The sequence below is a fragment of the Mytilus galloprovincialis genome, chromosome 7 (genome assembly GCF_965363235.1).
Source record: "Mytilus galloprovincialis chromosome 7, xbMytGall1.hap1.1, whole genome shotgun sequence".
Taxonomy (NCBI): domain Eukaryota; kingdom Metazoa; phylum Mollusca; class Bivalvia; order Mytilida; family Mytilidae; genus Mytilus; species Mytilus galloprovincialis.
Window position 1 is genome coordinate 28,784,752 of NC_134844.1, and position 144,179 is coordinate 28,928,930.

At 32.5% G+C, this 144,179-nt stretch overlaps 5 protein-coding genes and 1 long non-coding RNA gene across 9 annotated transcripts; 1 reads left to right on the forward strand and 5 right to left on the reverse strand.

Moving 5' to 3' along the window:
• Positions 1 to 1,834: 1,834 nt before the first annotated feature.
• LOC143082705 (SH3 domain-containing YSC84-like protein 1) lies at positions 1,835 to 18,354 on the reverse strand. 3 transcript variants are annotated; one of them, XM_076258523.1, is made up of 9 exons: positions 18,259 to 18,354; positions 16,650 to 16,790; positions 14,864 to 14,989; positions 10,562 to 10,626; positions 9,762 to 10,003; positions 9,097 to 9,289; positions 3,849 to 4,011; positions 3,370 to 3,480; positions 1,835 to 2,985 (listed from the first exon to the last, which is right to left on the reverse strand). In XM_076258523.1, the coding sequence occupies exons 2-9, from the start codon at positions 16,762 to 16,764 to the stop codon at positions 2,876 to 2,878; spliced, it is 1,125 nt and encodes a 374-aa protein (XP_076114638.1). In that variant the 5' UTR covers positions 16,765 to 16,790; positions 18,259 to 18,354; the 3' UTR covers positions 1,835 to 2,875. The 3 variants fall into 3 exon arrangements, with proteins under 3 accessions (XP_076114638.1, XP_076114639.1, XP_076114637.1); XM_076258524.1 differs by having other exon boundaries at positions 18,263 to 18,353; XM_076258522.1 differs by having other exon boundaries at positions 18,187 to 18,342.
• A 6,122-nt stretch (positions 18,355 to 24,476) lies between these two features.
• LOC143082706 (uncharacterized) lies at positions 24,477 to 35,864 on the reverse strand. The gene is made up of 10 exons (XM_076258525.1): positions 35,748 to 35,864; positions 35,030 to 35,177; positions 34,265 to 34,468; positions 33,337 to 33,540; positions 32,127 to 32,909; positions 31,216 to 31,428; positions 30,493 to 30,588; positions 28,855 to 29,180; positions 28,190 to 28,388; positions 24,477 to 26,471 (listed from the first exon to the last, which is right to left on the reverse strand). The coding sequence occupies exons 2-10, from the start codon at positions 35,112 to 35,114 to the stop codon at positions 26,191 to 26,193; spliced, it is 2,391 nt and encodes a 796-aa protein (XP_076114640.1). The 5' UTR covers positions 35,115 to 35,177; positions 35,748 to 35,864; the 3' UTR covers positions 24,477 to 26,190.
• Positions 35,865 to 36,580: 716 nt separating this feature from the next.
• On the reverse strand, positions 36,581 to 43,662 carry LOC143082707 (uncharacterized). Its single transcript, XM_076258526.1, has 7 exons — positions 43,505 to 43,662; positions 42,773 to 42,957; positions 41,324 to 41,461; positions 40,037 to 40,211; positions 38,170 to 38,302; positions 37,306 to 37,427; positions 36,581 to 36,762 (listed from the first exon to the last, which is right to left on the reverse strand). Exons 1-7 carry the CDS (start codon positions 43,533 to 43,535, stop codon positions 36,596 to 36,598), a joined length of 951 nt encoding a protein of 316 aa, XP_076114641.1. The 5' UTR covers positions 43,536 to 43,662; the 3' UTR covers positions 36,581 to 36,595.
• A 759-nt stretch (positions 43,663 to 44,421) lies between these two features.
• Positions 44,422 to 119,194, reverse strand: LOC143084173 (uncharacterized). Its single transcript, XM_076260582.1, has 38 exons — positions 119,041 to 119,194; positions 118,567 to 118,656; positions 110,924 to 111,000; positions 108,324 to 108,500; positions 98,875 to 99,018; positions 96,018 to 96,131; positions 95,528 to 95,785; positions 94,579 to 94,705; positions 92,714 to 92,924; positions 92,211 to 92,369; positions 82,251 to 82,605; positions 81,494 to 81,788; positions 78,703 to 78,829; positions 77,982 to 78,206; positions 71,445 to 71,654; positions 70,627 to 70,898; positions 69,521 to 69,671; positions 68,563 to 68,781; positions 67,988 to 68,141; positions 67,432 to 67,688; positions 67,044 to 67,070; positions 62,054 to 62,251; positions 59,783 to 59,918; positions 59,441 to 59,466; positions 59,084 to 59,225; positions 57,176 to 57,411; positions 54,691 to 54,855; positions 53,645 to 53,834; positions 52,638 to 52,877; positions 50,998 to 51,215; positions 50,431 to 50,536; positions 49,157 to 49,273; positions 48,345 to 48,480; positions 47,401 to 47,584; positions 46,658 to 46,934; positions 45,995 to 46,181; positions 45,219 to 45,430; positions 44,422 to 44,672 (listed from the first exon to the last, which is right to left on the reverse strand). Exons 1-38 carry the CDS (start codon positions 119,130 to 119,132, stop codon positions 44,422 to 44,424), a joined length of 6,762 nt encoding a protein of 2,253 aa, XP_076116697.1. The 5' UTR covers positions 119,133 to 119,194.
• On the forward strand, positions 71,787 to 74,939 carry LOC143082708 (uncharacterized). Of its 2 annotated transcripts, XR_012980454.1 has the most exons (3): positions 71,787 to 72,194; positions 73,198 to 73,266; positions 73,724 to 74,939. It is a non-coding gene; the product is annotated as an uncharacterized LOC143082708 (long non-coding RNA). The 2 variants fall into 2 exon arrangements; XR_012980453.1 differs by lacking the exon at positions 71,787 to 72,194 and having other exon boundaries at positions 72,759 to 73,266.
• A 15,043-nt stretch (positions 119,195 to 134,237) lies between the features above and the next one.
• LOC143084174 (alpha-1,6-mannosyl-glycoprotein 4-beta-N-acetylglucosaminyltransferase-like) lies at positions 134,238 to 140,128 on the reverse strand (the record flags this gene model as incomplete). The annotated part of the gene is made up of 4 exons (XM_076260583.1): positions 134,238 to 135,684; positions 136,223 to 136,496; positions 137,098 to 137,147; positions 140,041 to 140,128. Coding segments are annotated over 4 exons (1,593 nt in total), but the record flags the coding sequence as incomplete, so codon positions are not given.
• Positions 140,129 to 144,179: the final 4,051 nt, after the last annotated feature.

Consider the following 144,179-nt stretch of genomic DNA (forward strand, 5'->3'; position numbering starts at 1 on the left):
ACTTGTTCTACCAAAGGCACAAGAATCAGTCATTTTGAACTCATCTTATTGACAGAATAAATATATAAACATAATGAAAAGTGGTTCAAAATGATGTCATTCACTGCTCTTAACCAACACACTTAAGTAAAAATTGCAGACAAAATAATCTGCTTTTTCCCCTGATACATTCACTCTCAGATTGTCAACTCAACAATTCGTTTCATCAATATATATACATATGTATATGCAAATCACAATTGAATGTTTGGCCAACAACAATAAAATAAATGCTGTTTAACAGTCAAAACCAAAAAAGACTGGATAAAAATTATTAAATGCAACAGCTTTCCCAATATCAATGGCCTTCATAAATTAATATGTGGTATGATAGCCAATAAGACAAATGACTAGAAGTTAGAATTAGGGTTGAGCTCTCTCAAAACAAGGAATCCCGCTGTAATTCAGTGAGTAGTGGTTGGTGGTGGCTGCCTGCATTATTTGTTTATTCTATAGTGGCCATTCCAGAAATTTTCATAAAAAGAGGCCTAGGACTGCCTTAAAAGAGGCCTGCTCAAGTCATGTTACAGTGATTCCCTATATAATCAACCAAATTGTTCCCAAAAAAGAGGGTCTGGGGACTTCTGCCCCCCTAAATCCACCTCTGTTCTTCTCTGTTTTTTGGCAAACATCAGGCTATTGGTTTTTTTTATGAATTGTTTAATTTTTCTCATGCAGGGGTCTGTTATAGCTAAAAATACGGTTTTCCTCATTGTTGAAGGTTGCACGGTGCCATATAGTTTTTACATCCTCAACCATTGGTCTCACTTTAGAAATAATTGATGCAAGCTATACTCTATTGTAGTTTTAACATGAGTAGGCATTATATTCATGATTATTTTTGCCCAGGCGATAGTGAGGGCTAAAATAACTCGAATATAATGCCAACCCATGTTAAAACTACAATAAAGTATAACTTGCATCAATTATTTCGATTCTGAATAGGACAATAAAGGTAATTTCTATGTCAAATAAGTATAGATGTAAAAGTGTTTGTGTAGGCTCTTCCATGATCCTCCCTTTTTTGTTTGTAAAGAAGCAAATGGCTGACACTGTGATTTTTCAGAGGGAGGAGTTTGAACATTCAGCATGAACAATTGTCATATCTAGGTCAAATATGTCAATTTTAGAATTCAACACATTACAGTCAAAATAAATGAATTAGTAACATCATGTGCCACATTTATAAAGAGTATGGAAGTGTTTAAAAGTATAAGGAAATATATTAAGTGCATGATAATTTGATAAAATTCATTATTCTGAAGAAGTCAATATAAGCATGTGCAAACAAATTTTATTGGATTTAGAGGATGGGTTTGTTCACAAAGCGAAAGAAGCACATCATATTAGAATTGTATATTTGTCTCCTAGAAATCATATCCCTTTCTTTTGTTTACAGAACTTGAACTTGAACTGTATAATGATACGTGGTTATCCAACAGTGTTACATCAGAAAAGAATCATAAATATAGTAGTATTAAGCAGTTTGAATGAAACTTGTTCATTCCACTTAAAATGGGTTTTTTTTCGCATAAGATCTTAAGATTACCAAGTTGTCAATTTTAACTAGATCCATTTTTTGATATTTCAAAAAAAGTGGTGACAAATTCAGATTTATCTATTGCCTATTATAACTACTACATGTACTGACTTTGATTGTTTTACATAAATAGATCACTACAAAATGTGTTCAGCAGATTCATTCAGAAGATGTCTCTTTTATTATGTTTTTCAATTTGGTCTACCAAACAGATTCATCAAAATAAAAAAAACACAAAAAAACAACAACAAAACATATATTCAATATTTTTTATTTAGTTTATTGCACTGAGTTTATCAATATTACTACTAGATAATAAATATTGTGTAGACATAGATATTTAATATTGTGTAGATTTACTTTATGTACAGAGGTAAACAAATAATAGCATTATGAATAATGAATTACACTAAGAATATCAACATGGAATTATTGGTACCAGCATACTTAATATAAACAAAACATGTATAATGTCATGGATACTACCCAATGTGTTCTTAGGTTGAGTCTTTGGTTAATATAAAAAAAAGAACATTATCAAAAGTAAAGTATAACATGAAAATTGTATAAAGATTAATTAAGAAAACTTTATGTACTCCCCCAGTATGAATAAATTTGTAACCAGAAAGATTTCTACATTTTTATCTGTATTTGAATGTAAGATAACATTCAAACGAAAAAGTACATTAATTTTCAAACTAAAAGTTTTGCCTTTAGCTCTTGGTCTTAAAACTTTACTCAGTACTCTTGAGTACAAAATAAGTGCTCAAACACAAAATCCAGTATTTTGATTGGTTGATTCTTGAGTCTGAGTACAAAAATCGTGCTCAAAAGTTTTATGACCGCAAGGCCAGGTCTAATTCTACAGTATTATATTTTGTCTGAACTGACTTAACCATGATGTTTTGGAAAGCATTATAGATCTATTGCTATTTAGAAATCTTTGCCATTTGAACCGAGATTTTTTCTGACAACAATTAAAGCCATAGAATAAACAAATATGAATTTACATGTCTGCTTTAATTGACCATAAGAATTCTTTAACAACTAATATAATTATATAGGCTTTGATCTAATAAACAAATAAAGTGTAAAGCAAATTCTAATATATAAAAGTACAAAATATTAAATCTATGGAGACAGATTTATCAAATATATTTTAATTGGTTAAGGCAATGTCTTATGAACAGCTCATAACATCTTAAAAAATGTGTAAAAATAAACCTGTTACACAAGTTTCATTTTAGTTTGTTCCTTGATTTTATAATTTCACTTATCATATCACCAACAAATCTTTTACTTGACCTTGACATAATTAGAAGGAAATAATCCAATGTTGCCATGACATTCACCTTCCCACCAATCACAATCAGATGTTGTCTGTGTAAGAACTTGGATTACATCTCCTGAAAAGAAATTATCTTAATGATTATTCACATCTTCATCAAATAGTTGTGGGGGGTTAAATAACAAACCATGATATTTTACTCATGTATAATGATGCCATTTTAAGTTCTATAATTTGTAAACATAAAAAAGATATTAGTGGCTTCCTCTACTGGCTCTTTAATTGTGTTAACACCTTTTGGAATTGTTAACAACTCTTCTAAGATTTCAGGTGCTTAAAATCCTGCCATATGGTTGAATTTTTCTTTACATTATCAAATCATCAACTCTAGATTTTCTCCTTTTAGGGAACCTATGTACTTTTGCTGTTCTCATTAAAATAGCCTATTATTTAACCTATAATAATGATCGCCTTTATCATAGTTAATTGATACCTATCTTACCTGCTTTGAAGGACAAGTCACAAGGCAGTTGACCTTGAAAACTATGAAGTGCAGTTGCTTTTGATGCCATTCCCTCCATTTTGATTCTTATATTAGAAGAACTATGTTCAGCTGTAAAAAGAAGAAAAAAAATGCATTTTAAAATGACTATTTCACTTTTAACAGATTATGAATAATATTTTAACAATTGGATTTTGAGAAATAATCTTTCATGACCATGAAAATGATTAACAAATGAGCTGTACCATAATGCAGAAAGTATTTTACTGGAATATCACTAAAAAGATTTTCAATCTGACTTTACATGTATAATGGGAAAAAATATGTTTGTTTCAGTTATACTGTCTTGTAATGAACATGAAATTCTATCAAGAGATTAATAGTTTTGAGAAAATCAAAATTTCACTTCATTGGTTGAAGAAGAAAAGGAATGGTGTTTTAAAGTTTTTGAATGTATGTATTCCTCTTCGAATACTCACATTTACTGCTTGCACTAAAACGTTTTGTGACTATTTTGGTAGTCACCTTTTTTCCATCTTTTTTGGAACTTTTCTCCACAACAGTTTGACTTCTACGAACAGTATGCTGTGGAGGGCTTTTGTTATGTTGTGACTTTTCTTCCTTTGATTTAAAACTAAAACTCTAAGAAAAAGAATAAAAGAATGAAATTAAATAATGTTTTTTCCAAAATGTTTTAAAAATGTGTATGCAGGTTTGACAAGGGCCATTATCAAGCCCCAATAATTGAAACAAATTTGAAATTCCTGCATGAAACATACAGATCTCATTATACAAAGGACAAATAGAATTGGAAACATTGGTTTGCAATCTCAACACTTGTGAGATATATCACATTTTTCAATTTTATCTACAATTTGAAAATTATGTCATCCTGTGAAATGTATTCCCTTGCAAAACTAGAGGCTCTAAAGAGCCTGTGTCGCTCACCTTGGTCTATGTGAATATTAAACAAAGGAAGCAGATGGATTCATGACAAAATTGTGTTTTTGTGATGGTGATGTGTTTGTACATCTTAATTTATTGAACATTCTTGCTGCTTACAATTCTCTCTATCTATAATGAACTTGGCTCAGTAGTTTCAGTGGAAAATGTTAGTAAAAATTTACAAATTTTATGAAAATTGTTAAAAATTGACTATAAAGGACAATAACTCCTTAGGGGGTCAATTGACCATTTTGGTCATGTTGACTTAATCGTAGATCTTACTTTGCTGTACATTATTACTGTTTACAGTTTATATGTATCTATAAAAATATTCAAGATAATAACAAAAACAGCAAAATTTCCTTAAAATTACCAATTCAGGGGCAGCAACCCAACAACGGATTGTCCGATTCATCTGAAAATTTCAGGGCAGATAGATCTTGACCTGACAAACAATTTTATCCCTTGTCAAATTTGCTCTAAATGCTTTGGTTTTTCAGTTATAAGCCAAAAACTGCATTTTACCCCTATGTTCTATTTTTAGTCATGTGGCCATCTTGGTTGGTTGGCCGGGTCACCAAACACATTTTTTAAAGGGAAATTCCGCGATTTTTTACTTATCAACTTATTATGTTCATCTTAACATAAAAAACACATTTGCAAAGTTTTAAATTTATATTCCTTCTAATAACGGAGAAAATCAAGTATTTGTAACTTTTTTGGTTGAATTCTTGAGTGGGTCGTGATGTATTAGCCCGATTTATTGAATTCTGGGAAAAAATAAAATCTGTTTAACTCTTATAGCTTATCGACAATATACGTAATTAAAAGCGCACAGCTGACGAATGGTCGAACCACAATATAAGAATGAACGAAAATGAATATGCATATACCGTTTTGTATTGATTGAATTAAACTCCTATAAAATTATCTCTAGTAAATGTTTTTGAATAAATTTAATTAATTATTGTTGAGATTTTTTTCATAAAATATTTATTGAACATTTTTACTGATATTGAACTGAAAATATTTCAGTTCTATTTACCGTTATTGTTTTGATAATCATTTCAATGCAACTAATGTGTGAGCAGAGTGTGTATATTATTTTGTAAAGGTCACTGTATATTTCTCGGCTTGAGGTCAATTCGTTTACCTTGTAGCTATTTAGCCGCAGGTGTGAGTTCAAGCGTACACAGGTATAAATGTTGTTATTTGGAAAGGATAAACAGAAAGGGTTAGAAAGAGTATGCTGTCACGATGTTAATACACTAAGATTTAATACACGATGAGAATAAAGATACAATAATTAAATTGTGTAAATTAATTGAAAATAAAATTCAGGTTCGTAATTCCGAAAGTGTATAAAAATAAAAGGAAACAATTTTTGATTACTTTCTTAGCGGCAATTGGCGTAAAGATTCAAATATGAAGCAAAAAATAGTATAAAAACTAAATGCAATATTACCCAATTTGATATACCATTGTACATCTGTTTGATATCATTGACTTTACCGGAATTTCTTAACTTGTATTCAAATCTGGCTGTGTTTAAATGCTAATAAAACTATTGCAATTTTAAAGTTTTTAATTGACAAAAAAATACAACATACAACATGCATGATTTTTTTTTAGTTTCTTTTTAACATTTTATTCTTACATAATTAAATTCATTTGACAATCATTTACACGAACTTTTTGTGAAAAGAATATCAATTATCTAAGCTAAGGCATTATTTTTTTTGAGGATTTTTGAGGATTTTTTTTAAAAATTCTATGATAATATTTGTGCAATGTTGAACATGATAGCCGTCATTAATCCAAATAAGTAATACAGTAGTTGTAATACAAGTTATATTTTAGTCATGCATAACTGATATTGACGAATTTATAATAGTTCGTCCATACATCGTTGTTCTTGAAACAATCATTATTAGTATACATGTAAGTTTCCTGACGTATAAGAGCCATTGAGGATGAGCTCCAGAGAAATTAGACTAGTGGCGTTTCGTTCGTTTGTTTGTTGGGAAAGGAGAGGAAATGCAACCGCTTGTACAGATAAACGACAGAATTACCATACAAGCATTTATAGTCAACACAATCAGAAAGAGTTCCCATCGTTAGACGGGGAATATGAAGGCTTCCAAGAATGAACAAGTGACATGTCTAACTCTGAACAGTTAGAAAACATCGACATCGACCGCTTGTTCTTAATATTTGAAACTGTATGCATATATATACGTATACGTTTATGATATATATAGTGATGAGTTCTTGCGTCTGACAAAAACTAAATTCCTTCATGGTTATATCTTGCCATACGTTTATATTGGTTTGTAAGGTGATTACTCACAATCGTTATTTGAAAATCCTGTTTGTGAGATGTAGATTCATTTCAATACAGAAATTTCGTCTATATATTTCACAAGTGTATAACACGGAGAAGCTCTGAAGGTCCATTACTCCCATTTTGTTTGGGTGTGAACCATCGATGTTTACAGCAATATCACAGAATAAGATGATGATGGTAGAAAGAACTATGGGCGTCATGTGGCAAATATTACATGCATATCGGACAATGAGTTGTCAATCTGTATGAAAAGATTTCCAATACAACCATATTATTGAGAAGGAATGTTTACATGCTATACTCTCGTACTAGTATTACAGGGTTCTTGTGGCGTTCACCTTAGACACACATCTTTTTAACGATGTTTAAAAAAAAGACAGAACCAATTTAATGTCATATTTCCCTATTTTTTAAATATAACTAAAAGTCTTTTATCTGACAAGAATACACCTATTTAGCGAACAAGTAATTTATTCTTTTTTCTGTTATTGAATACCAAGAAAGAAAATAAATCCCGAAATTAATTTGAAACTTTGATACTCAAAAGTTTCCCAGCAAATATTCACATTCCCTGGGGATAATTAGTGTTCGTCCAGTGGCATATATAACAATTGTGATGACGAATTACTTCCTTTGTTCGAGAACAATCTTATTGAAATATAAATCTGTGATTTTACTAGGTCCACAGCTTCAATGAACCAAAGCAAAAGTTATACATCGACCTGTATTTAAATCAAATTGGTTCTCTTCTTCTTCTGGTATACAATAGTCTATCGACATTCGATGATTACATACTGTTGGCATACGTGGACTAGTCTATTTACAACACTTTAACCCCTATTTATTCAAAATATATGTTTTTTTCTTATGTTCAATGTATACATGTATATATTTTAAATTGCGCTATAGTTCCGTAACTTTCTATCCAGTCGTATAAACGAATCGTCGGCAAGTGCATACATTTTTTTAAATCAATATTTCTGGTCTGTTCCAATCTGTCCTTCACTATTGACAATGACTATATATTACATTTTCCCAAATTCACCCTTGGAAAAAATATTTAAATAGATTTTAATTTCATCAAATCTTATTTTTTGGGTATTATTTATATGTTTATGAATTATATTCTTTACACCAGAAATGTTATTTATAAACAAGCGTATGAGTTTAGTAATGACAAGTAAGACAGAGTTGTATATTATTCATCTGATAGTTCAAAATGGAAAGTTATAAGTTATAAGTTATCAGCCGTGACGGTGTACACTGATCAATACCTGCAGAAGTGAAACGATGCATGAACTTGCAAGCCCGACAGGAAATCGCTTGAATACCTGGACGTGTCACCTCACACCCCTCACAATACCTTTGGAAGTAATACCTTTAGCCATGCTGGTGATCAGATGAGGGAAGATCAAAATATATTTGTTTATTACTTTAAAAAATTATGAACAAATTAGATTTTCGAAAACAATTTTCACGGAACACTTATTTATGATTTCAACTTTGACTTTTCACCTAATTCCAATATCAACAGTTTAAAAACAACAGACCATGGTAATTTAAAAAAAGTAAGAATATTTTTCGTATCAAGTTAGTTAGTCGGATAAAACAACCGTACGATTGACAAGATATCGACACGCAATTACGACTACATCGGTTACTGTAGTTTTGTTTCTTTGTGGTTTATAGACATATCGTTTTTATTAATCGGGAAAGAAGACAAAATGGCGGATCGCAGAGAATTGATACTCTAAATTTAAAATCGATGGTGATCGCTTATCTAGCGGAATAAAACTTTAATATCTATAAATTTGAGCATTTTTATACAGAATGAACATAATATCAATTTTTGATTTTTTTGCGAAGTTTCCCTTTAAACTAAATACCCTAAAAATGATTGTGGCCAAGTTTGGATTGATATGGCAGAGGAGAAGATTTTTGTAAAAGATTACTATGATTTACGAAAAATGGTTAAAAATTGACTATAAAGGGCAATAACTCCTAAAAGGGTCAATTTACCATTTCGGTCATGTTGACTTGTTTGTAAATCTTACTTTGCTGAACATTATTGATGTTTACAGTTTATCTCTATCTATAATAATATTCAAGATAATACACATTTTTTAAACTAGATACCCCAATAATGATTGTGGCCAAGTTTGGTTTAATTTGGCCCAGTAGTTTCAGAGGAGAAGATTTTTGTAAAAGTTAACAGACAACGCAGGACGACGACGTTGGACGCAAAGTGATGAGAAAAGCTCACATGGCCTAAAAAGTGTTAAAGATAGTATTTTCCTACTGCACGACAGGGAATGTAGTCATTGTGCACATTCAGCTACACTTGATATATCAATTAATCACTACAAAAAGGTAACATTGTTTTGCATTTTAATCTGCCCTGATGTGACTGATCCAACTAAATCAAAATCACTTACACTAATTCTATCTTGAAATTTCTCTCCTACAGACTGGGTCACTTTGTTGGCCTTTCTCTTAGCAGCTAGAATCATTTCATGTTTAGCTTTCTCTCTGTGTCTCTCCAGAACTTGATATAAGGGTAAACATTCTGTCGGCGGGTCAACGTCTCCTGATAATATTTGATATGCCCTTATTTCCTGTCCATAAAATCTAAAAATAAAATGTATCAACATCTATTATCCATGGAGGATAAATCATTCATGCAAGATAAAGGTATAAAGCAGAGTTAACTATTTAGACAGAAGTACTTGTAATAAACAAATATATATATACTAAAAAATAATTAGTCATGACTCATGTGAGTAAATTATCTAAATATATAACAAAATACTGTAAATTTAGAAATTATTGCCAGGTTTTTATTATTGCGAAAAATGCGATAGAGTTGTAAACGCAATAATAAACAGGATTTTTCTCAAAATTGTAAAAATTAAAATCACATTTAAGTCTAAATTGTCAAAATTGCAATAATAAATGCACACAATAATATCTGAATTTATAGTATGCAGATGATTTTCACGACCCTAGATATTCAATTGGATTCAAAGGCTTTCAATAATTTGCATGTTTTTATTTTTTTACAGTACTCTTCATATATATATTAACTAATTGAATCACATACTTTTTATTTGCATCCTTCCTTTCTATGAGAGCACTGCCTTCTATAGAAATACCAGCAAATAATCCTTTTGTTTTAGAGTATGTATAGATTGCTGCTGGACTTCTGACTGCTACATCAGCTTCTATGTTTCTACCAAGTGGACCAGCAGCTATGGATAAATTACCACCAAGAGTCAAATTACCTCCCTTTGAAAAAGCATCCACAGAACTCCTACTCATCAACAATATAACAAAATCGGTGACCTGAATTTAAAAAGCAATATTTTTTTTTAATTAGTACAAATAAATTGTATCTGATTTAGCTTTGAAGGTGATTTTTATTGTTTGCCAAGGTATCAAAATGGATTTTTAAAATGAAAACATTCTGTCACTAAAAATATTGATTACTTCCCTTTACATAATTTTCAGAAGTTATTTCATAACTCTTTATACAGTTCCAAAGCGAAAAGATACACAATATAGTGAAAAGAAAAACAAAAAGATAAAACAGTTACTGAATGTCAATAGTTTGAGGATTTAATAATATTTTGAAAAACTAATAAACGGGGAAAAACTCCACTCCAAAAACTTGTTTGGAAACTGAAGAAGTTAATAAATAATTAATATTTACTTATTTTACTTAGCTGATGCATATTTATAGTATACTCCTTGTAAAACAGGAAAAAAAAGATATGAAAATTAAGTCAAAACATATACAATGTATCTGAGTTCTTTATGCAGTCACTGTTTAACATGAAAGAATATGTAGAAAAACATGATTACAAAATATCCACCAAGGGTTTCAGTAATATTTATCCTTACCTCTGCACCAATCTCAAATCCACCTCCCAGTCCAGCAATGCCTAATGCTGATGGTGCTGACCATTCTGTGAAACAAATTAATATTTAATTAACTGTGCATTTGTATTCAGATATCGCAGATCAAATTTATTCCTTCATTGTTTAATCATACGTTTTTTGATTGAGTTAAGTCTGCCAATTGATATTTTATCGTATGTTTTTCTTTGTTGTGATGTTATGCTATTGTTTCAGAAAAAGGGAGAAGGTTTGGATCCATTAAAACGTTTAATCCCGCTGCAAATGTTTGCACCTGTCCTAAGTCAGGAATCTGATGTACAGTAGTTGTCGTTTGTTTATGTAATATATGCATGTTTCTCGTTTCTCGTTTTGTTTATATAGATTAGACCGTTGGTTTTCCCGTTTGAATGGTTTTACACTAGTAATTTTGGGGCCCTTTATAGCTTGTTGTTCGGTGTGAGCCAAGGCTCCGTGTTGAAGGCCGTACTTTAACCTATAATGGTTTACTTTTTAAATTGTTATTTGTATGGAGAGTTGTCTCATTGGCACTCACACCACATCTTCCTATATCTAGAATGTTACTAAGGTTTCAGACTCCCTGAGATAAATTGATCTTATTTGATGGATTTGGTTACTGTATTCTTATTAGTTTTGATTGGGTCATAAAACTCCTAAAGAATTCAAGTATTTATATGTCAGCCTTGGCAGTCAAAATTTTGGATTATTCGATTTGAGTCATTCTGATTTAAGTTTAGAAAAATACTTTGAACACAAGAAATCTATAAAGCTTTATTTTTGTTTTTGAAAGAATGAAATATATACCAGTATTTAATACAAATGTATGAATAATAGGATTCTTGAAACAAAACTAATAAAACTTTGAGTTTGGAAACATTTTATTAAGGATGTACTAAGTGAAATTAGAAAAATCAAGTATTAATCAAAGTGCTGTAAGCACTGTAGGCAGTTAACCAAAAACCAAGGCAAACATAATTATGAAAATTATGGCAATGTTGCTTCAATTTTTTTTTTAAAGATTTAAAAGAACAAACATTAAACATTCATATATAATTGTACATTTATGTTCATTTAATGAATTAATCATTAAGGCAAATAATTCATATTTTATCAAGGTTTTCAATAGCAACGTATATATCAAGTATATATTTTTTCATTTTTGAGTCAGCAGTGGTACAAATTTGAAATGATTGCAGTTCTTCTAGTTGATCGTAATTGTTCGTATTAGTTGACTGTTAGTAGTTCAAGTTGACTTAAGAACGAGCTTGTAAAAGTATGAATGGACTTGCTTCCCTGGAAAGAGAACTGAGTTTGTGTTCTACAGTACAAAAGTTATAAGACACAAATCAGACAAATGTTTACTACTACAGGGATCAATGGTGAGGTCTGACTGACCTGTCAATAGTAAATGTAAATGACTCCCACCTTCACCCAAAGTCCATGATGTCTAAGTTTGGAATAAAATGACAGGTGTTAGGTCTAGCAAAGTGATATGCATATGTGACGCCTATGAGATTGACCTTGTATGTCATTCAATCTTTTTGAAATGACAAACAGGAATGAATATGGTTTAGGAGTTGGTATCTCAATCTTTTACAAGTTCTCAAAACACACACAAGAGGGTGTGGGGTGATCCTAGGGACTACCCCTTTTTTTTCATTTAATTTTTTATATTGTCCCATACATGAATATAGATGGTTTAGTGTTGGGGATCCTGACTGTTGTCAAGTTTTCAAACAGGAGGGGGTGGGGGACCCCAGTGACTTCCCCTATATTTCATTGTTATAAATGTATTGTCCAATACATGAATTTATATGGTTGAGGGATGGGGATCTCATCTGTTTCCAAGTTATCAAACAGGATTGGGTAGGGTGACCCTTAGGACTCTCACTATATTTCATTTGATTAGTCCTTTTGTCCCATACATGAAAATACATGGTTTAATTTAAAGGTGGGGTGACTGCAGGGACTCTCCCTATATTTTATTTGATTTGTTATTTAGTCCCATACATGAGTATATATGGTTAAGGGGTGAGGATCTCGACTGTTTCCAAGTTCTCAAAGAGGAGGGTGCAGTGACTCTAGGGACTCCCCCTATAATTCATTTGATTTGTTATATTGTCCAATACATGAATATATATATGGTTTATGGGTGGGGATCTCAACCGTTTTCAAATTCTCAAACAGGAAGGGGTAGAGTGGCCCCACAAACTCCACCTATATTTCGTATGATTTGTTACATTGTCCCATACATGAATATATATATTGTTTAGGGGTGGGGATCTCCACCGTTTCCAAGTTCTCAAACAGGAGGGGTGGGATCACCCACAGGGACTCCCCCTATATTTCATTTGATTGGTTATATTGTCCCATACATCAATAAATATGGTTGAGGGGTGGGGATCTCGACTGTTTCCAAGTTCTAAAGCAGGAGGTGGTGAGTGACCCTAGGGACTTCACCTATATTTCATTGATTAGTTATATAGTCCCATACATGAATGTATATGGTTGAGAGGTGGGGATCTCATCCGTTTCAAAGTTATCAAACAGGAGGGGGTAGAGTGCCTCAAAGGACTCCACATTCATATCTTATGATTTGCTTACATTCAGGTATCATATAATCTAGTTGCACTATATGTGTAAAATAAGAAACTTCCAGCTATTTTAACTGGCCCATCAAAATTGAGAAAAAAAACCCATTGAAATTGCAGTAATATGTTTACACTTTAAAAGCATCTAACTTGCTTTACCAACATTTATTACTGATAAAGAAAATTTATACTGTCACCAGGACCATATATATTGTTAGATATACTGTTCCCAGCTGTAACAAAGACTCACATTGTATTGGATTTTGACATTAAAATTTGTCAAAAAGTAATTTTGAGTTTCAGTACAAAATATTTTCTGTATTTTCATTCTTTTACATATATCTTTTGGTTTTCAATTCTAATGTTTATATTTTTTTACCATGCAAAGATGTATTTTGTCATCTGTCTGATTTTTTTAAAAGTTGATCGCCAAAACCCGGAATTACCCATATCCGCTTTCGGAATCGGATCCGATATTGTAATTTTCTTCTCATGTCAGCCATTTTGTTTTCAATATTGTTTTTGTCAGATACGATTTTACTCAAATTTAAACATTATTTGTTGGTGATTTTCTGTATAAAGCTAGCGGTTGAACAAAATGAACATAGCTGTCATGAATAATAATGCTAAAACCAAGTTTTGAGATCGTTTATTAGGAGACTTTGGTAAAAAGGTTTGCAAAGTTATTTTTTTATTTCCTCTCAAGTCGCGCATGTCGAGCATAGCTAGTAACCAAGTAGAAAGTCTGACTGTAAAAATGGTAGGTCGCAGACCTCGGACAACCGCTAATTTGAACCCCTGCCTCCAAATTGAAAAGATACAAAAATTTCGTCTTATAATTTAAAATTGCCGCCAACAGCATGAACAGTGGAACTTATCTTAAGACTACTGACGTAGTTGACTACGTATTGACGACAAACAATATTCTACCACTTTTGCCATTTGGGAAATCTAAACTACATGTCTTTAGAGATTTTCGGCGATTAAACATTTCATACATTTGTTCTTTGACAGCTTAACCAAAATCTCAGGGGATAATAAACTACATAAAGATTTCTAATGTGCCCTACTTCCTATGTGCAACTTCAAAACTTTTGGATAAATCGACGATCATTTAAGGTTTTTCTGGTCATATTATTTGTAATCAAATATTAAAAGTATGAAAAAACTGTCCAATTAGTTATAAATAACATAACATCCAGCTACATAATAACAATGGCACATATTTCAGCATTTATTGGGTATAACACAAATCTAGGGTGCTCGCATAAGGCAGCTTAACTGCCTAAAAATTGATACTTAACGTCGGAATAGCATTAGTTAAAGCAACACAATAAGCTAAAAATATTGATAGGTCATGGAGCTCCTTTTCGAGATATATTAGGTTTTTTTTAATATGCCAGGAAAAAGCTGATGTGGACTTATGCCTTATATTTGCATAGATATTATTTGGGTCTCAAATCAAAAGACAAGAAATCAAGAGTCTGTTTAAATTTTAGTAGATGGCCAGCCTTTTACGAGCTATTAAGTCTTATATGAAAAGATAAATGAGTGTTATGAGGCAAAATAAATTATGACCTCTGCTTTTTTTCTGCTTTTTTAGTTCCTTTATTTCTAACCTATCAAATTATAACAGTCTTTACAAAAGTTTGTTATTTTTAAACAGAGTAGTATACATTTATGTAATTATTTCTACCTGCATCTACCAAGTCATCATTGAGTTTGGCTATAACTATACCACTTCCTGCTCTAGCTGTTACCAGGAAACCAGCTCTTACCACAGTCAATATAGCAAGACCTTTGGCTTTTAATAACACACCACCTGAAAGTATAGCAACATGGTTTCTTCATGCCTGAATGACAGCAATCTTCTTATTCTTATATTATCTCATTTTAATTTATGAACTTTATCTTTATTAAATAGTAGAAAGAAAAAAAAGGTATACAACACAAAGTTCCAACATACACTAAACTAACCGCAAATTAAAAGAAACAGAACTAAAGTCACATTAAGGCCTTTGATCACAGAGTATCTATAAATGGTAACTAAACAAGTCATTTCTCAGATCACATTTTTATACTAAGTAGTGTTCTCAGCTCTTTCTTGTAGAACTACCATGACCCATCTAGATGAACACAGTAATTAATAAACAGCTGCACCATGAGGGCATGATACACCCACCGTCTTGTGTGGAAGTTTTATGCAATAATCATAAATAGTTTCTGAGAAAGTTTTAAGCAATAACCATTTATTGTTTTTGAGACACAGCAGGACATGTGAAACCCTCCCCACCCTGTTTTTTTTTAACAAATATCACTAAAATAAAATTTTGAATCAAACCTAAAAGTATACAGATCTTTAGATTAATATAACAAAGAAGTGTGTTAAGTTTCAAGCAATAATCATAAATTGTTTTTCAGATATGGTGCGACATGTTAAAAAAAAATCCCTTTTTTTACAAAATACTCAATAACTCAAAAATGAAATTTAGAATCATCACCAAAAAGTATACAGATATTAAGATTAATATAACTTAGAAGTGTGTAAAGTTTTAAGCAATAATCAAGAATTGTTTTTCAGATATGGTGCAACATGGGGAAAAAAACACACCCCTGTTTTAGTTACAAAGTGCCGTAACTCAAAAAGTTTAAATCTTATTTTCACCAAAAAGTATACAGATTATTTGACCATCATAAAAAACAACTATATTAAGTTTCATGAAATTTAGATAAGTCGTTCTCAAGTGATGGTGCGACATGTTTACGCCGGACAGACAGACGGACATCGGACATTTGTATACCATAATACGTCCCATCAAAATTTTGACGGGCGTATAAAAATTGATAGAGCTTGTGATCATAGCCATAAACTTTGTGAAAAAGTTGTGACTGCATATGGAGTTTGAGACATCTGTTATGAATTATCACTGACTACTTTATAAGATAAATTACCTTTGAAATTACTGGTACTAATATTTCAAATGGAATACGTGTACATTGTATAAGAAAACATTCATCCGACACTAATAGTTTATTTTTTTTTTGGTTGGTCAATGATTTTTTTTATAAGGGACGACATCAAAAGTTCAATGTAGGATAAAAAACTTAATTCATATAGTTTTTTCGCTGACCCCCCTACCCCCTTCTTAACTTAATTTGTGAAAAATTGATTGACCAATAAGGACATATATAAAATCGATGTCAATTAAATAAAACTTGCAGCATTTTTTACCCCCACACCCCCAAACTATTTGAATTAAGTTTTTTTATCCTTCATTGATTTTTTGATGTCGTCCCTAAATGATGTAGATGGTGTAAATCAGAAAGACAATATTTGATTATTTCAAAGTCACAATATAATCCATGCACCAGTCAGGGGCCTCTGCAACAATTTACGGCAAGTTTTTAGTATAACCTATAAGGGCATGGAATAATAAATCTACAAAATGACATAACTTATACAATTACTCTACTATACATACTTGGTATAAGTTTATCAGGACCTGCTTTAGCTGATGGTACAGAAAAATCATTTAGTATTTTAGCAGCTTTCTTTGCCTCAGATTTCAAGCTGTGAGGAATGGGAGTATTCACCATGATCTTCTACATTCAGGTCATATTTTCTGAAAAAGTTTCCAAATGATGTACATCATAAAATATATTTGTGTAGTAACAATTGGTTGTGAAGCTACCAGAGCATACTTGACAGTCATAAATTTAATATTTATACTTGCCCATAGCCATCAACTTTTTAGTCTTGGTACATGTACATGCTTAGTAAGTTATATTTAAAAATCTATAGACATATCACATGAAGTTAGAACCCTTAAAATTTTAACATGTTTCATTTACAAACGTGAATGTAATTAAATCCGTAAAATATATTCAGACAGGCACTGATAGAAAACAATTTTTGATTTGCAAACAATTTGTAAAATTAGCTTAAACAATATCGGTTGAGAAACTTACTACAAAATTGCTCAAGAGAACATTAATTATCTCAACACATTCGGATCCTGATGCTACACACAAAAAGAGGTAATTTGCAAATTTATGTAAATATTTTGCAGGTTCCAAAAAAATTATATTGGTCTCTGCTGTTTTTGTATGAAATTATATTGTAGCCTGAGTGCCATTTTTAAATAGCAACAAAATTTTAAACTATTTTAAAGAAACAAGAAACAACTGTAATTTATTGACTTTTATATTATGTACCCTATTTGTTTTAAAAGAATATAAATTTTGTATCGCTTAATTTGTCTTCTTGTGGCAAAATTTTACTGCTACCATTTGATTTTTATGGGGGCTAGGATGAAATTTGAAAAAAATAGGCAGGACAGGAGTTTTGAGTTAAAAAAAAAGGCAGGACATGCAGGATGAGCAACTTGGCAAAAAAAAAGGCAAGATGACAATTTATGTAAAAAAAGTCAGGATAAACAAATAAAAAAAAAGGTAGGACCGAAAAGAGTGAAAAATAAAAAGACAGCTAGGACAGAGATTTAAACTAAACAAAAAAAAAATGCAGGACAACATTTTTCATCCTAGCCCCCCATCAAAATCAAATGGTAGCTCCCTTAGAGTGGGTCTGATTGGGGTCTAAGCGTGACGCGGGACTGTCGATTTTTGTAAGCGTGACACGTGAAAATCAAATTATTGTCTCAGGAAAACGGGAAATGAGGTCTAGCGGGACCCGTGAAATGACAAAAAAAATGAGAATTGCTTACGTACATAGAGTAAGCGGGATATGGGAATCTGACAAAACAGTAAGCGGGATCCGAACCCCCAATGAGACCCCCCTTAGACTGCTTGATGTCTGATGTTTATTTGTATTTTTAAGTGGGTTGCATTTGGTTGCATTTCATAAAGTTTTATGGTGATGAAATTTTTAATATCAATTTTGCTTTGAAAGTCTCCTCATTGATCAAGGATTTGAATTGTTGTTATTAAACAAAACCTTGCTCATATATTACATCCGGGTTTGAACCAGTGAAAATATTTCTACTACCTGTCTGTACTTACTCTATTGAGCAATGAGTTTTCAGGTAAACTGTGCTTGAACCTTATCTAGGCACTCTACAAATCAAACTTTGCCTACAAGTAAAACTAAAGGTGATGAACGACTGCTTTAAATATAATTTACCACAGGATTATTTGGGAGAGCATAACAAACGGGGAATGCAACGAGAACTATGGGTGTATGTTTGTAAGGTACTTATATCACTCCTATCTAGGAGCACCACAAAATACAGAACAAAATGCAGCAATATATATCAATGTCAGCTGGGAACAGTCACTATAATATATTCCTGATGTAAGCAGTAAATTCTTATTTCATATTTCCTCTTGTAAATAAAGGAATGACTGTAATATATTTTCTGTCTATGAAAAATAACATAAAAAATGTGAAGCACATTAAATAACCTGTGTAGCGAGTTATTTAATAGTGTGCACCACATTTTTGATGTTATTTCAAATAGGTAGTCCAAATAATTATGACGTCTTGAACGGCGTCAAAGAAAAAAATTATAATAGCCTTTCAAGACGTCATAATTATTTGGACTATCAAATAGGCAGAAAAAATGTTACAGTCATTTCCCTTTATTTTAAGACATTCTCTGTAAAAGAAATCCATGGGACTGTTTACACCAATGTCACAGATTTCCAATATATTTTAAATATTAAGTCCATATGATGCCCTGATAACAAAAAAAAACAACTGCTTTTTTTATTTTTTGGGTTTCTGTTGCCATGGTTACAGGTCCCATATATATAATAAAATTGAGAAAGGAACTGGGGAATGTGTCAAAGCGACAACAACCCGACCATAGAGCAGACAACAGCCGAAGGCCACCAATGGGTCTTCAATGTAGCCCAGTAACAGAGAAGCAAAATCTAAAAATCTATCATTTTCAATTTTTCGATTATTTTTAGCAAATATAAATTTTTAGCCTAAATCATAGGGATACTGAACAAATAGAAGTCTTGAATGACACAATAAAGTAAACAGACTTTATCTTGAATCCATTCAAAACATTAAAACTTGTATCTGAAAAGTGCCAATTTTGCATTTTTTTTTTAAACTGCTGAAAAATGCACTTTTGAGCAAATTTCAAAGTTATTTTGTTTTTTTCTTCCAAGATCACATTTTATTGCAATGCCTCCAAAATAATCTTCATATATCACTATTTTACCAAGAAAAAAAAAATGATTAATATGTGTTTTTTGTTGTTAAAGAAAAATAATGTCCAAAATTTTCTGAAATTTGGAAAAACTTGAAATTGCAAATTGCAGATTTAAAAAAAGTCTGCTGTTATATTCATCAATCAAAGTTTTTCTTATTTAACTTTTAACTTCTTTAACAGTTGTTATGGAAACACATTACAAAGAACTTCCCAGTTGGCTTCAGACCAAAACTAATTCCCTTTGTTCGTGGTCTCGGAAGTCCTAGGAATATAGTCCCCAATTATTATATGGGGTATTTCTTCCGAATTATTATGTCTACTGTTTTCTTTGGAATGTTTACTATTTAATTAAGTGGTCCTATCAGTGAAATAAGTAAAACATATTGAAAACCAGATGTTCCGCAGGGCGCAGCTTTATACGATCGCAGAGGTCCCAACCCTCAGAACAGTTGGGGCAAGTATGGACACTACATTCAAGCTTGATATAGCTCTGAATTTGGATTGTGATTAAATAGTTGACACAGCATAGGTTTCTAACACAGAATGAATGTGGTCAAATAAACTTAAACAATTCTTTTTTTGCTTTTGAGCAATATCGCCTCAAAACAAATATTTGAAGAAATTTTCTTTTTAATTTCTGAAATCTGAAATGAGAAAAATTGAAATCCCCCCATTATTTTTTTTTCACCTACCCCTTTCTCTTATTTAAAAAATAATCTCAATTCAAATTTCTAATGGAGTTTGCAACAATAACTACTCATTCAAAGTCATCATAAAATATTAAAATATAAAATGACATACAGTCATGGTTAAAATTAATATTAATTAATTGTGACTTCTAAAAATAAATTTACAGCTAATGATCTAAAGACAATAATAATTTCTTAATTATTATATGTATTTAAATCACAGTATTTGACGTTTCTAGAAACAGTTTAAAAAATTTCATACTAGAACTAGCAAAAAAAATAGCAAAGAGTACCAACATAAAGAAACAAAGCTAAAGTAATTGTCCATTAACCAGGAAACCCTTGTTTTCCCCATTTTTTGCCCCTAATTCATAAACAGATTGAGTCTAACTCCACACCTCCAATCCTAACCATCCTTTTATGGTGTGGAAACTTGTGATACAATTTCAGGCAATTCTATACACTGTTCCACAAGTGATTGTCTGTACACTAGAAAAATGCTTATTTGGGCCCCTTTTAATCCCCTTATTCCTAAACCATAGGGACCATGATACACAAAATCAATCCAAACCTTCCTTTTTGTGGTTTCAAACTTTGTGATTAAATTTCAAAGATTTATATTTATACTTGAGTTAATGGCAAATTTCCAATTATGCTATACTTAAGTTATTGGCAAATTTCCAATAGAGTTTATTAATACTGAAGTTATATATATTGGCAAATTTCAAATACACATATTTAAAAGCAGAATAAAGTAGTTAAAATATTACTTTTGGATTACCTCCCTTACACTGCTTTCAAATTGTCTTAACTGTCCTTTAACCAGAAAAAAACCTTGTTTTTCCCCTTTTTTACCCCTTATTCAGAAATGGTTTCAGGCATAACCCCCCAAAGTCAATCCTTACCATCCCTTTGTAGTATGGAATATTGTGGTATAACTTCAGAAAGATTCATACACTTTTACACAAGTTACTCAGTCTTGAAACTACAAAAATGCTTGTTTTTGGCCCTGTTTTGGCCCTTTATTCCTTGACTGTTTGCCCCATAACCCTTAAAAAAAATCCCAACCTTCTACTTATAATATTAAACATTGTGGTACAATTTCAGAGCAATTGAAATACTTTTATACAACTTATTGTCCTGAAACTAGATAAATGCTTGTTTTGGGCTCCTTTGGGCCCCTAATTCCTAAATCTTAGGGACCATAACCCCCAAAATAAATCCCAAGCTTCCTTTTATGGTTATAAACATTGTGGTAAAAAAAAATTAATTTCTATTAACTTATACTAAAGTTATTATAAGGAAACCATCCGTCTGCAGACGACGCTAAAGACGGAGATGACGACGTGATTCCAGTATGTAAAAAATATTGTTGAAAGTGAAGGTAGTGATTTGGTCAAAATGAAAGTCAGGTTAAATTCACCACAGAAAATCCTTTATCAAGTGGCAAATTCTTAATTCCATTTTAAACTGGAGTAAATCATGAAAAAACGTCGATGACGTCATAGTCACATGACAAAATTATGTCTATGAGCAGATAAACAAAACAACCTAAGCCAATCAGAAGACGCGTTACATCCCAATCTTAATTATTTAGGGACAACCTCCAAAATGATATTCCACTTGATACAATACAATTTTTTAAATCTAATTTTTATCCCAGAACTTTAATAAGAAGTTGACTGATAAATTTGCCTATTATGACTCATTTGTAGATCTTAATTTGCTAATCATTTTTGCTATTCAAAATGTCTATCTATCTTTTGTAGTATTCAAGATATAATATGCAAAATCGCTAAAAAATGGTAAAAAGGTCACTAAAAAGAAATAGGAATAAGGAGTCAACTGATAATTTAGGCTATACAAATTAGGTCTTAATTTCCTGATATTTTTTGTTATTTAAAGTGTCTTTCAAGATACATTTGGTCATTATGCAAAAACCTGAACTACTAAGGAATGAGCTGTCAAATTGACAGTATACTGGTTTTTCTGTACACATTCGTAGCCTATTTAGTTCCTTAGGGTATAATGTTTTTTCCTGTACAGAATTTCATGAACCTTTGTAAATACCAAGGACACACATTATAGATGTGCATATCCACAGAAAGTTATGAATCAACTTTTTTTTCTAGGAGTCATATATCCCTTTGAATTTCGATTTTTGACCTAAATATTCTACTTCAACAGTTTGTAATTGCAACTTCTCTGGAACCACAAAACAGAATTCTGCTGAAATTTTGCACATAATGAGGACATTCTATGTCGATGTCCATATTGATTGGAATTTATAATTTTTTCTCTATGGGTAAGTACCTTTGAACATAGAATTTTGGCCTAAATATACGCAACAGTTTGACATTGAAGTTTGTATCAGTTGACATTTATAGGACTCAGCCTCAGTTTTGAGTCTTTGAACTTCGGAATCTGGTGAGATTTTGTTTGCCCATTCACAATGTGGGGCAGCCGCATGAAGTATGTATGTGAACATGCTCACACAGGTTCTAAAATTTAAAACAACAAAAAGACACAATGCCTGAAAGGCAAAAATGAAAATCTTCAACTTCAAACTTGACCCATGTTTCGTCATCAGTAAGAGCATTGATTGGATGGTAAATAAGTAATTGCACCAAAACAGCACAAAAATGACATTTTCCAATAGGACAAGGACAATATCTCCTGAATACTGAATCAGAAAGCAGTCAATATTGAACTTGACCTATCAAGAACCATAATATAACTCACTGACTGCAAAGGTCAAAATCATCAATATCTCACTTGAGTTCCACTTTTTTTTTATAAGTAACAACATTTTAAAATTTAAAAACCATTGGTAGAGTGGTTAGTTTGAACATTTATTTATTGATAGTGGATTAGGAAACAAGTTATTGCAACTTACATCAATCCCTTTTACACTTTATGGAAAAAATAACATGTAGTACCATTTTCCAATAGTTCATAGACCATAACTCCTGATTGATATAAGTGAAATTCGTAAAATTTATAACTATTTTTTCCTTCTAAAACCAAGTTAAAAATTGGTAAAAATTAGTCATTAAATTGCAAAAACTCCAATATGAAATCATTTGAAGAGTTGGTCTTGGTGATCATTTTTGCCTTATGAAGTTTTTATTAACCTATTATACTTTTCTAAATATTCAGAAAAAAACGCCCCAAAAAATGGTAGAAATAATTATTAAAGGGTAATAACTCCAATAAGGAATTGTTGGACGATTTGAGTCATGTTGAATTATTTTTCCTCTCAAATTTTCTATCTTATCCATTACAGTTAACACTAAAATGTGGACACAATTTATAAATAAACTGGATACCTAATAATTGTGGTCAAATAAGTTAAAATTTTATTTTAGATTTAGAGGAGAAAATTTTGAAATTAAAGGACAACTACAGATGCCAAGTGATGAGAAAAGCTCCATTGGGGCTTTGGACAAGACAGGCAAAAAAGATTTTTACTAAGTTTATTGTATGGTACACTACACCTACCACCAGCATCTGATACCTCAAAAAGTTTAGCATACAAATGATAACTATCAAACACATGTTCAAAATAGCACTACTTGAAACTGTCAGAAAAAGTTGTTGGAATAATCCACTTTTTTGCGTGTAAAACTACAACTTTGTATATTTATACTATTAAATGATCAACATAGGAGCAATTGTGATGACCCTGAGACATTTGACTTGGAATGTAAGTGATTGGTTGAAGAAGGACATACAGCATTCCAATCCATCCAATTATTGACAGTCATCACAGTTCCAATCATTTCCAACTTGATGCTTAGCAGAACAAAAATCAATAAAATAAGAATTTGTCCATAGTACACAGATGTCCCATGTGCACTATGTTCAGTAGACCCTGAAATTGGGATAAAAACTCTAGTTTGGCATTAAAATTAGAAAGATCATAGCATAAGGAACATTTGTACCAAGTTTCAAGTTGATTGGACTTCAACGTCATCAAAAACTACCTTATCATAAATCAAAAACTTTAACCTGGAGCGGAACAGAAGGGCTAACGAACAGACAGAGCAAAGAAGGGACAAACAGATGCACAGACAGAAAAAAATAATGCCTGGAAGCCAGGCATAAAAAACATCATTTAATTTAAACAATGTTAATGGGGCATGGATGTTTATTTCCTAAGCCAAACAGACGTTGTTGTGTAGGTATACTTTCTGCACAATCAGTTGATTGCCCCTCAACAAGAGTACAAATGGTTTTGTGGCTTCAGAAAGACTAGCATATTCCCACACATGTTTTTTATTCAACATCGACAAATACTTCAGATATGATCTGAACTAGCAGAGGCTTTTGGGAGCTGTATTTTGCTACCAAAAAATTCATAATTTTACTGCTGAAGTGAAAAATATTTAATGTTAACTTCCAAGGAATGGACAATAAAAAAATATGAAACCATAAAAACAATGAAATAACAAGTTTTATTGACATAAAAAAACATATCAAAAATTATCACAGATCTAACATTGTTCAGGTAAATAAATATTTGTATAAAGAGAGTTCACATGTCCATTATTTGTATAGAACATTAACATTTTAAAAGGTAGAAAGCTAATCATAATATTATATCTATTCCAAAAAAATCCTTTAAGAGTATTTGTTGATAAAGATCATCAAGATCATAGTCATTTGCCTGTATTATTAGTTACAAAGTGTGTTAGTAACCTAATACGATATATACCGGGTCAGTCAATTCCATATAGGCTTTGAGCATCACTCTCACCCTATATGGAATTTACTGACCTCTTATATATAGTATTAGGTCACTAGCACACTATGTAATGAATTTATCTTACGGACTATCTATATTTGTTGAATTCAGACTAGAGTTGTCTTATTTGCAATCATACCACATTTATTTATTTTTATATTAAAATTTTCAAGTGTTCAATTTTAAGAATCTACTTTCATTGGTCTGCACAAAAAACTATTGTGAACAATAACAATTTAATATCAACAACATTGATATAATAATATTAAACAGAACTTTCAATACATTTTAAATAAAAATAATCAAAAAGTGCCAAAGTTGTAACTCAACTACTAACCGTGTATTGAAATAAGCCCCACCTCCCTAGTAGCCTAATATGGAATATATACAGTCTCCTGCATACAGGATGCTTTTAACCAATCATATTCCTGGAAATGTATAGGAGGTAAGATAAAGAAAGATACTTGACAAAATCTACCATGGTACTTTTCTTTAGGTTTGAATTAAATGTTCTTAAATCAATTTCTATATATTTCCAAGAATCCATAGGTAGTTATAAGTCCTTTGGGTAACATTTCCCACTGAAATAGCAAATCAAAGCTAAGTATCCTAAAAGTTAGAACTTTCCTTTCTACTTTAATTGACATTTTGAGTGTTCATAAATAATAATTTTATTTACTTTTGTATACAAAAACATATTTGAACAAAAATAATGTTTTACATTAAAACACAATTTACAGTCATTACAAATTCGACAAAACTTTTTTTGGCTTACAAAGGAGTAAGTCCGGTAAGGACCGATTTTGGCATCAAATTTCAGTTTCATCTGACGAAAGATTTTGACCACTTTTTAAACACTTAAGTGTCTATTTCATATGATGCAATTAATTTATGTGAAAGATTATAACTTATTTAGTCATTAAAAACGATCCGATTCTGGCTCAAATATGAAAAATCTACCAAATATGCGAAAAAATGTCACTTTTCAGATGGTTTTTGTCAAAAACGAAAGTGGCCGCATCCATGTTCATCCTCAATCTTTATATATGTTATGTATTATCATTAAATACAACTTCCATTTCAATATTTTGGATGAACACGAATGCGGCCACTTTCGTTTTACACGGAAACCGTCTAAAATTTAACTAAAATGCTGGAATTGTGAAGATTTCAGTAATTTAGCATAAATAATGGTGGTAGTTCTCAATATATGTGCATTGTATTGGCAAAAAGAGCCCATATGTATGTAGCAGAACCTTTCTACTATCCAATAAATGACTAAAAGTTTACATTTTAACAATTTTGTAAAACTGCTATATTTTGGGGCCAAAAAGGGGTCTTACTGGACCTACTCCTTTATGTAATTGAGGACATTATATATATTGCAAGGAGTATAGTCAAACATTTAGGGTAGTATAACTGTCCCTTTAACAAAGTTATAAAATCCTCCTGTAGAGACTGCTCCTATGGTGATATGGACCTTTAATCCACTTGATGCCTGAACAGATCCTGGGAGTCCAAAGGTCACACTGGTCTGATTTGTATACTGCCACTGAAGAATGTTAACACCACTGTCATAAGTGCCAGCTGACACCTCATAGTATAATTGGTGGTCAGACAAAAAAATGCCTTCCCATGATGCCATGAATTTATTTTCTGTCCATAATACGCTCACAGTTTTTGTTGCTGAAAATAAAAATATGTTCTATTATTGCAGGTTAATTCATGTTTATTAAATTGTAATCAAAAGTATCGAAAGTGTTGAAAAGATACAACCCTTTTTTTACTTACTCATTTGTTAATATCAAAATGGTATATAATAATGACAAGAGTGGACATTTCTGAAATGTCACTCCATTTTTATAGAATATGATTGAATTTTCTGTGGAAAATATTTAGGATAAGAATTAAACAAACCCTGTCAGATGGAAATATACAGACATGGATTATTCAGCTCTTTTTATAAAATATGCAGCTTTATACAAACTTACAGGGTTGCTGACAAAAAAAAATGAAAATAAAAAAAAAATTTAAAATTCTTCTGGCTGATTGTTTCTCTTTATTGTTGAAGAAAACTGAATAATAATATAAGGAAGTATTTAACACCCAGACAACGCGAGTACATTGAAAAAACAAAAAGGCAAATGAAAACTTTCTGGTAAATTATCTCCCTTTTATGCTGAACTTGGAATTGGATACAGAAAAATATCCTGATAAAGTTAGACTTTTTAAAAGTAAAAGGCAAATATTTTGTTTTGTTTCGTAATCTCCCTTTATTGTTAAAATAGTTGAATATAAAAAATAAAGTTTTTAACACCCTGATAATGAAATTAGTAATGAAATGAACAAAAAAGAAAAAAAAATCTTTCTGTTTAATTATTTCCCTAAATGGTTGAACACAATTGAATATAAATAAGAAAGAATTTTACAAACTGATAGTGTGAGAACAATAAAAAATTATAGGGAAGAAATTGTTATAAACAAATATCAAAATTTAGATAACATAGAAAGATTGATTGTTTTTTATTATTGGAGGATCAGCTGAACTACTAGGAGAGAAAAGAGACCTTTGTCAGGAAAACTTGCCATCGAAGTCACTTAAAAGTGGAGTCTTATACCGTGTTCACACTATAACATCTGCACTGGGGGCGAACCCGGGTTAACTAACTCGAATTAATTCCCCCAGTTCAAACTTGATAAAAATTAACCCGGTTTAGGATTTTCCCTCTCAACAAAAATTAAAATGTAGGGTGCCAAAATTGTAACCCGCATCTGCATGTCAACTGTACATAATTTTTTACCCATCACAGATGCATTATTTTAAAGTCTGAAATAGTTTACCCACATGGTCGTTTTTGAGGAGTTCAATTGCAATCACCCCCCCCCTTTTTTTTCTTCAAATAACGTCACTTTATCCAAATGGCACCCATTTTTCGCCCAAAAAAGCGATATAGGTTTCATCGTTTGTCATTGTCTGTCAAAATATGAAGTCATTTAATGACTGACATCAAGTAATCGTTACGTTACATTGATGACTTATTTAAGCAAATGTCATATATGTCACTATAGCAACAACCTCACATTAACTTCACTTTGCGTTCACACTTAAAAGTGAGGTAGTTAATCCGGGTTCACCCCACATTAACTCCACCTCAAATGAGGGGTAATTTTAATCTGGGTTCGCCCCTGGATAAGGCATTCACACTACCTTAATTTAACCCAAATTAACTAATTCGGGTCGAACCCGGTTTAAAAAGGCATAGTGTGAATGGGGTATAACTCACTTGCTAAGTAGAGGTTCAAACTCACAACCTCAGTTTTGACAGGCTAGTAATTATTGTAGATGAATTACTTAGACCACTCTGCTACTGATGCCTCTATGTATTTGTAAATATTAAACTTACCATCAACCTGTGGTGTGTCCAGATAGACCAATAAATCTTTTCTAACTTTATCACTTCTGAGGAAGACTTTATTAACTGCCTGAATGGAAAGTTTCTGTTGAATATCACTGGCTATAGACATCTGTGAGAAGTGTGTATACATCAAATCTTGTTCTGTAGGGAAAAACATTAGTTCTAAACTGTCACCACCAATATCTACCTGCAAGTATAGAAAAAAATATCATGAATAGAGATACATTAAAGTTGTTTTTGGTTATAATATATTTCTCCTGTAGAAATTCACCCTTATTTTGGATCCACTGCCTTTCACATAAGACTGAAAAACAGGAGGTTGACTAACTGGTAAAAGGTGTCTGTAAAGATGTGCATTTTTTTTTCAATTATTGGTACTTCTTGAGGCTGTATAAAAGAAAGAAGAATAGATGCAACATACACTGTGATCAATGCACTCTACAAGCATGTGATTCATTTTACCATGATGAAAGTAAGCTTGCTTTACCCTATTCATACTAATTTACTCATGAATATTATGACAGTATGATTAACATGACATTAAAACCTAACACCTAGAACATCTTGTCAATTAAACTCCTCTAATACAAACAATAAATGAATTAGAACACTAACATACAGGCCAAAGATGGCCAATTAAACTTTGTACTTACTACATATGCATCTATACCAACATTATCAGTAAAACCAGACCATTTCAGTCTGATGTTATCTGTAACTCCCTGGAATCCTGTCTGAGGATTATACTGTGTAGATGATATACCAACAACCTCTACCTCAGCGTGGTCAGTGGAAGGACGTTTCTCTGTGATCCTCACTCCATCAGTAGATTTAACAGAAGACAAACCAGCATTGTTTTCACAGCTCAGTGTAGAATAGACAGTATAACCCTCCAATACACTGTAGTCAAATTCCCTAAATCCTGTGTTACCTGATACTGTGGTGTAGATTTGTAAGTCTGTCCTTTCTGGGAGATAGCCTGTATAAAAATGATTTAATATATTAGAATAAAACAAAAATTACAGTTCAACTAATATTTCATCTTCCCATTACACAATGTTATAGTTAATTCAGATTTGACAAGAATATTGACAAGTATGAACAGCAAGATAGATAGATGGACAGACAGACATAGTGTCCAGGTGCGGATCCAGAGGGGGGGGTTCCGGGGGTTGGAACCCCCCCTTTTTTTTGGACGATCAATGTATTTGAATGGGAACATGTGATTGGAACCCCCCCTTTTTAAAATGGCTGGATCCGCCCCTGGTGTCCATTATAACTTGAACAAATTAATATTCAACATTTCAGTCAGACTTACACGAAGCAAGTGTTCAATAATTCATCAACTCATTGGCCTGGGCAAGATGTTATCATAAAATATATGCTGATCCTTGCAGGCAGAAGTCCATTACTGGAAATTGACCTCTGATGAGGATCATAATGATTAAAGACAAGATTTCTGTAAAATTCTATTTAATTTGCTGAATTATGTAGATAATTTCTGACACTGCAACAAAGTTTAGTCATGAAATTCAGTGCTGAACTGATTAAAACAACTGTATGACTGTCATATAAACAGTAAATATCTACAGTCTTTTAATGGAAAATCATCTTAATCATCCAAACAATAACAGAAATAACAAAGAAACACAATCTTAAGTTATGACAAGAGGCTCATAAGAACTTGACCTGCATATCTGTTAAAAATTACATTTAAACATTTTATACTTTTATCACAATCAGAGTTATGTTTGCTTATTTGTAGATCTTATTTTATCGCTATTTTACAAAATTTTCCTTTGATCCTGCTGGCTGATCATTTTTTTTCTCAGCGGAGTCGAATGATATGAAAATTAATGCTAGAAACTATTATAAAGGATGCACGTGCCCGTTGTCATGAAATTAACAATGTCATCATTGTTAAAATAGCAATAAACAGATTATTATTAGTCATCTCAACTTGATTGCTTTTCTCGCTTCAGTCGTACTGACTCAAGCAAGAAAATCAATCTCGTTGAGATGACCAACGATAATCTATAATTTGTATAAAGTAACATTTGTGTATGGTATCCTCATGGATTCATTATATGGTTTCAGTCATCATCATTGTTGCTGTTTACAGTTTTTCTATATCTATTATAGATTTCAAGATATTAGTCAAAAACAAGAAAATAAGCAATGGTTTTCTTTTTTAAAATTGTTATTTGTATGGAGAGTTGTCTCATTGGCACTCACACCACATCTTCCTATATCTATATACACATTGTTCAAGTGATAAAACAGATATTTACCTATTGCCCATTTACATTCTTTGATACCAGATTGTAAATCTTCCACTTCCCATTTAGCAGACACTTCATTTAATATCCACGAATCTTCATCTATACCTACAAACCAACAAATGCTTATATCAAACTATCATAACTAAAAACAAATGTTTATCTTTATTCAGTAATTTTATCATTTATCTATGCAAAAAGTTAGACAAACAGTCAAATAATTGAATGTTACATCCTATATTTGTAATATGATTATCTACTTTTGCTATGTAAGTAAACATTCAGAAATAACATAGGGTGCATGCTCATTACTTTGCATTTGAACTTCCAATTTTCAGTTTTATTTTGAAAGATGCTGGAGAGAAAGATGAGGTAAGAAATTCAATAAAATCTTTTTAAATGTAGGTCTACATGTATTTTTACAATTACTTTTATTGTTTTCTGAAAGTTTACACGTACTGTATCAAATTCATTATATGGCCCTTTCTAAATTGCAATAGTGCTATTAAGTGTCCTATCAGAATCAAAATAATTCATAAGACATGGTCTACAAAAGTCAAACAAGACATACAGCCCATTCATGGCTACCCTTATAGACTAACATCTGGTCTAGTTTTATTAAGTCATCTTCTACTGACATCCATAGCAAATTTTAAATATATTTTTTTTGAAAACTAAACCAAACACATTTGCCAAGGAGATATACACTATAATACACTAACTCATAATACTTACTTAATCCATCATTGATAAAATTGATATCAGGAGGTGTCAAATCTACTAGTATTGGATCTGAATATGCCACACCCCTCAGTCCTGCAGTATTTGTGGCAATAACAGTGATATATATGTAGACATTGTGTACCAGTGTTATGTTATTGTTGTAACCAAAGTTCATCACTCCTACACTCCTGAACGGTTGGATTTGGGTACCTCCTTCTGCATAACCTATTGAACAAAATTTGTATTATATCATTAAAGTGTGTCAAATGATGACCATGAAAATATATGCATTGTAGCTGAAAGATTTATACATATAGATGAGAAAAAAATTCATTAATTTGTCATTTTGTTGAACTCAATAAATGTATTTACACTTTTGGTTTTTAGCTGAGTTTCATCTGCGAATGACCTTAGATGATTAGTTAGACCTGCTCCATATAACCTTCTGACGTCAAACAACAATCACTTTTTAATTGTGACATCATTTTTTTTGTATTGTGATGTCAAAGTTTACAGGAATCTGTGTGATTTTATGTAACGGTGGACAAATACATCTATTACACAATTTAGTAGGATGAAGATTTTTCAAACTAGGTGCAAAAAGATGCTTACTTAGAATATCACACTTCAAATAATATGAAGACATCTACATGATTTGTTTAATGTGATTACCAAGTTATTAAATGATGAAATGAAGCTTCATCAACTGGATTCTTAAGACAGACTGGTGCTTACAAATGGATAAAAATAAATGTTATTTGTTGGGAAAATAAACCATTCTTATACTGTAACAAATTATGAAGTAATCTCTGTGTTCTAAAGATACTTAAAAAGTCACCATAGTGCCCTTGATTGCAGATCAAATATCCTATTGGATTCATCATGAAGTTTAACCTGAAAATTTTTGAGTATCATATACATACCAATAGCCCAGCTATAATCTATAATTGGAGATTCTGGGTCTGCAAAGCTCCAAGATCCATGAATTGACCCCCATTCATGTATATAAACAACATGGCCTAAAATATGTCCACCAGAGATGTCATTACTGTCTAATGTCACTTCCTGTACAAAGAGGTCATCTATTAATAATCCTGTTGTCTGATCAGCACTTCCAATAGTTAAATTTACATTATCCTCATTAGCTTTGATATAGTAAGTGTGTTTGTGCCAAGACACTTCTTCTCTAGAGCTATCGCCATGGTTATCTCTTCTATACGCCTTTGTATATATTAAGAATATTTCACTGTGGTCTCCAAGCTGTATGAAACCTTGTTTATTGGCTGCTACAGAGTCCCAAATGGGTAAATGACTTGAAAAGAAAGAGACCTTATAAAGAGTTCCAGCAGTTATATTTTGTAATCTCTGATGAGCACTTCCTCTAATAAACAAGAATGAGCGTCCATCTTTGGCCAAATTAACATCTGAAGACACGACTGCCAAGCATGCCAATGGTTCTGGTGACCACGAGGATGGATAGTAAATATAACTTAACATGCAAATATCAGTGGAATTTACATCTTCCCACATCAGTTCACTTCCACTTGTGTTTTCAAACGATGGATTACTGACAAGATTTGCATCTGCATGTAGAAATTTTTCAGAAACAGGTTTAGTTGTGTCTATGACAACTCCATCAGATATAGCTGTTTCCGATCTTAAACCAACATTGTCAATGGCATAAACCTTGCTGTAGATTTTAGTCCCTGAAAATATTAAATAGTCATATGAAAATGTAAGGTTTAATATAGAAAGTTTGAAATCACTTCAATATTAGTTTTATTAGTTGTGGCCAGGATATGAGTTACAAAGTTCATGTAACAATTCTCTGTGATTTAGACATTAGTATGTTTACATTGAATGTGTAACTTAGTTTTAGTTTTTTTTGGCAAATTCATGCTTCAAGCTTCATGAAAAGAGAAATTTACTTAAAGATTTCTTTTTAGTGGCCAAAATGAGTTTTTAATTACATATCTTAGCAATTTTTTAATAGTTGAATGTTAGCTTGTAATCATTATTCACTTACAAACCCTAACCAAAATAATATTTATACAATCAATCTACTATTTCTATGTTTCATCTACCAGACAAGTCAGTCAGTAATGTGCAAATATAATTCTAAAGTCAAACTACCTTGTGTAATACTAGATGATAAATTCCTTGCTACTGATACATGAAGTCCAACATTTGTCCAGCCTATGACAGAGCATTCTACAGGATTGACCATTGCTCCTACACACCATCTATATTCTTTAACACCAGAATCAGTGTCAATAAACCCATGCCATCTAGCTGATATAAAATCTGATGAGTTCTGGTATTCCAAGTCAGATCTGCCTGAAAATCATTCTAAATATAAGAAATTTTCTGACAAATGAGAGGTTAATTAGCTAGCTTTATAACCAGGTTTAATCCACCTTTTTCTACATACAGAAATGCCAGTCAGGGATATAACAATTGTTTGTTGTTTTTGAGCTTTTGATTTTTTCATTTGATAAGAACTTTCTGGTTTGAATTTTCCTTGGGAGTTCAGTATTTTTTTTTTTTTTACTTTTTTCATGGTTTGAAAGAAGTCATGTGTAAACTCAAACAATAGACCATTTTCGAGTTCATCCGTCACCCGCAAAAACTCTTCAATTATGCGCGCCTTTATGACGTCCTTTACCAGGATCGCCTGTATATCCCTGCACTATTAACGTTCTCATCAAGCGTCTTAGTGATCGCCATTGTGCAGGATAAACTAGAAATAATATTGTTCTGTAGGTACTTAATCACAAGTCCCTAATGACAGTAGTGTTGAAAGACAATGAGAATTCTATTTGCCGAGTAATTCGTGCAATGTTGCATTATAGTTTTCCAACCACTCGCTCAACATTGGAATGGAAGTGAAGATGCCCCTAAACGCATGAATGATGTTCACTAAAACCAGAGTTTTTGACGGAAATGCATCAAACTCAAAAGTTGTTTATTGTTATTGACATTTTAGACACAAAAGTACTTTCATCATTTAAATATGCATGTGCTAATACATTAATTTCCTAAAATTGTCTTTAGTAATTACCTATCCCATCATACACTATACCAGACACTGGAGGACTAACATCCACGATAAATCCATCAGAGGTCACAGTTGTATGAACTCCAGAGTAGGTATAGGCTACAACATTTGTGAAGTACAAAGCACAGGGTACCAGACTTAATCGGGATATATTGTAACCAGTAGCACTTCCTGGTAATTCATCACTGCCAGTCCATATATCATGACCTAAAATAATATTAATTCTATTAGTTTGTAATACAAGCAACATATTTTACTTCCTTTCAGGCATTATACAATTAAGTCAAGAGTCTGTTATATAGTGGTTGTCGTTTTTTGCTTAATATCATATTGGTTTTTAGTTCATTGTTTTGTACATAAATCAGGTTATAAGTTTTCTTGTTTGAATTGTTTTTACATTTATCATCTCAAAGCTGACTATGTGGTATGGGTTTTGCTCATTGTTAATCTCTATGTCATTTGGTTTCTGGTGGAGAGTTGTCTCATTGGCAATCCCATCACATCTTCTTATTTTTCTTTTTGATCAATTCTTTTACACTACAAAAAGAAGCTTTTAATTATTCTTAACTCCTTCATTAAGAGTATGAAACTTACTTACATAGCATGTACTTTGATAAACTTCCACTCACTCAATGGTAAGTATACTACATACCTCCTGAGTGGTTACTCAGATAAACATCTATTCATTTATAAGTGAGTATTATAACCCCTTCCAGGCTATTTACTCAAATAAAATCCCTCTCCTTCATAGGAGAGTATATTACTAACCTCCAGGATATGTACTCAGATAAATTTTGTACTTTTGAACCAAATTTTCTGCCTCTAAGAATTTTCCACTCCAATCAATAACCATGGGTCTGCCTGTTTGAATGAAATCTTGATCTTTGACATTGGTACCTAGGGTCTTTTCTGTAACCTTAAATGTATATGTATGTATGATAAACTGGTTTTTACAAACTTTTACCAGTATTTCCGCCATGAATATGAAAGTTTTTAAAATAGTCTTTTCATAGTTTGACAAGTTTAAAACGTTTCAACAAGTACTTATATATCACTGCTATTGCAAGCCAAGTAGTCAGGACTTCTGTGTTGACATGAATTATCATTGATATGGTCATAATTTTAAATCACTGGTGAGTTTTTAATAGACAAAACACATATTGTCTAGCATACCAAATTATAAGTCTTATATCTATGATGAGATTATTAAACTTATTTGTTCAGTGGTTGAGATAGTCTTGACTAATTAAAAAGTGAAAATCATCTGGGTTTTTATGTAGAAGAGACTACCAGCCATAACTTGCAAAACACTTTTTGGTATGGCACTGCTCTATATATAGGTTTGTATTGTTCCTACTTACAACTTTACCACGAACAGATGCTACCGGTGGAGTATGAGAGAATACAGTAATACCATCTGACTTGAAGACAGCATAAGAGTCTACTGTGTACCAAACCCTCACATAGAAACTGTATGATTACTTACCACTTTACCACGAACAGATGCTACTGGTGGAGTCTGAGAGAATACAGTAATACCATCTGACTTGAAGACAGCATAAGAGTCTACTGTGTACCAAACCCTCACATAGAAACTGTATGATTACTTACAACTTTACCACGAACAGATGCTACTGGTGGAGTCTGAGAGAAAACAGTAATACCATCTGACTTGAAGACAGCATAAGAGTCTACTGTGTACCAAACCCTCACATAGAAACTGTATGATTACTTACAACTTTACCACGAACAGATGCTACTGGTGGAGTCTGAGAGAAAACAGTAATACCATCTGACTTGAAGACAGCATAAGAGTCTACTGTGTACCAAACCCTCACATAGAAACTGTATGATTACTTACCACTTTACCACGAACAGATGCTACTGGTGGAGTCTGAGAGAATACAGTAATACCATCTGACTTGAAGACAGCATAAGAGTCTACTGTGTACCAAACCCTCACATAGAAACTGTATGATTACTTACCACTTTACCACGAACAGATGCTACTGGTGGAGTCTGAGAGAATACAGTAATACCATCTGACTTGAAGACAGCATAAGAGTCTACTGTGTACCAAACCCTCACATAGAAACTGTATGATTACTTACAACTTTACCTCGAACAGATGCTACTGGTGGAGTCTGAGAGAATACAGTAATACCATCTGACTTGAAGACAGCATAAGAGTCTACTGTGTACCAAACCCTCACATAGAAACTGTATGATTACTTACAACTTTACCACGAACAGATGCTACTGGTGGAGTCTGAGAGAAAACAGTAATACCATCTGACTTGAAGACAGCATAAGAGTCCACTGTGTACCAAACCCTCACATAGAAACTGTATGATTACTTACAACTTTACCACGAACAGATGCTACTGGTGGAGTCTGAGAGAATACAGTAATACCATCTGACTTGAAGACAGCATAAGAGTCCACTGTGTACCAAACCCTCACATAGAAACTGTATGATGAATGTTCAACAAGATTCACATCTGAAAATAATCAACAATTTCAAATTACCTGGATTGAGGAAAATTACTGGGTATGAGGAAAACTTACATTTTTGTGGATATTTTATTTCATTGTTTTACAGAAGTCTGCTAACAAGCCTATAGAAAATATGTAATTCATTGAACATTCTCTGTTTAATAAGATTTGACAATTTATTTTTCTATTGTTACGAGTGTGGCTCATTTATTTTGTGCTGCTTAGCTTTTACTTTTGTACATAACTATTTCCTGCACTTTTGGTCGTCCCCTAAAAAAAGACTTGCATAAAATCTTCCTGTATGTATGACTGGTATGATAATGACGATCCATTGTAGTTCTATGCAAATATTACTATGGAATATTCTTACATTTTCAATAAATATTTTAGATGGACTTGGCTATTTTCTTAGGTCCTTTTGATCATATAGCTCTTTAACGGTTTTGATCTTGTACATCATTGGCTTTCAAGTATTTGGCTTTGAGGGTATGAAGGTAAAGCCCGAAATTAATAGTGAGTTGTTTTCTTCATAATTTAACAGACCAAACCTCTATTGGTTATATATACTCCATCTGTAAACTGTCCGCCATCTTGCCAATTTTTTTCGTCCACTAGGTTATATATACCAGTTGGAGTAGAAAATCCAGTATAACCAACACTCCATTCATACCTGGAAACATTTTCATAGTTGGGTCTTATTTAAAGCAAAAATCTTCAAAATATCTTATTTAACTGATCTTCAACAGTAACCAATGGTATGAGGGTCGTAATGGGGGTACCTTAATGACAAATAACGGTAAAAACTTAATTTTTTTCCCAAAATGACGATAATGATAATTATTTGAGACCTCTGACGAATCACAATAAGGATATTTTGATGAATCACAGTAAAATTTAAACCAATTTGACGCTAACAGTAGCCGAAAATGACTGTTTGACACCTGACGTTAAAGGGCATTACTACCCTCATGGTATAAGGCTGTAATGTTTATATATATCTTAAAGACAGTTGGATAATTTTGTTCAGATCTAAAGGCATGTCAGCAAATCCCATGTAGTTTGATTTCACATAATATTCATAATAACCCAGAAACTGATTAAATCATTAAACTTGACACAATGAATGGGCTCTGCAACTCAGGTTATGGTATAGTGATATTTCTATCAATAAATATTAATATACCATCAGTTGGTAAGTCTCTTTCTTCTTCTTTCTAATATAGTTAATTCCACCATTCTACATATTATCAAACTGAAGTGTGGTGCAGACAAACCAATATTTTGAGTGCAGGAAAAAAACAGTATTATACAGTAAAAATTAACACAGTTTTTATTTAAGCATGTCTTCTGGTATGTTATATTGACAAAGCAAGACAACTGAAGAGATCTTTATGTTATTGTAAATTTCTCACCACAGAGGAGCCAGTCCTTGTGACTGCGATATAATCCATTGTCCTCTTAGAATATTTGCTGATGAAGTAAAGGACAGGTCAGTTGAAGAGTATCCATTAGAATCCATTACAAGCAGAATACTGTTTGAATTATCTAAAAACATATCAAAAACTACATTTTAATCCCTGCATTTAATTTTATTACAGGTATAAATAAAGATTCCATAACTGCAACAAGTGTGTTACATTATTTCTCCACTCTCCCTGTTAAGAGTGGAGAAATATAGTAATACATGAGTTACAGTGGTGGAATCTGTTTCTCTAATGATTTTTATCCTTTCTTTTCAAAGATTTGAAAAAGTTGTATACCCTTTATGTGACGTCATCAGGCATGGTCGCCTTTTTCATGACGTCTCAATAGAAAAATTCAGAAGAACCCTAGAAAAATTTAAAATCGCAATTAAATTTCAACCAATGACTTGCCGAGAACAGATTTTTCACTAGTGTGAAGAATTTTTTTTTCATTCCAATAAAAAAATGTGAGAATAGTGCAAAAATTAGAGAAAAATAATTTATTGATTGATAAGTGGTTTCTTTATGTTGCCTTAGCACAAAAAGGCTATAAAGATAAAGAAATAGATTCCAACTCTTTTAAGAATATTTCAAAAGGAGTAGGTCCGGTAAGGCCCCTTTTTGGCCCAAAAATATAACAGTTTTACAAAATTGTTAAAATGTAAACTTTTAGTTATTTATTGGACAGATGAATGCTTCTGCTACATAAATATGGGCTGTTTTTGACAATACAATGCACATATATCGGGTTGTAGCACCATTAAGTCATGCTAAATTACTGAAATCTTCAAAATTCTATAATTTTAGTTAAATTTTAGACGGTTTCCGTGTAAAACGAAAGTGGCCGCATTCGTGTTCATCCTTAATATTGCAATGTAAGTTGTATTTTATGATAATACATAACATATATAAAGGTTGTGGATGAACACGGATGCGGCCACTTTCATTTTTGACAAAAACAATCTGAAAAGTGACGTTTTTTGGCATATTTGAGAGATTTTTCATATTTGAGCTTCAATCGGATCGTTTTTAATGACTTAATCAGTTAAAATCTTTCACATAAACTTATTGAATCAAGTGAAATAGACACTTAAGTGTTTGAAAAGTGGTCAAAATCTTTCGTCAGATGAAACTGAAATTTGAGGCCAAAATGAGTCCTTACCGGACCTACTCCTTTGTCAACAGTGGAGAATTATCGCAGTGTTTCATATAGCGCATGATGATAGGCAATTTGTAGGCAAATTTCAATATTACTTTTACATACCGGTAATCTTTCAAAAAATGTGATCGTTTGTGTGAGATCAATAGATATCAATACTTTTTATGTCATGATTTTTCTTTTTCTGAATAGATATTTTTTTAATCAGCTGTAAAATGAAAGACAGTTTCAAAACTGGTCTAGGCATCTTATCAGTAATTGTCATTATCTCTATGTTTTATTTCCTTTGCTTCTTTATTGGCAACATTGAAGCTGACTTTGCTTGCTTTCAAACTTGATACTTTAGGTAGTACATGTACTGTGTATTCATTTATTTTCGTGGGTACCAATTTTCGTGGATTGAGATTAACTTGCATTTTTGTGGACATTAGATTTTGTGGTTTTGCCAAAGTCTGTATGCATTCCTTTAGAAAATTTGTTATTCGCTGAACATTTAGATTCGTTGTAACTCTGTGCCAATGAAATCCACGAAAATTGATATCCAAAAAATATTAATGAATCCACAGTATATAGTTATAATCATTAGATGGTGATATTTTTCTGCATTATCAATATTCACATCATACTTCATATCATAATAAATATAAGTTTACATACTTGAAGATATGTCTGTACAAGAGTTTAAACTGGGTGAAGACGGACATTTCTGGTCCTGTGGAGCACAAACACAATGACCTTCACACGACATTGAGTCACAACGTCTGATCAACTCTAGAGCTCCTCCTGGCACTCTTCTGAAGGCAGAGTAAATAAGATCACTTCTTAAACCAACCTACAATAAAACGGATAATCACAGACTAATAAAAAGATAATTTGTGACTGTACTATATTTGTTAGATATCAATGTGTAAACATTTCAATAAGATCAACAACAGCAGTTGAAAACACTGTTTTGCAATGGTTACCCCCATCCGTTTATGGAAGATCAAATCATTCATTTATATTGAAAATATACATTATAGTAAAGCATTTATATCAGCTGGTAACCTAGTTCCAACTATTGTATTGAACAAAGCTTCAAAAGTTGATGTAAAACTATAAATTCAAAACATTATACCTTGAAAAATTTTCATACACTTATTAAGCACATTTACTAAAGCAATGTTTGGAAATGATAGATCTATTGTGCATTTGGGAATGAGGTCAAGGTTAGATGACACCCTTCAAATGGACATGTACACCTTACAATCCTTCCATACACCAAATATACTAGACCTATTGCTTATAGTATCCAAGATATGGACTTGACCACCACAATTTAACCTGGTTCACTGATCCATGAAATGAGGTTGAGGTCAAGTTAAAACTGTCTAACGGGCATGTGGACCTTGCAAGTAATGCACATAATAAATATACTTATCCTATTACTCATAATAAGAGAGAAAAGAACGTTACAAAAAATGTTAACTTTTTTTCAAGTAGTCACTGAACCATGAAAATGAGGTCAAGGACAATGGACATGTGACAGACGGAAACTTCGTAACATAAGACATCTATATACAAAGTATGAAGTATCCAGGTCTTCCACCTTCTAAAATATGAAGATTTTAAGAAGTTAGCTAATGCCACCAATGCCGTAGTCGCCGCTGCAGGATCACTATTCCTATGTTGAGCTATGTTGACAAAAGTGGTAGGCTCAACAAAAACTAAGCATGCATTATTTTAAACATTAAACTCCATCATTAGATGTGATTATTTTAAACATTAAACTCCATCATTAGATGTGATTATTTTAAACATTAAACTCCATCATTAGATGTGATTATTTTAAACATTAAACTTCATCATTAGATGTGTTTATTTACCCCTTTGTGTGATACTAAACAGTTCTTATTTTGACATACTACATATTTTACAGTAAGTACCATACATTTAAATACCTACCCCATTTACAGCCCAAATAGTAACATAGAGAATGTCGTAGTTGATCAGGCCTTTAGTTTGAACTTTGAAAAGTTGAACTTTGCCTTCATCTCCATTATCCTCATTAGCTGTGGAATGTATATACTTTGCATCTGGTTTCTGTTATAAAAATACAATGGAATCCAGTTAGATGTAACATTGCCTTACTCTCTCTTTAACTTACATACTGTAAATTCAGAAACTATTGCAACGTTTTTATTATTGCGAAAAATGCAATAATTAAAACTCTCATTTTGAATTAAACAGGATTTTCTCAATATATTGCAAAAATTAAAATTGCATTTTAGTCTAAAATGACAAAATCGCAATAATAAATGCATGCAATAATTTCAGAATTTACAGTAATATAAATCAGTAAAAGTGTTTCAGTTGTGAAAACTACACTGAAAGTAATTGTTTCTACTAATCTGTAATTATATCTCAGGGATCATACTAACCCTAATGTTAACAAATATAACTACAAGTTTACAATACATTTCATCTCATTGTGATTATGCTGGGTATAACATATGGGTATTTCAGACAGGTTTTGAGGAAAAAAGGTCTGTATTTAAAAAGGGGAAATAATCTGAATTAACACATCTGATTATCTCCCCTTGATAAAATAAGCTTGTGACCAGCTCTTTCAGAGACATAAGTAGTAATGTTTTCAAAGCAAAATATCAAAATATCATTTAAAATACCCACATGTAAAATCATTGAATCTTAAAAATCCCCAAATTTAATATCATTTTCAAGCATACCATCTTAATTTGGTAGATGGGGTGTCTAAATTATAATCCATAGAATCTTTTAATAATTTGCCAAAATGTAGTTCATATCCTGCTTGTTTAAAAACAATAATAAAAAGAATGGGTCACCGGACTTATTTTCACGCTACAGGTTGTTCAAAATTGTCAAGATTTTGTATAGATTATGCATGGAAAACCCATTTTTCCGCCATAAAATGCAAACCACACCATAGAATTTTGAGATAAAATATGAGAAGATAGCTTCAATATTATGCTTTCAGATAAGAAAAAGAAAAAATGGGGTCACCGGACTCGTTTTCTTGCTACATGTAAAAATGGGTAAATTCCTAACACATTCTATTGTAAAAGTAATACTATCTGGATTATCTGCCCTTGCATTTGAGTTGCCTCCCCTTATTTGACAAAGTTGGAAAAAAATGAATCAAACAAAAGAATTCTTATTTTTGTAAAATACAATCATAAATATGATCAAACATGGCATTTTCTATATTATAATGAAAATTCTTACACATGAATTACCTACTACTATAAAAATTTGCACATTTCATCAAAGATCTAGACCTTGCTTTTCAGTATTTCAAAATCCAAGATGGAGGAAGACACCCTATCTACCTTAAGATGGATACAGTATATTTTTCATAAGACAATCAAGTAATACCTTGCCAACATCAGTAGCCATATAAGATGATCCAACAGTCACTTTGTAATGGTTTATACTAGAATGTGTATCACTAAAACCCAGCCATGCTAAATATAGACTTGCTGATGTCCATGTCATCCATCCATCAGAATGTCTAGATAAGTCAGAATTGACAGCATGGTCTGTATTTATGGCAAACATTCCTTTAGAGTAAACAAATGACTTGATTTAATACGGTTAAATTATTTGTCCTATACCTTAACTGAAAACTAAACATCTTATCATCATATATAATGATCACGGTAAAATTTAACTCAGATATTTTTTACATTATTGTTAAGTAGATAGACCAATAATTAAATTTGTAGATTTGAAATGACAAAAATTGAAGATGAATTTTTACTGTTTCATTTGCAAATCAATGAAGAGGTTTAAATATATTAGATCATTTTAGTATCCATATATTTCTCATTATTGCTTAAAGCATACATCTCCTTATCTTTATTTATCTTATTCAAATTCTTAATATATACTACATTTTTCATTTACTTATTCCCAAATACTGAAACTATAGTTGTAAATGAGAAATGAATTTCTAAAGATTTTTTTATGTTTTTCCAAACACATAAATACATTTTCCAGAAAAAGAAGGGATTTACTTAATTTAAAAAAATAAAGGTAGGATTTCAATAAAAGAAGAGACAAGAATAAAATCTAAAAAAAATATTTGTCAAATACAATTCTACTAACCTCTGGATGGTGGTGAGCTGTCTACAAACATCCCTGGGGATGTACTGGTTATACAGATCTCTGCTCCATTACAGGAGATTAATGTTACATAGTATGTCACACCATCATGTAGGTCTAGTCCTGTTATAACATACCACCTCGCTATTCCATTTACCTAAAATAAAATGACAGTACAGTTGGTTGCAATGAAATGGCAATCAAACAATACAGAAGCTCAAGCAGTGATTTTTTTCCTGCTTAATATTATGTGAAAAGACAATGAGAAAATACACATTTTAAATCATAGGAGATGTTTGAATACATTGTAAATGTAAAACCTCAAATTTCATGGAAAATCTAATGAATTGGTACAAATAGAAGATGAATTTAATTAAAAAAGAACTGTCAGTGAGTTCACAAAAAGGTACTTCCCTCTTTCCATGAATTTTATTATTTTTTCTTTAACACGTTGAATGGGGATGACATTATCATGTTTTGTTTCACAACTATGTAAAATTAATCAATATATTAGTCGAGCTATAAAAGAGGAAATTTCACTTCAGAGAAACTATGACCACATATTGCAACTTAAAGTTCCATTATCTCCCCTTTAATGTGTAGGATATGGAAATATATCCATCCAAGCACATCATTGTTAGCTATATATATATATAGTGTTCTACAACTGTGTCAAGATTCATCAATATCCATCTAATTATTAAAGAGAATATGTGCTTATAAGACAGATAGGCAGGGTGATTCCTTTATATGGCAAACAAAATTATATGTCCAGACTGGATGTTCACAACATTGAAACTTGTGTTAATGGAAAAGTAATTAAAAGTTTCTGCTTCTGTTTGTAACTTTTGTTTCACTTTTTAATTTTAAATGGCTGTTTATAATCAATATAGTTCCATAATCAAAATTATTTTTGAGCATCATGCCTTTATATCTCTTACATGTATAGAAGACAAGTTAAACTCTCCACCAATGTGTGAACTGATGGATATGTACTGTCTTTTTATGAATGATTCTGGATCATCTATGTCCCATTCAACTTTCATTGAGTCCCTGTAGATCTGTGTTAGACCATTAATCCCATAATCCTTTGCAAAGGTCAATGAGGTTGATACAACCGGGGCTGTGATGTCCACAATAAAGCCATTGGAAGAAGATTCTGTCCATAAACCTTGAACAAAAGAAATAAATATAAGTTGAACTTAACCTACATTTTATTGGCTAAACATTACAGAATTATCTGATATGGTGGTCTTATCTGTACATCATCTTTTTTCAACTTATATCGTTGACCAGAATGGAAAACAAGAATAGAGCATAAAAATCAAGTCAAGTCAAACTTAAGGATGTACTCTGGTCAGGTTTATGATTTTTTTTGTCAGATGTTCGGACTTTGTTCCTTAACTTGTATTAAATTTTTATTCTACTCTTTTTTTTAATTTCACCTAAGTACATTGTTAAAATCATTTCATCAATGACAAGGTATGAAAGTTCTAAATGTATTGTGATGTCATGTTAAAAAGTCTTTGAAGATAGAAAACAAATATAGCCATGTCATGTATATCAGAGGTCAATCTAAATCTCTGGAATGATATGATAATATGAATATAAGAAATGGATTGACATCTATTAGACAGACACCAGACAACACAATTAACCAAGAGACATGTATGATTTGTGAGTAAAGATGCATTTTTCATTTTGTGAAATACCATACCTGCTCTGTTATAAGCTCTGATAGTAAGATAAATTTTCTGATTTACAGGCAAAGTTAGACTTAGATCATCCAGTGCTAGAACTTCAGTCAAATGGAGCTCTGTCGGGGATACAATGTCATCTCCACCTATACTGGTACCTGCCCTCCATTCATACTTTTGTAAACCAGATTGAGGGTCATCAAATCCATACCATTTAGCAGATATATATGTTCTGTAATACACATTATAAAATGTCTGCATTAAGTATAAACTGATTTCTAGTGCATTTTAGTGGTATGAAACTGTTGATAATGAAAAACTCTTGTATCAGGTTGGATTGAATATGTTTTACTTAATTCATTATTGATAAAAACAATTTTGAACTTGCTTTCATAAAAGTTCCTACAATAAAAAAATACTCCAAAGTCATGAACATTTCACATGTTTCAGTATAGCAGCCGATGATTGGCAAGCATTGCTGTCTAATTATAAACTGCTTTACCAAGAGCAATGGATGTAAAAATGTATCACTCTGTAAAGTATGCTTACATGAACCTTTCAGAGAGCACTGATTCAAATATCTTGGGAAAAAGGTGAACAAAATTTCATATAAGATCATTATGTGAAGTATCAGTAAAATATAAAACACAGAACTTTGATAAGCGATGAATTTTGAAATGCATCACATATAGTATAGATGTTCCAATGAATTCCCCCTTCTACATGAAATGTTGTCAATAACAACCACATATTACGTAGCAACAGTGTATTGTACGCTGGTTACTAATAACAGTACCTCATAGATTGGTACTGTGTGTCATAAAAGCCTGTCCCATCTTGTACATGACCAGCGATCGGTGGACTGTTATCAATAACAACACCATCAGAAGTAACAGAAGTACACATAGATGCAGTATTACATGCTGTAACAGTTGTGTAATATCGTAATCCTGTTCCAAGATGGATGTCTTTTAACATAAATTCTGTAATCAAATAAATATATGTACACATACAGATATTGTACAAGAAACTAACCTTTTAAGTTTCAGTATAATTCTATTAAGATAATCAGACTGCATGTAAACAACTAATCAAATATACAATCTGGATGATTAAAGTAAAAAAAATAAATATCAAGGAGGACAAACATAAAGGGAGAAGGATAGACTACTTTATACACATTGGAAAAAATAAAATGAACAAAAAAACAAATAACTAAACTACACATAAAACTAAAGATTGAGTGAAATAAACCCATTAAATAACCATGGGTACATTTGGATGCTCTGTAAAGGTACATGATATGTATTCAGGATAATCTTTACCTATTGATATTAACTGGTGTCCTTAATTTTCAAATACCCATAGAAAAGTCCATTCAAATTGTAATAATTCCAAATGGTTTCATAAAATCAATGATTCACGTCAACATAATAAATATATTTCCACCCAGTATTACCGTTAGTAATTCCTACAGCTTGTTGTGTTAGAATATCTTCACATTGAGGACAGGTCCCTACTGATACATAATACTCCTGTATGATGGAATGAGTATCATGGAACCCTTCCCAGTATACATGTATAACTTTTGTCTCTGTCTGGTAGTCTATGTCCTTGACATCTCCTGTTAACACAGTGTTATCTCCATCATATACATGACCAGGTGTTGGTGGTGTGGTGTCTACTTGGAAAGCCCAGGATGTAGCCAGAGATGACAGTCCAGCCTTGTTAAAAGCCTATTAAATGGGAAAATTTGTGAAAAAACCCAACTTTTCTATACAAAGACAAACTTTTCTATACAAAGACACATTCAATATTTAATTATAATACTCTGTAAATGGAAAGGGCTTTCCCTGTTGCCCAATCCAATTCAATTTATTTGAATAAAATACTGTTTAAACTAAACTAATACTCTGTAAATTGGTTTTAACCATATAGATCCTAACTGATATCATAAGAATAATAGAATAACCCTGAATTATAACAGTTGTGATATAAAATTCTGGGAATATATTTATCCCTGCAAGTTTGTAAACATATCAAATTTCAACAATTAAGGAAAGAAATGTAGAAATTCTGAACAACATTTCTTTAAGCATTATTGCAGGGAAACATATTGTTTGAAGAAATGACCTCAGTGCTTTTTTTTTTATCAATTTAGATTAAACCTATATAAGAGCATACAAAAATAATTTTATTTACCCTGACATTGATATAATAATAATGGCCATCTAGCAGATCTAGAGGGTTGTTTTTATCTGATGTATCACACTCCTCCTCAAAAACTGTGACATAAGACATTATATCGACATAACCAGGTTTTGATCCAATCGACCAAAGAAAATAATCTATCCCACTTTCTAAATCTGTGAACACATTCTTCCAGCTATAATATAAAATGATCATTAGTTGAATTACTAATTTAGGGGGAAAAAAAGTATATATGATCAAGACACAACAACACCAAAACAGGAAAATAGCAGAGGCGGATTTAGGGGGGGGAGGGGGGGGAGAAGGCCCAGGCCCCCCCCTTTTTGGGAAAAAATTTTGTTGCTTATATAGGAAATCATTGAAGTGTGACTGGAGCGGGCCCCCTCTTAGGTCAGTCAGTGGGTACCCACTTATGAAAATTTCTGGATCCGCCACTGAATAGCAAGGTACATCAACAAGTTCATCCTTTGTTAGTGGTAATAAGCAGATTTTTAAGTGTCATAGTAATAAGTCCATCATCTTAAAATGCAGATTTTAATTATTAAAAGAACATTGCAAAGCTTTTCCTGTAATTGATATTGAGGGCCATTTTCTAATTGTCAAAATTGCAACATAATTAACACATATGATTTTTTTTAGGATGTCAGATGTGGAAGTTATTGCTTATAAGAACACACAATTCATGTTGACATGCATTCCCCATTAGAAATTCAAAGTATTAAAAAACAGAACTTAGATGTCTTACAGATCCAATAAGCACTCATACATTAAAAGTCAGCACTAGTTGTCAAATTAGGCTGCTCACACCAGTGGCGTAGCCAGGGCTGGAATGATGTGGATTCAAAATAAAGTGAATGCAAAATTATTTTTCTAGACTTAAAATAGATTATTTTCAGAAATGTGAAGATCTATAACTATTTTCAGAAGTACATTACCATGCTTCTATTTCTGTAGTGGATGTTATATGTAGATTTGTAATTGTTATGGGATCATTTGACTTGTCTGGTGGAGTAATATCAACTATCACTGGATCTGACATTACTGTCGTTTCTCTATTAGCAAAATCTACAGCTAGAAATAGATAATATTTTTTTCAGATATTAAATTGTTAAAGAATATTATATACAAGTGAATCTGCTCACTACTGCTCACTACGATACCCCTGCATGCTAAGAGTATATGGTAAACAGGAACACAGGGGTATCATAGTTCAGATGAAAACACATCACATAGTGTATCTGACTATTATAAACCTTGAAAACAAATTTACAATAAAAAAGGGAGGGGGGGGAGGGTACTATAAAAAATACACAAATGACATTAAATGATTTTGGAGTCAAATTACATACCGGTACTTTGTACTTTAAAGTAACACAGTCATACTTTTATTTACATATAGCTCCTTAAACGTTTAGAAGATGCAAAGTAAAATTGAGAATGGAAATGGGGAATGTTTCAAAGAGACAACAACCCGACCAATTAAAAAACAACAGCAGAGGGTAACCAACAGGTCTTCAATGTAGCGAGAAATTCCCGCACCCGGAGGCGTCCTTCAGCTGGCCCCTAAACAAATATATACTAGTCCAGTGATAATGAACGCCATACTAAAGGCATACTTTAAACTGTAGTGCTAAGAAATAGTTTTTACAATCAAACAAAGGCAATCTTATAGTTAATGCTATTTTGAATAAATCTAGATCAGGTTAATTTAATGAATCAATGTTTCAAATGTCTATATTTATTTTACCTTTGATTGTAGCATAATATTTGTATCCATTCTGTAGATTTAATCCATGTAAGGCTTTATGTTGTACTGTTCCTACATTCTCAAATGGAAACACATCATTTCCTCCAGAAGTTGTTCCTATTAAAGCATTACAAAGGATTACATTTGAAACCAATTGCATATCAAACATTTTACCATAATGTTACATGTAACTGTTTGTGAAGTTTCTCGCTGTGAATATTGCTTTTTTCTAGGTGAATATTACTACGTGAATATTACTTTTTTCTAGGTGAATATTACTAGGTGAATATTAGTTTTTTCTAGGCAAATATTACTTTTTTCTAGGCAAATATTACTTTTTTCTAGGTGAATATTACTTTTTTCTAGGTGAATATTACTAGGTGAATATTACTTTTTTCTAGGCAAATATTACTTTTTTCTAGGCGAATATTACTTTTTTCTAGGTGAATATTACTTTTTTCTAGGTGAATATTACTTTTTACTAGGTGAATATTACTTTTTTCTAGGTGAATATTACTAGGTGAATATCACTTTTTTCTAGGTGAATATTACTAGGTGAATATTACTTTTTTTCTAGGTGAATATTACTAGGTGAATATTACTTTTTTCTAGGTGAATATTACTAGGTGAATATTACTTTTTTCTAGGTGAATATTACTAAGTGAATATTACTTTTTTCTAGGTGAATATTACTTTTTTCTAAGTGAATATTACTTTTTTCTAGGTGAATATTACTTTTTTCTAGGTGAATATTACTTTTTTCTAGGTGAATATTACTAAGTGAATATTACTTTTTTCTAGGTGAATATTACTAAGTGAATATTACTTTTTTCTAGGTGAATATTACTTTTTTCTAAGTGAATATTACTTTTTTCTAAGTGAATATTACTTTTTTCTAGGTGAATATTACTTTTTTCTAGGTGAATATTACTTTTTTCTAGGTGAATATTACTTTTTCTAAGTGAATATTACTTTTTCTAGGTGAATATTACTTTTTTCTAGGTGAATATTTCAGAATAAATGAATCAAACTCTATAAGAAAAAGCGTAGAAAACATTAGTATTATTTACATGTTATTCCAGAAAACAATGGTATGGGGTTTGAAAGAATTTTATTCATGAACCATCAACATACAAAATATTGATTCAAATTGTATACTTTTATGTAAAGAAGATCAATACCACTAGTTCTAAAACACATTATAACTCTTCTCCAAACACAAATATTTTGTTTCATGGCATAGGCTGTATGGAACATATCTGCAATGTCCTTACCTATACCCAATATATACTCCTTAATGCCTGTGGAATGAGGACCATTATCATACTCTTCAACATCATAAAAACCATCCCAATTCACATACATATCTGTAGTAACAGTCTGAAAAATAAATCATCCCTGAATTTACATAAACTTAAGTCTAAAACAGTCACATCCATACTTTTACTCTTCCAATTTATCATTAAACAATTTGTTTGCTCTATTAACAAAAATCTGCATCACGACAAGAAGTCTTGTAAGGATTGAATAATTTTAAGAGAGTCACTTACAAATACAACCCCTACAAAACTGTAGACTGTATTTGAGGTCACAATGCTTCATGACAGAGCAAACAGAATCTTAAGTACTGTTCTTTTACATCTATGATTTTTGGTCCTTTAATTTCATGTAAAAAAATTCAAACTTTTTTTCGACATTTGAACACTGCATGTGCTTTTAATGAGAATATTCAAATTTTGCAGCTTATTTCTAACCAATTTCCACTCCACTTAATTAAAGAAGAATATATCATTTAACAGTCAGGTATACAAGAATCACTTCAAGTCCCTCTAACAGTATACCTGATGTGTAACTGTTGGAATATTACCAATCCATACTCTCCCCTCCACCGGTGGAGTGAGATCCACAATAATGCCATCACTACATGAATTAACTTCTGGTAGTATGTCTGTCCACATCTCATACTCTATCACTGTAGGATTAGCATGGACACACACTGTATACCTGGTACCATGAACCAATTCTCCATCACCAAACTCAACATTCATAAACTCTGAATCTTAAATTTAATAAAGCAAAAAAACATATTATAACAAGAATGTGTCCCAGGTACACAGATGCCTCATCCACACTTATCATTTTTTATGTTCAGTGGACCATGAAAATGGGGGGAAATCTCTAATTTGGCATTAAAATTAGAAAGATCATATCATAGGGAACATGTGTAATAAATTTCAAGTTGATTGGACTTCAACTTCATCAAAAACTACCTCGACCAAAAACTTTAAGCTGGGATGAACAGACGAACAGACGAACGGACAAACAAACGGATGCACAGACCAGAAAACATAATGCCCATAAATGGGGCATAAAAATGAAATAACTCATAGTTGGCTATTGTTCAATGTATCAGCTGATAACAGTATTTCAGGCATTAAAAACAAAAACAATTGTATAATGAACTGTTTAAAAATATTTTCATAAAGTTTTAAAAGCAAAAAAGAAATTTCTGAACTTCAAACTACCGGTATATGGTTTAGTTGTGTATTTTTTCAATAAGACAAGCAACAAGAAACTGTTAAATAAAATCATACTGGGTTTTTCTTACATTTATTATTGTTAAAGTTAAAGAAGTAAAACACCATAACTAATTCTTGATGCAAAATTTCTTTATAAACAAAATATTGCCATTTGAAAAGGAACAACTCCAGCATTCCAAAGTTGTCAAGAGTAATGGCAATAAAGTGCCATTTTATAATCAACAAGGATCCAGGGGCAGATCCAGCCATTTCAAAAGGGGGTCCTAACCCAGGACAAAGGGGGTTCCAACTACATGTCCCCATTCAAATGCATTGATCGTCCCAAAAAAAGGGGGTGTTCCAACCCCTGGAAATCCCCCCCCCCCTGGATCCGCCCCTGGGATCAACTCATCTATACTATAAGAAGAAAAATTGTTAATATCAATCTTGACCTTAATTTTGACATCAGTAACAACATATTAAAATTGGAAAAAACATTGGTTGAAAGGTTCTTAAATTATTGCACAGAAATAAGCATATATCTTACTATATAATTTATATTAAGTTTTATGTATATATTACACCCCCCTCATCAAAAGTATCTTGAATATAACAAACATTTTTCAAAACACTTGACTTGTGAGCCTGGAACATCAGTTTTTAACTTCATCTTTTCAAATAAAACAAGAATGTGTCCCATAGTACACAGATTCCGCACTTTCACTTTCTATGTTCAGTGGACCGTGAAAAGGGGGTAAAATCTCTTATTTGGCATTAAAATAAGAAAGATCATATCATAGGGAACATATGTACTAAGTTTCAAGTTGATTGGACTTCAACTTCATCAAAAACTACCTTGACCAAAAACTTTAATCTGGAGAGGGACGAATGGACAGACGAACGAACAAACGGACACACAGACCAGAAAACATAAATGGGGCATAAAAATCTTTATAACATACTTGTAGCTCCACATTTTATAGCATCTGGGTGATCACATGGGTCTTTCAAAGTCAGCTGATTAATTTGCCTATAGTAGGTAGTGACATCTATTGTTTTAGCGTTGAGAACAGCATAAGTGTAAGATCTATGACGCAGAGTTGGCCACACAGCAGATATAACATTCTTGTATGGTGTATAATCCTGGTCAGCCTCTGTCCAGTAATCATTCTTGGTCAGATAAATTGTCCTTCCAATTCCATCTGAAAATAATTTAATTTTGGATGTAACGCTTCTTCTGATTGGCTGAAGTGTCGTTTATCAGCTAATAGACATAATTTTGTCATGTGACAGTGACGTCATCAACGTTTTTCATGATTTACGCCGGTTTAAAATACAATTTAGAATTAAATTATAAGAAATGAGTGTAATATTTTTTCTGTCTATTCGAAATAACATAAAAAATGTTACAGTCATTCCATAAATAACTTACAATGAACAAGTATTTTTACTTAAAAGGGATAGTTTTTTTATCTGTGAATATATGAATCAAAATTAAAAAGTTGTCTATATTTCACCATATGTTGGGTCAGGAATTAAAAACGTTGATTGATTGTTCCTTGTAACAAACAAAGTAAATTCAAAATTTTGAGAGTGGTTTAGTTTTGAAATTGGTGGTTGAATTAATAACTAAAAAAAAAAAATCCTTTTGCCTGAATTTTAAACCCCTTTAACGTAAGATTAGAAGAAAATAATAATAAATTTATCCCTTTCAACTGATCTTCTCTGAAATAAACTTTCAGAATGACAAATAACCATGATATTTTCATTAATTCCATTAATACAAAATAGTCCTAAAAAAATAGTCCAAATAATGCAATAGGTGCTAGAAGTTAGTCCTGATCTCTGAAGTAAATAAATTTGCAAGACAAGTTGAAAGGATAATTATACCCAGAGGCTGATTTAGGGGGTTTAATGGGGGATCTGGTAACTGTCAATATAGGCCTTGCCTATCTAAGTATCTACTTACCTACAAGATCCGGTTGTCCTACAGCATCTATTACAATGTTTGGGTTAATCAGTATAGGATTGTAAGCTGCACAATCTTTTATCTCTGTTGACACAATGGAATAATGCTTGGCTTTGTTATAACCTCTAATTGTAAATCTTTTACATCTAGAAAAATCCATCTCACCAGTTAAAGGCACCACAAATGATACCTAAAATATTAAAGATATTTATCATACATGCAAGTTTTTTCTAACACATTACAAATACAGTGCAGCTGAAAATAGCTTTGATGTACAACAATACAAAAATGTACTGCAATTTCTGCCGTTAAAAAAAATTGTATATAAAGATAGGTTAATTTTCAAATTACGAAAACAAATGAAAAAGTTTGCATATAACTAGAGAACTGTAAAAGTGATGCCAAACACATTTCCAACTAGATCAGTGTTTTATTGTATTAAGCAGTGTGTACTGTGTATATAAGTTTCAAAACATTTGGTTGATCGAGGCAAACTAAAATCAACAGAAAAGAAACAAAAAATTCAACAATTGCTTATATTACACAGAACTTCATGTGTTTACCAATATTAATTTTATTTGATACATGTGTATCTAATACAGCACATGGCACTCTCATAATCGTTAGATTATTTAATTTGATATAAAATTCTAGTTTTATCATTTATCACTCATATGGATATCATAAAGTTACATTACAGATTTTTTGGACTATTGGTGAGGGGGGATAGGACCTTTATCGGGACTCCGGGATCGAGTGTTTTTAAGCTCGGGATTTCGGGATTGACCCTTTCGGGATCCGGGAATTCTTTTTTTCAAGTTTCGGGATTTGGGATTTTAATTTATTTAAATTCGGGACCTCAGGATTTCGTGTTTTTAAGCCCGGGATTTCGGGATCAGGACCCCTCCTACCCTCCCTCATTGGTTTTTCGATGCTAAAGAATATATTTACAAACCTCAATTGAATGTGTCATCATGGTCATATACTTTTGTAACTGACTGTATATAATTACTCATGCTATTTTAAAGATATTCCCCAATACAAACCTTGTGATTGTCTGTAGTTAGACTTGTTAATGAAGTCCATGGTGTGTACATTTTTCCAAGCAGAGAATTATCAGTAATGGCATATTCATATGTTGGGACTGCATCATATTTTTCAGTAATATTCTCTATATCTGGGTCATAAAACTGGTCAAAGGTCACAAGCAGCTGTAATAGAGAATTGAAAAAATAATTTAAAAGAAATGTATTAGATTTTTAAAATGTATTAGAAATTTATGTATTACTGAAAAATTATTACACCAGGGTTTTCTATATCATAAACTAGTCAAAACATTTACTAAATTTTATCATTTTAACATGCAGACATCTTATACATTCAGGTATTTCACATCCAATCTTTTATGGTAATATTCTTTACAAGCACAAAAATATCAGTGTTCACCTCAAAGGCTGACAAAACCTTTAAACAGACTTATTAAGAAGTGATATATTTACGATACTGTTGTCAGGTCATTAAAGATTGCATATTTTGGCTTTAATATTGATTCACTTATAGGGTCTTTGCATCTGAAACCAGTTGTTGGATTGACACATATTGTGTTCTTTTCATATATTTCATGATGGTATAATAATAAACCCTTAACAGGAGGGACTGTGTCTGATATTCATATGATGAAGATATAATCTTTCAATCAGTTTAATTGAGGTCTGGAGCTGGCATGTCAGTAGCTGCTTGTAGTCTGTTGTTGTTTATGTATCTGAGTTTTACTTTGCATATTGTTGTGCGTTTGTTTTTTCTACATTGGCTAGAGGTATACGGTCGGGTTGTTGTCTCTTTGACACATGCCCCATTTCTATTCTCAATTCTATGAGGATTGTATGATAATGTCTTCTCCAAATTACATAAGATGAAGTGGTGGTCAATGTTTTGGTATGGGAAACCTAAAACTAAAGGCTCTAAACAAACATTTATTCAAATAGAAAACTCACTAAAATCAGTTTTTCTCACAGTAGTACTCATTTATCAGAATTATAGCCTTAAAGAAATCACTGAGTATACTCTAACTTTTTCTTTACTGTACATTTTATACCCCCTCCCCTGTTTTAATTTTTTAAAGAATTTGAAAACAAGACTTTAATTATTGCCAGCTTACCCTGTTTGCATATTTTTTGATAAAAAAAATGCCTAGAACCTGTTTAAAACTGTTTTGATAACATATTGAAGGCATATCAAAATACTATAAATGTAATGTTTAGCAGTCAATTATATAATTATCATTCAAGATTATATAAAGTATCCAATCCAGCCTCTGTCTCCAGTCCACATCTTACTGTATGCCTATTTGTCAATTAAAGTACACATTTTCTGCCTCAAATGGTCAATTTAGAATTCTTGTCACAACAGTATCATCTGTAACAATATATCTGACACAATTTTGCTAATATGTATACTAGAAGTGTTCAAACAAAGCCATATTTTCAATAGTTGTATGTATGCCGATACCAGTCTGAGATATAAATTCACTTCAAATGTTATAGAGATCACTGCTAACATCTGATTTTTGCATAACTTCCAAGCATAGTTATTGTTTTCTATATCAAGAACTTTAAAAACATAAAATCATAGCATTTACAACTTAAATTATTTGTCTTATGGCCCAGGGGGTAGGCAATTTTTTCTTTTTTTTTGTCTCTGGGGCCTCAAATTTCCTTAATCATTCTGCTGTTTCTAGCACCTTGGGATATTTAGTACATATTCAGGATAGAACACACTATTGTAAGTTTTGTTGAGATATTTTTGTTTTTCTAGCTTGTATTTATTATGCCGTGGTGATAAAAAAGCAGATTTGGGTGTTGCAGCTTACTTTTGGGTTATCGAAAGGACACACACACCCCATAAATAATATTCAGGAAGGATCTATGAATTCAATGACTGTGAAGAGTAAATATAAGCACTTCTTAACAATTTAACTTACAAATATGCAAATATTATGAATTAAATTTTTATCCAGCAATTTAAGTAAACTATGCATACTGTAAACTGTGAATTTATGCTGAGTCATCATATTTAAGGCCCAGGATTCTATCAATTTTCATTAAATATTTATAAAACTTCATATTTGAGTTAATTTCTTTAAAATCTGTGAAATAAAGCAAATTTGGTTAAATTCTGAATGTTCCCCTTTACACCCTATATAGAGCCTGTGTTGCTATGTGCATCTTTAACAATTGACAATCTCGAACAATTTTACATTGAAGAATAAAATAGAACTCATGACAACGTTATCTTTCTTTAAGATTTTGTATTGCTGATAAATTTTGCATTTTCAAGCATCTTTTGAAGTTTTAAAAGTAAAATTTGAAAAATAGCAAATTTACATATTGTGCACAGAGCAATTATCATCCTACAATTCAATTTTCTCTCCCCCTTCAAATATCATGACAGAATAAGCATTTTAACGAAACTAAATTTGTTTTAAATGTGGATTTTTAATGCTGACTTAAGCAAGTATATAAAAAGAAATACCTTTTCAGTTCCACCACCAACAGTTACATTCAGATGTTGTAGATTTATTGCCCCTGTTGCTGGAGGACTAGACATCACCATTACTCCATCTGTACTAATTGTCTGGAAACAAATTGTATTGGCACAAAGTTTCAGCACAACACGGTACATGAACCCAGGTGACAGTGTTAAGTCATCTACTGTTATGTCAAATACTGTGGAGACATAATCAAAGCCATGGAAGGGAAACCACATATCTGAAAATAATGTCACAGTCATATTAACTCTTTCAGTTATTTTTATGTAAAAGTACTTGGAAGTTGAGGCTGTCAGTTGGAAAAAAGAGAAATAGTGATTAATCTTTTAATTAAATACTGTTTTAAAACTTTGATTAAAGACTTAGCAACATTAATCTAGGTTTGAAACTATTTTGAAATTTGGACACTATAGGGTTTTATTTCTTTGGCTTAACTCTAAATTTAACAAAATGTACATTTACTCATATCAAAATGCATAGCATTGTCTTTAAAGATCACATAAAAGAAGAGAAGATAAATTATTTTTAAAATTGTGACTTGGATGGAGAGTTGCCTCATTGGCAACTCATACCACATCCTCCTATATTATTTTATAGTGTATGAGAAAACAATTTTTGGACTGACTAAATAAACATCCAAGCATATATTTGATAGTTCAAATAGGGGTCCTGGATCATAATATAAATAGAAACCAGATGCTCCACAGGGCACAGCTTTATACGACCGCAGAGGTCGAACCCTGAACAGTTGGGGCAAGTATGGACACAACATTCAAGCTTAATACAGTTCTGAATTTGGATAGTGGTCTAATTTTTGACAGAATATAGGTTTCTGACAAAAAAACAAATGTCAAGTTCTCACAAATATATTACGCAATACTGTGCAATTAAAGATTTCTTCTTGAAACTTTTCGAAATTTTGAAAAAAAAATTGAACCCCTTAAAAAAAATTGGAATGCTTGTTTTTAGCCTTTTTTTGGCCCCTAATTCCTGCATGAATGGGGTAATAACCCCCAAACTCAATTCCAGCTTTCCTTTTGTGATTTGGAACTTTGTGGTATAATGTAAGAGAAATCCATACACTTACACACAGGTTATTGTCCAGAAACTACAAAAATTTTTGTTTTTGGCCCCTTTTTGGCACTTTTAAAATTCGTAAACTGTTGGCACCATAACCCCCAAAATGAATCCAAACCTTCTACTTGTGGTATTAAACATTGTGGTAAAATTTTAGAGCAATTGAAATACTTATACACAAGTTATTATCCTGAAAGTAGAAAAATGCTTGTTTTGGGCCCCTTTTGGGCCCCTAATTCCTAAACAGTTGGGACCATCATCAGCAAAATCAATCCCAACCTTCCTTTTGTGGTAATGAACCTTTTTATTAAATTACAAAGAGATCCATCCACGTAAACTATAGTTATCGTCCAGACACCAAATGTGTCTTTGGACGAGGCAGACGATGCAGACAACGACGACATATTATATTATATGACATACGACCATTATACGATCCCAAAAAATTTTTTGCGGTCGTATAAAAAACAAGAATGTGTCCATAGTATATGAATGCCCCACTTGAACTATCATTTTCAGTGGACTATGAAATTGGAGTTAAAACTCTAATTTGGCATTAAAATTAGAAAGATCATATCAGAGGGAACATGTGTACTAAGTTTCAAGTTGATTGGACTTCAACTTCATCAAAAACGAACTTGACCAAAAACTTAAACCTGAAGCTGAAGCGGGACAGATGGATGGACAGAGAGACAAATGGACGAACAGACCAGAAAACATACTACTCCTCTACTATCATAGGTGGGGCATAATAAAAAGGCCTATAAAGATATCATTAAAACCCAAGGGTTCAAATTCTTATAATTAAAACATACTTCCCAGAGATGATCGTCTTTCTATAGCAAACAATGCATCAAATGTATAGGTCTGTATATCCTCTGGCACAGTCCAGTAGGCCTTGATAGAGTTCAATGACATCTGGACATCTATGTCATCTGGACAAGGAAATCTGTGATCCTAGGAATATAGTGGTCATAATCAAATAAAATATAATGTAAAGATGAAAATTTTAAAGAGATGTTCATAATGTAGACTAAATGAAATTTGTATTTGCCTACAAAAATAGGCTCTTCACAAATGAAAGAGATCATATGCAAGTATCCAACCTGATAAATTGCTACCATTAAATTGAATCAAATCTGTATTCTACACAAACATCTAAAAGATCTTACCTCTTCATGATGATTAAGGGTGAAATCTGAAAATATATAACAATAACACGGTAAAAATCTAAGAAATCGAATTTAGGATTGTCCATGATTACTGTATGTAAAATATGTCCTTTGTAACATATATATGAAGTAAATTTTGAAAGGCCATCAAAATTCAAAACTTTATGTCCTTTTTTTTTTCAAGTTGACTATTTTATCTGTCATACTCAACCATTCATAACTAAGAAAAACTTTTTTAATGAAGGCACAAAAGTAGTTCACTTTCAGATCATGTGACATAACCATAACAATGACAATGTAAATTAAAAAAAAATAACTATTTTCTTATAATAAATATTGTACCTGTCATATTACAAGGCTTCCCGTCATATATCATCACTCCTGGTAATGCAGCATTCTCTATTACTATGGTGACACCATCTGAAGAAACACTAATCTTGCCAGCAGATGTCACTGCAGTTACAGTTACAAAATATTTCTGCAAATAGTAGAAATACTTGTAAATGAACATCTATGCTAAACACAATCTCATCATCATTTATTGTTTTTTTATAAAATGATTTCTGTGCATATTCTTTGCTCTTTTACTATACCAATAGACTTTAATGCTTTTTAACAAGTTGCAGTTTGGTTCATCTCTTTTAGTACAATCAAAGAGTAAAACTTAAGCTACCTGCTAGATAAAAGTTCATAGGTTTTTCACAGAATTTTAACTAAGGCCACACCAATTTAATTTCTTGGATTTTTGGACTCCAAAATTTGGGGGGAGCGAGCGATTTGAAAATTTTAATAAAAAATATTTAATTTGCAAATTTTTTAGACGAAGCTTGAAAAGTAAAGGCAAGCGATTATAATTTTTTTTTGTAAACATAAAAAAGTAGGTTTTGACAATATTAAAGCTTGATTTATCACTTGTACTTTGACATTTCTTTAATTTCTGAAGTATTTTTTCCCTGTTCACCAAGAAATAATTAAATCTGGTCTATGTATGTGTGACTGACAATGAGACAATTCTCCATCCAAGTCATAATCAGTTTGGGGACAACCCCTTAATGTTATAAATATTCCTTTTACATGTTTTATGAGGGATCAATATAAGTTATAATATATTTGTTTGTACAAAAGGGCTCATATTTTCTCAAAGAACTATATATCTATCTGGTATTAAATGGTCAAAACATGTCCAAGAATTTTGTAATATTCCTGGACTTTAACCATATTAACACATTTACTTTAACAGTTTAATATTATTCAAAATAAGTGGACCCCTCTTTTAGAAAAAGTTGTTTAAAATATGATGTAATTCTCCTCTTTTTGGGTACAAAATTCTAAGTTTTCAAAGGTTTTGTATAGAAGAACTCTACAAATCCTTGGTATTTCTATTTTCTTTTCTACATCAGTAAAATGACCCCTTGTCTGAGGGAGGGTTGTTCTCAACCTGATAATAACAAACACAGGTCAAAGTACGGCCTTTTACACAGGGCTTTTATACACCCTAAACAGCAGGCTATAAAGGACCCCAAAATTATAAGCGTACACAATTCGAACAGGAAAACCAACAATCTAATTTATATATCATGTATATCCATACGGGAAAATACTAATGAACAACATCAACAAACGATAACTGCTGAACGACAGGCCCCTCAATCAATCAGGACAGGTGCATAAACATGCAGAGGCTATGGATAGTTTTGTTTTGCCAGCATACAATATAATTGCAGTTGAAGGCAAATGCTTCAGAAGTTCTTTGTACTTTATTCTTAACAACGAACATTTTTTGATAGGAAATATAAGTAAGGGGGAAAGGAACCAATTTTTTCTTCTTTACAGGTATTCCTGCTGTTATAAATTTATATCGGAGCACTCCCGCTTTAAATAAATAGGTTTCATGCTGCAACAAATATTCTCACAGATATTTACAAAGTGTGGTGGGGTGCTTTTATGTTTAAAATCGTTATATACAGGTTAGACTGTGATTTTAAAAACAAATGTTGATATCTTTTTATAATATTTACAAAAAAACGGTGCGGGAAATGGACATGATTACATTTCCGGATGTGGGAAGCGGGAATATAAAAAAAATAAAAAAATTCTGTTTTGAAAAAAATAGGTGCGGGCGGGTCCGTCGAACAAGGAATCAAATTGGTGTGGCCTAATCTTAACAACATATTTTCTTCAACTTTCTGTCAGAAAAGTTGAATATCCATTTAAACAATTTTAAGCACATATAAATGTTCAATGAAATTATGATAGAATGTAAATGCAAAACTATTCAATGTCACATGTTGCTTTAAAGGACATTTCTAACCTATTTGTATCCGAATGACAGTATATATAGGTTGCTATTAACAGAACTTAAGTTCAGAATGTCATTGTTATACATTTTTTTTTATATAAGTACTCAAAATTTGCACAAACTTTCAGTCTTGACCTTAATTTTTATTAATTTATAATTTGGTCAGCAGTACAAACATATGTCATAATATTGTTAGAATCTCATCATGCACACATGAAGCTATTATGACACTGAAAATTGAATGACTATTAGAAATTTGGCTGTTGTGTGAAAATCATTCATGGCAAATTTGCCCTTCCTCTTTACTGTCCCACCTTTAATGGCTCCAAAGATAAACCTGTTTCTTTATGAGCTGTAACACTCCCAACATCTTTCAGTGATATTATATCACTTCCTCCTTTAGTAGAACCAATATTTATTCTATATGTCACATCTAAATGTGGATGTACAAATCCAGACCATCTAGATGCTATACTGGTTTTGTCTGCCTGAAAATCTATATCTTCTATATCCTAGGGAGAAAAAAACAATGTTAACTTTTTAAACTTTTAGGTAAAATCTGTGTGCAAAAAATTAGGTAATTTTTTTAATTTAAATTCAAAATGAATTGAAATCATGCAAAGGACAAGGTACAATAAGGCCTGTTTTTGCCCCCCCCCCCTATTTTCTACTTTTTCAAATTCTGTTTTTGAAAGCTACTTATGTTAAAATATTCCCTGATGCTTGAAGTTTGTTTGGATAAAAAATTGTAATTTTTCCTTCTTTTTGGCGTTTTTGGTGCCCTTTTACCCTCCTCACCTCACCCATTTTTTGAAATTAATGGTTTTGAAGTTCATCCAAACAAACTTCAAACCTAAGGGAATATTTTAATGTGATAAGTAGCTTTCTAAGACAGAATTTAAAAATGAATAAATAGGGGGGCCAAAAACAGCCTTATAGTACCTTGTCCTTTAAAGTCGTCAAAGTTTGCACTCATTTATGTACTGTGAGTGTGACTAGTACTGAATTAAGCATAGAACAATTTGACTTTTATTTCAATATAATTTTTTTTTGTTTTTTTTATATATTTGTTGTTCTGCCAACTCAGCTCAATTGAATCTTTTTGTTGAAAGTTTTGGTGTACCTTCAATTTCTGTTTAGGCCACTTTTTTTTTATTAGTTGGTTTACGGGATTCTTCTTAAAAAAGGAAGGGTAGGAGGTCGAAAAAAAAATAAAAATAAAAATAATGAAAAAATATAGGGTAGGAGGTAGAAAAAAATAAATAAAAATAAAAATTGGAATTAATACTGTTTTTTTTTTTACCAAAAATGGAGAGAAACAAACAATGACATTACTCTATATAATAGTATTATACTAACCATGTATGCAGATCGTTTCATAATTTGGTATTAATTCTTGCTGTTAAAGTGTTTTAATTTAAATTAAATGTGTTACAAGGAGTCCAATGTCAATGTAGATTGATGAAAGCAGATATATATATGTATATATATATACATGATCTGTAACAATAACATTTTCATGCCTTATATATCATGTACTGTAGTACGCCGCTAGATTAAAACTGACAAGGAAAGGTAACACACGGCCAGCGAAAGCTCTTTATTTGAGAGCCCAGGTGGTCGTGTGGTCTAGCGGGACGGCTGCAGTGCAGGCGATTTGGTGTCACGATATCACAGTAGCATGGGTTTGAATCCCGGCGAGGGAAGAACCAAAAATTTGCGAAAGCAAATTTACAGATCTAACATTGTTGGGTTGATGTTTAGACGAGTTGTATATACATTATGTACACAGCCATGTATCACCATCATTGATGGCGATCCGATGGATACATCTGTTGTAGAGTTGTCACTGACTCAGACGTACTTATAAATATAATTATTTTCTGTGACTGTATATTACATTAATTTGTAGGATCCTTTACTAAAGATAATTTAGCTGATCTGTAACAACAACATCTTCATGCCTTATATATCATGTACTATAGTACGCCGCTAGATTAAAACTGACGAGGAAAGGTAACACATGGCCAGTGAAAGCTCTTTATTTGAGAGCCCAGGTGGTCGTGTGGTCTAGCGGGACGGCTGCAGTGCAGGCGATTTGGTGTCACGATATCACAGTAGCATGGGTTCGAATCCCGGCGAGGGAAGAACCAAAAATTTGCGAAAGCAAATTTACAGATCTAACATTAATTGTTGGGTTGATGTTTAGACGAGTTGTATATACATTATGTACACAGCCATGTATCACCATCATTGATGGCGATCCGATGGATACATCTGTTGTAGAGTTGTCACTGACTCAGACGTACTTATAAATATAATTATTTTCTGTGACTGTATATTACATTAATTTGTAGGATCCTTTACTATAGATAATTTAGCTGATCTGTAACAATAACATCTTCATGCCTTATATATCATGTTCTGTAGTACGCCGCTAGATTAAAACTGACGAGGAAAGGTAACACACGGCCAGCGAAAGCTCTTTATTTGAGAGCCCAGGTGGTCGTGTGGTCTAGCGGGACGGCTGCAGTGCAGGCGATTTGGTGTCACGATATCACAGTAGCATGGGTTCGAATCCCGGCGAGGGAAGAACCAAAAATTTGCGAAAGCAAATTTACAGATCTAACATTGTTGGGTTGATGTTTAGACGAGTTGTATATACATTATGTACACAGCCATGTATCACCATCATTGATGGCGATCCGATGGATACATCTGTTGTAGAGTTGTCACTGACTCAGACGTACTTATAAATATAATTATTTTCTGTGACTGTATATTACATTAATTTGTAGGATCCTTTACTAAAGATAAATTCCCAGCGAGGGAAGAACCAAAAAATTAGACGAGTTGTATATACATATATATATATATATATGTGCTTGATGAAAGGGAAGAGTCTTTTCCAATTGCATTTCTCTTTGTTCTGTGTATTTATTTATCAAACTTAGATCAGGGAGTAACAAAATTCCTCATAACACAATACAATCTTATTGAGGAAATACCATATGCGCTCTGCATGTCATATGCCTTCATATGTGGTACATGAAAACATGTCCTTTTTAGGCTATTTATGCTATTTTACACTGGTAAGTATTAGCTTATATCTCGAAGTGTCCTGTGATTGTCCCTTTTTTATAAATGTCAAAGTGATTTTAATTGTCAGGCATTCTATGACAGTAATACATGTTCTGATTTTGTGTTGGGATCTTGTTCACCATATCCCATCTCTGTTCCATTAAATCTTAATGGGTACCGTGTGATGGTATTTAGGTATTTATATAATAAGGCCAATTAATCAGACACCCAGTCCTAGCAGCAAGTTAAAAGATCCTTCCCTTTAGTGACGTCTGGCAAGGCTATTTAATCAAAGAGCAGATTGCTCTGAGGGATACGATTGCCGTTGTTTCGTTGACACATGTACATGTATACATGTAGCTGGATAATATTATTTTCAAAACTAATTCAACTGCACATGTAAAATAGTTACAAAATAGCCAATCCCAGATAAAAGTGTATGAACAATGCAATTAGGCCTATTGTGTTTTATTTTTGTACTATCAATTCCAAGTTTACTTTCCACAGCAGTCACTGAGACTCAGAGTGAGAGAAGGTATTTCACTTCGTATCTTATCACCTATTTTCCTACGTAAATTCTAGGAGGAACCCCATTCCTAACTCTTTAAATATTTAATTTCCTTTCGGTCAGTGATCATGACTCCTTTCCGTACACATTTATCGGTTTAAATTTCGATCATTTTTAATATAATACACTTTATTGACAGAACGAGCTAATACTCAACGTATTGTTTTAATTCAGAATTCACGGAAGTTACTTCCAGAAGGGAGACAACTGGAAACAATAATATGGAAGACTTCATTTTGCCTGAAGGGGTGTTCTACGATGTGGACTATATTTATTTTCATTTAAATGATGCATATGATTTAAAATTATGCAACAATAATAACCTTCAATAGCAGACATACATAGAAAAGATCCCATGAGTTTAAAATTAATTAATTGAGTGGGGAATCCAGAGCAACCATTCAATTGAAAACCCCTCGAAGTCAAGAAAACTATACGCATGCGCATGCGCATAATTTCAAAAAAAAAACTGGAGCAAGAACGTATATTAAATGTTTATTAAACGACCTAGATAGTTCTCTATTTCTTTATGGAAGTACAATCTCAAATATCAGTTTCATAAAGGTAAAATATAAGAAAAACTCCACTTCAGTTCTTATATGACAGAAATAGATTTATCGGAATTCAGAGAACTCTCGCATTTTATCAAACTGGGAATTCCCTCTAACGTGTTTCTAAATTTAGAAAAACACTAAATATAAATACTGCGTAATTCTGATTTTCCGTGTTGTTAAAAACACGCATATAAGTCAAGGGAATTATCAAACATGAAGATTATGAAAAGAACATTATAGGAAAGTTGTTAAAGTTCAATCCCTTTGTTTGTTTTTACCTTTAAAGCAAGACAATCATAAGAATCTGAGATGTTCCTTAATGTTTAGAATAAAACGATTGACGTGAGGGCAATGCTCTGAGCCACCAGTATAAGTCTACAGATTGCTTGAAAGCAATCGTATCCCAAAAACAAATCTGGGATGCCAGGAAGCCTTGCCAGACGTCATAATTATTTGGACTAGTACCTCATATGTGTAATGGAACTCAAACAGCCCCTTTCGACGGGTTTCAGACTTTCTGATCAACACTTGAACCAAAGTTGACCCGCCGTCAACCTCACTGAGTGTCTGAAGTTGTCAAAAGATCTCAAAAATAATTTTCATTTTTATTATTCATGACTGTGATGTTCATTTTGTTCAACCGCTAGATTTACACCGAAAATCTCCAACAATTAATGTGTAAATCTAAGTAAGTATTATAAAATCGTATCTGGTCCTCCATTTTCAACTGGTTCCTTTTCACCGCATTAGATCATGATGAAACGTTGACTGAACAGGGAACCGCCTTTCAACTGCTTCCTTTTCACCACATTAAATCATGGTGAAACATTGACTGAACAGGGAACCGCACGGGATTTTCGAATCCACTCCGAGGGTATTCCGACTGGAAGAAGAAAGACCGATCTTTTCTATCATGTTTTTATTTTTATATGTACTTCTTCAAACAGAAAAGGGGCGGCGGAATTAAAAAAAATCTTCAAAATCGTTTTTATTTTTATTTTAAATCGTGAAAAACAGGGTAAACCAACAAATAAAAAAAAAGTGGCCTTACTTTGACAATTTCTAATTTCAAATGAATTTTGAAATATGAATTATGCTCACCTTCAAGGGAATATCTGTCGTAAAATTCTGAAACAAAAAATAAAATATACTTGACACAAAATATCTTATTTCTAAAATTTTCATTCTCAAAGGCATAAATTCAGTACATGTATATCTAAAAAAAACTATTATAATCATTAACATTGACCCTTTTTTGTCTACTTCTACATATTGCATGTTCTTGCATAGTGAATAAAAATTTATATATAATTATTTCTCTTCCACTCTCCATGGACAGCAAGGTAACAGAGTAAATTTATAAATTTTTATATGCATTTATCAGTGCGGTACTTGAAAAATGTTCAAAAAAGATTTTAGTTTTGAGATACCTTTATCTATTTGTCACATTATTTTTACAGTAATAGACTTCCCACTGACTATTTTGTACCTGAGAATCAATATCTAGAACAAAACCTTCAGCTGGTAACTGAACATCATGGATATATGGACTGGATGCCTGTATAGAAGTTAACCCAGCTGTGTTGGTTACTTTGATAGAAATGTAATATGTGTGATGTCCATGAAGGTACCAGTCTAAATCAATAATTTTTACTGCTGTACAAATTGGTGGACTGGTAATTAAACAGCCACCTCCCTCTTTAAGGGGGATAAAACCTTGGATATCAGTGCTGTATTTTTCATGTCCTAAAATTAATAATGTATTACATTTGTACCACAACACATCATTGTTATATCAAACAAAAATTTGCTAATCTTATCAACATCAATGGTTAACTAGTTTTGTTTTTAAATATTTTTCACTAATCCATTATAAGGTATTTTAAATAATCTAGGTGACAGAAAAATAAATACATTTAGTTCATTATACACTCCCTCTCTCTATACATAAGGAATATTTTTCTCCTCAATTTGAGCTTATTTCTTTTCATTAAGTTTCCTTTAAGAGTTTGCCCTTTAAAATAGAGCACTCTTTGTCCACTTACCAACAGAAAATTCATAGTCCAAGTCATAGAATTCTTCACTGTCAACAAATGCATCAGATGCCCATGTGGCTAACAGATAGTCCCCAGATAATGTCAGACTTATAGACCCTGTAAAGTCTGGTGGTGTGGTGTCAACAAAGCATGGTCCTATGGACTATATAATACAATGAAACAAATATACAATTGATTATGTATAACTGTGAAAATAAGCATGCAATATTATAATTCAAGATTTAAAAGTCTTTCAAGGTTAAAATCATCATAAAATTGTATTGTCAACCATGGTGAGGCCACAGTTGACACTGTCTTTTCCTAGGATAACAAACTGCTTTTTTACCCTATCATAATTTGTGTTATTGCATCTCTTTAACTGAAGGTTCTATATCTGTTATTACTGTCTATTAGATTTCAATGTCTGGCACAACCATCCATTTTAAATAAAGCGCTCAATTAATCAAGCGTCTCCGTGACGGATATATTATTTGCCAATGAATATAGTAGATTATTCCCTTCGTATTAACCTATCAAAATAAGGCATTATCATATGAATTATGATAATACATATTATCACTTACTATTATTCCTTCTTTATTGGATTTACTAATTGTTTTAATAACAATGAAGAACCTTGTGCCATCAGGTATACTACTATGCCTGATAAGATAGTGAGCATGCTGTTTTGTAGACTGAAAGGCCAACAGATCAGGAGCAGAACTTCCTGATGTAGAGGACAATCCAACTTCATAGTCATAAATCTGTCCTGGTACTAAAACTGGTATCCAGGATATCTCCATCTGGAATAAAATTGTGTGATGTAATTCTACATGTAATTATGCATAAACCTTCAAGTTCTGACACAGTATGCTTCATAAGTATAAAAAGTACAACTTTTAATAGACAATGAGTTCCAGCAGCAAAATTATCGAAACAAATGAGTTAGAGGAACACCAGGACCCAGTTGTTCAAATTCCAATATGCACTTTTTTGTGTTGCGTAATGTCATACATGAAAACAAACACAATTACTTTTTTGAAAAAGGGCACAAACAACAGTTTTTAATTAATTAATTATTCATTCACATATCATTTATTATAGTTGGTAGCATTATTTTGTTTATTATGGTTGATAGAATTATTTTGTTTATTATGGTTCACTTGGATAGCATTATTTTGCTCATTATGGTTGATAGCATTATTTTGCTTATTATGGTTGATAGCATTATTTTGTTTATCATGGTTCACTTGGATAGCATTATTTTGCTTATTATGGTTGATAGCATTATTTTGCTTATTATGGTTTACTTGGATAGCATTATTTTGCCTATTATGGTTGATAGCATTATTTTGCTTATTATGGTTTATAGCATTATTTTGCTTATTATGGTTGATAGCATTATTTTGTTTATTATGGTTCACTCGGATAGCATTATTTTGCTTATTATGGTTGATAGCATTATTTTGTTTATTATACTCTTGATATTTTGTATAACTGCTGGATGCTCTGAGCTGAGTAAATATGTCATTAAAATCTTACCATAGAAGACTTTGATAGAGTGATTCCTATATTACTTGGTGCTCCAGTTGAGTTTTGACAAAACACAGTACCATTCACTTCTACTACAGTACCATTATCATACTGTTCCAATGGGTAGAGGTCTATATCTGGTATTAATGTTGCCTTGTCTCTGTAATAATAAATTGTTATCAGAACAAAAACTGTAAGCTGGTCAAACAATTAATACATTTATTCAGTTTTAACATGGTGGTATTTGGGTGGAATTACTTCGTAGAGGAGCCAAGGTGTATATGAATTGCTGGACCTGACTGGTATGCACTAACATAATTAATTAAAAGTAAACTGACATTTATTGAAATGTCAAAAAAAAAAAAACACCAAAAGAAGATGATGTTAACATGTTTAATACATTCAGAAGTATATTGTCCCTTATTATACCTTACGTATATTTCAAACAATTCTATTGGGTGAAACATAATCACGTGACATGGAATAATTCAGTTAATTTTCATTCAATTGCAAGGAAGGACGAATAACCCTAATAAATTTACACCAGCGGTGAATAACCCTATTATTCACAGGTGAATAACCTTTTGAGTTTGTTTATTTGTACTTGAGTTACCTCCCATAAAAATGACGTCACAAACGTAAATAAACAAAATGGCAGCGTTCACGTTACACTGGAAGCCCATCGAGAGACGAGGAAATACGGCATGTGGACATAAATAGAGCTGAGAGTGGCAGCAGCCGATGATGTCTCTTATAAACGGTCCTTTTCAGGGCAATCAATATTTTACAAAAAGATTCTACTTTTGTTGTATATTCGGGAAAATCGAACACAAATGTATTTTCAAACGTCAGTCTGTGTGTTATGTTAAAAATATAGACTACCAAGTGTTCCAAATGCACTTCCACTGTTAGTTCAGTATAATAAAACAATTGTGGCCCCTTAGAATCGATGAATATCCAAAATTGTCAACCCTCAAAAGTTATTTCACTTCGGGCAGCGCCCTCAATGAAATAACCTTCTCGTGTTGACAATTTTGGATATTCACCTCTTCAACGGGCCATAATTGTATATTATTCTGTACCGAATGTTGGCATTTTTTTATTTGTAAACTTACATACATTCTGTTGTTGGATTGGAAATAAGTCTTCTTTGGCGATCTGATCCCAGAATATAATATTTTGATGTGTCCTTTATCAATCCTCCTTTAATTATTGCATTCTCAACAGTCACTTGTTCAATGCTTGGTACAGAAGTATCTATTGTAACACCATCAGAACAGACTGGGTCGGAGGGTTCCAATGCTCTGTTATATGCTATAACAGTGAAGTAATAAGTTCCCTCTGAAGTTAATGTTTCACTAGCATAAGTGTCATATGTTTCTACAACCTACAATATTAAAACCATAGGTAAAAATGATTTTGTACAATGTGTCACATAAGTCCACCTGTTTATTTTTTTAATTGGAAATCTTGTGGAAAGTCTAAAAAACATTAATAATCAACATGATAATGGTAACAAGATTTTGGTATGTGACCATGATATTGTGAGAACTATACACAAATTTGATTAAAATTCTGCTAAAAATTGTTTATCAGCATTCAAAATGTTTTTGCTGACCTTTTGAAGCTGTTATAATTTATCATATACTACAAGGAATTGCCCATTGTAAGGGATTTTTGAAAAGATTAAGAAAATAAATGTTCAAAAGGAATTTAAAAATTTCAGATTTTTTTGCAAATCCAAAAGAGACACAATAATTTACAAAATTAATGTTTTCATGGAACAATTAAGCTGTTAACATGTTTATAATGACAAAAATCAAAGATATAGGTTAAGGTTTACTGACAGATATATTTCGGTTGCAGGTTTAAGTTTGTTCTATATATAAAAAAGACTGACACTCATACCACATCTTCTTATATTTATACATACATTTGGATGAGTAAGTTCCAAATCAAAATCCTCTTTATTTGCACAGTTACTCCCAACAATATATTGATAAAAGAAGACCCCACTTTCTCTGTCAAAGAACTGGTCCCAATAAGCTCTGATGGTCAGTTCCTGTTGATAATCTATTTCTGGACTACCAACAATACCATCATGGACCACACCTGCATGTGGGGGACTGATATCAATTGTTATCTGGAAAATAGAATTACAAATTACTACAATTAAGTACCAGGATAAAAATACCTGATTGAGGGGGGATTGGAGGGGTCCTGATCCCGAAATCCCGGGCTTAAAACCAAGATATCTTGAGGTCCCAAATTTACGCGGGTAGGTTAATGCGGTTTCAAATAATTTTTTACAATTTTGGGTGATTGCATCGAAATCTCATCTATTACGTCATTTTCGAAACTATACGAATTTTGATTGGCTAAATCGGACGTTGGGAGAATTTGCTATAGAGTGGTGATTTTTTGGCTTCACCGAGGTCAAAGATTTATCAACTTGTTGTTTTTCGACAACGGCATTGCGACATTAACAATATCTTCATACATGATCATTGTTCCCTTGAACACTTACAGTTTTAAGTAAGAAAATCGCCAAAAACTAAGATTCATCAACGTCAATGTTTAGCTTGTCACGTCACAGTCATTATTATCAGCTGTTGAGCACCTTGTCAAAGAAGTCGGCACATGGAAATCACAATGGAAAGGTGGATTTAGCATACATTTTGAGGTAAATACGATGTAAATTGTAACTCTTTATCACCGGTACCCATTTCTTCTTATTGAATTTGTTGAAGTGAATCAAAACATTTATAATTCGTCATTTATTTGGATAACCGACGACGAAAACCGTTGACCTATGAATCAATCAACGAATCAATAAAGTTAGCTAAATGGAAACAATTAATGCTCGGAGAAAGATTGTTTTAATATTAGTTTTATTAGACTTGATTTTTCCCAAGCTAACTGTTACATAATAATTACAACCCCACCCCCCCCCCCCCCCTTAATTCCCCCTTGGTTTAGTGTATGCAATAAATTAAAACTATTCATTTTTACTTTGGTAGTAAATTAAGGGGTGCACCCCCTATATTATCATACCCAGTCTACCTATCCTTAAGCTTAGTCATTTTTTGTTTATACTTTTATACACCACCTACGCAAATGAACAGTGTTGGTGTTTTTACATTTAAAACAGAGAATGACATTATTATTTTTTTTCATTGTGATTTAAGCATAAATTTTATTAAAATAAAACATGGATTTGTTTCACAAATAGTATTTATATATCCATTGTCATTTCTAAGTTTATAAAAAATACCAGAATTTATAAATGCATGTTCAAACAAATAAAATGTACTATTATTAAAGTTATATTTCAGTTATCAGGCTACTGAGATTTTACAAAATGAGAGAATTTGCTCATCTCAGTTAATATATTATCCAATTTAATTTTTAGTAATAGACATGAAAATTTTAAATTGATCACCACTTTCATTCAATTGACATAAAGACTATTGATTACTTGCAGGATTTGCTAATCCAAATAAGTGACTTTAAAAGGTGTCAATCTACATTGATGTAAATATTTCAATATCATACAGATTAAATACCTAACAGTTTTTTTTAAGTATCTCCTTTATTGCCTATTTCCTACATGTTTAACAAAAAACTTTTGGTGTGTTTATTGCTTTAAAGTTTTGACTATGCAATTTTATATTTGTCTTTTGCAGAATTTGTATTCACTGTTTTTTTTTTACTGCTTCCAAGTGAGTTGACATGTAGGAAGTCTGCATTTTGATGTAAGCATTCAAATATTATATTATTGTTACTGACACTTTAATATTTTTTAGTCACATGAACATGATGAAGTGATATGAAAGCTATTTTAAGATTAATTGCTTATGAGTTTAGATTACTCTGTCTATTATTTATGTGTTAAGAAAGTAAACAAGCATGGCAATTATTTTATTACAAACATGTAAGTTTACTATTAGTTTTACCAACCCCTGCTGATACTAAGGGCTATAGCTATTAAGCTTACTAAAATTTGATTATATTGAAGTTCTCTTTTTGTATCAGAATAAGAATATAAATAAGATAATTGTTATGTTCAAAATATTAATAACAGGGCACATTAAGAGCATATTATTATATAAATCAAGTTCAATGATTGAAGTAATAGATATTATGCATATATATAGCAATGGGGCTTATAAATTAATTATATTGTGTATAATAATATCATTTGTTTTGCAGGATTTTAAGATGAATGAGAAACAATGGCTACTTCCAATACAATAGCACAATTGATAAAATGAATAAGACACAAGGACTGCACTTTTCATTCTAAGGAAGATCAACAAATGATACCCAAACAAGGATATTATTTTCATATCAGATTCCTGTACATGAGATATAAAGAGAAAATTCATTTTCCTGAAAAGACAACTCTTTACTTATACATATGTGTGACAAAATTAATGGAATCAAGACTGTTTTAACTGTGCTAAAAGGAATACAAATTAGAAGTTAATTGACTGTATTAACAAAAAGTGAGAAAAAAAATTTACTGTATGAAAAAGCAGGTTCAGGAAAAGGAAATATATTGAAATGAATGAATAACTAACTGCAATGATTCTGGAACATGTGTTAGTTCATGATCAAACAAAGGAAAAATTTATAAGAAAGTGGAATACATATGTGATATTGTGTCCTAATTATGATCACTGAGGAGAGGATGTTTCACAGAACTTTTACTTCATAAATGTGTCACTGTGTACAAATTGTGATTTCATTCAGTGGATAAATTATATTTAGCTGTGCTCCATGGAATATTAAAATCAAAATCATTAATAGTGTTTATTAATAATAATGTGAAACAAAAGCAAAAGTGTTAGGAATGATGAAATGTTTTCACATACAAATTAGCATATAGATTCATCAATAGGAACACTCATTCCCTAATTTCAATGATTGTGAAACATGTTTTATAACAAAAACAAAAAAAATCTGTTATTTGGTTATGATGGTAAGTTGTGACACATTGAAAAACATACCACATGAAGTAAAATAAGTCATGTTAGCTGCATTTAATACACAATTTCAAATCAATCAATCAGTGAATGTATATTTTAAATTACTTGGGTTAAATGAAAAACTTTAAGGTTTTCAGACACTGATCATATATATATATTCCCTTACAAAAACATTCACACCCCCTTTTCAGAAAGTACCAAATAATGCTTATTGAGGAGCAATTATCAATATTAATTCAATTATCTAATTACATGAAGCTTTAACTGATGATAAATATTATAATAACTTTTCTTATTCAGTTCAACATGATTTAAACTGATGTCTGCTAGTTTTATGCTGTTTTATCCTTAAAAATAAACACCTCATTGATGGTTAGCATTGCAATTATAAAAGATAATATATTATATTGATATTAATAAAATATAGATAATCAAAACAGTTGTCCAAGTTCATGATTTTTCTAATTTATACAGATTTAGGCCACAGATTCATTAATTGGGATCTGAACTGGGGGGTGAGGGGGTTGTCAATTAGTTGCTATGAGAATTTTTCTCTATTATTTTTATTCAAATAGCATCTTTTCTTTACCCTGCAAAATTATTATTATATATTCTTTAAATAAACTTTACACCCTATATATACCTATATTTCTGTTTCCTGTACCTTAAAAAAGAGATTACAGCTAATTTCCTACAGCATGTAGAGCAAGACTTAGGTTACCTTGCTTGCTTTGTTTGTATATTGTACAATAATAATTTAGATAACATCCAATTGAATTTCACTATAATATTTACAGGTTTAAGTTTGCCTATATTTATTGTTTGAAGATGACAATCTTAAGTGCTTTAAGCTTTAAGCCTGGGTAAATATTTATACAAACAAGACAAGCAAGTCAACCAAAGTTTTACTCTACAAGCTTTAGGAAATTAGCTATAAAAGAAAATATTCTGCAAATTTATAAGTTACAGAGATAATGGTACATATATACATACATAGAATAAATACATATTTTGGAGTTTTAAGTATGCTTGAATGAGACACAGAATATTCATTGAATGTGTACATGGTGTATAAAGGGTATGTGTGAAAAAAATGTTGCAGGATTTAAAATATAATTAAATTTCCATTAGCTCTTGCACTATCATATTTGGTATAAATTGATTTAATAGTCCCATACTTACTGACCATGGCACCATAAGTTTTTTTGTTATGAAATCATCATCTATTTTTCTTAAAGTATGTTTTCTATCAGCATGTGGTAATTAAATTTATTGAGAGAGAGAAAAAGCAGGACATTGAATATATATTTCAAGCTGTCATTTATATATGGTGTGATTGCCACTATGACCAACGACTGAATAATGTACAGTGTATGGGTCTGTATGATTTATGAAGAATGAGCAAGATTCATGATTTTATTGTACACTCTAAAAGTTTACACTGTTACAAGTGGCAAAACCCAAACATGAGAGGCACCTCACCTGACAAAATAGAATGCAAAGAGCTATCTGATTGATTGAATGGTGTTTAACGACACTTCCCACACTGTTGTGCGAATACACGGAGGTCATGTTTTATTGGTAGATAAAGCTACAGTGTCCGTAGAAAAATTCAATACATAATTTTTTTGCCAAAAAATACCAAACAGAAAGAAAAGGGGCTTCATACCCCAAGCCGATGTGTAATTATAATCATTCTGATCTATTCTCCGAGTAAAATATATATATTTAAATAGTTTGTTTCCTTTATTAAATATTTGGTTATGGAGAAGATGCAAAAAAAGTACATTTAAATAAAGATCAGCAATAATTTCCCGATGACTGAAATTTTTATTTCTGTTTACAGAATTACTTCCCTTTGAAAGTCACTTGTGCGTTTGTAAACAATGTCGGACACAAAAAATTGTGAAACACGTTAACTTTGACTCAAAAGTGCTAGCGTGTAGAAATGATGAATTTTTGGGTCAAGTTAACGTACAGAAAGCTGAATATTAATATTTTTCGAAAACTGCTACTCGGTTCATGTTGTTAATACCGTTTAAGTGTTAGACGTTGTAATATCTGAAGGTCAAAGTATTTTTGGCACAATTCAGTCGAAAATCTCCGTTTATGTATTTAATCTTTTTATTCAAAGGAGGCGAGTAGCACTTTTCTAATACTTTGGTATATAAGCTATCCACAGATAACAATATTTAGAAAAACAAGACTGTCTACACGCTAGCACTTTTGAGTTTACTGTTTTCACGTTTATAAATAGATTTTGAGTGTCACGTGATAACCACGTGATAATTTGAGAATGTTATTTTTGAAAACGAAAATTTATATTGTCAACTTACTAGCAAAACTAAAAAATATAACAAATTACACTATAAATGAGTCAAAAAGTCTTTTTATTAAAAGTCGAAATTTAAGTATCATTTTTTCATTTTTTCGAAAATACAGCATTAACATACCCGCGTAAAGAAATTTAAATCCGGCATCCCGAAATTCAAAAAAAGAATTCCAAGATCCTAAAAGGATCAATTCTGTAATCCTGAGCTTAAACACAACTGATCCCGATGATGATGTTCCGAAAAATGTCATGCCCCCTCATGATTTCATTTGTCTCAACAGATTATTTATCACATGAACCTGAATACAAGTCAATTCAATGTTTTATTACAGTTTCATTACTCAATTTGTTCAATCGATATCATAAATTTAAAACAATACAACATAAAATGAGAGCTATTCTATTCAGAATTATAAGACTCTATTAAAACGCATAGATATACTACATTTAAACAATATAATCTGAATAGGTTAACAAATGTATTGATGTTCCTTTGCATAAGAACGATTTCTATAAGACACAGCTCATGCTAAACATAATGTCCCAAATTTCACCCCTTTAGATAATGTCAGTCATTCATGTTTATTGTCCATTAAGTAATAAAAGAGTTTCTGTCTAGGCTTATATGTTTCAGAAAAAGGGAGAAGGTTTGGTACCATTAAAACATTTAATCCCGCTGCAAATGTTTGCACCTGTCCCAAGTCAGGAATCTGATGTACAGTTGTTGTCATTTGTTTATGTAATTTATACGTGTTTCATGTTTTTTAAATAGATTAGACCGTTGGTTTCCCCGTTTGAATGGTTTTACACTGGTAATTTTGGGGCCCTTTATAGCTGGTTGTTCGGTGTGAGCCAAGGCTCTGTGTTGAAGGCTGTACATTAACTTATAATGGTTTACTTTTATAAATTGTTATTTGGATGGAGATTTGTCTCATTGGCACTCATACCACATCTTCCTATACATGTATCTATAATACACTAACTATTTTACCTTCTTGGTGAGGAGTGTGGTAATATTAGTGTTGTAAGTTACAGATATTTACCTTCTTGGTGAGGAGTGTGGTAATATTAGCTTTGTTAGTTACAGATATTTACGTTCTTGGTGAGGAGTGTGGTAAAATTAGCTTTGTTAGTTACAGATATTTACCTTCTTGGTGAGGAGTGTGGTAATATTAGCTTTGTTAGTTACAGATATATCTATGTGGTAATCATAATCATGAACACCCTTGTATAAGTTGTGGACCAGTCCTCCATGTGCTTTTATCTCTGGTTTCACTTGGAAATGCCTATGATAACATCCCATGAACGGTGTACAGTAACAGTTAGCTCCCCTTGCATAGGATTTATACATATTTTCACACTCTTCCAATGCCTGAATTACATAATAAAATTCCAATAAAAGAAAAATTAATGTTTTTTGAAAGAAAACTGATTTGTAATGAGCAGAAAGAAAACAACCCTATTTCAGGTATCTGCCTATATGAAACTTTGGTATGCATTAAACAAACCAATACAATAAATACAGGCTTGAGTGTGCTTATATTGCAATTTTTATATAATTTATATTTTCATAGGGATATAAAAAAAAATGCTGATTGCTACAAATTTTCAAACTTTTCAGAACTTATAGAAATAAAATATTTTTGACCATGAAATTCCAATGAAAAGTTTTTTGCTATGAATACCCAGAATATTTGTAATGCAAAACATGTTTAGACATTTCTGCAATGTGTATACCTATCATGAATAAACAAAATTCTATTTTGAATTGTCACTGAAAAATGAAATGGAATGAATAACTTTTAAAAAATGACATTATTCAAGAGATGAAACATACTTGACACATCATGACTTGATATATAACTTACATCCGCCCCTCCTTGAGTTATAATATCTTCATGACCATGTAAGACTTCAGTACCACCATACTTGTCATATAGTTTCCAATAAATAGAATCTAAACCACTATGATCATCATAAGCTTCCCATTCAATTCTGTAGAAAATAACACATGTACATACTATTTGGTTTTCTGGTTGTTGGATTTGAAAGTCTTTTTAATATTCATTTTAAGAAGTCACTGAGATGAATGAGGACATGCAAATAACTCATCAAAAGGTCTAGCTATGGGGAAGGTCGTAATTTCTGTATTTCTGTCTCATTACTCTCTTTTATGTAAACCCCAACCAGAACCTCATCAATCTTAAATTGTATTGTTTTTTCAATTCAAAAAATATCTCGCAAAGATGACCTAAAACGAATTTGGCTATTCTTTTAAGCCCATCTGGTCAGACGGAAACCAGGTTGAAACAGAACAAAAGAATCGAAGCTCTTTGTTAGAGAAGGTGATAAATACTTACTGTAATGTTTACTATAGTAACAAAAAATTTAAAAGTTAATTGAAACAAATACAAGAGGCTGTCACAACGACAGCAAACCGGATTTATTTACATTTATTTGTGTCCTGGCAATATCACAAGAACCATTACTGATGAATGGTGAAAGTGAAAATCATCAATATCAAATTTGACCTCTATTTTGTCATCAGTATCAACATTTTGAAATAATAATATTTGAAAAGCTTAGATTGAATGGTTCATGAGTAAATGCAACAACGTGAATGGAAACGTCATTTTACGATCTTTCAAGAACCATAACTCCTGAACAGTAAAAATCAAAATCGTCATTATGGAACTTGACCTCTATTTTGTCATCAGTAACAACATATTAAAATTTCAAAAGCTTTGGTTGAATGGTTCATGAGAAAATGCACGGACACGACGGGAAACACCATTTTTCAATCTTTCAAGAACCATAACTCCTGAACGGTAAAAGTCAAAATCGTCATTATTGAACTTGACCTCCATTTTGTCATCAGTAACAGCATATTAAAATTTCGGAAGCTTTGGTAGACTAGTTCATGCATAAATGCACGGACACGACTGGAATCTCCATTTTTCAATCTTTCAAAGAACCATAACTCCTGAACGGTAAAAGTCAAAATCGTCATTATTAAACTTGACCTCCATTCTGTCATCAGTAACAACATATTAAAATTTGGGAAGCTTTGGTAGAACAGTTCATGAGTAAATGCACGGACACGACTGAAAACTCCATTTTTCAATCTTTCAAGAACCATAACTCCTGAACGGTAAAAGTCAAAATCGCCATTATTGAACTTGACCTCCGTATAGTTGTCAGTAATAACATATTAAAATTTTAAAAGCTTTGGTTGAACGGTTCATGAGTTAATGCACGGACAACATTTGATTGTCGCCTTTCAAGAACCATAACTCCTGAACGGTAAAAGTCAAAATAGCCATTATTGAACTTGACCTTCGTATAGTTGTCAGTAATAACATATTAAAATTTTAAAAGCTTTGGTTGAACGGTTCATGAGTTAATGCACGGACAACATTAGATTGCCGCCCGCCCGCCAGCCCGCCGTACATTCCCAAATCAATAACCGACATTTTTGTCACAAAAATCCGGTTAAAAATGACAATTTTCTTCTCAATTACGAAGTGTTCTATTTTAAAAACACCATTTGCATAAGGTTTCAATCTATCTTTTACATAGTTAAGCAAAACAATTAGATATCAAGTCAACGACATGGGTATCTCAAGTTGGATGTAGAAAATGCCTAACCTCCGATTTTTTTAAAAAAATTACCACGGACGGAGAACATATTAATCTATTAGTTCAGTGATTTTCGTGTCTGCCCTTCCATTATGTGACCCAAGAAAAAATTCTAAAAAATGGGTAACAATTGTATCGAAAAGAGAAAATCGAGTGCACCTTTTTATGTTAGGGTGTGTTTGAGTTGAATATTTTGTCTTGAAAACGTACAAAGCAAGAATATTTGACACATCATCTCGCTCCAGATAATATTTTTATATATTAAAGCTACAGGTTGATTTTATAACATAAAATAATCACAGTACTAAAAGATGAAATATATGGGTCAAGTGAAATACCTATCTAATGAATCACAAAAACAGAGTAGGTGTGTTCGGATAGCTATTTTTTACTAAAAGTACTTGACGACAGTCTTTCAAGTTGGATGATGAAAATGCATATCTTCGAAAACAATCAATTTTTTGTGTGTGATAACTAAGGTTTATAGTCTTCAACCACTAAAAAAATCTAGTCTGCCCTTCCACGAAATATTTAATTAGAATTTTTTTTAATTTTTATGAATTTTTAAAAATTCAACCTGACAACCGATTAGACAATAGTTTTAAGTTGAATCAATGCAGACAAGATCATTAACTGATGCCCATTATCAAGTAGATATATTTGTCTTTTATAATACAACTGACAAATAAGGATTGTAATGGTGCTTTGCGGATAAATTTATCTGTTTCCAAGAGCAAAATTGGCAGCGCGTCATCCCTACAATGGCTTCCATTTCTACGATTGTGAAAATTAACTGGCGTAATGGGGAGATAATTTTGACGAAGTAGATTCCTGACTGTGGTCATGTAGATCCAAACATTTCCACCTATACATTCATCACTAGCTTTTAATTGTTTGGGTCTTAAATATCCCTGATGATGGTAATTCATTGCACACAATTTCTCCAGATTTGTTTTCCTTAATTTTGATATCAGATTAGATGCAGCTGTAATATATCATTTATAAATTACTGTTACTCACGTCATCTGTGTGAAATCCTCGATTCTATGGACACTTATATTGACTCTGTCCCCTCTTGTCAACCATAAGTTCTCTATGACAGGGGGCGTGACATCTCTGTATATTATAATTGTATCCTCATTAAATTTTCTTAGGACATCTAACGCCCTTACTGTTGACGTCAGTCTATCTCCATCTGCCCAGTTGACCTTGAGAATGTCATACTGGTTATGAATGTCAGATACAGAGGTCAAAGGTCGAGAGTCCTTCAATAAAGGGCTATGGACTTGAAATGATACTTGAAAATCAACAATACCTGAAAAATTATTATTCAATATTTTTATGCAATGTTAAAATGATAAATTAAATATACTAAGATTTTGTTTTAAAAATCTAACAATAATAAAAACAAAATGTCTTTTACCTTGAGACTGTGTTATTTGAGTAATTATCAATTGTGATATATTATTTTTTTAATCTTTTTAATATTCCATTTTTAGTTGTGTGTGTGGTGAAAAGCTGGAGGTACACGAAAATGTAAATCATATATATAAATCAGACAATATTTATCAAATGATGATTCTTAGTAGTAACTCAAAACTATAATGTTCTGGTTTAATTTGTACTCACGGACAACAAAGGTTCCCCATAAAACTTGGGGGCTACAACTGCTTTGCACCTGTATTTAGCCTATTTGATACTAGTTTTTGATCTTATATTGATATGAAAAGATTTATATATTATTCTTTTATTTTCAATTATGTTTACTATACATTACCATGTTGATTATTTATCAACTTATTTGTCCTACTGCCATATAAATCTTCATATATAGAAGTCTCTGCACTGGGGGAAAATGTCTGCACCTCATTCAGCCAGCGATTGTCTTTATGTCGTGAATTTATAAACCTGTCTGTCCATATTATCTGTAGAGTATCTGTGTCAGTTACTACCCACTGGTATGATGTATTCTGGGAAGACGTGGAGCAGATTGTCTGTTTGTCTTCATACTTATCAACAACAGACTGGTCATCAAACAGGAACAAGGTCCTCCCAGTTTTATAATTGCCTGCCTTATCGAAGGCAAAAAAATGTAGGGAGTAAGCTCCAGGTCTAGGAACAATAAATGTGTTCTAAAAATAAATAGTTAACACATAGTCAAGGTCTAGGAACTGTATGTGTTTTAAAAATAAACAGTTGGGCATAAGTCAGGTCTACGAATAGTTAATGCACGGGGGAAATATATCAATAGGTAGTAATTGACCGATATAGGTACTATTTGAGCTGATAAATATATGAATGGGTTATGATTTCGCTGTGAAATATATGTATAGGTAGAGATTTCACAATTATTCAATATATGAATGGGGGGTGTTTTTAAAATCCCAGCTGCACACCTGTACCCAAAATCCCATGTTGAGACCCCCCCGTGAGTTAATGTGTTCTGAAAAAAAATAGTTAGACATAAGTGTATTTTTCTGCGTTTCGTAGTTATTACTATACTATATATAAAAATATTAATTTTCGCGAACCATTTAGGTCACGGAAATTCCAAAATATGGCATCAGTAAGGAGAGTTGTACAAACAATGTAAATACACAGAACCCCATCCAAACTTGCTTTAGCTAATAGTATTCATCTTTTTCTATTTTATATGTACTAACAACATTCCATTTTTCTACAATTTCGATTGAAAAATTCCAAAATCTGAGTTCAAATAGGTCGAATGCCCCAAATAAACGTTGTCTGATTGGTTGAAGTACTGTGGCGTCGATGATAAGCATAGAAAGCCTCGATGTAAGCACACGCTTCACAGGAATAAGGAGAGTTTTACAAATAATGTGAATACACAGATCCTCCATCCTATTTATGTTTTGCTGAAAATGTTGCAGTGTTCATCATTTCTGTTTTGATTCTGCTAACAACATTCCATTTTTTCTATAATTCCGATTTAAAGATGTGGAAACCCGTAATAAAAATAGATGGCCTCAATGAGTTAAAGCAACGCAAAAAATTCCGTTAATACGACCCTGAGTTCAACCGGGGTTATATAAACCGATTCACAAATAAAGATGGTAAAGATCTCCTTGCGCTCAAATGTAATTCTTAGTGAAGTATACGGGTAAATTCGTTTACGGAAATTTATACACACTTTATCATTAATATATTACCAGGCTTTTGCATATTCACGTTTTTGTATGCTCAACTTTAGTCAAATTCAATTCTATACATTTTTTTTTACGTAAAGCAAAAAGAGTAAGAATATTATTTCGCGCCAATTTAACCACCATCATCACCATCATCAAAATTATTTACCGTTATCTTTGTGAAATTTCAGTTATATAGTTTATTAATAAGAGAAATTTTGGTAAGTTTTACTTATTAATGTTAAGGTTCTACTGTTGTGCTTCTCTAGACCTTTTTGACGGTCAGTTTTATCCAATTTATCTCAAATTATTATCCCCGATGACAGAAATGTCAACCCGACCTGTTCGTGTCAAAAGTGAAAATCGCATCTATTTGATGAACTAATTTCTTCATAAACTGTACATGCATTATTTCTGTATTATTTGATAACCAATCACATTCACGTTGCATGTTTGCATGATAATGGGTTATGTATTAGTGGATTGTAAGGGCGATGCAACATGTGAGGTCTGCGCGATCACGTGACATTATTATTTGTAAACAAACATGCTCCCCGTGTAACACGTGTGAATTATCCTTTCAAAGTGTTATGAATCTTTCAATCACTATTTTATGATATATTTTTCTGTTTGTTTTTAGGTTTGCACATCAGTAGTCAAAGTGAATTAGACATAGTTCTGAGAAGTGTGTTTTTTTTTTAGAATTAGAAGGTAAGTCTACATAACTTCATAAGCCATTATTTAACTGAAGTTTAAAAGATGACTCAACTTTCCCTCTAATTCTCCCTCTATTTTTGAAACCTCCATACCAAATTAAACGGCATTTGCTCCCCTTGAACACTATTTGGCCCCTTCCCTGTCATTTCCCTTTAAATTTGCTCAAAAGTCATACTTTTAGTCCATTTACAGAAACGGCTGATTTGTGATTTTACCATCTTAAGTTAACTGCAATTTTCATATACACCTTATTGCTATTTGTCTGCCATTACTGGATATCACACAGGTTCCCGTAAAATTTTGACGTCATCAAACAAAATATCTGACGCCACAATGGAAAAGTGATTGTTGTGTAACCGGAGAGCATGTATCTACTCTACAAATTCATATCGTCACCACCGGGATTCAAACCTCGGTCATCTGCGTGACAGTCAGTGCGTTAACCCACTGAGCCAAAGAATCGATTCTCTAACTCAGTTGATTAAGACTGGCTTTATATGTTCTACCTGTACTGAGGGGAAGCAACCCCGCTACAGTTGTATGCGTCAAACGTTCAAGCGGCCGGGTCAGCCGGGATTAGCGATAAGGTGTATTGAACACATTTGACCATTCAGTATGAGTTCCCATGTATTTTTGTCTTATATGAAGGAGGTTTTAGGTCATGTTTTCCTAAACACCTTATTGCTATTTGTCTGTCTGGATTGTTAAAACCACAAAATCAAATATCGATAAATATGCAAGTTTTCAACAATCCAGGAGAACTGACATCCACGAAAAATATAGGAATCCACAGTAAGATAACTCCTCTTTAGGTTTTGATAAATTTTGGATATGACATTAGGAAGTTATAAAACTTTATTCTTTGAATATGTTTCAAGCACATTACATGCATGCATGCTCAGCACCGCTTTTTATCAGGAATTTTATAATTTATTAGGTCCGAGACCAAACAAAGTGTTGACAATGGGTTACTTGCCATTAATTTTTATACCCCTTCCAAATTTATTTCTCCATGTTTAATGCCTCAAATTGCAAGTAGGGGGGGGGGGGGGGGGGGGGTCAAATTACACTAAAAAAAATTGAGTCTAGAATTATAAAGGAAAGTAGTGATTTGGTCCAGCTGAAAAAGGTTTAAAATTAGCACTTCAGAAGCTGTCAAAAGATTTCAAGACGCCCTAAACATAAAATTGTTCATAGTTTGAGTTTGAGCCGATGAAGTTTTCTATAATTTTGATATAATTTTTCCCAAGAGTAGTACAACACACTGTAAAAGTTTTTTTGAGAAAGCGCAGGTTGGATTTTTTTTTATTTTCATTTATGTTCTAAAAGAAATGCACTACGAAATAATTGTGGTCTCGGACCTTATGTCTTAAAATTCGGGTTTTATCCATTCTAATAGGTGGATTTTCAAGTTAATGAAAAAAATGCTTTGTTCACTAATTCAGCAATGCTTTAACTGTTGTGAATGTGAGCTCCCTTCGGCTATTATTAGAATCTAGATTTACATCATTCATTTTCAATGTAAGAGTTCTCCTTTCATTCAAAAGGTAGATTGCCATGTTTGCTGGTCACTTGACTAGAAACTGCATTCAGTGATATTGTTTGTCTCAATTTACACCTGAATTTCAGATTTTTCCTAATTACCAATCACTAAAATAAATGTCATTTAATACGTAATAAATACATGTAGTATTGTATGTAACTATCATATTCATGTTTTTATTTGACATTATCAAAGTACTATTGAGATCCAGGATTCTGACTTGAATAAACAGTGTTTGTATCACACATGGTTTTATCTGTTTCTTTCCCTTCCCTTAAAAGTATCTTTCAGTTTGAAACTACCTGAGAATCATACTGAGTTCACACCTAATTTGAATTAGTTTAATTCACATTTGAAACGGTTTACATTAACAAACACATCTAGTTCAAATGCGAATCGAATGCAAGTGAATTGTTTGTCTATCTATGATCAACATGTTGGGGTATGACTATAAACCACTTTTACTAATTTTAAGAAACATTGTTGAATTTTATTTATGGAAGCTTACTTTTCATTTATATAAATTTAAGATTAATATTTCTGAGATGTAGGTTATGGATTGTCTCTACTTATAAAGGGGGAGGATTCCCAGTTATTTAATATATTTAATTAAATTGTATTCAGGCCCGTAGCTCCCTATACACCAACACGCAGTTGCGTGCACATCAATTCAGCATACAAAAAAAAATGTCAAAATAAAATTTATAGCATTCGGCATGCAAAAAAAAATGTCAAAATAAAAATTTAAAGGAAACACAAATATGTTGTTTATAATAAACAAATCATTTAAAAATTGTATGTTTTTGAATATCATAATATCATATATATACAGTTGTGAAAATGAATAATCAGTCCCTTGCTTTAATGAAAATGAAAAATCTTGCTTCAATAGTGCAGAAAATGAATAATTTGTCCTCTAAGATTACAAAAATAAATAACCTGTCAAAAACAAATCCTCCTGCCCCCCCTCCCCCAGAATATCAAATGGGCGACCCCATAGTCTATATAGGATTTTTTTTCTGCGACAAGTGCCTCAAACCATGTATTAAGATTTTGGATAAAGGACCACAATAGGTAAAAGTCCAATTTAAAATTAAATGTTTTAAGTTCTTCGACCACATTCATTCTGTGTCGGAAACCTATTCTGTTTTGACTATATGATCACAATCCAAATTCAGAGCTGTATCAGGCTTTAATGTTGTGTCCATACTTGCCCCAACTGTTCTGGGTTCGACCTCTGCTGTAGTATCAAGCTGCGCCCTGTGGAGCATCTGGTTTATTTGAAGGGTATTATTGCTTTGTCATTTGAACATTTGTATATGTACTTTAAAATTTTAGTATTGCATGTTTATAATTATGTGTACGATATATCACTGATTCAGTGGCAATGGTAAATAGACACTGACAAGTCTTAGATAACATTTTATAGTTTTGAATGTTTTTTCATCAGTTGACTAAAATTAGGTAGAGGTGTGTTCTTATTTCCAACAGAGGGGCACTCAACCTATATCAATTTGTGCATGAAGCAAATTGATAGTTGCTAGATACTGAATGATTATACCACAAAAAAGTTTTAACCTGTGCATATATACTTAAAATATGATAAAAAAAAATCATGTCTTTTTCAGGACTTCTGATCCAACCATGTAGTATGGCATGTTATTGGGATATGGTTTTGGTCGATGGATGTTCGTGAAGGACCTGTAGTACAAAGTATATCACTGGATTTAGCTCTTTGTCTAAGTGTATTATTAAAGTACTTTGCTTTGAGCTCAGTTCATTGTTATGCAAATCATTCTTTGTGAAATAAAGATTTGACAGACAACTCTCATGTACAAGGATTTGTCAAAGAAGTATCACCTCTATGTACAATGTAAGTAATAGGGAGATAAAAGCATTCTATTTCGATTGTTCATTGACCAAATTTAAAAAAAAAAGACCAAATTTACCTGACAATACTACTCCCGCTACTAGCAATATGGTGCTAGGTTGTTTTAATACATCTGTACTGCCTACTGATGACTTGGTCCTGAGTGTAAATGGTCCTTAAAGTACCCTTACAGAACTGAAATGTTTGCAGCAGATTTGCTGCAAACTTGCTGCAGGTCTGCTGCAAACAAAAAGCTTGCAGGAACCCTTAGAATAATGTTTGAAGATGGTTTGCAGCTAGCTTTTTGCTGCAAGCTTGCAGCAAGTTTGCAGAAACAAATATGTTTGCAGTAAGATTGCAGGAAAAACAAGAATATAAGGGAAATCGCAGCTAGATTGCAGGAATCTTTGACGATTTTATATGTTTGCAAGAGCATTGCAAGAAACTACATAAAACGACTGAGCATGCCTATTGGTAACTTCCTGGAAGATAAAGATTTGAAATTTGAAAATGTTGGTGATGTTTGCAATGTGTCATGATATATATTAGTGTTCAGGGATTCATTATAGTTTGGCAATTAACAGATTAGTTTTTTAAGACATTATTTGTAAGTACAAATTCATCCTAGAATGTAAACTTATGAAATTCCTTCCCTCCACAGATATCTGCATGAAGGCTAAAATTACATTTTCAAATATGTAACCATGCAATGTACAATACTCCCTCATATGCTTAGAGATTATAACTTATCCAACTTATTTAACATGTTGAAAGGTATAAACTTATGCTATGATAATTTTTCAAATGATAATGTAATTGAATTTTTTTATGAATGGATGTAACATAACTTTTTTAAAATTTGTTGTGTAATATAGATAAAATGGTGTGTACACAACATCACATTGGTTAATTGTATAACAGATTGATCTGAATAAAAATGTTTGCTGACTGTCTGCAGCAAACACGCAGGAGAAAGATTAATTTGCATAAATATGTTTGCAGCAGGTCTGCAGCAAACACTCATTTGCATATACATGTTTGCAGCAGGTCTGCAGCAAACACGCAGGAGAAAGATTAATTTGCATAAATATGTTTGCAGCAGGTCTGCGGCAAACACTCATTTGCATATACATGTTTGCAGCAGGTCTGCAGCAAACACTCATTTGCATATAAATGTTTGCAGCAGGTCTGCAGCAAACACTCATTTGCATGGTAAATTGTTTGCAGCAGACCTGCAGCGTATTTGCAGCGTGGTTCACGGACTCTGTGTTCGCTGCAAGTTCGCAGCAGACTTGCAGCAAATGTTTGCAGGAGGCTGATTTTTTTCAGTAAGGGTATGTTTAAAGGGGCACTAGCTAAGAGATGTATAAAAATCTAAAGTATGATTCGTTTTTGTTTAATCAATTATAAAACTGAAAGACTGAAATAATAATTCGCTTTTAGCAGCCAAAATGGTTCAATTTTGTCAAATTATGTTAAATAATATTGATAATGAAGTATTCACTTGCAAGTGATTAAGTCGACCTCATTAAATCCGTATTCATGTGAACTTCAATTTAACCTGATTTCTAAAACTATATTTTATTGTACATGTTGAACATTTTCCATTCATTTGTTTATTGGATAATTTCTTAATTTGTGTGAATTAACATTGATACAGTAAATGTTAATTACTGCACTTTCATACCACAACACATACTGTATTGGTACATGTATCACTTATATTAGTATCCATATAACAGAAAAAAATGAAAAGAGAATAATTTTGCACAACCTTTTGAATACTATTACTTTTTAAATATTTAAACATATTAAGACTAATTAAGCTGTTGATAATATCCACTTGACATACTTGAAATTCTATCATATTACTTTTGGAGCAGTTGTGAGTCTTTGAAGCATGCTCAAAGGTTCTTTATGTGAAATCATTGTCATATTGGTCAATATTTTTCTTTGCTGCGACCAGATTTGGAGGGGATATTATCAAAGAATTGATAAAAAATCCGCACAAAGGTTCTCTTCCTAGATCATATAGCCCCGAACATCATGTCAGGCATTGTCATTACTAAAAACCAATAAATGTATTCTAATATGAGGAACATTTTAACAATTTTTTACTAATGATACTGATGATCCACCATAAAATAATATAAATACAACCATACAAATAGTAAGCAAATACATAAAAAAAAGATGTGGTATGATTGCCAATGAGACAATTCTCCACAAGAGACCAAAATGACACAGAAATTAACAACTACAAGTCACCTTATGGCCATCAACAATGAGCAAAGCCAATACCCCATCATCAGCTATAAAAAGCCCCGAAATGACAATATAAAACAATTCAAACGAGAAAACCAACGGCCTGAGTTATGTACCAAAAATTATACAAAAAGCGACTATGTAACACACAAACAAACGACAACCACTGAATTACAGGCTCCTCATGTTATCAAATCTCTATATCATCTCCCAATTAGAAAAAAACACATGAAAAAATGAACCTATTATGTGTTGCTCTCCTAGCTACAAAGTGAATCAAAAATCAAAGATGTGGAACATATTCGATCATAATCATTTGGTAACTAATGTAATTACTGTCTCTTCCATGCCCATCTTGAACATAAAAACTAAATATTGAATAAACAATACTCCTAATGCTCATGTTGGTTGTCATCGTGCAACGCCGTTAATAACACCATATAGGAAAACATAGAACTCCCTTTTGTCATAAGTAACTATCAAACATCAAAACATACTATCCACACTCATCTGTGTCCACACTTGTATAGTAGAAAAAAATGTATTACACGGTTCATCGAGTTTAAGTGTAGTCATGTTCAGAATGACCAATGGTCAATGTTTTTTATGGTTTGGCGCCAAATGTATTGTCCGTGTTAAGGTCTTCATTCTAGCCGTGGACGTTCGATAGTAAACCACAAATTACAAGAGTATATATTTAAATATAAGTATGTTACAAGCAGTGGCTGTTTATTTTTGTATTTGGTTTTTTAAGCGCTGGACTTGACGCTTTCTCTGGAAGTGGTGTTGGCATTACCTCGAGCTACAGGTTTCCATGAATTAATTTATTTTTTATAGCTTTTCCTGAGTGGCATTCATCACAAATGACGGAGATGAAGATTCAAGGAATAGAATCTTTTATATTGTTTATAAAATAGACAAATCTGTTAGTCTAATTTATCATTTTCCATTGATGTATTGTATAAATATGTATCGTCACATAATGTCAGATTATATCATATTAAATGCCTGCTAGTTGGTCCGTACGGCAAATGCAATATATATTTGTTGAGTTATTATTTAGATTTATATAGTTTGAAGTATAGTCCAATTTATATTTGGTATACTGGTCAGTCAACATTTGAGTATGTTTGGTATATCTAGTATGGTATAGTAAATACTCTAGTGTGAGTATGTTTGGTATATCTAGTATGGTATAGTAAATACTCTAGTGTGAGTATGTTTGGTATATCTAGTATGGTATAGTAAATACTCTAGTGTGAGTATGTTTGGTATATCTAGTATGGTATAGTAAATACTCTAGTGTGAGTATGTTTGGTATATCTAGTATGGTATAGTAAATATTCTAGTGTGAGTATGTTTGGTATATCTAGTATGGTACAGTAAATACTCTAGTTCTAGGAACAGTAAATGTGTTCTAAAAATAAATAATTAAATCATAATCCAGATCTAGGAACAGTAAATGTGATCTTAAAACAAGAATGTGTCCATAGTAAACGGATGCCCCACTCGCACTATTTTTTTCCATGTTCAATGGACCAAGAAAATGGGGTCAAAACTTAATTTGGCATTTCAATTAGAAAGATCATAATATAGGGAACATGTGCACTAAGTTTCAAGTTGATTGGACTTTAACTTCATCAAAAACTACCTTGACCAAAAAATTTAACCTGAATTTTGCACTATTATTTTCTATGTTCAGTGGACTGTGAAATTGGGGTCAAAACTTTAATTTGGCACTAAAATAAGAAAGATCATATCATGGGGAACATGTGTACTAAGTTTAAATTTGATTGGACTTCAACTTCTTCAAAAACTACCTTGACCAAAAACTTTAACCTGAAGCGGGACTAACAGACGCATGGACGAACGAAGGGACAGACGGACAGACGGATGAAGGGACGCACAGACCAGAAAACATAATGCCCCTTTACTATCGTAGGTGGGGCATAATAAACAGTTAAAGCATAATCCAGGTCTAGGAGCAGTTTATGTGATCTAAAAATAAATAGTCAAAGCATACATGTAATCCATTTCTAAGTTTAACACATAATTTTCCTATCCTTAGTTAAACTTTAGAATACATGGCTGTTTCTTTTTACCATTATGCAAAGGAAGAGAATCATAGGAATGTGAACAACCTCACTTGACAAACTTACCCCGATTTGAAAAAAAACATTTAACACTACTACTTACTGTGCGGTTATCTACATGTATCTTGGTTTGACTAATTACTACACTCATACCATCAATTAAGTCCACTCCATTATGACCAAGGTCGTAAACATCATAGTCGTAATATGATAATCCAGACAAATCATCTGCCCATCCTCCAAAGGACAGATCAATGTTTGGCTGAAAGATCACAATAAACAATATTATATGAAGAATTTATATACTTATACATTTTTGTTGTAGTAGAGGGTGATCAATAAAATTAAAGAAAACTATAATTTGCATAGAATTTACATGTTCACATCATATTGAAGATGTGTATTTATTAAATAGTGATGAAACCAACAAGTACTCTATTAGTAATTGTTCACCAAGTTAACATCCCTAGTATTAAGTTTTAAGAGTATCTGACCATAGATTAATAGTTAACTATCATATCCAAATACTTAAACCTGAGAATATGAAGGTCATGTTCAGTGTATTTGAAAATTTTACTGCAACTTACATTTTTAAAAGATACTTACATTATCTGTTATATCATCTGTAACAGAAGCAAAAGCATCACATCCTAACCCTTGTGTAACAGAGCAATGGTAAGGGTTGACCAGATCCCAGTGGAATTCAAACTCACGGACCAATGTGTTTCCTTCATAATAATATCTGTTAACTCCATCAGTTTCTCTATTATGTACGTCTAAATAACCACCGTTCTCTGCACTGACTGCAAACATTATCCTTAAAATGTAATGAAAGTGTTTTAAAATAATCTTTCAATATGTTTTGCTATCTAAACTGTCAGTTTTTTTTTGTTGTTGTTTTTTAACTGCTTATACAGTTCCAGTTGGTTTGATGTATCAGTATTTAACAAGAATGTGTCCAAAGTACACGGATGCCCCACTCGCACTATCATTTTCCATGTTCAATGGACCGTGAAAATGGGTAAAAAATATAATTAGGCATTAAAATTAAAAAGATCATATCATAGGGAACATTTGTACTTAGTTTCAAGTTGATTGGACTTCAACTTCATCAAAAACTACCTTGACCAAAAACTTTAACCTGAAACTCGCACTTTCATTTTCTATGTTCAGTGGACCGTGAAATAGGGGTCAAAAGTTTAATTTGTCTTTAAAATTAGAAAGATCATATCATAAGGAACATATGTACTAAGTTTCAAGTTGATTGGACTTCAGCTTCATCAAAAACTACCTTGACCAAAAACTTTAACCTGAAACTCGCACTTTCATTTTCTATGTTCAGTGGACCGTGAAATAGGGGTCAAAAGTTTAATTTGTCTTTAAAATTAGAAAGATCCTATCATAAGGAACATATGTACTAAGTTTCAAGTTGATTGGACTACAGCTTCATCAAAAACTACCTTGACCAAAAACTTTAACCTGAAGCGGGACAGACGGACGGACGGACGAACAAACGGACGCACAGACCAGAAAACATAATGCCCCTCTACTATCGTAGGTGGGGCATAAAAAAAAAAATTTAAAACATTTGTTCTGAGTTTGGACAATTTATTTAAAATTTTGGATTATTATGGAATGCCCTTGTTTTTTATGCTCTAAAACATATTTTAACATGATCACAACGCACATCAATTCAAATGTTTGCATTTGATTGCATAATTCATCTGCTTAAACAGCTGATCAATTTTATCTTTCATAAACTAAAAGTGAAAAAAAATTAGGCAAATATCAGAAAAAGACAAAATAAATTATATTTTTAAAATGGTTAAAGATATGATATTTGTTTTGTTTTAAATATATCATTATTTCATTGTTTCCTTTTCTTTTTCGCTAAAGCAAATAAATTAACTTTCATCCTGTGGGTCATTTTATAAACATCTTGTAGCATACTTAGGCTATACTCCACCCTCTTTTGGTTAAACATCTTCCTTTAAAAGTGATATGATTTCCGAGGGAACAGCATGTGTTTCTGGACTTAAGACCAAAAGTTTGGATAGCAATAGTAATAAAGCTTCTGAAAGCATGAAAACCAAAAGAACCTTAACAGAATTTATTGTTATTTTTGCCATTTTAAAAGTAACCCTATGTTTTTTCACAATTACTATCTAATGATCTGGATATCTACAAAATGTCTTACTTAAATCTCACAAATCAAAGCAAATATTACTGGGGGTTTTGGTCCACAAGTGGGTATCAAATCAACGTATGATACAATACTCAGGCACATAACACCTGTTACTGGAATAATTTTCATCAGGTACATCTGAAATCAACAGCTCAGAAAGTCAAAATGTTTGATATTTTTAAAGTATAAATCATAAAAGTTATCTGAGATTGAGAGAGATCTCCTTTGTTGTCACTAAACCAGTGGATATTCAGTTAGGTCAACAAAACTTAATTAATAGACTTACTTATCATTGTGTAGTGTTGTTGGAAAATAACTTAGGATAAACTGGTTTGAGCAATGTTTAGAATCTACAGGTAGGTCCCTGTCCATTTCACTGCACTCCTTCACCTGTGATGACTCAAACACTCCATCTGTACAAAAAATAATTAATTGAAATAAAGTAATCTTGAAAATTTGTTGTTTTTTTGGCTCCAAAAAAAATTTGAGAAAAGGATTTTTAATCTAATTTTATTCTTCTATCTTTATAAAACTTCATGAAAAGCCAACACATGTCAAGCATTCATATGTCCATACTTGAGAAAGTGTTAAAATCTGTGAATACCAAATAACTTAAAAAGAACATGAATCTTGTAATTAAAAGTAATGTCAGGAGCACAAAACTTGCCCGTAAGATGTACATTAAAATTCGCCATCTTTAAATCAAATTTTAGTAGGATATATAGTTCATTATTGAAATTTGATGGATTTATGTTTAGAGGAAATCATTAGGTACAAAGGTAGATTAAAACTAGTACTCCTACAATACATTCGCATCATTACAGAATAAGCTACCATAGGAACCAATTATTATGATACAGTACTAGTATTGAAGGCATTGTGGTTTAACTGTAGAAATACATAGATCATCTTTAATCTTTTAAACAGAATGAAGAATTTGTCATTTTTACATATATTTCTATATTTAGTGATCTGTTAGTATAAATAAGAAGATGTGGTATGAGTGCCAATGAGACAACTCTCTATCCAAGTCACAATGTATAAAAAGTTAACAATAATAGGTCAAAGTACGGCCTTCAACATGTATCACTTTTTTTTCTTCGACCATGCAAGGGCTGTATAATCAGTCAAGGTCGTTTAATACTTCCATTTGTTTGTCAAAGAACAGTCTTCAACACAGAGCCATGAATCACACTGAAGTTATGTACTTTTTCTAAACACTCTGATCAACCTACTCTTATAAAATGATACTGTTAACTTCTGCACTATCAGACCAACTCTAAAAGCAGTCACATAATGATCTGCATCCCTAGTGTCTGGTGGTTGTAGATATTTGGCAGCCATACTGGTCTCAATAGTACTAAACCCCACAAAGTTTGTCCAATAAACAGGTATATCATATTCAAGATAATTAGGGTTATTCTCCAACTTGTGTAGCTTGCTCTTATCATAAAAAGCTGCATGGTTAAAGGCAATCGTAGGGTCATCCATTACTGAAAAAGATAAATAAAGGGAGATAATTGCAACTTTCTTTAAAACATAAGCTTATTCTCTACACAGCAATGGCCCAATTACAAACAACAATATGTGAATATTTACAACTTTAAAAGTAAATGAATAAAAAACTGAGACATCCGTGAATTAAATACGCTTCGAAAGCATAAAATCTATTAAGTGTTATTGTTTTCTTTTTTTAGACCGATACAAAATAAAATTTCAACTTACTTTTTTCACAGTGATTTCCAGTAAAGCTCCCTGAACAAATACAATTAGCTGCCAACTCATTAGCACAAGTTCCAGGATAACAACGGGTACTATCAGCTCTCCAGCTACAGGTCTCTATATAAATAGTAAAACAAAACAATTGACCACACTAGTATTTCTTCTTTGATATTTAAGTATCAAGCATGAAGTATTCACTTTATCATATTATAGCAGTCTTTAACGTTGTTTTTAAAATGCTAATCAAACTTCATATTGGGTTTACCAGTCCATTTTGTCATATTTCATTTCATTATTGTCTAATTTTGTTGTTAAATTCATATTTGGAAAATAATGTTTGGCATAATCATTAATGATTTATGTTCTCAAAAGTTTTCTTCTTTAAAATGAAAGCCCAACTTTTTTTAATAACTCATTTCAATTGTAAACCAAACTCATGACAAGCATGGATAGCATGGTCTTTGACTCATGAATATTTGACAGCAAGAACGACCATCATGACCACTGCTTGTATTCGTTTTACCCTCTTGTTCTTTTATTACAAGTTCTATTGGACTGATGATAAAACAAGAATGTGTCCTCAGTACACGAATGCCCCACTCGCACTATCATTTTCCATGTTCAGTGGACCGTGAAATTGGGGTAAAAACTCTAATTTGGCATTAAAATTAGAAAGATCATATCATAGGGAACATGTGTACTAAGTTTGAAGTCGATTGGACTTCAACTTCATCAAAAACTACCTTGACCAAAAACTTTAACCTGGAGCGGGACAGAGGGACAGACGGACGAACGGACGGACGGACAAACGGACGGATGGACAAACGGACGAACGGACGCACAGACCAGAAAACATAATGCCCCTCTACTATCGTAGGTGGGGCATAAAAAAATATCAAATAAAGTTTCTATAAGGAGCCTAAAGGAGGTCATACGTTTAATACTATCTCAAATTATGATAGTATCACCACTTGCAATAATTCCAATGGAGACAAAGAAGGGACAACTAAAAGTCAGTAAAAAAGTAAAACAGTAAAAACAAGAATGTGTCCACAGTACACGGATGCCCCACTCACACTATCATTTTCTATGTTTAAAGGACTGTGAAATTGGAATAAATTCTCTAATTTGGCATTAAAATTAGAATGATCTTATCAAAGGGAACATGTATACTAAGTTTCAAGTTGATTGGACTTCTACTTTATCAAAAACTACCTTGACCAAAAACTTTAACCTGAAATTTGCACTATCATTTTCTATGTTCAGTGAACCGTAAAATTGGGGTCAAAACTCTAATTTGGCATTTAAATTAGAAAGATCATATCATAGGGCACATGTATACTAAGTTTCAAGTTGATTGGACTTCAACTTCATCAAAAACTACCTTGACCAAAAACTTTAACCTGAAGCCAAAAACTTTAACCTGAAATTTGCACGATCATTTTCTATGTTCAGTGAACCGTAAAATTGGGGTCAAAACTCTAATTTGGCATTTAAATTAGAAAGATCATATCATAGGGCACATGTATACTAAGTTTCAAGTTGATTGGACTTCAACTTCATCAAAAACTACCTTGACCAAAAACTTTAACCTGAAGCCAAAAACTTTAACCTGAAATTTGCACTATCATTTTCTATCAGTGAACCGTAAAATTGGGGTCAAAACTCTAATTTGGCATTTAAATTAGAAAGATCATATCATAAGGAACATGTGTACTAAGTTTCAAGTTGATTGGACTTCAACTTCATCAAAAACTACCTTGACCAAAAACTTTAACCTGAAGCGGGACAGACGGACGAACGAACAGACGAACGAACGAACGAACGAACGAACAGACGGACGGACGAACGGACGCACAGACCAGAAAACATAATGCCCCTCTACTATCGTAGGTGGGGCATAAAAATACTTCCTATCCATAATGCAAAGTTATCACTATAGGTCTAATGTAAGAACTTTATATACAAACTTTGACAAGAATTGGCATCATCTGTCTCTGGAGTATATAATCTCCAGTAAGGTCTGGATGATTAAGCAAAGTTATCACTATAGGTCTAATGTAAGAACTTTATATACAAACTTTGACAAGAATTGGCATCATCTATCTCTGTAGTATATAATCTCCAGTAAGGTCTGGATGATTAAGCAAAGTTATCACTATAGGTCTAATGTAAGAACTTTATATACAAACTTTGACAAGAATTGAATCATCTATCTCTGTAGTATATAATCTCCAGTAAGGTCTGGATGATTAAGCAAAGTTATCACTATAGGTCTAATGTAAGAACTTTATATACAAACTTTGACAAGAATTGGCATCATCTATCTCTGTAGTATATAATCTCCAGTAAGGTCTGGATGATTAAGCAAAGTTATCACTATAGGTCTAATGTAAGAACTTTATATACAAACTTTGACAAGAATTAGCATCATCTATCTCTGGAGTATATAATCTCCAGTAAGGTCTGGATGATTAAGCAAAGTTATCACTATAGGTGTAATATAATAAGAACTTTATATACAAACTTTGACAAAAATTAGCATCATCTATCTCTGGAGTATATGCTCTCCAGTAAGGTCTGGATGATAAAGCAAAGTTATCACTATAGGTCTAATGTAAGAACTTTATATACAAACTTTGACAACAATTGGCATCATCTATCTTTGGAGTATATGCTCTCCAGTAAGGTCTGAATGATAAAGCAAAGAAATCACTATAGGTCTAATGTAAGAACTTTATATACAAACTTTGACAAGAATTGGCATCATCTATCTCTGGAGTATATAATCTCCAGTAAGGTCTGGATGATAAAGCAAAGTTATCACTATAGGTCTAATGTAAGAACTTTATATACAAACTTTGACAAGAATTAGCATCATCTATCTCTGGAGTATATGCTCTCCAGTAAGGTCTGGACGCCACATCTCCCTCACAATACATGCATTTCTGGTCTGTGGCTGTTGAACATCGTCTGTGGTTACAGTTATTGATCTTAGAACAAACTGGAATTGACAGAAAAATAATAAATATAAGATAAGATAAGAAAACTTTATTTTGATTCGGCATAGGTACAAAATAAGCAACACAAGCTCTAAGGAGCTTTTGACCGAATATAAAAACATATAAATAACATAAAAACAGTGCATTTTGACATATAAAAACAACCTGTAATATGAAGATGTAATCTCACATACATAGCATGCAATAAAAATATGCAACAAATTTGAATGAAGTAAAAACATGCTTGACCAGAGCAACCAAAAGCACAAACATAATAAACAGCTCAAGAATTATCTGCATGCAGAACAGCGACATTCCAAACCGTTCCAGGACTGAACAAGACTTTTAAAATGTGAAAAACTGTTTTCAGTCCTGAAATGGTTTAGAAGGCTGTTCCATAAAGTAGCAGCAGCAAATTTGAACGACTTTTTACCGTAACGGGTTGACTTTACCTGTGGAATTTCAAGAATATTTACATACCTGAAAGAATATTTAGATTTTTTGACAATCACCAAATTTTGTAAGCACACAGGAGCTATGTTGTTTATAATTTTAAAAGTTTCTAGAGCCATTGTTCTTATCTGTCTGATCTGCAAGGAGGGCACCTTAGCTTTAAGTAAGAGGTCCTCGTAGGAGCTGGTAAAATCCTCATACACAAAATGGAGTGCTCTTTCTTTCTTTCTTTTTCTAGTTTTTTTTAATTTTTCTCAGTGCAAAAATGCCATGCCAAAGGGCAAAAATTAAAATTACTAAGAATAAAAGTATGAAATATAGTAAGTTTACTAAGTCTATCTAAAACTGAGCCTAAACGTTTTAAAACATTTAATTGCTGTGATGCCTTCCTACAGATTGAGCTGATATGAACATCAAAATTTAGCTGGTAGTCTATTTCAATGCCTAATAATTTTACTGTTTTTTCACAAGTGAGGTTTGAATTTTGAATATGTATAGATGGGTTCTTTTCAAAGGTCTTTTTGCCAACAGCCAAAACTTGAAATTGTCAGGATTTGCTTGCATTTTATTCACCCTGAACCACTCAATAAGTATTCTTGAATCAGATTCCAGGGTCAGTGGCGGATCCAGAACTTTTCCTAAGGGGGGGCCCGCTGACTTACCTAAGAGGGGGCCCGCTCCAGTCATGCTTCAATGATTTCCTATATAATCAACCAAATTTTTCCAACGAAAGGGGGGTCCCGGGCCCCCCAGGGCCCCCCCTGGATCCGCCTATGAGGGTTGAAATTAATAAATCGAAATCTGGAGTACAAAAAGACAAATTATTGTCATCTGCATAGTTATATAAACTACCATTTTTAACAAAATGAAAAATATCATTTATAAATATGTTAAACAACAATGGCCCTAGTATCGAACCCTGTGGTACGCCTTTATGGATGTCAGCCCAACCACTCAGAACATTGTTGACTTTAATTTGCTGTTTACGACTTGATAAATAGGACTTTAAAAGAGCAACTGCATTGGGGGTTAAACCATATGCTGATAATTTATCTAGTATAATATTGTGAGGCAGGCAGTCAAAAGCCTTAGAAAGATCCATAAATACTGCTGCAATGTACTGGTTTTTATCAAGAGCTTCACGCCAGTCTTCTAACACTCTGAGAAGTGTGGTCTGACATCCATGTCCACGTCTAAATGCACACAAAAATGGATTAAATATTTTATCAAAATAATCAGTTAATTGAATTTCATATATTTTTTCAAAGATTTTAGAAAATATGGGTAAGACACTAACTGGTCTATAATTTGTTTTTAATAATGGGTCACTCTTTTTATGAAGGGGGGTTACTTGGGCTTCTTTAAGTTTATCGGGGAAACAATTGTTATCAATTGACAAATTTACAAGAGTTGTCAGCTGTGGTGCAAATATATGATTTACAATTTTTGACTATTTTTGCTGGAATACCATCAGCTCCTGTAGCTTTCTTTATGTTTATTTTATTCAAAATTTTTTCGACATTATCATTTGATACTTTTTTAAATTCAAAATCAAAATTATGCTTTATGTTATCCAAAATTTCTTTTATACTTGGGTGATTTGAGGGGTCGTATACAACATCTGCTCCAATTTTGTCTGCTACTGTGGAGAAAAAATTATTAAAAACATTTGAAACTTCATTTGAACAATTAACAGTTTTGTCATTTTCACATAATAAAATTTTTTGCTCTCCACAGTTCCCCTTTTTTGAGAAAAATGGTTTGACTGTTTTCCAAAAATCGCAAGATTTTGACCCACCAGAGCAGCGTTCTAAAAAGTATACCTTTTTTTATATCTAATTATGAACAAGGTGAATAAGAAAAAGAAGGAATTTATACGTAATCAAAGTGGCTTAACCTTTAATGCATAGGTTATAAATGACAAGTAGCGTTACTTTAATGCAAAGGTACCATTGAATAATAGGCTCACATGATAATATGATGCGTCCATTTTCATACAGGTGCAAATTCAGGCTGGTGACCACATGACAATATTGGGATTGAAAGATTTTGTTAAACATTTCTTAAATAAATGTAACAGGTAGGGAAAATGTTCTGTAGCTGTGGGTATAAATAGCAGAAGATACCACAGACTACCATCAAAAATACACCACAAATTCTGGGATTCAGTTAGTAAACCAACTTATTTTCGCGGATACTTTATTTCGCGTTTTACCAGTTATAACCCACTTCGCGGCAATTTAATTTCGCGATTTTGTAATTTACCGAATGTAGTTTAATAATGAAAGATCCAAGCTTTACATATTCGCGACGATTTATATTCGCGTTATTTTTCTACTCGCGAAAGTCGCGAAAATAAAACTTCGCAAAAATAAGTTGGTTTACAGTATATGTCATTAAAAAAATGAAAATATAGATCCTATGTGACACACAGGTAGTGATTTATAAACAAAGATATCTTGGTTCACACATAGATGAAATTACTTAAAACAATATTCACTGATAAATATAATTGACCAATAAGCAGTGGTGGATCAGAGGGAGGGCTTCAGGATTGGAAATCCCCCCTCCCCTTGTTCTAATATAATTCTAATATCACTGGTGGTAAGCGGATGGTCGTAACTAAAAGTTACGACCATCCGGAGATGGGAGACAACTATAGGAATAAGTTTTTCTTTTCATATTTTCGTGCAGTAAAAGGTTCATTTGAGCCAAACCGCTTGTCTCATATACACTTATCGTGAGTGCGTTGATATTAAAACCAAATTTGATAGACAAAATCATTCCAATTTTCGTAAAATAGTCATTCAAAAGTTGGAGCATGATGGTCGTAACTTTAAATGTGTGATGGTCGTAAATTCAACTATAATATTTTGGATGATGGTCGTAACTTTGAAAGATGATGGTAACTCGAGTATTTAGACACACTTTTATTAATGTATTTTAAAAGTAAGAGTAAGAAACTCAGATGTTATATATGATTTGTTACAAACAATATTATTTGTTAATATGATAATGGTATGCAGAAATTGAGCTAGAGAACACACAGTTCTGATGTATTTCAAACGCTCATCATTTAGGAGCAACAGTGAAAACTTATCAACTCGCATTAAGCCAAAAAGTATGTTAGGGTTGAGTATTAATATTTTTTTACTGTACGTTAAGGAATAAAATTATTAAATGCACGTGTGTTCCCTCATATTTTTTTTTTTATTTTTATTTCCGATTTTTTTTTTTATCTGCAATCATGTCGGCAGATGAAATTATTAAACGTACAATTCTGAACAATCATCTTTAACTTTTAATCAGCTATTGCAGTTCTTATAAACTATAGGCCTTCAAATATTCGACTTTTGGTGGTTCATGGGGACAATAAATCCACAAATACACTTCGGAGTCCTGGGTTGAGTTCAATAACGTAGCAGCTACGTATAGTGCTACGTAGATTTTGACTATTGAACGTGTAGCTATAGACTAGTTGCTACATAGATATTGATAGAAGCTACGTAGCCGCTACGATATTGAACTCAACCCAGGATTTTTTAACATGCTGTCTATTGTTTATCGATTACATAACGGTTATATATTGAGGTATATCATTAATTTTAGTTCTAAGTATTGGTATGGAATGAAAACTGAATCCATTGTGTCGCAATAAAAATTGTATTAACCTCGAAAGTATGAATATTGTTGATATATATTTTACACTGCTAGACGCGCTGACTTTAAGAGTAAAATAAAATACTAGTTTGAAGCCAAACTTAGGCTTGTAACCAGGATAATATGTCAGAGACTTAGGTAGAACTAAATGTACTGCGGCAACTATCACATACAACCCCCACGGTATGCAAATTGAACATTATGTGTATGTTATATGTTTTTATTGTATGAATGGCTACACACTACTCATGGACTTCGTAATGGACATAACTGTCCACCTTATTATCAGCTTGATTTCACCAAATAACAATATGACTTCTAAAAAATCAATGCTAAAATTAAAGCATATCTACATGTATCTATACTATTAAACGAGAAGACCTCATTTTGTGTGTCACTTCTCTTCCTTCCACAATAAATCAATGATCATGCCTCTGTGTCCTATAGGTAACATGCATAGTCGCATTTGTCATTCATTCTTATGATTATTCAGATTGAGTTATTTTGGGAGAAAAACGACAAAAAAGGAGTCCGGATATGAATCCATTATTAGACTGAATTTTAGTCATAGATAAGTCTTCCGGTTTGAAACATGCACAAATACAACCAATCGTTTGATAGATAACAAAAATGAAAAATAAATAAGCCAATCAGAGCGCTCTCAATATCATGGTGTTTAAATCGCAAGAACCACAACTATTATACCTCCTTATAGAGGACACTTATTTTTCGCGTTTATCTACATGGAAACTACGATTATACTACTTCAATATATAAAGAGGCTCTCTGTATTCTGTCTACTGTTTTCTTTGAAATGTTAACGTTTACTATCTAAGGGGTCATACCAGTTGCATATATATTAAAATAAGTAAAACATGTGACACAAGTACAACCAATCGTATGATAGATAACAAAAATGAAAAATAAATAAGCCATTCCGAGCGTTTTCCATATCATGGTGTTTACGGATCGCAAGAACCACAATTATTATAACTCCTTAGAGAGAATTATTTTCGGCGTTTTTCTACATGTAAACTACGATTATACTACTTTAATATATAGCTAGAGACTCTCTGTATTCTGTCAGGGACTTTCTATGTTAGTATAGAAAGTCCCTGATTCTGTCGACTGTTTTCTTTGAAATGTTTACTATTTAAGGGGTCATATCACTTGCATTTATATTAATAAAACATGCTCAACTTCATCTAAAACTACCTCGACCAAAAACTTTAACCTGAAGCAGGACATACAGACGGACGGACGGACGACCGACCGAACGAACGCACGGATGCACAGACTAGAAAACATAATGCCCATAAATGGGGCATAAAAATTTATGGTTGAAAGGGAAAATAGTGATTTGGCAAAAATGAAAGTAAGGTAGAAATAAGAGGGAGGCAGGACCTTTTTCGGGGCGTCGGGGTCGGGTGTTTTTAAGCTCGGGATTTGGGGATTCAATTTGATCCTTACGGAATCCAGGAATATGTTTTTCGATTTGGGATTTCGGGATATGAATTTCTTTAAATTCTGCATCTCGGGATTTCATGATTTTAAGCCCGGGATTTCGAGATCAGGACCCCACCGACCACCCCTCAAATTAGCCCAAGTCGGTCTTAGTCATTTATACATGATTCATATCCTACCATTGGTATGTTAATAAGGCTTTCAAAAGAAAAGGCACTGATGGATTGTCCTAGAAGCATGTATTATTAGGCTAACTAGAACACACCCGCGAAATCGCGGGCATATACAGTTTGTAGACTGTTGTAGGATGATTTTTTGTAAAAGATATTATGTATGGAGAATTTCATAAAAGGTATCAAAAGCCCTCTCCCTTTTTCCAAAGTCCGATATTTGTTTCCTTTCTGTTAAATTCAATTATTTTCGTGTGTCTGGCCTCAGACCACAATTGTTCTTCTCCTTTGCTACAATGCTTCTTTTGATAAAAGTCAAATCAAATTAACAATTTGCACCGTTTCAAACATGCAATAAATGTAACTGCTTATATATAGACCATTATTAGTCTAATAAAATATGCTTCTAGGACAATCCATCAGTGTTTTCTTTTTCTTTTGAGAGCCTTATTAACATGCCAATGGTAGGATATGAATCATGTATAAATGACTAAGGCTAATTTGAGGCGTGGTCGGACGGGTCCTAATCCCGAAATCCCGGGCTTAAAACCATGAAATCCCGAGATGCAGAATTTAAAGAAATGCATGTCCCGAAATCCCGAAATCGAAAAATATATTCCCGGATCCCGTAAGGATCAATCCCCAAATCCCGAGCTTAAAAACACCCGATCCCGACGCCCCGAAAAAGGTCCTGCCTACTTCTAATCTCTACCTTACTTTCATTTTTGCCAAATCACTATTTTCCCTTTCAACAATAACTTGTTATGTCCCATTTATGGGCATTATGTTTTCTAGTCTGTACATCCGTTCGTTCGTTCGTCCGTCCGTGTCTGTCCCGCTTCAGGTTAAAGTTTTTGGTCGTGGTAGTTTTAGATGAAGTTGAGCATGTTTTACTTATTTTAATATACATGCAAGTACCCCTTAAATAGTAAAAATTTCAAAGAAAACAGTAGACAGAATCAGGGACGACTTTCTATACTAACATACTAACATAGAAAGTCCCTGACAGAATACAGACAGTCTCTATATATTAAAGTAGTATAATCGTAGTTTACATGTAGATAAACGCGAAAAATAATTGTCTTCTCTAAGAAGGTATAATAGTTGTGGTTCTTGCGATCTAAACACCATGATATGAAACTCGAAAAATAATTGTCCTCTCTAATGAGATATAATAGTTGTAATTCTTGCGATCTAAACACCATGATATTTAGAACACTCTGAATGGCTTATTTTTTTCCATTTTTGTTATCCATCATACGATTGGTTGTACTTGTGTCAAATGTTTTACTTATTTTAATATATATACAACTGGTATGACCCCTTAAATAGTAAACATTTCAAAGAAAACAGTAGACAGAATACAGAGAGTCTCTATATATTAAAGTAGTATAATCGTAGTTTACATGTAGATAAACGCGAAAAATAATTGTCCTCTATAAGGAGGTATAATAGTTGTGGTTCTTGCGATCTAAACACCATGATATGGAGAACGCTCTGATTGGCTTATTTATTTTTCATTTTTGTTATCTATCATACGATTAGTTGTATTTGTGCATCTTTAAAACCGGAAGTCTTATCTATGACTAAAAGTCAGTCCGATGACGGAATCATATCCGGACTCCTTTTTTGTCGTTTTTCTCACAAAATAACTCAATCTGAATAATCATAAGAATGGATGACAAATGCGACTATGCATGTTACCTATAGGACACAGAGGCATGATGATTAATTTATTGTGGAAGGAAGAGAAGCGACACCCAAAATGAGGTCTTCTCGTTTAATAGTATAGATAATGGTCTATATATAAGCAGTTACATTTATTTCATGTTTGAAACGGTGCAAATTTTTTATTTGATTTGACTTTTACCAAAAGAAGCATTGTAGCAAAGGAGAAGAACAATTGTGGTCTGAGGCCAGAAACACGAAAATAATTGAATTTAACAGAAAGGAAACAAATATCGGACTTTGGAAAAAGGGAGAGGGCTTTTGATACCTTTTATGAAATTCTCCATACATAATATCTTTTACAAAAAATCATCCTACAACAGTTCTCTAGCTGTATATGCCTGCGATTTCGCGGGTGCGTTCTAGTGTTCTTTAACTCAGGTACGGACCTGCGAATTCGCGGGAATGGTCTTGTCTAGATACCGACCTTCATAACCTATCAATATTAACTTTTAGATTATTTTGACTCCTTACTAATGCTCTTTCGACCTAATTTAAAAAAAAAAAAAAAAAATTAAACTAGTTACTGTAGATACATCCTCAAAAAGTTTTTACAATTGTTATATTAAAATTTTGAAAATTTGCATAGAGTTATGTCCTTTTATTTAGTTCATTTGTGAAATTCTAAATTTATTATCAAGTGAGACTTGCTATTTTATTGTGTAAATTCTGTAGCACTTTGATTACTGATTTCAAGAAATAAACATCTATATTTACTAGAACTTTCTCTTGTTTTACACCAGGCGCTAAAAGTCATCAGACGCAGCACAGAAAGTCAGTACGACACAATGTTTATCTTTAACAAAGATGCAAAATCTAAAGAAGAAAAAAAACCAGGATACTGTTTTATTAAAAATGCCTTTCCTTAAAATCATTTATTTTATAATTAAAAATGATTTGATACATTTCATGCTTTTTATTTCTAACTAAGAATTATCATAACCAAGGCTGTGTTTCTTGTTTTAAAATGAATTCTCCACTTTTGAGAAATTTACATTGTTAATGAATTTAATCGCTTACATTAATTCAACTATTTGCCTCTGGTTAGTTTTATTTATTATATTTTCAGTATATAACTGTCATTTCAGTTTGTATTGTTTCATTCGATTCGTTCCAATTTTCTTCCGTTTCGCACTTTACAGGTACCCCGCTCTTCACTCCTTTAGATTTTATCATTGTCGAAAACAACTTCACAATATATAATATAATAATATTCATATAATAAAAGACACGTTTAAAACTCTTGACTTGCCTTGTCCGGTACAAAACATTTTAAAAATTTGGAATTTTAAACCAATTTGAAACTTTAATCAAAATTCCCCCAAACTAATATTTGAAAACTTTTTTTAAAATTTTAATTGATAAGTGTTACACGGATTGAAATTGTTTTATTTTACGTTGTATGTAAAAATTAAAAAAAAAAATCTTCAGAAATACATCATATAATATATGTATACAATAAAAGACACGTTTAAAACTCTTGACTTGCCTTATTCGGTCTAATTTAAAACAGAGTTACGACCATCACAAATTTTCGTTACGACCATCCTCAACATTTTTGTTTTTTTAGTTACGACCATCATGCTCGAATTTTTGAATGACTATTTTACGAAAATTGGAATGTTTTAATGCATCAAATTTGGTTTCAATATCACCGAACCACCGAATAGTATGTATGAGACAAGCGGTTTGACTCAAATGAACCTTTTACTGCACGAAAATCGAAAAAGAAAAACTTATCCCTAGAGTTGTCTCCAATCTCCGGATGGTCGTAACTTTTAGTTACGACCATCCGCTTACCACCAGTGTAATATGAGTTAAGAAATACCTACTTCTACATTTAGGGCCATCAGAGTAAAACCCATCATTACAGTTAATGCAGGAGTTTGGACCAGTACAGCTTCCTCCACTTGACCTCTGTGGTGAACTTTGACTTCTAGTTATTATTTGGTCATCAGGATAATAGATATTACAAGCTCCATTGAAATTAGTTTTTCCATCACATATTGCTAAAAATATATAAATTCCAACAAAAAATTTCAATCTTTGTATTAAACAAAAATTATACAAATGTACACATCACTGTTTAATATTATGAAATGACAAAGAATTTTAAAACAATACCAATACTAGGTCTGAAACTGTGTTGCTGTCGAATTATTAACTTGAAAGCCAATAAGATATTTTGTTTTTTTATCTTGAATTCAGCAGACGGTCCGAGACCACAATTGTCGTCCCTTGATTTTCGTTGTTCACAAATATAGTCCCTAGTGTTGACAGTAGGTTACTTGCCATTAATTTTTATACCCCTTCCAATTTATTTCTCCATGTTTAATGCCTCAAATTGCAAGAAGGGGGGTGAAATTACACTTTAAAAAAATTTGTGTCCCAAATTTTTAAGGAAAGTAGTGATTTGGTCCAGCTGAAAAAGGTGAAAAATTAGTACTTCGCGAGCTGTCAAAAGATTTCAAGAAGCCCTTAACATAAAATTGTCCATATTTTGAGTTTGAGTCGATGAAGTTTTCTATAATTTTGATATAATTTGTCCCAAAAGTAGTACAACACACTGTAAAAATTTCATTGAGAAAGCGCAGGTGGGATGTTTTTTATTTTCATTTATGTTCTAAAAGAAATGCACTACGAAATAACTGTGGTCTCGGACCAGACTGTTAATGGCAAAACATTATTTCAATATTCCCCTTTTATAAATGTTTGAAACCAAAAAAAAAGAAATCCTATTTACTAAATTGCAGTTAATGCCCCTTTAAGGAATTAAAATCATTAAATATAACACAATATTTCAAAGGAATGTAATTCAAAAGTTCTTTACGAAGAAGAAAATGTAATGAATCAAAAGTTTCCTATATTTTTCATCCTAATTCTGTCCTTATTTGTTCAATTTTGAAGTGTATATTACATGTATTATGATTCTTTTAAAGTCATTTCATATTACATAATGTAAAATGACACAGTAAATGAACTTTCTATAGTTTATTCAATTAACATAATTAAAAATTATACTTTAGAAATAACAAGCCTTTAAAAGTTTTTGAATTGTAAATTTTCCACTCAACTTGCTACTTTCTTGTTATAAATTTGTCTGCTTATCACTTTTTCTTTTCTTATCAAGCAAAATAAGTGAACTATTATGTATACTTTGTTAATGACAATGCTTTTTATGCATATCTTTTTTATTTGTAATTTAATATCATCATTATTAACTATTCATGTCAAATATAAAAACTATAAATCATAATTTGATAGTTTTCAAATATTTGGTTCAATGTATTGGTGTGTTTTACCCATTTTGATTGTTCTAAGTTTATAGGAAAATCTTAACTTTGCAAGAAGAATATGTGAAAGCATTTTTCCTGCGTCATTCAATGAAATAAAATAAGAAAGTTTTCATTTGATACAGATGCCCTTGCTTGTAAATATACACAGCAATGCACTTATATTCAAACATATTGAACTATATGTTTTGTTTTCTTTGAAAAGTAATGACATTTATTTCTGTGTTTTGTCATTATATATTTTGTGTGTGTGTGTTTGTTTGCTCACATTGTTCAATAACAATTTTAATTAAAATATAGATCTCTACCCTTGAAAAACAATTTTTGCCCACTTTGAATTTTTCTTGCAGACAATATTCTTATTGATAGAGAGAAAATTTAAACGGCAATAATTTAAATGTTCTTCAAAATAACATTTGTTGCCATTCAAAATGTCTCTTTATCTATTCCAGATTCTGCAAAAATACTAAAAAATGATTAACATCAACATGCACAAGCAAGAATTCCCATAAGGGCTGACTGACTATTTCAGCCATTTTGACTTATTTGTAGTTTTAACTTTGCCAAAGAAAAACTGCCTCTTGAAGTTTCTTTCTATCGATTATAGTTCATATAAAATTAACACAAAACAAGATGAAAATTATCTTTCAAGACTAAATAAGGGAACATACTAAAAGGGAGAGCAGACCCCATTCTCCCCTCATCAGGTCCAAAGTAATATATGAGAATTGCCAATGTTTTGAACCACTGACAATCTTAATTAAACAAAATCAAACTAAAAGGCTGTTAGTTTTCTTGTTTGAATTGTTTTACATTTGTCATTTCTGGGTCTGTTATAGCTAATCATGCGGTATGGGCTGTGTTCATTGTTAAAGGCCATACAGTGACCTATAGTTGTTAACTTCTGTGTCATTTGAAATCTTGTGAAGAAATGTCTGATTGGCAATCATACCACATCTTCTTATTAAAGGTATACTAGATAACTACTTTGCTCATGTTTAACAGATGCATAGCTAGATGGACTAACAAAAACCCTCATCTTCTCCTTTAAAAAAAACCTCCAAAAGCAGGGGAAAAAACAAAATCAAACTAGGAATGATCGTCCAGTGAAAAAAATCATATATATAAAAAAAACCTACCATAGCTGCAGTCTTTATCAGAGAAAGATTTGTAAATCCATCCATCATCACAAACTAGCTTAGAATGATGCACAGTTCTGAAAGAAATAATATCATCACAAATTAGCTCAGAATGATGCAGAGGTCTGAAAGAAATAATATCATCACAAATTAGCTCAGAATGATGCAGAGGTCTGAAAGAAATAATATCATCACAAATTAGCTCAGAATGATGCACAGTTCTGAAAGAAGACAATATCATCACAAATTAGCTCAGAATGATGCAGAGGTCTGAAAGAAATAATATCATCACAAATTAGCTAAGAATGATGCACAGTTCTGAAAGAAGACAATATCATCACAAATTAGCTCAGAATGATGCACAGTTCTGAAAGAAATAATATCATCACAAATTAGCTAAGAATGATGCACAGTTCTGAAAGAAGACAATATCATCACAAATTAGCTAAGAATGATGCACAGTTCTGAAAGAAATAATATCATCACAAATTAGCTCAGAATGATGCAGAGGTCTGAAAGAAATAATATCATCACAAATTAGCTCAGAATGATGCACAGTTCTGAAAGAAAATTATCAGGAAATAAAATAAGTTACTCCTTATTATAACAGCTTCTATGTGGGTGGTGGCAATGGCAGTGGTGGTTGCAGTGGCAGTGTTGGTGGCAGTGGTAGTGGTGGTGGCAGAGTGGTCTAAGTAGTCCCACAACTGTATCACTACCCAGTGTCAACCCTGATGTTGTGAGTTGAATCCCCCACATGGCAGATTAGCTCAACTCTAAACTTAATTCATTAGAAGTTTCAGTTTTCCTGCTTGAAGATCGGTTGTTCTCTCCGATAAAAACTTACCACCTCAAAATAGCACAATAAAAATTAAAAAATATCAACAGCTTCTCTCATTTATGATTAAAATCTATATTAATCAACATGTTTTTGATAAAAATATCTAAAGCCAATCATTTTGCTAGATATTAACATTACTAAATCAAAGTACTGAAGTACTAAACATCGATAGACCGCAAGTTCTGGTGGATGGTCACAGTCACTTGTCTCAGAAAAAACAGTGCTAGATAGCATCTCTGGAAAGTTTGCAACTGTAGATGTGTATTATTATGAATAGGTGATATAGATGTGTATTATTTCAAATAGGTTATAGATGTGTATTATTTCAAATAGAATATAGACGTGTATTATGTTAATTTCTTTATGTGCCCATGCCATGTTAGGGACCTGTGATTTTAGTTAAAAAAAATATTGATGTAGGTCCTTCATATTTGTTTTTAGTAAATTGTTTTGTTACTGATTAACCTGACGACAGAAATAACCAGGTGCTCTGCAGGGCGCAGCTTTTTGCGACTGCAGAGGTTTAACCCTGAACAGTTGGGGCAAGTATGGACAAAATGATGGACACAGCATTCAAGCTTGATACAGCTCTGAATTTGGATTGTGATCAAAATTTTGACATAATATGGGTTTCTTACACAAAACAAATGTCAAGATCTTACAAATCTATTGTACAATATTGTGCAATTAAAGATTTTTAAAAATTTGAAATTTGAGAAATTTGGAAAAAAAATTGAAAACAACTACCATCCCCCTTTTTTTGGCAGTTAGTCCAAAACCTGACATTTCTTTATACATAATTTACATTAGTGTAAGGGAGGTAAATACAAACATACCCAACATTGTATGTTAAATGTTTTTGAATTACCTCCCTTACACTGCTTTTAAATTGTCTTAATTGTCCATTGACCAGAAAAACCTATTGCCCCTAATTCCAAAACATTTTGAGCCATAACCCCTAAAGTCAATACTAACTATCCCTTAATGGTATGGAAACTCATGGTATAATTTCAGAGAGATTCATACACTTAAACACAAGTTATTGTTTGAAAACAACAAAAATGCTTATTTTGGTCCCCCTTTTTGGTCCCTTATTCCTAAACTATTGGAACCATAACCCCAAAGTCAATACTAACTATTCCCTAATGGTATGGCAACTCATTGTATAATTTCAGAGAGATTCATACACTTAAACACAAGTTATTGTTTAAAAACAACAAAAATGCTTATTTTGGGCCCCCTTTTTGGCCCCTAATTCCAAAACTATTGGGACAATAACCCCCAAAATCAATCCCAACCTTCCTTTAATGGTATTGAACCTTCTGGTAAAAATTTATAAAGATCCATTAACTAAAACTAAAGTTATTGTCCGGAAACTAAATGTGTCTTCGGATGAGGACGACTGCATGATAGCATTATACGATGCAAAAAAATTTTGCGGCCGTATAAAAAGTTTATATACACTAGATTCATAGAGGTTCTTATAACCCTGTAACACATTTAGTTGCTGCTGTGAAATTTAGCATTGAGACAATAACATTTGAGATTTTTGGTTTTCAGTCATTCATTTGATATTCTAGTAATCATTGCCTCTGTCATAGAATGACACATTGTTATTCATAGGTCAATCTTAAAGAATCATACTGCCCCAGGAATAAAGTGTGAGGATAAAAAGTTCTGGATCCGCCGTCGCATTGTTAAGCACTTGAAGAAAGTCATTTTACAAGTACATGGACAAATGTCATTTAAGGAGGCTCAAGGGTATAAAAATTTCAGAAAAAAATTAAACATTTGTTTTTCATTACAAATTTTATTTATTACCTTTTGTAGTTGTTACTTTATCATATGGCACAAAAAACATTCAAAACAATTAATTCGTGTTGGCCCCAGATGACTTTTAAAATGTAAACATCATTGAAAAAGTTCCAAATTATCTCCCTTTGGTGGAAAAATGCCATTTTTTGGCTTTAAAATTGAAATATCTCTTTTAACTCATCGGTGACCTATATTTTTTAATATAATTTCGATATATGCTGTACTTAAACTAAATTATTGTAAAATTTGAGCGATTTCTGTAATAAATTTCTTTTTTTATTTCGATATTACCTTTTTTTCTCCTATTAGGTCAACAGAAAAAAAAAATTTGAAGGCAAATTGTGAGCGCAAATGAACGGTGACCCCATTTTTTTATTTTATTTTTCTATTAACTATAAGATAAAGTTCCTTTATAGAAAAATATAGAGAAATCCTATATAAATGATTTAGACCCGTGAACCCCCTTAATCATGTAAATAGTTTGATTAGCACTTAATTGTCTTGATACAATGAGCTATTGAAGATGTAGAAGCTGACTCGATGGCTTTTAATACAAGCCTTATCCTTGTAACAATTTGTGTACAAATGTAGTTGTTAATTGTAACACTGAGAAGGCTGTGATACAAATTGTTATTGAGTCAATGTTTTTCTGCTGTTAGTTTGATCCACTTGAGCATGCTGAATGAGTGAAGGTTCTTATATCCACAAACAGCTAGAATTTAAACAACGGAATTAAAATTTAACAAATGTTTTTGGCATCTTTCTTTTTACAGGTATGAATTGCCGTTCTAGATCGGCGCACTCCTACATACTCGTGATAGTAGGATGGCTAATGCGCTATTTACAAATATACACCCGCACCCACTAAAAACTCATATTAACACACAAAGGAATGTGCCACTAATCCACCAATTCATGCATACATATATAACGGTAATGGTAAAAGCGTGCAGCACAAATACTGTGTTGTTATTTACGTATTATATTCATCGTGCATTACAGTGAAGTTACCATTAAGACGGATGTGATCATCTTCACTGCTCCATGCTTAACATACTAGTTGCTAATTTATGCTAGGGTGTGGGAATATATACATAAGCTTTATAGCAGTCTATAGCTATATACAGGTTTTAAAGCACTAGATTTACTGTCTTTAACCCTTTAACCCCCAATCCCGCCTGTAGGCGTGATGGCGACAACCATTCTTTGATGGCCCGTATGACCCTCCATACTTTTTTTGAACTGCCCCAGCTGAACTGTCATGATAGCAGGGACTTCAACCAAGCAGTTCATGGTCCATGAACTCTTCTCAGATGTCTGTTCATGAAAATATGGCACTTTGAAAGCCGTTTTTGAAAGAGTTCAAAATCAGAAAAACATGAAAAGTAGCCAAAATCAGGTGGGGTGGGCATCTTTTGATGGCCACTACGTAACTGGAAGTGACTGTTGGTAAAAATTATTATCATATATGCATGCATAGGTGGTATAGGAACACAACGAGGTATAATATGGCCAATAGGAATCTAGTCTGTAAAATCTAGGTCACCGTTTTGTCAAAAATCCATAAAAACGGAAATTTAGGCAGACCTGACTTGACAATAATAATTCCCAAGCAAGACGCTGAAGTCCAATATACTCCCAGCAAGCAAGTGAATGGACTACTGTAACTATAGGGTAATACTTGAATGACAAAAAAACACAGTCGTGTCAGTGTTCACCTCTCAAGGTCGTTTTGAAATCGGAAAATAGACGATAAATTACCATTTTTCACTGGGGGTGGGTTGAAACCCACGAGAAAATAGTCCACCTCCCATCCCACCCCCCACCCATGCCATCCGCCCCCAAATCCCAATAAGTAGTTTAATAGATGAGCATCAGTTACAGCATCAGGAGTTTGCTTATTTGCATATAATTTGCATATGTTTGCAAATTTTCGAAAATGCCTGATTTTCCAAAAATGTCTTGGGGGCGAATGAGTTAAATATATTCTAAACATACTGTTAATATTTGATATATACTAGAACACACCCGTAATATCGCGGGTCTGTGGTTGAATTAAAGAATATAACTATGCGTAAGCCTTATTTTAGTATTGGTATTGTCATCTGATAAAGTCATGCCGATTATAAGATGCACAGTTTTCTCTGCTTTCAACATCTTTCTGTATGAAACCTGTCGACCTGGAACTTATCAATTATTGGTATTATTAATTTTATTTGGAAAACAAAAGTCCCTGGAAAGGAGTTTTTTTTTTTAATCAACAGCATTGTCCTTAATGAGTTATAATTAAAGTTGAATTCTTTGATTCGCTGTTTTACGTCATTCCAGCTTACAAATTGAAAACTGTACATGCTGTACCTATACGCCTTATTTTAAGTCCAGAATTCATATTGTCATCTTAAAAAGTTATACTGATTAAAATACTACAATCGGGAACAACATGACAATGATTGAATTTAGCAGTGTCAACCCTGTGATTACGACCCGTGTATATAGCAAAATCCTAAATACAGCGTTTGGTGGTGCGCCTGTCAGATGCGGAACGTACAGATAAGGTAATAGGTAACAGGTGAATATACTATTGGTATCGGTATCGGATTCGACCCGGAACTTCTTAATTATTGGCAATATTAGTGGGAAACAAAGGGGTCTGGAGTGGTGTAATTTTTAATCAACAGCATTGTACTATATTAGTTAGATATAAAGTTGAATTCTTTGATTCATCGTTTTTACGTGATGACGGCTGATAAATTGGACCTCGTAATTTTAGTATTATAGATATGCATTCATCTACAGAATATGCAGATATTTTTTAAATTTAGGTTCACTAAAGCATTATGCAGTAAATATGTAGGAAACTAGAATGATTATGTTAAAGCACTATGTTGTAAAATGGACAAATTAACAATACATGTAGGTAATTATCCAAGAGGAATGTTGTTTTGAAAAAAAGAATGCACTTTTCTATCAAATTCAAAGTCCATGAACTCATAGGCAGATCCAGGGGGGGGGGGTGCCTGGGCCCCCCTTTTGTGGGAAAAATTTGGTTGATTATATAGGGAATCACTGAAGCATGACTGGAGCGCCCCCCCCCCCCCCCCTTTTAGGTCAGTCAGCAGGCCCCCCTTAGGAAAAGTTCTGGATCCGCCACTGGAACTAAAACTACATTGACAACTGTACCTCGGAAATATAATTTAGGCAAATAGAAAATTTTTTAAACAATCATGTCTGTGGTTGATAAACGATGGAATGTTTGTGTGTCGTGCATACCAATATAGTAAATATTGTCTGTGCCATTTTGTGAACTGACTTGTTACTGTTTGCAAGTGTGATCGAGGAGTGTAGGGGAAGGAAACTCATCATTTGTGTTTATTCTTATCTAAAATAGCTATACATGTAATACAAAAAAAACACGACTGCCTTGATTTGGGAACAGCATTGGCGGATCCAGGGGGGGCAGGGGTTGGAACCCCCTTTTTTATGGTCGATCAATGCATTTGAATAGGTACATATAGTTGGAAACCCCCCTTTTTTAAATGGCTGGATCCGCCCCTGGAACAGTATACTAGTATCTAACAAAATATATATATGTTCCTGCCTTGATATTCAATAAATTTTCGGGTAAAAAGGGTCAAGGTCGCTGGCTAGACTTCCTGATCTTTTAATCTTCATGATTATAGATACAAACCCATTGGCGGATCCAGGGGGGGGGGGGGGGGGGGGTTCTGGGGTTGGAACCACCCCTTTTTTTGGCCAATCAATGCATTTGAATGGGGACATATAGTTGGACCCCCACCCCCCTTGTCCTGGGTTGGGACCCCCCCTTTTTTTTAAATGGCTGGATCCACCCCTGAAACCCGGGGGCTACTGACTATCCTTTAATGTATAACTGTGCCGACAGCACTTGCCTAATCATACCCTGTTCTAACCAGAAAACATTGAAAAACATACCCTGTTCTAAACAGAAATATTGAAAAACATACCCTGTTCTAGACCCGCTCAGAAAATGTATACCCTGTTCTAGACACGTTTTTAACTACAATTGACCAAGGATTAAGAATAAAGCAAAACAAAAGATTTCGATCAACTCTTTTTTCTCCTATAAATAGTTAAAAAGTGATCCTGTTCTAGACAAATACTTTCAGTTTTTAAAAAAAAAAGACCATGTTTTTACCAGCAGGGCACGAAAAAGCGACCCTGCAATTTCTAACCAGCACGACATGAAAAAGGGACCTTGTTCTATTAAACCAGCAGGGCATAAAAAAGGGACCCTGTTTTGCAGCACACTCATACCACTAAAAATATAGGAAGTACACCCCCGGGATACAAATGACATCAAGAGAAATTCAGATATATATATACCTGTACATGCTAATCTAGGTGTCAGACCAATAATTCACACTCTCCGGTTTACAATGGTGTACCATTACACCACTGTCCCCTGTAAGGGGAGGGTTGGGATCTCGCTATCATGTTTAATCCCGTCACATTCTGTTTGTGTCTGGAGCCTGTAATTCAGTGGTTGTGCTGTGTTACATATTTGCTTCATTATTTTGTATGATAAATTATGTTTTTACATGATATACTAGGTCGTTAATTTTCTCATTCGAATTGTTTTACATTTGGCAGTTCGGGGCCTTTTGCAGCTGACTATGCGGTAGTTTTTAGTTTTTAAGAGCTATTGCCCGAGAACACTTTGTCCATAGCAAGCTTTTTTCAAACACGTGTCAGAACGCAGTTCTGATTTTAATTGAAATATGTTTCCCAATATTCTCGTTGTCATATCCTAAAATAAGAGGTCTATATTTTCGTTTTTATATCCTAAAATTAGAGGTCTTTACTGAAAATCAAATAATCAAGCTGCGATTATACTAGAATTTGGAAATAGTTATTCTTTTCTTCATTTCTTCGTATAAGCTTCCTCTTGTCATACATATTATATCTTCTACTTTTCAACTTATAATAATTATGTATATCTTATATTTACCTATATTTGGTACATCTACCCCAACTCCAAAAACTACACTTCACATAGGTCTTTCGTTCTGAAGTCCAAGTAATCTTTTTTACGTGATTTCTTAAAATAAAAAGAAAAACATTTGTGCATGCTCTTCTTCATGAAATACCGATATTTTTTAAGAGACTAAACAAAGTTGGACTGTTTAATAAATAACAAATATAGCTGAGAGGAGGATAGAGCAAATTGTTACCCCGAGAAAACATTGTAAACCGAGGCGAAGCCAAAGTTGACAATAGTTCAAAGAAATTTCGAGAAATAAAAATCAGTCAATTTATTATACAGAATGTTCTGTTTTTTTATCTTCTGTTATTAAATAAACAGAAACAATGGGATCACCAATCTCCTTGGCTTAAACAAAGTAAAATAAAAATAAAAAATATGCATGTCTATTCAGTTATAAATAAAAACAAACACAACTATAAATGTATAAAATGAACCTACCCTCCTTCGCGTAGCCACCAAAGATTAGCCAAAGAAAAATCCACTAAAATAAGAAAACAAATTAAACTAACAGAAATTAGTTTCTTATCCATTTCTTAACTTAAACGCATACTAAAGAAGCGTATGACCAATATAAGCCCCCATTATTAAATCGAGTATTTTTAAAAGAATCCGCTTTAAACCCGTTCAACGAAAGTTAACCTAAATTAAAAATTGTTCTCAAATTTCAGATGAAGACATTTTTAATTGTTCTATGAAGTAACTGTTCGGTAATTTAATTAATTAATTACTGTCTTATTAGTTCAACCATTCGCTTATTACAATTGATCTAATGCATTTCAAAGAAAATATATATGCAACAAAATTAATTTCTATGTAGAGAAAGTCTACCTTTTGTTTTAACTGCCGTGACGTGATCGCATTGGTATTGGTTTATTTTTATGCTTGTCATATCATAATATATATATCTTCCAGGAATGTTTTATTTTTTTTAATTTTTGTATTGTTCTTGCAAATTTCAAATTATAATTTTTGAGCCGTTCCATTATTCATGTAATTCTACAATTATGCACTTTAAGAAAAAAAAAGAAGTCGTATAACATGTTTATATCTTATAACTCCATCTGTAATTTTGTCATATTTTTATTAATTTTTGCAAGACTTTTATAGTATGAAATTCAAAACAGTGTGGCTGTGGCCATTGATTGACACGTTAAATTCATCCATTGACTGGGACAATTTACGTGAACGTTTGTCTGTAACGACCACTGTTCACGACGTACCTACGATAGACATTTAAACTGTGGGGTCACCAAAGGTTTCTTAACGCCTTTAATTATAAAGTAATTCGAAAAAATAATCAGGAATAACCTTTATGTTTTGATTTATATAATTGGTATAAATCAAAACATCGTGTTATTTCTGATTAATTTTTTCGAATTACTTTATTGAGGTGTTGAGAACCTTTGGTGACCCCATAGTTAAAGTGTCTTTAAAAAGTACATAGTGATCAGTGGTCGTTACACATAAACGTTCACCTAAATTGTCCCAGTCAATGGATGAATTTAATGTGTCAATCAATGACCACAGCCACACTGTTTTAAATTTCATTCTATTAATTTGGCATGTCTGTATAGTTTTCCAATCAGTTGATCGTTTTTTCATTCAATTATCGCTTGATTTCAATTTCTCATCATTGCCAAATTCAATAATGATGATATTAACTTTACTTTCTTTTCTCTGATTTTGTTATATTGGCATAACTAACAAAAAGCGACCAATCATGATGACGCCACAAAGACACTCTTATTGTAGATTTTTGAAAAATAAAACTAATAATGATTCCTTTTTTTTGTCACCAAAAAACCATAAAGGGAACTGATTTTACCACCATATTTCGTTCGATACGTCGACAGTAAAGAACTTTAATATCTCGCTTTTTTGTCTGCATACCAACCGATTATAAGTAAAATTCATATTTCATGTAAATGTTTGCCATTTTTATATCTGAATGCCTGGGGTTGAAGTCATAAAACTTTGCACAGTTCTGGAAGCACATAAATCATGCTCGAAAAATGAAATCCAGCATTTTGATTGGTTGATTTTCGAGTACGAGTACAAAAAAACTGACTCGAAAGTTTTATGACAGAAAGGCCAGGGCTGCACAGTAGCCTGGTAAAAACAGAACTTCAATTGACATTTATACCTGTTCAAATTCATGGCTGTATATGTCTGCTTATCCACTTGGCCTATACTCCGAAAACTATTTCAAGTTTTCACAATATAAATAAGAAGATATTGTATGAATTCCAATCCATAATAAGACAACTCATTATCCATGACACAATGTATAAAAAGTTGAAACAACTATAGTTCAAGTTGGATCCTTGGCTCACACCTAACAACAAGCTGTAATGAGACCGAGAATGACTGGTGTAAAACAATTCAAAAAGGTAAACCAACGGTCTAATCTATATATATATAAAAAAAAAACTCGAAACGAGAAACACCCATGAATCACATCTACAAACAACAACCACTATGTAATTGGCTCATGACTTCAAACAGGAGCCAACACATGCAGTTGGTTCAACTATTTTAATAGGTACCAGCCTTCGTCCTAACCTGAGCCTGTTGTGTTACATTACAACATAAAAAGACACACTATATAAAATATCAATTGAAGTGACTTATTCGATCAAAATAGACACTTCTAATACGTTCAGGTATTTCACATCCAATTTTTTATGGAAATATTGTTTATAAAGCACAAAGGTGTCAGTATTCACCTCAGAAACTTACAAAACCTTTGAATAGACTTATTAAGAAGGGATATAATTACGATACTGTTGTCAAGTCATTAGAGATTGCATATTTTGGCGTTAATATTGAGTCACTGATAAGGTCTTTGTATCGGAACTAAACACATTTATTCTAAAAATAGTTGTTGGCATGACACGGGTTATGTTCTTCTCATATATGTTATGATGGTATGATACTAAACCCCTAACGGGAAGGATTGTGCCTGATGTTCATATGATGAAATCATAATCTTTCAGTCAGTTTAATTGAAGTCTGGAGCTGGCATGTCAGTTAACTGCTAGTAGTCTGTTGTTATTTATGTATTATTGTCATTTTGTTTATTTTCTTTGGTTACATCTTCTGACATCAGACTCGGACTTCGCTTGAACTGAATTTTAATGTACGTATTGTTATGCGTTTACTTTTCTACATTGGTTAGAGGTAAAGGGGGAGGGTTGAGATCTCACAAACATGTTTAACCCCGCCGCATTTTTGCGCCTGTCCCAAGTCAGGAGCCTCTGGCCTTTGTTAGTCTTGTATTATTTTAATTTTAGTTTCTTGTGTACAATTTGGAAATTAGTATGGCGTTCATTATCACTGGACTAGTATATATTTGTTTAGGGGCCAGCTGAAGGACGCCTCCGGGTGCGGGAATTTCTCGCTACATTGAAGACCTGTTGGTGACCCTCTGCTGTTGTTTTTTATTTGGTCGGGTTGTTGTCTCTTTGACACATTCCCCATTTCCATTCTCAATTTTATTAAAACAAAAACAAGTAAGCAAACACTGAACGAATGATCTATGACACAATATAAATGCAATATCGAAACGTAGGTGCCTATAATCCCTATATACCATAGACGATAAAGGTAGTATTAAAACAGACAAAGTAAGAAATTCAATAAGACAACTCTTACCTGGATCAAAGTGATAAACAAGAATGTTTCTGTATGCTTGTATTTCGACTTATCGCATGGCGATATCCTATATACGCTTGTCGCATACATGTACATCACTGGGAGACCCATGCGTATATATATTTCACACGTATCTTGTATATTATCATATGTTCGTGTTGCTCAATTCTTGGTTTTACTATTTATGTATTTTGAGGAATGCTGTTTGTCAGATTGGTGTTCTTTTCGCATTAGCGATGTTCATTTTTTCTATATTTCTTGTCCTGAACATGCATGAAATATTTGCCACAGAACTTTAAGCAATCAATTAATCAATCTTCTGATATACAATGTAAGTCTGAGTTAAATTTATAATTATCAAGGCCCTTTCAAACGCATACGTCACAAAGTCGTTTGATGTAATTGTTCGAAGAAGTAAGTAGGGTAATACAGGGTTGCGTTCTATATCATATCGTTGCGTTCTATATCGTATCAGTAAGTCTTAGATATATACTTATGTTGAACAATATGCTAGGCTATATCCAATTGACATCAATAATAATTAACTATCCAATACGATGTAAAATTCTCTAAATAATATGGATATTTTAGGCTAGTTTCTTAGTATTGTTAGTTCGTTGTTCTCATCTGTGTGGTTCTGTGTTTTTTGTTCATGTTTTGATGTTTCTTTGTTCATGTCTTTGTGTCTTCTTTGTTTTTGTCTTGGCGTTTTTTTGGTTCATATCTTGTTGGTTTTTCTGTCCATGTCTTGTTGGTTTCTTTGTTCTTGTCATTTTGGGTTCTTTGTTCATCTCTTGTCGGTTTCTTTTTTCATGTCTTGGTGTTTCTTTGTTCATGTCTTGGTGCTTCTTTGTTCATGTCTTGGTGTTTCTTTGTTCTTGTTATCTTGGTTTCTTTGTTCATGTCCTGGTGTTTCTTTGTTCATGTCTTGTCGGTTTCTTTGTTCATGTCTTGTTGGTTTCTTTGTTGATGTCTTGGTGTTTCTTTGTTCATGCCTTGTTGGTTTCTTTGTACATGTCTTGGTGTTTCTTTGTTGATGTCTTGTTGGTTTCTTTGTTCATACTTAGTTCATGCCTTAGTGTTTCTTTGTTCATGACTTGTTATTTTCTTTGTTCATGTCTTGTTGCGTTCTTTGTTCATGTCTTGTTGGTTTCTTTGTTCATGCCTTGATGTTTTTTTGTTCTTGTTATTTTTGTTTCTTTGTTCATGTCTTGTTTCTTTGTTCATGTCTTGTTGTTTTTTTTGTTCATTTCTTGTTGGTTTCTCTGTTCATGTCTTAGTATTTCTTTGTTCATGTCATGTTGGTTTCTTTGTTCATGTCTCTGTGTTTCTTTGTTCATGTCTTGTTGGTTTCTTTGTTCTTGTCATGTTGGTTTCTTTGTCAATGTCTTGTTTGTTTCTTTGTTCATGACTTGTTGGTTTTTTTGCTTTTGTCATTTTGGTTTCTTTGTTCATGTCTTGTCGGTTTCTTTGTTCATGTCTTGGTGTTTCTTTGTTCATGTCTTGGTGTTTCTTTGTTCACGTCTGGGTGCTTCTTTGTTCATGTCTTGGTGTTTCTTTGTTCTTGTTATCTTGGTTTCTTTGTTCATGTCCTGGTGTTTCTTTGTTCATGTCTTGTCGGTTTCTTTGTTCATGCCTTGTTGGTTTCTTTGTTGATGTCTTGGTGTTTCTTTGTTCATGCCTTGTTGGTTTCTTTGTACATGTCTTGGTGTTTCTTTGTTGATGTCTTGTTGGTTTCTTTGTTCATACTTTGTTGGTTTCTTTTTTCATGTCTTGTCGGTTTCTTTGTTCATGCCTTATTGGTTTCTTTGTTTATGTCTGAGTGTTTCTTTGTTCATGACTTGTTATTTTCTTTGTTCATGCCTTGTTGGGTTCTTTGTTCATGTCTTGTTGGTTTCTTTGTTCATGCCTTGATGTTTTTTTGTTCTTGTTATTTTGGTTTCTTTGTTCATGTCTAGTTGGTTTTTTTGTTCATTTCTTGTTGGTTTCTCTGTTCATGTCTTAGTATTTCTTTGTTCATGTCATGTTGGTTTCTTTGTTCATGTCTTGTTTCTTTGTTCATGTCTTTGTGTTTTTTTGTTCATGTCTTGTTGGTTTCCTTGTTCTTGTCATGTTGGTTTCTTTGTCAATGTCTTAGTGTTTCTTTGTTCATGACTTGTTGGTTTTTTTGCTTTTGTCATTTTGGTTTCTTTGTTCATGTCTTGTTGGGTTCTTTGTTCATGACTTGTTGGTTTCTTTGTTCATGCCTTGGTGTTTTTTGTTCATGTCTTTTGGGTTTCTTTGTTCATGACTTGTTGATTTCTCTGTTCATGTCTTGTTGGTTTCTTTTTTCATGCCTTGGTGTTTTTTGTTCATGTCTTTTGGGTTTCTTTGTTCATGTCTTGTTGATTTCTCTGTTCATGTCTTGTTGGTTTTTTTGTTCATGCCTTGGTGTTTTTTGCTCATGTCTTTTGGGTTTCTTTGTTCATGCCTTGTTGGTTTCTTTGTTCATATCTTAGTGTTTCTTTGTTCATGACTTGTTATTTTCTTTGATCTTGTCATTTTGGTTTCTTTGTTCATGTCTTGTTGAATTCTCTGTTCATGTCTTGTTGGTTTCTTTGTTCATGTCTTGATTGTTTCTTTGTTCATTTCTTGGTGTTTTTTTGTTCATGTCTTTTGGGTTTCTTTGTTCATGTGTTGTTGGTTTCTTTGTTCATGTCTTTGTGTTTCTTTGTTCTTGTCATGTTGGTTTCTTTGTTCCTGTCTTGTTGATTTCTTTGTTTATGTCTTGTTGGTTTCTTTGTTGATGTCTTGTTGGTTTCTTTGTTGATGTCTTGTTTGTTTCTTTGTTCATGTACTGGTGTTTCTTTGTTCATGTCTTGTTGATTTCTTTGTTCATGTCTTGGTGTTTCTTTGTTCATGTCTTGGTGCTTCTTTGTTCATGTCTTGGTGTTTCTTTGTTCTTGTCATTTTGGTTTCTTTGTTCTTGTTATTTTGGTTTCTTTGTTCATGTCTTGGTGTTTCTTTGTTCATGTCTTGTTGATTTCTTTGTTCACGTCTTGGTGTTTCTTTGTTCATGTCTTGGTGTTTCTTTGTTCATGTCTTGGTGTTTCTTTGTTCATGTCTTGGTGTTTCTTTGTTCATGTCTTGGTGTTTCTTTGTTCTTGTTATTTTGGTTTCTTTGTTCTTGTCATGTTGGTTTCTTTCTTATGTCTTAGTGTTTCTTTGTTCATGACTTGTTGATTTCTTTGCTTTTGTCATTTTGGTTTCTTTGTTCATGTCTTGTTGATTTCTTTGTTCATGTTTTGTTGGTTTTTTTGTTGATGTCTTGTTGGTTTCTTTGTTGATGTCTTGTTGGTTTCTTTGTTGATGTCTTGTTTGTTTCTTTGTTCATGTACTGGTGTTTCTTTGTTCATGTCTTGGTGTTTCTTTGTTCATGTCTTGGTGCTTCTTTGTTCATGTCTTGGTGTTTCTTTGTTCTTGTTTTTTTGGTTTCTTTGTTCATGTCCTGGGTTTTTTTTTATTTTGTCATGTTGGTTTCTTTCTTAATGTCTTAGTGTTTCTTTGTGCATGACTTGTTGATTTCTTTGTCAATGTCTTAGTGTTTCTTTGTTCATGACTTGTTGGTTTTTTTGCTTTTGTCATTTTGGTTTCTTTGTTCATGTCTTGTTGGGTTCTTTGTTCATGACTTGTTGGTTTCTTTGTTCATGCCTTGGTGTTTTTTGTTCATGTCTTTTGGGTTTCTTTGTTCATGTCTTGTTGATTTCTCTGTTCATGTCTTGTTGGTTTCTTTGTTCATGTCCTGGTGTTTCTTTGTTCATGTCTTGTTGGTTTCTTTGTTTATTTCTTGTTGGTTTCTCTGTTCATGTCTTAGTGTTTCTTTGTTCTTGTCATGTTGGTTTCTTTGTTCATGTCTTTGTGTTTCTTTGTTCATGTCTTTGTGTTTCTTTGTTCATGTCTTGTTGGTTTCCTTGTTCTTGTCATGTTGGTTTCTTTGTCAATGTCTAAATGTTTCTTTGTTCATGACTTGTTGGGTTTTTTGCTTTTGTCATTTTGGTTTCTTTGTTCATGTCTTGTTGGGTTCTTTGTTCATGACTTGTTGGTTTCTTTGTTCATGCCTTGGTGTTTTTTTGTTCATGTCTTTTGGGTTTCTTTGTTCATGCCTTGTTGGTTTCTTTTGTTCATGTCTTAGTGTTTCTTTGTTCATGACTTGTTGTTTTCATTGATCTTGTCATTTTGGTTTCTTTCTTCATGTCTTGTTGATTTCTCTGTTCATGTCTTGTTGGTTTCTTTGTTCATGTCTTGATTGTTTCTTTGTTCATGTCTTGGTGTTTTTTTGTTCATGTCTTTTGGGTTTCTTTGTTCATGTGTTGTTGGTTTCTTTGTTCATGTCTTTGTGTGTCTTTGTTCTTGTCATGTTGGTTTCTTTGTTCCTGTCTTGTTGATTTCTTTGTTCATGTCTTGTTGGTTTCTTTGTTGATGTCTTGTTTGTTTCTTTGTTCAGGTCCTGGTGTTTCTTTGTTCATGTCTTGTTGATATCTTTGTTCATGTCTTGGTGTTTCTTTGTTCATGTCTTGGTGTTTTTTTGTTCATGTCTTGGTGCTTCTTTGTTCATGTCTTGGTGTTTCTTTGTTCTTGTAATTTTGGTTTCTTTGTTCATGTCTTGGTGTTTCTTTGTTCATGTCTTGGTGCTTCTTTGTTCATGTCTTGGTGTTTCTTTGTTCTTGTTATTTTGGTTTCTTTGTTCATGTCTTGGTGTTTCTTTGTTCATGTCTTGGTGCTTCTTTGTTCATGTCTTGGTGTTTCTGTGTTCTTGTTATTTTGGTTTCTTTGTTCATGTCCTGGTGTTTCTTTGTTCATGTCTTGTTGGGTTCTTTGTTCATATCTTGTTGGTTTTTTCTGTTCATGTCTTAGTGTTAATTTGTTCTTGTCATGTTGGTTTCTTTGTTCATGTCTTTGTGTTTCTTTGTTCTTGTCATGTTGGTTTCTTTCTTCATGTCTTAGTGTTTCTTTGTTCATGACTTGTTGATTTCTTTGCTTTTGTCATTTTGGTTTCTTTGTTCATGTCTTGTTGATTTCTTTGTTCATGTTTTGTTGGTTTTTTGTTGATGTCTTGTTGGTTTCTTTGTTGATGTCTTATTGGTTTCTTTGTTGATGTCTTGTTTGTTTCTTTGTTCATGTACTGGTGTTTCTTTGTTCATGTCTTGTTGATTTCTTTGTTCATGTCTTGGTGTTTCTTTGTTCATGTCTTGGTGTTTCTTTATTCATGTCTTGGTGTTTCTTTGTTCTTGTTTTTTGGTTTCTTTGTTCATGTCCTGGTTTTTCTTTGTTCTTGTCATGTTGGTTTCTTTCTTAATGTCTTAGTGTTTCTTTGTTCATGACTTGTTGATTTCTTTGCTTTTGTCATTTTGGTTTCTTTGTTCATGTCTTGTTGATTTCTTTGTTCATGTTTTGTTGGTTTCTTTGTTGATGTCTTGTTGGTTTCTTTGTTGATGTCTTGTTGGTTTCTTTGTTGATGTCTTGTTTGTTTCTTTGTTCATGTACTGGTGTTTCTTTGTTCATGTCTTGTTGATTTCTTTGTTCATGTCTTGGTGTTTCTTTGTTCATGTCTAGGTGTTTCTTTGTTCATGTCTTGGTGCTTCTTTGTTCAAGTCTTGGTGTTTCTTTGTTCTTGTTTTTTTTGGTTGTTTTGTTCATGTCCTGGTGTTTCTTTGTTCTTGTCATGTTGGTTTCCTTGTTCTTGTCATGTTGGTTTCTTTCTTCATGTCTTAGTGTTTCTTTGTTCATGACTTGTTGATTTCTTTGCTTTTGTCATTTTGGTTTCTTTGTTCATGTCTTGGTGCTTCTTTGTTCATGTCTTGGTGTTTCTTTGTTCTTGTTATTTTGGTTTCTTTGTTAATGTCCTGGTGTTTCTTTGTTCATGTCTTGTTGGGTTCTTTGTTCATATCTTGTTGGTTTTTCTGTTCATGTCTTAGTGTTAATTTGTTCTTGTCATGTTGGTTTCTTTGTTCATGTCTTGGTGCTTCTTTGTTCATGTCTCTGTGTTTCTTTGTTCTTGTTATTTTGGTTTCTTTGTTAATGTCCTGGTGTTTCTTTGTTCATGTCTTGTTGGTTTCTTTGTTTATTTCTTGTTGGTTTCTCTGTTCATGTCTTAGTGTTTCTTTGTTCTTGTCATGTTGGTTTCTTTGTTCATGTCTTTGTGTTTCTTTGTTCATGTCTTGTTGGTTTCCTTGTTCTTGTCATATTGGTTTCTTTCTTCATGTCTTAGTGTGTCTTTGTTCATGACTTGTTGATTTCTTTGCTTTTGTCATTTTGGTTTCTTTGTTCATGTCTTGGTGCTTCTTTGTTCATGTCTTGGTGTTTTTTTGTTCTTGTTATTTTGGTTTCTTTGTTTATGTCTTAATGTTTCTTTGTTCTTGTCATGTTGGTTTCTTTGTTCATGTCTTTGTGTTTCTTTGTTCATGCCTTGGTGTTTCTTTGTTCTTGTCTTGTTGGTTTCTTTGTTCTTGTCATGTTGGTTTCTTTGTTCATGTCTTAGTGTTTCTTTGTTCATGTCTTAGTGTTTCTTTGTTCATGACTTGTTGATTTCTTTGTTCATGTCTTGTTGGTTTCTTTGTTCTTGTCTTAGTGTTTCTTTGTTCATGTCTTAGTGTTTCTTTGTTCATGACTTGTTGATTTCTTTGCTTTTGTCATTTTGGTTTCTTTGTTCATGTCTTGGTGCTTCTTTGTTCATGTCTCTGTGTTAATTTGTTCTTGTCATGTTGGTTTCTTTGTTCATGTCTTTGTGTTTCTTTGTTCTTGTCATGTTGGTTTCTTTCTTCATGTCTTAGTGTTTCTTTGTTCATGACTTGTTGATTTCTTTGCTTTTGTCATTTTGGTTTCTTTGTTCATGTCTTGTTGATTTCTTTGTTCATGTTTTGTTGGTTTTTTTGTTGATGTCTTGTTGGTTTCTTTGTTCATGTCTTATTGGTTTCTTTGTTGATGTCTTGTTTGTTTCTTTGTTCATGTACTGGTGTTTCTTTGTTCATGTCTTGTTGATTTCTTTGTTCATGTCTTGGTGTTTCTTTGTTCATGTCTTGGTGTTTCTTTATTCATGTCTTGGTGTTTCTTTGTTCTTGTTTTTTTGGTTTCTTTGTTCATGTCCTGGTTTTTCTTTGTTCTTGTCATGTTGGTTTCTTTCTTAATGTCTTAGTGTTTCTTTGTTCATGACTTGTTGATTTCTTTGCTTTTGTCATTTTGGTTTCTTTGTTCATGTCTTGTTGATTTCTTTGTTCATGTTTTGTTGGTTTCTTTGTTGATGTCTTGTTGGTTTCTTTGTTGATGTCTTGTTGGTTTCTTTGTTGATGTCTTGTTTGTTTCTTTGTTCATGTACTGGTGTTTCTTTGTTCATGTCTTGTTGATTTCTTTGTTCATGTCTTGGTGTTTCTTCGTTCATGTCTAGGTGTTTCTTTGTTCATGTCTTGGTGCTTCTTTGTTCAAGTCTTGGTGTTTCTTTGTTCTTGTTTTTTTTTGGTTGTTTTGTTCATGTCCTGGTGTTTCTTTGTTCTTGTCATGTTGGTTTCCTTGTTCTTGTCATGTTGGTTTCTTTCTTCATGTCTTAGTGTTTCTTTGTTCATGACTTGTTGATTTCTTTGCTTTTGTCATTTTGGTTTCTTTGTTCATGTCTTGGTGCTTCTTTGTTCATGTCTCTGTGTTTCTTTGTTCTTGTTATTTTGGTTTCTTTGTTCATGTCCTGGTGTTTCTTTGTTCATGTCTTGTTGGTTTCTTTGTTTATTTCTTGTTGGTTTCTCTGTTCATGTCTTAGTGTTTCTTTGTTCTTGTCATGTTGGTTTCTTTGTTCATGTCTTTGTGTTTCTTTGTTCATGTCTTGTTGGTTTCCTTGTTCTTGTCATGTTGGTTTCTTTCTTCATGTCTTAGTGTGTCTTTGTTCATGACTTGTTGATTTCTTTGCTTTTGTCATTTTGGTTTCTTTGTTCATGTCTTGGTGCTTCTTTGTTCATGTCTTGGTGTTTTTTTGTTCTTGTTATTTTGGTTTCTTTGTTTATGTCTTAATGTTTCTTTGTTCTTGTCATGTTGGTTTCTTTGTTCATGTCTTTGTGTTTCTTTGTTCATGCCTTGGTGTTTCTTTGTTCTTGTCTTGTTGGTTTCTTTGTTCTTGTCATGTTGGTTTCTTTGTTCATGTCTTAGTGTTTCTTTGTTCATGTCTTAGTGTTTCTTTGTTCATGACTTGTTGATTTCTTTGTTCATGTCTTGTTGGTTTCTTTGTTCTTGTCTTAGTGTTTCTTTGTTCATGTCTTAGTGTTTCTTTGTTCATGACTTGTTGATTTCTTTGCTTTTGTCATTTTGGTTTCTTTGTTCATGTCTTAGTGTTTCTTTGTTCATGACTTGTTGATTTCTTTGTTCATGTCTTGTTGGTTTCTTTGTTCTTGTCTTAGTGTTTCTTTGTTCATGTCTTAGTGTTTCTTTGTTCATGACTTGTTGATTTCTTTGCTTTTGTCATTTTGGTTTCTTTGTTCATGTCTTGTTGGGTTTTTTGTTGATGACTTGTTGATTTCTTTGATGATTTCTTGTTGGTTTCTTTTTTCATGTCTTTGTGTTTCTTTGTTCATGTTTTTTGGGTTTCTTTGTTCATGTTTTGTTGGTTTCTTTGTTCATGTCTTGTTTATTTCTTTAGTTATGTGCTGTTGGTTTCTATGATCATGATCCTTGATAATATTTCTGTACTTTTCGTTTAACAAAGTCTATCGACAGATTGTAGATATTCATAAAGGCGCTTATTTCGCCCCTTTAATAGCAGACTTGTTTTTATGCCCCACCTACGATAGTAGAGGGGCATTATGTTTTCTGGTCTGTGCGTCCGTTCGTTCGTTCGTCCGTCCGTCTGTTCGTTCGTTCGTCTGTTCGTTCGTCCGTCTGTCCCGTTCAGGTTAAAGTTTTTGGTCAAGGTAGTTTTTGATGAAGTTGAAGTCCAATCAACTTGAAACTGATAGTAGAGGGGCATTATGTTTTCTGGTCTGTGCGTCCCTTCGTTCGTTCGTCCGTCCGTCTGTTCGTTCGTTCGTCTGTTCGTTCGTCCGTCTGTCCCGCTTCAGGTTAAAGTTTTTGGTCAAGGTAGTTTTTGATGAAGTTGAAGTCCAATCAACTTGAAACTTAGTACACATGTTCCTTATGATATGATCTTTCTAATTTTAAAGCCAAATTAAACTTTTGACCCCAATTTCACGGTCCACTGAACATAGAAAATGAAAGTGCATGTTTCAGGTTAAAGTTTTTGGTCAAGGTAGTTTTTGATGAAGTTGAAGTCCAATCAACTTGAAACTTAGTACAAATGTTCCCTATGATATTATCTTTCTAATTTTAATGCCTAATTATATTTTTTATCCAATTTCACGGTCCATTGAACATGGAAAATGATAGTGGGAGTGGGGCATCCGTGTACTTTGGACACATTCTTGTTTTGTACTGTTATGAATCACAGTTTATGACCAAATTCAGTAAGACCCTTCTAAATTGCGTTTCAACAACACTTATCGTTATCTTGATATATTTTTCGTTAGATAATCCAGGATTTTCTAAATACTGTGCTGAAATATACACAAAGGAACTCACTTTAAATAAATCTAATGTAAGTGATAATAACTGTCCTTTCCTTGATTTAGATATTTCTGTTTTACACAGGAAACCCCACACTATTTACGACAAAAAGGACAATGATTCGTTCCCTATTGTTAATTTTTATTTTTAAGATGGTGGTGTTAGGGGACGACCATTTGATATTCTGGAGGGGGCAGGAGGATTTGTTTTGGATCGGTTATCTATTTTTGTAAACTAAGAGGACAGGTTATCTATTTTCTGCACTATTGAAGCAAGATTTTTTATTTTCATTAAAGCAAGGGACTGATTATTTATTTTCACAACTATAATATATTCGAAAACATACAATTTTTAAATTATTTGTTTATTATAAATAATACATGTACAGTCAAGTCATTATGTACCATTTAATCAGAAATAATCATCATCTTCTGCATGAAATGAATCTTCTATATTCCCAACTGCATATACATGTACATGCATATAAAACAGTATTAAAGTATGGTTGAAGTAGACTTTTTGTTAAAGTATTGGCAAACATATTTCGCCGAGTGAAGCTACGAAATGTTTTTTAAGGGTTTTGGAGCCATTGAAGGCCCAAGAAACTATAGAACAAATGATGCAAAATCATGCTTTCTGAATGTTCCCAAAACCCTTTCTTAATCTGAAAATGCATGTTCTGTTTAAATATTTTTTTGACAATATTTTGGTTAAAAAACAAAATGTATAGATTCAGTGCAAGACTTAAGTTTCTAGGGACAACATCAAAAGACCAATATGCATGATAAAGCAAAAATGTAATTCACATAGTTAGGTCTGTGGCTTCTGTTTTTTTTTTTTTTTTAACTCATGATCAAGTTAATAGCAAATTTACTAAATTACTAAAGAAATGCAACACTAACAGAATGCAGAAGGGCAATCAATGACAAATAGACAAATAAATAAGAAACATTGATCCCGAAAAATCAGGGGCTACGTCTGAGGGAGAACAGAACTTGATTCTTGCAAGGCACTCGCCGTGAACACAATTTGATATTGAGACAAGCTTTTGGGTTTGAAATTTCCTACATGAGGTGTTTGCCTACATGTAGTTACGGCCCTGTAATAAAAGTGAGGTAAGTGTTCCGAGAAAATATACATCAAGTTAAATGAAACCAATTTTCAGACATTTCAAGTACATTTAAATAATATTTATACTTTTATTATTAAAAGATTTGGAAAGTGTTTCCCGATTTTTTTGGGGGAAAAAGATGAATTTAATATGAAGAATCTCGTGCCATCTCATACTTTTGATTAGACCTGTTGAGTTATTTATTTTCAATACATTGCAAGTCAGGTAATTCATTTTCAAACTAACCCAGAACAAACTATTTATGTTTGTGATTATCAAGGCTGAGTTATTTATTTTCAAAAAATCCTCTATCAGTCAGGATTCTACTTCGTCAAAATTATCTCTCCATTACGCCAGTTCATTTTTACAATCGTAGAAATGGAAGCCATTGTAGGGATGACGCGCTGCCAATTTTGCTCTCGGAAACCGATAAATTTATCCACATTGCACCATTACGATCCTTATATGTCAGTTGTATTTTAAAAGACAAATGTATCAACTAGCTAATGAGCATCAGTTAATGATCTTGTCTGCATTGGTTTAACTTAAAACTATTGTCTGATCGGTTTTCAGGTGGAATTTTCGAAAATTCATAAACATTAAAAAAAATTCTAATTAAATAGTTCGTGAAAGGACAGATTTTTTTTAGTGGTTGAAGACTATAAACCCTAGTTTTCACACACAAAAAATTATAATTTTTCGAAGATATGCATTTTCATCCAAACTGAAAGACTGTCGTCAAGTACTTTCAGTAAAAAAAAATAGCTATTCGAACACACCTACTCTGTTTTTATGATTCATTTATAGATAGGTATTTCACTTGACCTACAGGGGCTTGTTTAGTGGGTCAGACGAGGTTTTACTGTCAATGGCGATCGCTATCCTATATAAAATATATAAAAAAACGTGTTTTTTTTTTTTTTTAGGATAGCGATCGCCATTGACAATAAAACCTCGTCTGACCCACTAAACAAGCCCCTGTGCTTGACCCATATATTTCATCTTTTAGTACTGTGGTTTTTTATATTATAAAGTCAAAACTGTAGCTTTGATATACAAAAATGATAGAATCTCAAGTGAGACGATGTATGAAATATCCTTGCTTTGAACGATATCAAGACAAAATATTCAACTCAAACACGGCCTAACATAAAAAGGTGCACTCGATTTTCTCTTTTCGATACAATTGTTACCCATTTTTTGGATTTTTTTCTTCAGTCACATAATGGGAGGGCAGACACGAAAATTACTGAACTAATAGATTGATATGTTTTCCGTCCTTGGTAAATTTCCAAAAAAATCGGAGGTTATGCATTTTCTACATCCAACTTGAAAGATACCCATGTCGTCGACTTGATATCTAATTGTTCTGCTTAACTATGTACTAAATAAATTGAAAACTTACGCAAATGGTGTTTTTAAAATAAAACACTTCGTAATTGAGAAGAAAATTGTAATTTTGTTTGTTTCTATTAACTTTTAAAATTGTTGTCACTATAGTAAACATTACAGTAAGCATTTATCGCTTTCTCTAACAAAAAGCTTCGATTCTTTTGTTCTATTTCAACCGGGTTTCCGACTGCTATTTCTATCTATAAATACTTGTAGATCACGGATTATAAGCCATTTGAATTGTGTTCTCTTCACCTCAATGTGTAAACAATTAATGTTCTTCGGAAGAACTATTCCTTGTATTAACGAATCTACGTCACCACCGGCAAAGTTGCCGACTTTTCTCAAATCGCTACAATAAAATCTATCTTTTTCATTAGCACCAACTTTTAAAATTCCAAATTCTAATGTATCGGTCTTATCTATAATATTCCCTGTGGAAATAATAAGTCTTGATATATTTAATGGTTTTTCAAATATTATTTTAAAATATTGCCTTTTCTTTATTCCCTTCGCCCAAAAATATGAATTATTTGTATAAATATTTTCCGGTCGGTATCCTGGTACGATATCCATGTTGGTCTTAAATTTAGCTGGCGGTTTTTCTCCTTGAGGTAAAATCATAATAAGCGGAACTTTAGATCCAAATCCTTTAAATTTTATGTCAACTGATGGCATCATTTTATTTTCTAAAGATGAAATCCTTCCAATGTGTTGGAATAAACTGTATGGTGAGTGTATTGGTAATGGTTGACCCATATATCTTCGAATATATCCTAGAAGAATATCGCATGGAAACGAAGTAAAATTCGACAGCAAGACAGATGATATAGAGAAAAGATCCTTAGAATGAAACATTTTTCCTATGAATCCAAGGCTTGAAAATTCTAAACATATCCAACTATCATTTTGTCTGAGAACAAAACTTTTAATATCATTTAAGAATCCTGGTGCTACAAGAATGTCATCTTCAAGCTGAATAAAATACTTGTTAATACTTTGGCTATAAAGCATCAAAAATGCAAAATCAATATTTTGTTTTGATCTCCATTTTACTCTTGCAACAGGGTCTGCCTTTGTTTTTTTAAGTATTGCAAGGTCTGGGTAAATTTTTGACGGAGCACTTATAATGTGGATGAGTCCGCTGTCAAAATGAATTCTGAAGTCTAAATATAATAATCGTGCTGTATGTTTATTCCATGCTATATCTAAATCTGCCATAAATATCACAATGACCACCTCACTTGCTATACTGTTGTCGATATTGGATACCAATGAGTTTAATGTGAAGTTGAGGTAGTAGTAGTTGTTAAAAGGTCTTTTCACCGTGGGTATTGCCAATGTCAAATAACCTGTTAATAAATACAATAAGTCAAATTAAGTTAAATGTTATTCAAAGAGCTGTTACAGATAAAAATACTAGTGTTCATGACGAGAAAAACAGAACAACAAATCAATGACTCAGGTTCTACTAGGCAGGACGACCTCGATGAAGAGCGATATATCTGAACTGACATGTTGACACAAGCACTGTATTTTGGGTATATCGGCAGAATTTTGTTACTAAGGACCCAGTGAGGAGTTGTCGATAGTGATTTTGTGCGTACAGGCAACTTTGTTTTCTTCTTACTTAAATATCGAATTTAAATTTCCTTTCCGACAGTGTGTGGATGTGCAGCTATACAACGAGCAACTACTTAAACGCGAGTCCGCTGAGCCTGGCAATCAAACACTAGTCTTCGGGAAAGTTCGGAGAGCCGACAGCATTGCTTCAGAAGTTGTGCAGACAACTTATGAGGTTTGCAGACCGCACCAATTTATTTACACAGATTAACGTATGTACTATTGTTAAAAAGCTATGACAAAATAATTATTCAGTTGATAGTTTACCTGCTGAATTTCTTCTGTGTCCATAAAGAATAACACTATCATCTATATTACCATACTTGTTGTAGTATTGCTGAAATGCAGAAAGCGGGGAAGTTAACGCCAAAGTGTTGTTTTCTTGCCTTCGCCAACTATTGAAGAACGAAGCATCAGCATTATCGTTTTCATTACTGTTATGGATATTTTTGTCTGGCTCTGGTTTCTTTGATTCTCTAGTCAACGTTACGTTTAGAACAATGTTCTTTCGAAATATTGTTTCATTTACTGCAAACTGTGCCTACAGGAAAAACAACATGATATAAAATACAACGAGATGGGATCGACTGTTTTCAGATATAGATGATAATAAACTTCAAGATTTGAAATCATCAAGTTAAAGAAAGTCGAAATATTAGTTATAACGGTTCATCAGTTAGTACACACATTTTCCAATCATCAAACTAATTTAATACATGATAGCTATAAATGAATGAAATCGTCAGTGTCGAACTTGAGATCTTCTTTTTTTGTTGTTGCTTATTTAACAAATCAAAATTTGCAAAGCTTTCAGTTCGGTTCAAAGATTCATAGGTCAACTGAAATCGAAACAAACAACGGAAAAGAATGGTGAGCCTGAAACTTTTCTGTTCGGGATGAACACATCTTTAAACATTAAATTAAATGATTGATTGTTGGGAGCTCAACGTCCAGTGGCAATATTTCATTCATGCTCGATACTTTTCACTGTTAGTGAGCTGCTTTTAGTGTTCATTATACACCAACTGCACGAATAACAACAAACAATAAGCGGTAAATGTTGTCCTTTTTCTTTTTCTTTTTGAATATAAAATTCAGATTTAAACGCTAGAAACATATTGAATGTTTAGATGCCGTCTTACCTCTTGTATTTCTAGCAAGTGTTTCAATGGTTGTGGTATGTGTACATCAACTAAAATAAATCTAAATTGTTGTAGAAATAATGTATTTTTACCCCATCAAACGCCCGGCGGAGGACATTTTAGCGCATTGATAGGACATTTGAGCGAAAAAAATCAGACGTTTTAGCGACAAAGTTTCAGTGACTAATTTTTAACCCATTTTAGCGAAATATTTTTAACCCATTATAATATATAACAGATAACAAAATATAATAGACCCAAGACAGTACAGTATAAAAAATATGTTGTCCATTAAAATACAATAATAAATGTCTAAAAGGTTTAATCAAATGTTAAAAGTGCGTTCTAGCCCTAGAGAACGTACGTAATGGGTTCTGGATATAGTTACCCCCTGTACAATACTGTTAAATTGCATAAGGAACTGTTCTTTCTCTTTATCATGTCTAGATTGTGGTGCACATTCTTCTATACTTCGTATTTTTAAATATGTATTTTTAAATATGTTGGTGTTTGCAATTTGATAATAGTGTCATGGCTGAGTTACAACTTTTTTTGCTCATTATAACAGGCACGTAACGACTCTGGACCATTATTTGTTCGCTTTGAATTACACAGAACTTTTGCCCAAAGCTTAGTGAGATTATTCAACCAGGTAAGTTTTCGCTAAAATGGGCTACAGATTATACAGGTGAACGGACTAATCCGGCGCTAAAATGGGCTCTAATGTCGGCGCTAAAATGTCCCCTAGTGGTTCAAATTTATTCGCTAAAATGTCCTACGCCCCAAACGCCAAACCTTAAGATTGTTTTATCTTCTTATAGTGTACATGAAAAACATATCAATGTATATATATTTTTTAAATAAACCGATACGCGCGTTATTCAGTGTGCACCAAATTTTTTGTTATTTCTTCATAGACAGAAAAAATATTACAGTCATTCCTTAAGTACATAGTGTGCTAGTGACCTATTACGGTATATATGGGGTCAATAAATTCCATATGGGGCGAATCCCCATATGGAATTTACTGACCCCATATATACCGTATTACGTCATTATATATATGGGGTCAGTAAATTTCATATGGGGCGAATACGTCACTAGCAAACTATCTTACCGACTATCTTAACGTGTAAAATTTAGACTAGTGACCTATCTTCAATACAGTTAGCATTATTATGGTTAAGAAACTACTTCCTTTGATCCTACAAAAACAGATGCCAACAATGACAACTTGTTAGATTTAAATGTGTTTTATGAATTTATTTCACTTAATCATCACTTTCTTCGTCTGTTGAAACCTTTAAGGTTTTTTCTCAGTACTGTTTTGTTTTTCTAAAGGGACGTAACACCACTACTAACCGTGTATGAAATAAGCTCCGCCTTCTTAATACCTTATATGGAATAAAAAGAGACGTAACTCCACTACTAACCGTGTATGAAATAAGCCCCTTCTCCCAAATAACCTAATATTAAATATACACGGTTTCCACGAGGAAGCTTTTAACCAATTATATTCCTAGAAATGTATAGGAGGTAAGATAAAGCAGCCTCCCAACTAACCTAATATTAAATATACACGGTTTCAACGAGGACGCTTTTAACCAATCATATTCCTAGAAATGTATAGGAGGTAGGATAAACTGCTATATTTTATTATATCAATGCGATGTTTGTCTAATATAATAGCGATGTGTTTTTAATATCAAAAATTTCTGAATGCGATACTTTTCTAATATAACTGCTATAGTTTTTCTAATATAAAATGAATACGATAACACGTCACAATGCATGTCAAGAAAACCGAAAACATAATTTACAAACTTTAATAGTTCATGATCGGTTTAATATTTGAGGATTAATATCACTAAAATTTCGTACCTGTAACAAAATTAACGCTTACATAAACTTATCTTTTCGAAAATGTTGCTAAACCCTACTGAGAGTTGACAGTGTTAACAACCTGTTCAGTACATTGTTTTCAATCACATGCATGGTTTAACCGACTTATATATACATTCTGTTTGAAAAGATGATGTAATGGCGGAATTTAAATGCGGTTGTAAATAGTCTACCGACCTATTAGATTCTAATATAGGTCACACTGCTATAGCCTATTCACATGGGTAATATCGAAAAAGACAAAAAATATTATTACTTAAAAGAAAGAAAAACATTCATTCAAACAATCCAATCCAATACAGTTCCCAATTACACTTGACAAAATATTCCAAACAAATTAAAATGTGCAAATGCTGATGTCCCGAACTTGAAGATACCAACTGAGTAGCCTTAGACTATAAATTGAACAACTTTAGATATTTTCAGGTAATATGGTTATTTTCTAAGACAGTGTTCGTGACCATCCACAAGAAAACGGTCATCCGGTATTCAGTACTCTATTACTTTTTTTCCATTGTCAATTTTATTCAATTGTCAGAGGCCTTGCGATTAAACTTCGACCTTTTGGCCTAAGAACACAGTTTTTTCGTAGCGCATTTCTTTCAAACAATTAATTCAAACTCAAAACAGAGCACATGCTCTATCGCAAAAAGATTTTTACAGTGTAGTGTACTACTGGTTGAACAAATAATATCAAAATTATAGAAACTTTTACCAGCTCTAACTCAAAATATTGACAATTCTGTGTTAAGGGGTTGTAAAATTCAGTTTGACAGCTTCAGACGAAATAACACGGAGCCTTGGCTCACAGCGAACACCACGCTATATAGGACCAAAAAATTACAAGTGTTAAACCATTCAAACAGGAAAACCAACGGTCTAATGTCTGCATATTTACAATTGATTTTAGACAATATCGCTATGTGATATAAGAAACGTTTTTATCGATTCGCTTCTTCCATAGACTGATACTTCGAACAATCACTAATAGAAAACAATTGGTCAAATTTACTTATACCCGCATAAAAAATTAAAACTTACTTTCGCTACCCACCTGTGGTAAGAAAATTGAAGATCCACACGATGACAAATATACAAAGTAATTGTTTCCAACATTTAAGTCGTGTATTTTTCATTCTTCCTGTAAAAGAAACCTTTCTGTCAATTAAATATTTCTCATACCATTATTGTCATATATCTGCTTAAAAAATACTACCGTTCGTACAATATATACGCCTATTATAATAGATAAAAGTAAATCAATTCCATATAAAAAAAATATACATTGTCGACGATTAATTATTTACATATTTCATATAAATGATTAAAATGATATTTTTATCTAATGATTTGAATAAAAAATTGAGAGTGGAAATGGAGACAACACGACCAAAGAGCAGAAAACAGCAGAAAGCCGCCAGTGGGTCTTCAATTAATACAGCTAGAAAGTGCCACATTCGGAGGCGTGCATCAGCCAGTCTCTTGAAAAAAATGTATTTATTTATATACATAATTATATATATATTGACGTCTTCTCTAATAAAAGCTATTATTAATTTTATCCATGCTACAAAGGGGACATATAAACATATGACATTTATATTAATTTAACAATGCGTAAAATGCAATTAAATTCTGGAAAAAAACGGAAAAAAAAACCAACAGAACTAGGTAGGGATACATAAGTACAGACGATTTTCTGTAAATGTCTGTCAACATAAGCTTTGAAATACAAAGACAAAAATATTTATACATATTTATTTCACGGATCATATCCTTATCAAATTAAAATAAAATGGAATAAGAAAGAAGAACTAGAAGAAAAAACAGGTTAGAAAGTGCATATGTAAACACAAAACTTACTCCAATTTCTTCAATACAGTCAGGAATCTACTTCGCCAAATGATCTCCCCATTACGCCAGTTAATTTTCACAATCGTAAAAATGGAAGCCATTGTAGCGATGACGCGCTTCTTGTGTACCATTTGGAGTTTAGTATGGTGTTCATTATCACTGAACCAGTATATATTTGTTAAGGGGCCAGCTGAAGGACGCCTCCGGGTGCGAGAATTTCTCGTTGCATTGAAAACCTGTTGGTGACCTTCTGCTGTTGTTTACTCTATGGTCGGGTTGTTCTCTTTGGCACATTCCCCATTTCCATTCTCAATTTTATTGTCTAATCGGTTGTCAGGTGGAATTTTTGAAAATTCATAAACATTTTAAAAAATTCTATTTAAATATTTCGTGGAAGGGTAGACTAGATGTTTTTAGTTGTTGAAGACTATACACCCTAGTTATCACACACAAAAAATTATAATTTTTCGAAGATATGCATTTTCATCATCCAACTTGAAAGACTGTCGTCAAGTACTTTTAGTAAAAAAAAAATAGCTATTCGAACCACAGGCACTTGTCTCAGGAAAAATCTAATATACCTTATATTAAGATATACAAGATTTTTTGTCTGAGACAAGTGCCTGTGATTCGAACACACCTTCTCGGCAAATATTCACGATCGGAGAGCTGATATTCCTCAATTACAAAGACCGTGGTATTGTTTCTTACATCAATAATTTACAAGCAGGCGGAAACCCAGTTGAAATAGAACAAAAGAATCGAAGCTCTTTGTCAGAGAAGGCGATAAATGCTTACTGTAATGTTAACTACATGTATATATAGTAACAAAAAATTAAAAAATTAATAGAAACAAATTAAATGACATTTTTCTTCTCAATTACGAATTGTTCTATTATAAAAACACCATTTGCATAATGTTTCAATTTATCTATTTCATAGTTAAGCAGAACAATTAGATATCAAGTCGACGACATGCGTATCTATCAAGTCGGATGTAGAAAATACATAACCTCCGATTTTTTTGAAAAAATACAACGATCGGAGAACATAAGATCTATCTATTAGTTCAAAAATTTTCGTATCTGCCCTTCCATTATGTGACTCAAAAAAAAAAAAATTTGGATAATACCACGGCCGACACTCGGCTAACCGAGAGAAAGGTCGGTTAATCTATATTGAGTATGTGGCTATATCGGTGGTGGGTCTGTTAATCGGGTTGGCTAAAGTCTGTTAATCAGGTGTTATCGTGAAAATCAGTGCAAGGTCAGCATGTTTCATTGTATTACTTTTTAATTATATTTATATCATAAAAACTATTCATGTCTGACAAAATGATTTGGAGTACTGAATACAGTGGTGTAATTATTTTTTTTCTAGCTTCAATAAACGATCTATAAAATGAAAAGGCGAGTTACTCATCAATAAATTTATACACATTTTACACACACAAAATGTACACAAAAATGACAAGTTGGTTGAGTTTACTTGCATGCAATCTTTTGAACATCGAAAAAAGACTGGCATTATGTTTGTTTACCATATTAACATCAATATGTGAAAAATCTACACGAAAAACTGTATTTTGGTGACATAAATCAATTTTTGATAAAAAATATGGTCTGTTAATGGGTCGGATGTATAAAACTCGGTCTGTTAATTGGTCTGTTAAGAGTTATGAATGACATTACAAGTACAATTTAATTGCTATATGGGATGTTATCTGAATAAAGAGATAGGCCAAAGATTAGTGGCTAGAAAAAATGGAAACAACACATGAACAATGAAACATAAGTTTAGACAATGAAATCTGAAAATTGATAGAAATGATTTTAAAAAGTGTAAAATCAAAGTAATATTAATTTCATCAAAGAATGGTCGCATATATCATGTGGATTCTGTTTCATTGATATAAATGGCACCAATTTGTCATTTACATAGTTAACAAGTACATACATCAGAGATAAACTTCGTAATGTTTTGATTTTTTTTATCAAATGAACTGAAATATGTTTATAATGCAAACAAATATAGACAAACCTTTCAACATCAACCTTTCTCTACACCATTTGAAGGTCACTCGATAGAAAAACAAGCACGTTTGCGGACTGCGAGTCGGCTAAATGACTTACGATATCATAGGAATACATCATTACTCGAAAAATAAAAGTAATATTATGCATTTATTGTGATTTACAGGAATATAAAATTGTCTTGTTGTTACACATTAAATCAGCACCCAACACTAATATAAAAAAAACTTACTAATGTCTATTTCTTGTTTAGAACCGCGGTTTAGAACTTGGTACAGACATTTCCTTAGGCGGCAGAAAATGAGAATGATGACTCGGTACAAAGGAAAATACATACCGGAAATAAACTTCTCATAGATACCAGGATTGACATTTTATTTTCGCGCCTTATATTGACGCCAGACACGCGTTTCGTCTACGAAAAACTCATCAGTGACGCTCGAAAAAGATGTTTAAAAGGCCAAAAACAAAGTTGAAAAGCATTTAGGAAATACAACTAATACCGGCGTCACACATCAGCGTATAGCTCCGGCGTGTTAAAAATCATTTACGCTGCCAATAAGCGTGTATTGGGCGTACTAGAATCGTACCTAAGGCTAAGCGTTTATCCGGCGTTCAAGAAACGTATGTTGGCGTATGTTGTATGTTTTTTATGCTGCATACACATTTCCTCGGGTTGTAGCGTTCATCAAGCGTATTTACTTTCCTTCAGTGGCTAGAGGTATAGGGGGAGGGTTGATATCTCATAAACATGTTTATCCCCTCCGCAATTTTGCACTTGTCCCAAGTCAGGAGCCTCTGGCCTTTGTTAGTCTTATATAATTTTTAATTTTAGTTTCTTGTGTATAATTCGGAGTTTATTATGACGTCCATTATCACTGTACTAGTATGCATTTTTTTTAAGGGGCCAGCTGAAGGACGCCTACGGGTGCGGGAGTTTCTCTCTACATTAAAGACCCATTGGTGGCCTTTGTCTGTTGCCTGTTCTATGGTCGGGTTGTTGTCGCTTTGACACGTTCCCCATTTCCTTTCTCAATTTTACCTTTGTTTTTCGACGTACTTCAAACTTATGCAACGCGCTTTGAACGATTGCTAAAACGTTCCTTTGGCGTGCAACTAACGTATACCGACTTTTGTCAGTTTTCTCTGTACGTTTGATGCACGCTGGTCTATCCGCCAATGTGTGACGCCGGCATAAGGTAATCTATTCCTAAGGTAGAAAAGCCTTAGTATTCCAAAGAAAACGTATGGAATTTAACCAGCTGAATTGCAACACATGACAGATTCATAGAT

What these genes read in the sequence shown, in the direction of transcription:
- LOC143082707 (XM_076258526.1), bottom strand. Translation starts at nt 43,535, where the DNA reads ATGTTTGTAGACAGCTCACCACCATCCAGAG. An exon ending in CAGCTCACCACCATCCAGAG is followed by an intron (nt 42,958 to 43,504) that starts GTTAGTAGAATT and finishes TTTACTCTAAAG; the next exon opens with GAATGTTTGCCATAAATACA. An exon ending in CAAGGACTGGCTCCTCTGTG is followed by an intron (nt 37,428 to 38,169) that starts GTGAGAAATTTA and finishes AAATGTTTCCAG; the next exon opens with GTATGAATGGAGTGTTGGTT.
- LOC143082705 (XM_076258523.1), bottom strand. Translation starts at nt 16,764, where the DNA reads ATGGTGAATACTCCCATTCCTCACAGCTTGAAATCTGAGGCAAAGAAA. An exon ending in TCCTGATAAACTTATACCAA is followed by an intron (nt 14,990 to 16,649) that starts GTATGTATAGTA and finishes CTATACTTTCAG; the next exon opens with GTGGTGTGTTATTAAAAGCC. An exon ending in GATTTGAGATTGGTGCAGAG is followed by an intron (nt 10,004 to 10,561) that starts GTAAGGATAAAT and finishes TTTTAAATTCAG; the next exon opens with GTCACCGATTTTGTTATATT.
- LOC143084173 (XM_076260582.1), bottom strand. Translation starts at nt 119,132, where the DNA reads ATGGATAAGAAACTAATTTCTGTTAGTTTAATTTGTTTTCTTATTTTA. An exon ending in TGGAACTTACTCATCCAAAT is followed by an intron (nt 70,899 to 71,444) that starts GTATGTATAAAT and finishes TTAATATTGTAG; the next exon opens with GTTGTAGAAACATATGACAC. An exon ending in AAGACGATCATCTCTGGGAA is followed by an intron (nt 57,412 to 59,083) that starts GTATGTTTTAAT and finishes CATTATTTTCAG; the next exon opens with ATATGTGGTTTCCCTTCCAT.
- LOC143082706 (XM_076258525.1), bottom strand. Translation starts at nt 35,114, where the DNA reads ATGGTTATTGATTGGAGTGGAAAATTCTTAGAGGCAGAAAATTTGGTT. An exon ending in ATCATCTAGTATTACACAAG is followed by an intron (nt 32,910 to 33,336) that starts GTAGTTTGACTT and finishes TAATATTTTCAG; the next exon opens with GGACTAAAATCTACAGCAAG. An exon ending in TTGGTATAGATGCATATGTA is followed by an intron (nt 28,389 to 28,854) that starts GTAAGTACAAAG and finishes CTATACTTGCAG; the next exon opens with GTAGATATTGGTGGTGACAG.